The 143793-nt window shown below is 41.5% G+C and overlaps 5 protein-coding genes across 14 annotated transcripts; 2 read left to right on the top strand and 3 right to left on the bottom strand.

The window, feature by feature from the left end:
- Positions 1-51241: 51241 nt before the first annotated feature.
- On the top strand, positions 51242-61246 carry HEMK2 (HemK methyltransferase 2, ETF1 glutamine and histone H4 lysine). The gene is made up of 6 exons (XM_060273624.2): positions 51242-52885; positions 56479-56565; positions 57499-57589; positions 58227-58310; positions 58814-58955; positions 60983-61246. Exons 1-6 carry the CDS (start codon positions 52755-52757, stop codon positions 61087-61089), a joined length of 642 nt encoding a protein of 213 aa, XP_060129607.1. The 5' UTR covers positions 51242-52754; the 3' UTR covers positions 61090-61246.
- A 1485-nt stretch (positions 61247-62731) lies between these two features.
- LTN1 (listerin E3 ubiquitin protein ligase 1) lies at positions 62732-97444 on the bottom strand. Of its 2 annotated transcripts, none has more exons than XM_088667975.1 (30): positions 97347-97444; positions 95181-95415; positions 94352-94450; positions 93749-93979; positions 92154-92206; positions 91308-91488; positions 90917-91090; positions 89682-89872; positions 89006-89153; positions 86991-87758; positions 84987-85028; positions 84503-84695; positions 83268-83507; positions 82240-82393; positions 81849-81999; positions 81289-81490; positions 79834-79993; positions 79497-79601; positions 75464-75606; positions 74900-75035; positions 74427-74568; positions 70358-70571; positions 69407-69644; positions 68640-68714; positions 67597-67783; positions 66727-66898; positions 66390-66610; positions 64914-65108; positions 63912-64079; positions 62732-62925 (listed from the first exon to the last, which is right to left on the bottom strand). In XM_088667975.1, the coding sequence occupies exons 3-30, from the start codon at positions 94445-94447 to the stop codon at positions 62863-62865; spliced, it is 5043 nt and encodes a 1680-aa protein (XP_088524101.1). In that variant the 5' UTR covers positions 94448-94450; positions 95181-95415; positions 97347-97444; the 3' UTR covers positions 62732-62862. The 2 variants fall into 2 exon arrangements, with proteins under 2 accessions (XP_088524101.1, XP_034972460.1); XM_035116569.3 differs by having other exon boundaries at positions 95212-95415.
- A 2510-nt stretch (positions 97445-99954) lies between these two features.
- RWDD2B (RWD domain containing 2B) lies at positions 99955-104957 on the bottom strand. 6 transcript variants are annotated; one of them, XM_088667973.1, is made up of 5 exons: positions 104831-104957; positions 103253-103481; positions 103103-103170; positions 102404-102766; positions 99955-100465 (listed from the first exon to the last, which is right to left on the bottom strand). In XM_088667973.1, exons 2-5 carry the CDS (start codon positions 103457-103459, stop codon positions 100231-100233), a joined length of 873 nt encoding a protein of 290 aa, XP_088524099.1. In that variant the 5' UTR covers positions 103460-103481; positions 104831-104957; the 3' UTR covers positions 99955-100230. The 6 variants fall into 6 exon arrangements, with proteins under 6 accessions (XP_088524099.1, XP_088524097.1, XP_034972467.1 ...); XM_088667971.1 differs by having other exon boundaries at positions 104333-104864; XM_035116576.3 differs by having other exon boundaries at positions 104695-104837.
- Positions 104483-121966, top strand: USP16 (ubiquitin specific peptidase 16). 3 transcript variants are annotated; one of them, XM_088667969.1, is made up of 18 exons: positions 104483-104605; positions 107858-107960; positions 109193-109374; positions 109764-109867; positions 110795-110898; positions 111128-111315; positions 111745-111840; positions 112472-112602; positions 113290-113377; positions 113828-113906; positions 114518-114609; positions 115156-115209; positions 116293-116472; positions 118114-118774; positions 119405-119499; positions 119734-119820; positions 121423-121579; positions 121677-121966. In XM_088667969.1, exons 2-18 carry the CDS (start codon positions 107900-107902, stop codon positions 121799-121801), a joined length of 2484 nt encoding a protein of 827 aa, XP_088524095.1. In that variant the 5' UTR covers positions 104483-104605; positions 107858-107899; the 3' UTR covers positions 121802-121966. The 3 variants fall into 3 exon arrangements, with proteins under 3 accessions (XP_088524095.1, XP_034972463.1, XP_034972464.1); XM_035116572.3 differs by lacking the exon at positions 104483-104605 and adding an exon at positions 105063-105205; XM_035116573.3 differs by lacking the exons at positions 104483-104605; positions 119405-119499 and adding an exon at positions 105063-105205 and having other exon boundaries at positions 118114-118146.
- Positions 121967-123360: 1394 nt separating this feature from the next.
- Positions 123361-136140, bottom strand: CCT8 (chaperonin containing TCP1 subunit 8). 2 transcript variants are annotated; one of them, XM_035116574.3, is made up of 16 exons: positions 136043-136140; positions 134206-134296; positions 133845-133924; positions 133255-133404; positions 132673-132853; positions 132253-132314; positions 131453-131590; positions 129943-130121; positions 128364-128430; positions 128195-128282; positions 127974-128089; positions 126705-126776; positions 126464-126628; positions 125151-125270; positions 124777-124875; positions 123361-123556 (listed from the first exon to the last, which is right to left on the bottom strand). In XM_035116574.3, the coding sequence occupies exons 1-15, from the start codon at positions 136100-136102 to the stop codon at positions 124783-124785; spliced, it is 1662 nt and encodes a 553-aa protein (XP_034972465.1). In that variant the 5' UTR covers positions 136103-136140; the 3' UTR covers positions 123361-123556; positions 124777-124782. The 2 variants fall into 2 exon arrangements, with proteins under 2 accessions (XP_034972465.1, XP_034972466.1); XM_035116575.3 differs by lacking the exon at positions 124777-124875.
- Positions 136141-143793: the final 7653 nt, after the last annotated feature.

Genomic DNA, 143793 nt, shown 5'->3' with positions numbered 1-143793 from the left:
CTCTGTTGCTACTCCTTTCTATGAGTTTTTAACACTGCAAAAGGTTATATTCACACAGGAAATTTATGTATGTGAAGCATTATGTGTTTATATCTATGTAGTATCATGTGCCGTATTGACAATGCAATAAATTATATTGTCACATAGAAAGGGTATCCTAGGAACAATTTAATTTTAGTAACAAAGTTAAATAAGTTGCCTCCTATTTTATTTAAATAAATAAATAGGAATCCTGCTAAACAAAGTGAACATAAAATATCCATTGACTCTATCATGCTGTTAGATATTCTGAAGACACTCGGGAAATTTAGTCCACATGTGTGATATTTCATTCCAGAAAAGCTATTAAAAGTGTTGAACAATTTTGTACATCTTTGCTAGTTTGGTGGGTGTTAAGTACCACCTGAGGGATGCAGGTGGCGCTGTGGGTTAAACCACTGAGCCTAGGGCTATCTGATCAGAAGGTTGGCGGTTCGAATCCCTGTGATGGGGTGAGCTCCCGTTGCTCGGTCCCAGCTCCTGCCTACCTAGCAGTTCGAAAGCACATCAAAGTGCAAGTAAGTACCGCTCCAGCGGGAAAGTAAACGGTGTTTCCGTGTGCTGCTCTGGTTCGCCAGAAGCGGCTTTGTCATGCTGGCCACATGACCTGGAAGCTGTACGCCGGTTCCCTTGGCCAATAATGCGAGATGAGAGCCACAACCCCAGAGTCGGTCACGACTGGACCTAATAGTCAAGGGTCCCTTTACCTTTACCTTTAAGTACCACCTATACATTATTTTAAACAAATTCTCTTTTATGGATACGGTAAGTTTTATTCCTAAATTCCATAGTCTTGTCCATTTCACATATTTGATATTATATCCTAGGTCCAGTGCCCATTTAGTCATGACCTCCTTAATTTCTGCAGCTTTTGTATGCCATTCCAGCAAAAATTCATATGCTTTAAACAACATCTTTGTAAAACCTTGTAATACCCCAGTCTCCAATATTGATCTATCATTATTAAAGCCATAATCTTTTTTATCTTTGAGGAATATTTCATTAATTTGGTGATATTCCATCCATCCTGACAATCTAGGTTTTTGTTCTTCATAAGGTCTGATTTTGATTATATTATTGTCTTCTTTCAACAAATCTCTATAGGTTATCCAATCTCCTTTCATATTTAATTTTTTAATTGAAATGTAAAAATGGGTGCATCATTGAGGAAAAATTCTATTTCACAATTATCAGGAGTGTGGAATCCATTATTTATTGTAGGATTGACTAGAAATGTAAGATTTTATTTCTGTACATAACCTATAGCTCCAAAATGGAACTCTGTCCCTGATCCTACCAGAATAAGATTCAGATTATCCAACATTTAGCAGTTAACTGTATCTCATATAAAGCAGGGGATGGGGAACCTTTTCCAGACCTTTTTGATCAACCTTCCATGGTCCACATGCCAGCTGTAGGAGAGCCAGAGGCAAAAGTCGACAGAACAATAGATATGATGTTGACTTTGTCAAGTAGGCTAGTTTTATACCTGCTTTCATGTCTCTCTCCATTCTGACAAACGAGGTTTTATTATAATTCAAGGACACATTCCAGCCAGGAAAAAACACATGCAAGGGTGCTAAGGTAGGCTGGCGAGGTGTGCCTGAGAAAGTGCAGGCTGGGGAGAATCTTGAGGGCCAGGTAGAGCCCTGGAGGCTCAGACCTGAGGTTTCCCATCCCTGCATATAAAGGATAAGCAGTAGCTCTGGTTCATTTTTATATAGCAATCAATATATTTGTTCAGTATAACTTAGCAGTGGTTCCCTGGGTGTGGCAAAGCCACTATGCTAGCTTCATTGGAGAAGGGGAAGGAAGCAGTGCAGCAGTGGGAAGGTTAGTGCAGTGCAAACACACCAGTGGAGCCAACTTACTAAACAGCTACCCACCTGCCAGGAAACTAGCTTAATGCTTCCGCCCCATCCAGCGAGGCACTTCTGGGGTAATTAGAATATCAAATATTCATATTCGCAGAACACAGCTCCCTTTAGAATGATGGCACTGTAGCTAATGAATCTCCCCTTTCCCTCCTTTCTTTTTCTCTTTGCTTATACGTTCCTTCATATTCAGGGCTAAAGCTGGCATTAATAAAACATCGTAAAGTAAGTCACCATCAGCCCAACACCACGACGGATTAATGTGCCAAAAAGCTCAAGCAGGAGACTAAATGTAGCAGATTCCAGAGCAGACAGTAAGTGGAAAGCTGGAGAAACAATGATCCCTGTGACATGGCCAAGTGCTGGCTCACATTTATTTCCTATGAGATAAATCCCAAACCAGCATATCACTATTTCTTTAGTGTCATTTTTGAATGGAAAGAACCAAATAGTTTTCATAGGAATCCTCTCTTTCATTGAGACTGCAGCCCATTTGACCTGCCCCTTGGATATTAACACACACAAACTTTAACTGCAAAAGCACGATCCTCAAAGGAGCAAAAGAATTATCCTCTAGATACTTTATCAAGGTGAGATGAAGTGATTAGATCTTGGAGTGTTAATTCCAGATCCTAATGTAAACCCCAGTTGCATACTTGGTTGGGGCCCATTTCAGAGGTTGGCCCAATGCTCCACCCAGACTGACATGTTGCATAATACATTATGGGCAATAAGGCATGTTCACTAGGGAAAATGAACCTCGGTCAGCCCCCACCAGTCTGCCTTCTTACAAGCAATCCAAGGCTTGTCAACTTCCTCCTCCTCAGGTCTCAAGTTTTGCCCTTGTAGAGCTCATCATGGAAGATGATGGGGACAGAACTAAATCTCTTGGATCTGCCTGTCATGACTAGGCATCTGCCTAATGTTGACCTCTCAACCTTCTGCCCTACTCCAAGTCCCAAGGGACAACCACCACAATTGGGTAATTTAATTGACAACAATTTTATGTATGTACTAAACACACGGGTTCAGAATCATCTGCCTATTATTTCTATGGGATGTACTTTCAGTAAAAGTTCTGGGGGTTGTGGCAAAAGAGCTATTTTTCATCTACTGTGTTCCCCTGAACATCTCCTGTGACAAATACAATCCAGTCTGAATTCTCTCTTCTTCTCTGCTATTTAAGAAGTAAGTGTGTGTGTGTGTGTGTGTGTGTGTGTGTGTGTGTGTGTGTGTGTGTATTCCCCTTGCTTTCTGGCAATGTGTGTGTTTGCATAGTGTTTTCGAAACTAACCTTAGGAAGAAGGGAGAAATAAGAAAGAATGTGCCTTCAGAATGCTAATAGCACAGGTTATTTACTTGGAAAAGTCACAATAATAATACTAGGTTATTTGTTAAGTTATTCTGCTATTTTCTGAAGCATCCACTCTCATGCATTACCACAGACTCCAGAAGGTGGGCATTTCATGATTAAAACCATGTGTCATTAGCACTGACTCTATGCTCCATAGTTGACCGCCATGTGCTGTTGTTCATTGTGCAACAACCCTTCCTTGTGTTTTTAAAATGAATGACCTTAACTGTATTTTTCCACAACACAAGCAAACATAAAGGCCATGAAATTAGGGTTTTAAAAAAACATATTAGGGATTTTTAACATATTATACTTATGACTATAGTTTGCTTCAAAATAAACATTTCCAGACTCTCATCCAAAGAAACAGTTATATAATGAATAACACATTAATTATTCCTGATTCAACTCAATATCTACATTGAACACAATGTGCTTTGTTTTCTGTTGATAAATCCTGTGCAATCTTATTTAACTGTAGCTGTTATGCAAGTGAACTCTATTTTCTTCCTTCCAAATATTCAACTGAAATAAAAGAGTTGTGTGTATTTCTTGCTCTCTACACACATACATACTCAACTGTACCTATACTGTAGATTTCAGACTGTATAATATTACCGGTATGAGGAATATGTCTCATAATCCAGTGGCTCTGAGTGTGCACATATGCTCCAGCAATTTCTTCTTACTCTCAAAATAATAAGGAAGGAAATGGCCAGAACATAATAAACAGACTTTAGTTAGTCCTTTGCAAGTTCTAGAAATCTAAGTAAGCAATACAGGTGTCCCCCCCACTTACACAGGGGTTACATTCTGGGCCCCTATGCACATAAGTGGAATTGCATAAAGTGGGGTAAAGGTAAAGGGACCCCTGATCAGTAGGTCCAGTCGTGACTGACTCTGGGGTTGCGACGCTCATCTCGCGTTATTGGCTGAGGGAGCCGGCATACAGCTTCCAGGTCATGTGGCCAGCATGACAAAGCTGCTTCTGGCGAACGCCGTTTACCTTCCCACTGTAGCGGTACCTATTTATCTACTTGCACTTTGATGTGCTTTCAAACTGCTAGGTTGGCAGGATCTGGGACCGAGCCATGGGAGCTCACCCCGTCGCGGGGATTCGAACCGCCGACCTTCTGATCGGCAAGCCCTAGGCTCTGTGGTTTAACCCACAGCGCCACCCGAGCACCCTCTAAAAATCCTCTAAATAGCTATTTCCCCCTGCTCTCCAGCTCTCTCCCCAATCCAGACCAAAATATCTAGGGTTGAAGGCAGGAGGCTGAAGGACGTGAGGAAAAGCAGCAGCAGCTGCTGCACTACCCTGCCCATCAGTTGTTAGGTGTGGTGACTGAGCAGCCTAAACAAAGCCCCACTGTTCCTCTAGACCAGGAGTCGGCAAGGGAATGAACCTCGCCAGGGCTGGTTCACTCCGGCAGAGATCTCTCTGTGGGTTGGATTGTGCATGTGCATTAGCGCATTTCCAGCGTCTGCTAAACCGGCACAGCACGGCATGGGGACTCGCTTCTGCGGTGCCAGAAATCGCGTCTGCGCAGATGCAATTTCCTGTGTCTGCGTAGACGTGATTTCCGGCACTGCGGAAGCAAGTCCCCATGCTATGCTGTGCCGGTTTAGCGCAGCACGTGGGGACTCACTGAGCGGGTGGTTCGGTTTGGGGGTGGCTCATGGGCCAGTTAAACAAGCCCTGTGGGCCTCTTGTGGCCCATGGGCATTAGGTTGCCTACCCTTGCTCTAGACTCTCTAACATCCTCTTTGAGCTCCGGAGTGGGGGAAAACATCTCACATGCCACAAGGACTCTCCAGCTGTCTCCCACCATTTCTTGGCATCATTCTACTTATTTATTTCCCGGAGTCACGCCTATATGCAGTCGCATGCGAGTAGAACACACATAAGTGGGCAGAATGCCTGTTCCATGAGTAATTAGCCCTGGCTTCCTGGGTATTAGTGCAATGCCTGATATCACATGGGGTTAGGGTATACATCTTGCTAACAACCAGAATGAAGGAAGGTATCTTTTGTTAAGCTATCTCATGTTTGCCAGAATATGTAAACCACCAGCCATTCAGAATGTTTGGAAGCTCTCGCAAACAGCAGCCAATAATATAAGGTCTACATAGTGGGATCTTCTGGTTTCTTAAGCTAGTGATGCATTGACATCCTATGTCAGGTCTTTGGAAGTTAAATTCTAAGTTTATAATTAGGAAAATGTGAAAAAGGAAGTTAAAGGAGCAGCCATCTTATGAGCTCAACATGTTCAACTCATTGGTCAGTAGAGGAATATCCTGCATTGTTTGACTGGAATCTTCAAGTCCATAAAATGCCTAACAGGAATTCCAGTTTGACTTCGAAGTGAGTGCAGGAAATAGTGGATGACGGAAGGCATCAAGCAGTGCCACCACCAAATGATATATATTTTCAACTAATGCTTTAAAAATATTGAGTGGAATTCAGTGTTGTGCTAGTACAATAGTTTCATCAGAGCAAACGTCTATGCTTGACAGACAGAACAATCTCCACTCTTCTCCCCCATGTACTATTAAGAAGCTTTCCCTCCCCCCAATCCCCCTCTGAGCAGATTTGGGGGGCAGGAAGGGGGAAAGCCCCATTGCACTAGCAGGACTCATTGCACTGACTCCCACTAGTGCAACTATTTAGTTGAATCTGGGTCATAATGTGCCGATTCCTGTGTCTTGTGAAAAAGAAGATAAGAAACAATTTATCTACTAGATTAAGTTCTCCTCCAGATTTCCTTTGTATCCTGCATTCATGATGTTTTATGCTCCTGAAGGGTAATAAGTGATCCAGCTTTCAATGCTGTTGGCATTGCAAAGGTTTCAGGGCAGTCATGTGGTTTTATTTCCAGTCAGTGCATGTAACCTCTTTCTGACATCCCGTAACTTCTTGTACTACAAATGTTCTAGCTCTACTTGTTACACTATAGTGCAAGAGTGCCCCTCTGGCTGGCAATACAGTAATGCAATAGCATTGGGGAAGAATCAGAGCAACTAAAAATGCAGACTGTGTGGATGGTCTAATATAAATCCACTACTATTACGCCATTATTGCATCAATCACGTTTCCAAATAAACCTGAAGACACACACACACACACACAGACACACAGACACACAGACACACAGACACACAGACACAACCACCCACCCAAATACCAGTCTGGATGAGCCCTGTAAATTCTGTGTCCTTGCAGGGTTAATTTTGTAAGTTCATTTTACGTACTTTTAAATAACTGAGTTTAAAAATCAATTCCAAAGCCTGCGTCAATTAGGCATTACACGAAGGACCAAATTAGCAAAGCTTTTGCAAGATCCCACGAGGTGATATCTTCTCCATGTGCACACAAGCAAGCTGCAAACTGGCCAAATCACTCTTTAAAAGGCTTGATGCTTTGTCAGAATTTCAAGTCCACTTGAATTCTACACAGTTAGAATTCCTGGCTAAGAAAATACAGAACTGAAAAAGAAAGCAGGTCCAGGAAAAAAAGTCATGGAAAAATCCTGACAGCAGCCACTGGTAAACATAGCAAAATGTGGTGTTTTGACCAAATAAGCTGCACACATCAGTATCGGACAGCATACCATTCCCTTATCTGATGCATTTTCAGATGGCTGTTTGAGCACTTGAATGGAAATTTGCAATTAAATAAGTTTGCAGAAATGGATGGTAATGTATGATGAAATATACTTCCAAGCTTGTCCTCTGCTGCTCCACTCGCAACAGAGAGAGATGCTGAGATTTGGATGTTGCAAAATTCTTCTTGAGTGGGCTGTTAATGTCCCTTGCATTCCATGATAAAATTTTATAACTACTTGCTTTTCCTACATTTCATGTACTTAAAATAAAACAGCCTCGAGAGGCTCATTACCACACACATAACTCTCGCACTGACAATAAACTCTGCATTCCTCTCCTTAATAAGTACAGCCTTTAAAACAGTCGGGCAAGGAGAAACAGAAAGTGCATATTTCACAAATAATAAACTTCCTTTCCTTTGCCAGCCCCCTTTTCCCCCTCCCTTTCTCTTTGGTTCTTTTGTTATTAAACCACATAACGTATCCTCTATGAGGTTTTAGTTATCACTTGGAGAAAAGGAACTATTTTAAAAAGCCTAATTTCACATTCCACTTTAACCTTGCTGCTTCTTTTTCACCAAGAACACACGGTCGGTATTTCGTCCAATGATATGAAGGGGTCAAAAGAAATATTGGCACAATATTTGTGAATCTTTCAGTCTCATATTTAACCAGAACTTCCCTCTGGGATTAAATTTTGTTTCTACTTCAATTTTAATATCACTTCTTAGGGGCCCTGAGTTCTTGCATATATTTCCTATGATGCATCCAAAATTAATCACTGTCAGAGACGGGTGGAATGGGCAGTGAACCGATTCGTTCAGCGCAGACTGTGCTCATTTTCTTTCTTTCTTCTTTCTTTTTTTTTAAACAAAAGACCAATGGAAATTCTATCCCACAGAGATGAGCCATATTAGTGAAAAATTCAGGATTCTAATATAGCCAAAATATTGCCTTAAAAAGCATTCACACCTAAAGCACTCTTGCTTTAAGTCAGTGATGGGGAACCCCCCCCCCCCAGCTGTCATTGGACTACAACTCTCATCACCCCCAGCCAGCATGGTCAGTGGCTAAAGATAATGGGAGTTGTAGTACGATGCAATCTATAGAGTCATGAATTCCCCGTTTCTGGTTTAAGGACATTTCCAGACAATCTGTTATAGTGCCATAAATATACCATTGTTACCCTGAAACCTTTCCTTGAGGAAGCGTTGTTATTGCTTGTGAATATGTCAGAGTGAAACAGCAGTATTTTTGTTGCTTGAAATATGTATTTTTTTTCTCAGTGAGGACAGCAATTGCCATTCATAGGGCTCCATGGTATATGACTGCAGAAGCATTCATTAGGTCCATGTATTTAGTCTCATAGCCTGCTGACCCTCCCTATTTCCTGAGACTTTGGTTTTAAAAGACTTTGAGCCATGGAAGCCGTTTCCATTTGAGTGGTTCAAATCTCACTGACTCACTTGGTTACAGTGGTACCTCGGTTTACAAACACAATTGGTTCCGGAAGTCTGTACTTAACCAGAAGCGTACTTAACCTGAAGCGAACTTCCCCATTGAAAGTAATGGAAAGTGGATTAATCCATTCCAGACAGGTCTGCAGAGTACTTAAACTGAAAATACTCAAACCGGGGCATACTTAAACCGAGGTATGACTGTATCAGTGCACCATTAGTTGAGATGGGTATACAGTGGTACCTCTGGTTAAGAACTTAATTGGTTCCAGAGGTCCGTTCTTAACCTGAAACTGTTCTTAACCTGAAGCACCACTTTAGCTGATGGGGCCTCCTGCTGCTGCCGCGCCACCGGAGCACAATTTCTGTTCGCATCCTGAAGCAAAGTTCTTAACCTGAGGTACTATTTCTGGGTTAGCGGAGTTTGTACCGGTAACCTGAAGCGTTTGTAACCTGAAGTGTTTATAACCCAAGGTACAGGACTTGGGCTAGAATTCTAATTCTTCAGAGAATCTAAGGCAGCAAAAAGAGTAAGGTGCGGCTTGTTAAGGTATGATTCGATGACAAGTGTTCTGATGCAATTCCCAGTGAGGTTTTTTTGTGAATGGTGCTATGGGTGAGGAGCAACTTTCATATTTGTGTATAAATGTTCAAACGTTCCTTCTGTTCAACATGGATGTGAAGTTCCTGCACCATTTTGCCTGTAGATGAAGATGCAGTTCTCACCTCCTGTGAGCTCTCCTATGGAACAGATTGTGTGGCAAAATGTCTGTGCAAATGTTTCACAGTATCCCTCTCCATGACTGCATCAGCACTCCTACAGTTGCTGCAGCCAACACAGTGAGAGAGAAAATTGCATGTTCACATCCTTTGAATGGCCCTTTGGGTATAACTTATGATAACTTATCTCTCTGTTTTTATCTCATCGCAGTTTTATAGGCTCTATTTTTCTGGCCATAGTTCAGGACTGGGTGTGGGTATATGACATCTAGATATGTCTGAGTAATTGTGGTTGGCAGACCCTATTACCTAGAGGCAATGCAACTGGTTCACTCGATACAGCTTAGAAGTTTGAGGCTCCTCCAGACTATGGCCACAACCCAACACAGTTAAACGTGATTAAATCCACCAAAGTCAATAATGTGCTGAGCAGATGGCCACAATTATTTTCGAAGTTGTTGCCACAGTTTTGTCACTGGGAGTCAAGACATTTTAAGCCCAAATAGCTGTTTTGCTGCTGGACTATCCCAAGTCACCAAGCAACTATGGCTTGCCAATGTGATTCCCTGTCATGGATTGGCTAAGCCATAGCTCAGTGATAGAACATCTGCCTTGCACGCAGAAGGCCAATCCCTGGCATCTCCAGATAGAGTTGGGAGAGAGAGATTCTGTAGTTCTATTCAGTACAGGTCCAAGACTCCTTGCCCTCTCTCACGACTTTGTAGTTCTTTAGAGCCACCTGACTTGCCTGAGCCACACAGCTGCCATAGCAGCATTCACGTCCTTCCTTCGATGACAGTGACAATTAGCTGCTCTGTTCCTATTGCTCAGCAAGCACCATAGGTGCCAAGTTCCGGATTGAAAGATCCGGGATCAACAGCACCGCGGCACCGGAAGTCGCTTCTACGCATGTCCGCAAGTGCGTAGAAGTGACTTCCGGTGCCGGCGCAGCACCAGAAGAACATGGCCGCTGGCAGGAGCTCCGTAATCCGGGGGAATACGGGGTATTTTGCCATTCGGGACACCTGTGGGAAACGGTAAGAAAATACGGGGGTTTCCCAGGGAAAACGGGGTACTTGGCAGCTTTGGCAAGCACCTCTCTCTTTTTTTAAAGGGAGCAGCCACAGGTATTTGCCTTCTTCTGCAACATTATCTCCTCCCCTCCCCAGCTGTACTGATTGGATGACATGTAAAGTGCATATTGTTCAATTTGTGATCTACATGAGGGAAACCATAGCACAAGGGGGAAAGTGTGTATTGACTGATCGTCTACAATGTTAGCAGCTGCCACTAGAAAAATATGGTGAGGAAGCTGGTGCGCTGGCCTACAGGCTAGTAGTTCACCACCCTTGATATATTTTAACTCTGTCATTTATGAGCATATAAACCTAGATCATATGGGACTTCGCATAAAGCCTTACTTATTTAAGCAACGACCATATCATTTTAATACAAACTCATCTTAGTCAATTTTCATGAGGTGGAATGTGAAAAGAATCCATTCAGTAAGGAGTGTGCAGCATTTCAGAGATTCTTCTCCTGTGTATACATACAGAGAGAATGGGGACAAAATGATTAATAGTGTCCCACTGTCCCTTTTAGGCAAGTTCTGGGAGAAACTTCAGCAGATTTGCTGCCTTGAGGTTTCTGTGTAAAAAACGAAAATTAGCATTGGTTCTCTCAAAAGGCCAAAGTCAAAGATTTCATAAACCTCAGCAAGCCATTCTGTAAACCAAATTCGAATGCTGCACTAACAATAACAGAACGGTAAAACTGGGTCAGTTTTGACGTATGCTAGTTCCACTCTAAGGCGTAATTCGGTGACCTTTTTGGTCCCAAGTGAATCAACACAGAAAGGGAGAAGAATTGGCCCCTATCCACAGGTCTCTGCATGCATGTTTGCTGCTGCTGCATGCTTGCTGCTAAGTGTCAGGATTACCCAGCCCTAACCCTAAATGGGTCACGTTGTCAGCTATTTTTGGGGAAAGGAGAACAGCCCATTTTCCTCTCCAACCAAACAGATCTTGGGTACTATTTTTCAGTGTCGGATTTGTTATTTACTAGGCACAACATGTGAAATCAGCTTACCCTGAATGATATCATTGGTCCATCTTGCTCAGTACTGTATTCTTTCCTCTTTCTGGCAGTAGCTATCCAGGGTGTCTAGCTGAGGTCCTTTCCATCAACTCCTACCTGATACTCTTAAATGGAGGTGCCAGGATTTGAACATGGGACCTTCTGAATGCAAATAATGTTATTTATTACTAGATGATAATGGCTTCTCCAGAAATGTTCCAGTCCAGCAAGGCATACCATGCATACATCTCCAGGTACTGGAGGCAAGTTGGAGAGTGAAAGAGAAAGAGGTCACCTTTAGCTGGGGTGGTATTCATGTTCCAAAACTGGTTTCCATACGCAGGTCACCCTAGCTATACAAGGGTGAAATGTTTCTATCAAAGTAAGGAATAAGGAGCTTGACACATTGAATTTTCTGTAGTACTAGTTACAGGTAGGTAGCCGTGTTGGTCTGACATACAGTAGTCAAAACAAAATTAAAAAAAATCCTTCCAGTAGCACCTTAGAGACCAACTAAGTTTGTCAAAGGTATGAGCTTTCATGTGCATGCACACGAATGTACACTATCTGAAGAAGTGTGCATGCACATGAAAGCTCATACCTTTGACAAACTTAGTTGGTCTCTAAGGTACTACTGGAAGGAATTTTGAATTTTCTGTGTGAGACATCATGTGTTGTCCACTTGCTTAAACAATTGACTTCTGCATGAGCAATGGAGCTTCTCCTTTGCCTCTTCTCCTTTGTAGCAACCAAAATCTGCAAATTTGGGGTGTGCGTGAAGAAACCTTGTTTTACAAATGGATGCCTGCATGTACTACATCAGCTCTCAACCTTTGTGTGTGAATGAAATGGCACTTTTACCATAATATTTCGACGGCCTTAAAGCTCTAGAATCAATGACCAAATACCATTTATTTTATCATCTTTCAAGGAATATGAGCACCTTCTCTCCACTTGTTAATCCAGTCATAGAATCATACCAGTATGTTATTCAGCAATATTTAAACCAGATGCAGTCTGCCATTCTTTCTTTTTTTTCATTCCACTGTGCTTTGCTAAAGTGCTGCTTTCAATAAGAATTGTTGCTTCAATATATTTAAGGATCAGATGTCACCCAATTGCAGCCTCTGATGCAAGTTCTTGGGTTACTCTGGGCATCACTAAACAGTCTCTTAAGTTTGGATCTTGGAGGAAGGGTACAATTATACATGTATTATTTTCCTTAAGTAAATGTTGAATAAATCACTAGATGGATGACTTGCTGCAGAAGTGCCAAACATAGATACTTTTGGTCACATGCAACTCCCAGACTTCATTTCTCTGTTTCCAAGCTTTGGTCACCTGAGAGCAGACATTATGACTCTAAGGCCTAGTTCACATTTTTTTAATGTTCCAGTCAGAGCATCTTCTTTTCAGCACAACCTAATGAAGGAAGTAGTATCTGATCCAACAGACCTACACTGATTTGGTCAAATGATATTTTATTAACTTTGCTCCTGCAAAGTTCTCTTATTGTATGAGGAACATGTTGCAGAACACACCAAAACAAAGGAACAGGGGCACAGGAAAAATATTGTTCTGGGCCCAGAATACCTTAGGAAACATCATCATTTTCATGTCAATTGAGATTACCAGGGCAGCTCTTCTCAGATCTAAAGTCTTGCTTTAGAACAGTGGTTAGATCTGTCAATAGAAGGAGCAAGCCTTTAAAATGCTGTCCCACCCACCCCAAAGAAAACATTGAACTCATTCAAGAAACAGTGGAATGCCCTGTTGTTTAGAAAAAACATTTGGAGAGCTACCTTGAGTGTTTCATTTCCTTCTCTAAAGTGCCAGTGCTGGCTTTTAATTTGGTTTTTTGTTTCTTGGTTTCTGCTGTGATTTTGAAGTATACTTTATTGTTATTGCCTTTCTATCTTGTTCTGTACAAGACAGTTGTAAGCATTTTTCAGTATTGCTGATAATGGATGATCAACATATGATTGTCATGTTCATCATCATTATCTAGGCTTGGGGGAGAGGAAGTTGTGTCTCTGTAATTTGGTGAGCATGTAGCAAATCCATGGTGGAGAAGCCTTGGGCGCTATCAAAATATATGTCCTGAGTTCCCTTCCGCATCTTTCTCTGTCACACAGCAGAAAATTCCCTGCACCTACATATGTTTTAAATGACACCCCTTGAATCTATTATAAACTGTCAAAATGCATACCTGACATTATTAGGCATATTTTCCACAGGCACAAAATGTAAATCACCAGCTTACTATTAAGCAGCAAAAATCCATATATAATTAGCTGCATTTTGGAAATGCAGTTCTATGCGGTTTTTTAAAACAAGAGTGTTCCAAGCCCACAGTCACATATTTCCATAATTTCATCATTTTTATTTGGATGTGAATACAGTTGTATTGTGGCATAGAATCTGCCTCTCACCAGCCTAAACTGTGGTCCTAAAACAATAATTTGGTTTGTGACATTCTCAGAATTAATGATTAAGAAGAGCAGCTTGAACAGGAAATAATGGAACAAATGTTTTAACGAAGCATTGGATGACTTCAATAGGTCAAGATGCAGTCAACATTTATTAATTATATAGGGGTAGAATCAATTCATGCTTATGTTAGCATTCTACTTTTGTCTGCAAATCAGGCCAAATCTGCAAATATTGGGCCAGGAGTGGCAAAACCAGTACAATTCTTCCTTGAAAAAGAGGTGCCAGAACTCACCATGAACGCCTCCCTGGTTCTCTTATAACAGCAATGGCATTTACCTGAGAGGTGCCAAAACTAAGTTCCCGTGTATTCTGGCTGGGGGGGGGCAGTGGCAGAGCTTCATGCTCCGGCACCGGGGGCGGGGCTGGCGCCCGTTCTGGGGTGGGGGGTGAGGCACGCCTCCCAGAGGGGCGGAGTATGCATTCCAGGGCCGTGGCGCACCTCCTGGGGGCACGGCGCGCCTCCCGGAGAGGCATAACACACATTCTGGAGGTGGGGCGTGGGTTTGGGGGCGGGGTGGGCACCCGCTATGGCGCCCCTTGGCGCCCACCCCCATCGCCCCCACTGCCTCTGTCTTCCTATGCCCCTGGGGGTGGGGAACAGCCCTGGGCAAGACCTTCTCTGACAGCCCACTGCTTGGATAGCTTGCGGGCAGGGAAGAGAGAAAGTGGATGACAGAGAAAAGAGAGTCTCCCTCACGTCTGGCTCAGGCCCATCCCCCATTAGCTTTGGATACACTCACTGCTTGCCAGTATATGGACCCCCAACAGATAAGTGATGAGGGAATGTAGCCCTTGACAGCAAAAAGGCCACCCACCCTTGCATTGCTGTGTTGGGAAAGTTCTAATGTCAGGCCAGAATCTTTTCTTTAAACCTAGAATAGCATCATAGTATTAGAGGGTGGTGCATGAAGCTAGATTGCTGAAACAGGACTGGACAGAAGTAACACAAGTGGCTGATTCTTCATGAGTACAGCTGAGATTCACAGGGCTCTGCCTAAGATCCAGAAAAGCAAGAAAGGGGGAAACATTCTGCTATTGTATTTATTCTACAGGAAATAATGCAATGAACTTCAGGATCTGAGCGCTATCTGTTTCTGCAAATGTGACATTTGGAGGAGAAACACATTATTGGAAAACCAGTGTTCCATCCTGGTGTTTTCCAAGCACATCCTCCAAATATGAGTTTTTGCTGCTGAGACCAGGATCAGCTTAAGACATTTTGTTGCCTGAAGTGAAGGACAGAAGGCACCTGAGGCAGCAGGCCAGATTGGGCCATGTGCAAATAGAGGAAGGCATTGTGTGGCAACAGGAGAGAATAACTGGAGTGCTCAGAAAGAACTCTCAAGGCCAGGGCAGTCTCGAGCAGGCCGTGCGGCCCTGGTGCTGAGGGGCGGAGATCGCTTCGGTGCCCCCGCCCTCGCAGAGTGCAGCATGGTTTCCGCGCGGCAAAGCCGCCCAGCCTACCAGCCCGGCGCCCTGGCGCACCGCGCCACCGGGGGTCTACCTAGAGCCGGCCCTGCTCAAGGCCAGCTGCTGCCCCTCATCCAGCATCTGCTGCCAGAAGCAGCTGCCTCAGGCCACCCTGAGGTGGTTGCCTCAGGCATCCCTAAGACATACAGCAGGCTAACAGGAAGTAATTTTTTTTCACTGACTGAGCCAGTGTGGTGTAGTTGTTAAGAGCGGCAGACTCGTAATCTGGGGGACCGGGTTCGTGTCTCCACTCCTCCACATGCAGCTGCTGGGTGACCTTGGGCTAGTCACACTTCTCTGAAGTCTCTCAGCCCCACCCACCTTACAGAGTGTTTGTTGTGGGGGAGGAAGGGAAAAGAGAATGTTAGCCGCTTTGAGACTCCTTCGGGTAGTGATAAAGCGGGATAGCAAATCCAAACTCTCTCTCTCTATCTCTTAAATGACCCTTAGTGTGGCATTGTTGTCTTTGAAGAATGTAGACGAGGGAATAGAGAAAGCTAAATTACCTTCGTAGTTTCACAACATGCCCTAACATGTTATAGTTCCTCTGGATAATTGTCTGAGGAAAGCAAAAATGTTTTGTGCTATAGAGAAGTGAAGATCAGAGTGCGGCTTTGAAATACATTCTATTAATGCAAATAAAACTATATCAGAGAATGTTTTAAATTCTCACTCCATGATAATCCTTTCAGGGTTCCCCCGTCCCCATCCCCCGCCCCCGCCCCCCACACACTGGAGGTGCAATATGTAGCTATGGTGCAAAAATAATCCTTCCTGCCTAAAAAACTGTCAGCTGGTGGTCTGTGTTGTTCTCATTGTTAAGACCTTCAAGTAATTAAGATCAGATTTCCTTCATTTCTTTTAATCGTTAATATTTTTAATAGTCTTGGCAGGTTTCAAAAGAAGCAGATTTTCAAATGAAATCTGTTAAACTTAGTGGTAGGAAGCTTGGTATTTACATAGATTATTTCTCTGTCCCACAACAAGCAAGCATTACCTTTGCCATTTCTATTTCTAAATGACACATTTATTTTGCACGTTTATTTCAGCTCTTATATTCAGCTGCAGCCAACCATAGGTTAGGTCTATTACTGTAAAGCGGTAAAGGATTTTTGCCTTCTAGCTGCATCTGAAAATGTGTTCCAGAGATTTGAAGGATGCTTCAGAACAGCATGGTAAGTGGCACAGATAGCCACTCATGGGGAGCAGGGAGAAGGGAGAATTGGTGAAAATTCTCTTACGCCTCCACTGGAACAAAAGCCATTCCACAATGAAAACAGCAGCAGTGGATTTCACACTGATCCACACCCCAAAAAGTTTGCCACCCAACAGTTCAACAAAGCAGAAGTAAAAAGAGGGTGGAAAGGATGTTGGAGCTGAAAGTAAACAGATGAAGAATATATGTTTAGTTCAACTGACACATGGTCACTTTCAGGAAGGTATCAGGGCTGTGGGATTGTGTCAAAGCATTCATGGAAATTGTGGGCTTTAGAATTGTGCACAAATGCCCTCTCATAATTCTCCACCCTATTTGTGGACAGAGAAATTAGAAAGGGAGGCATTTTACCCAATTTCTCCAGGCACACCTTCTTTACAGACCTTGAACTCCTTGTTGGCTGGCTGTGTTTCTATGTTAAAAGTGTCAATGGATGCTTGGGCGCAAGCAAAAAGAACTGAGATCCTACCATATCTTCCATATGCCAGATATGGAAATGTGAAATTAAAACAGATATACTGAACCAAGCTGAAAGCTATGTATTTAATAGTTTTGTAGAGGAAAACATCATTTTTAATCTATGATGTTATTTGATCAAGATTTGAAACATGGACTTTGTAGTTCACTTACAGGTTTCATAGTCATTATGTTACATTGGACTACTAGGTCTTTTATTAACTGGTGACTTTCCTACACGGGGCTTGCCGATCAGAAGGTTGGCGGTTCAAATCCCTGCGACAGGGTGAGCTCCCGTTGCTCGGTCCCAGCTCCTGCCAACCTAGCAGTTCGAAAGCACATCAAAGTGCATGTAGATAAATAGGCAGGAAGGTAAACAGTGTTTCTGTGTGCTGCTCTGGTTTGCCAGAAGCAGCTTTGTCATGCTGGCCACATGACCTGGAAGCTGTACGCCGGTTCCCTCGGCCAATAACACGAGATGAGCGCTGCAACCCCAGAGTCGGTCACGACTGGACCTAATGGTCAGGGGTCCCTTTACCTTTACCTTTATCCTACACAGCTATTGAAGCACAAGTTGCCCAACTTCCGCCTTCTTTGTTTTTTGCATCTGATTGTCTTGGAATATACCCTGTATGCCACAGAGGTTTCCATTTTAGGGATAGGTTCCCCATGAGTTAAAAAAGAAGAATTATTTGTGTGGAAAATAGACCTGAAACCAAATAGCCAGATTTTAGGTTGTGTGTTTTCTGGTGACATCAAATCAGCTCATAAAAGAACCTACCCTAAGTGTAGGTTCCAACAGCTCCATTCATTGCATTGGGTGGGGCAGTACCACAAACTGTTTATTGTTCCTTTGAAGCAGAGCCACTGACTGAGTGGCCCTAGCCTATACCACCAGTTCTAGTGTCTGCAGTGTCCTAACACTTCCATGAGATGATACAAATGGAAAATTATTCAATTTGCACCTGCAGGGAAAATAAGATGTTTTTATAACAAATAAGTGGAATCTGTTTTCACTTTCTTTCCAATTTCACCTGCTAATTGCAACCATTTTGCAGTACAGATTATGACAATTGATGTCACCTGCCGCCGTTTTAAGTGGTCCCAATTGGAACTTTTGAATCGACAAACAAGCTCCTTGTACTATAGTTTCTTTCATCAATCTTCCCTGTTTTACATCTGCTATGTATATTTTATACTTCTATATAAACTCATTTCTCTCTGACCCAGAGCATATATTTTCAATGTAAACTCTCAGCTGTATAAAGACCACCTATATCTTGCCACCCACATTTTCCAAAAGTGTTTCTGAAGGAAAAGCTCTCTGTTTGCTTTTTGTAAGTCGACGGCCCTACCAATATATATAAGATGCCCCAACTGGGAAAATGATGAAGAAAGCATACTTCTGTGCTGGTCCAAATCCAGAATGGGGTTTTCCCCTTCATAGTGAAAAATGCAAACATTCAAAACGCATGTGGTCATTGCCTCTTGAGCTCTTGTACAGATGGCTGAATTTCAGGGGACGGGGTTCTGTAAGGGGGAAGAGCTCATTCAACACTCAAGAATATATGTTGCAGAAGAGGGACCCTATATCAAGCTGCTTGCCATTTATTTATAACCAAGCCAGCTCTGTGTGACTTTTTGACAAGCTCTTGATAAGTCCTGGACTCAAATCTAAGATTAAGCATCTTGCAACCATTATCAGAAGTCTCTCTCTTCTAATTTAATGGTAGGAATACCTTAACCCCTCACAATATACAAATCTGGAAATGGTTCTGGCTTTTTCAGTGCTACAAGTGTCAGAAAAGCTAGAAGCTAAACAACAACAACCCATTCATGGTGGTAAAAGTGTGAGGACATTCTCTGGTGTTACCTTCTAGTAACAAAGGAAGAGAAGGAGCCATGTGATTTAAAAAAAATAAAAATGGTTATTTATCACGTGCTACTTTTATTTATTTATTTTGAAAAAAGTACAGCTTACAAAAGTCATAATGAAACTGCTGAAGACAATAAAGCATCTACAATGCTGAAACAGAAAAATGTAGGGAGTTACTATGCATAAGGAGTTTGCAAAAATACAGTTCTTCACATGAAAGGGGCTGATGAAGACATACCATTAGAACAAGGATGAGCTGATGGGGTCCATCAAGGGTCTCGGGTCCCCCATCCCTGCATTGCAATGTGGACGCAAACTTCCAAAGTCACATACATACAGCATAGGAGTGGGGATGTAAACTTGGGAGGCAGAGAGAAAGTCTTAGTATAAAAGAGAGAAACCCTATGTTTGAGGATGAGTTGGAGTGGTTTCCCTGGGACTTTCCATTACATTTAGGGGGGGGCATATATAGGTTGTTCCCAAAAATTATCTGTTCAGGTGTATTCATCCATCCATCACTGGAAATTAGAAGGGTGGAAATCTTCAGCACCACTTAAGTGACATTCAGTTGTGAGTACGGAAGGAGCAGGTAACTAACTATCTGTGGTCTCCTCTTACCTACTCATCCATCTTTTCAGAAAGTGCTTCAATTGGTCTTTTAGTTACTGTTGAACTGGAAGCAAACAAAACAACAGCCACTCAAAATCCTCTTCTGGAATGCTCACCAACCTTTCTTGTGTCACCAAAAGCGGAGTGGAAAATAAGCACAATATGCAGCAATTAACTGATGAAGATTTTCATAGGGATGAACTTTAACATTCAGCTGCTAATTCAGCTGTTAGAAGCAAAACTAAGTGTCCAAGTTCAAAAGCTGGCAACCATCGTTCAAGCTATCAGAGACTGAGTAACTAAAAGCACCACCTGTCTTCCAAGGTAGAATGTGGCTTCCTAATACATTCCTTTCAACCCTGGTAGATGTTTAGGAAGACTCCCCCCTGAAGAAGTTATGTGCCTTGAACAGTTGTATGACAGCAAAAGGTTAAACAGGTGCAAACTTTCCTATCATAGCTCTATGTTGTAGGGGAAAGTGATATTTTGATATTCTGCTTGCCATGTAGGTATTAAAGTCACCAAGTCTCTTTCCCAGGGGGGGGGGGAGTGAACAGAGTATCTCTGAACTATGGCAGATGCTAAAACTGCAAGAATTCTCTCTACCAAGGAACTTGTACAATATAAATTCCAGTTGGGGGTGGGGAATAAGACAGCAAAATGCCTTCTGTGAGCTGTTTTGTCAAGCTGTGGTTTCTTCCATATTTGAATATTTGGCTCCGAACAGTGTTGGATCTGTTTCTCATAAGAATTTTTAATATGCTGCTCAGTGAAAAGAGAGAGCAGAATATGATGTAACAACAGAGTATAAGCACTGAGAAAGAGATACAGATTAAGGTATCTTATTTTGGACTGGAGATAGCAGATGTTGACAAGACAACAGCTGTCCTAAGTGTGTCAACACATCCGAAATTTCCACCCACGTCTAGCCCACACATTAATGGGTGAACCCAGGAAATCTCTGCGCTGCTAATCTCTGTAGCAGCTGCTTTTTAAAGAAGACACACACACACACACACACACACAGGGTTTGTCTTCCAAAGCTTCTTCTGCAGGGTCCTCCTACAGGTATTCTTTCCTTTTGGAGCTGGATGATAGCTCTCAGCTGACTCTTTTTCCTTGTGCATTATGCCAGATCTCTATGTCCATTCTATATGGCAAGTACATTAGTAATCTGGATAAAAGTGTAAGTGAGGGAAGGGGAAAGCTGCTTGTTTTTATGTCCAATGATTAAAACATGAGCATAAGACCAAATTGTATACATCTTTTTAAATGAAATGTCTTTGCTTTTAAAAAGATCTATCTATCCCAGTGCTATGTATTCCTCTTATCAGCCAGCTGCTACTACCAGGAACCTCTCTGCAGGCCCAAATGATCTCCTGTAATCAGTGCCGGATTTATGTATAAGCTAAACAAGCTTTAGCTTAGGGGCCCCACTCTCTTGGGGGCCCAAAAAAAAGTTTAAAGGGGAAAAAACTTGATGTACATTTCCAAAATATAAGATAAAAAACAAATAAAATAAAAACTACATACAGCAGCAGTGTTTTGTTTTGCTTTGTGTTGTGTTGTGTTGTGTTGGCTCCTATGGTGTAAGTAATGGGCCCTGCCTGCTAGCCTGCTCCCTAAAATATCATTGGTTTGCTCATTTCTAAAGGAACTTTTGCTATTGCCAAATGCCAATGTGTTTGCATTATTAAGTTTGTTGTGAATAAAAAATCATTTTAAGTTAGAGCTTAATAATTATTTCACTATTAATATACTACTTAATTGTTCAACAATTACTTTGATAAAATACATATTTTGTTATGTGAAATGGCTTTAGATACCTATTAGTCCATAAATTACCATACAGCATATATTCAACACAAAAAACAGTGGCAATTTGTTGTTGACAAAGGACAGCTGGACATATAAAGGGCCCCATTACCTTCAGTAGCTTAGGGCCTCATCGAATCTAAATCCGACCCTACCGGTAATTGCACCTGGTGACCAGAGGTCTACTGCCTGATTATGAACGTTCCATTTAAGTAGAGGCTTTGCATAGCTACATTATATGGTGTAGCCATATTTAAAAGAAAAATGGCAGAGGCTCACACAAAGGTCTTTTCCTGTGGCAGTGGTGCGGCTTTCTCTTAATGTTCAGCACCAGCCACTCGCAATATCAGTCTTCAGATAATGGGGTAGGACCAGCTTTGTTACCATGGAACAGGCACCTGGTCAGCCATGGTGAGACCAGGATGCTGGACTATATGGGCCACTGCCCTGATCCACCTGGTTTTTCTTATGTTTTTACATTATGCAGGCTTCTGCATTGTAGGAGCACATCCTCATGCAAGGCAAATGAGGCTGGAGGGCAAAACGATGGGGATTTAAAATTGGTTAATGGCCCTCTAAATGGCATGAGTAGAAAAGGAAGGGACTTGTGGTCCATTCCACGGTGATATTATTGGCACTGTTGAATAAGCACTTAGACTACTAAAGCAACCTTCATCCTCACTGTAAACCGACCACAGTAAATAGATTGGGGAGAAGACTGTGTTTCCCGGGAGCTTGGTGTAGCATTTTGAGCAAGCAGAGATTTCTCTGCAATCAAGTGATGATAGGGTAGTTCAATGGCTGGTTTAGTGATGGATGCACAGACAAACCACAGCACTTAGAGAAATCGTAGGGGTTGTCAAATGGTCAGACGAAATCTCAGAAGTGAAGCTGTCATTAAATCGCCAGGCTCAGAAATGCAGATGGGATAACGAACATGCAACCAGGAGTATTGGTGAGTTGACAGAATTGAGTGGAGGGCCATTGGCCTTCCTATGGATAAAGAAGCCCCTTGTGGTTGGTTGGTTGGTTAGTTAGTTGGTTAGCAAGGCAACTGCAGTTACGGTTGTTAGAGGGTCTGGTCTCAGTTACTTTAAACATCCAAAAATAAACAGCTTTTCTCATAAGGATCTGGTGTCTGTCTTGTGGTGGGAGCTAGAAAATACCTCTATACCACTTTTACAACAGGAAGCACATTAATTTGCTCCGTAGCACTACTAGCAACCTGATCCTTACCATGTTCCATTGATTTCAGTAGAATTTACTTCCAAGTCAGGATTCACCATCGCAGATGCTCAGCCTTGAAGAACTGAAAGAGATAATCTAGTCCACCGGAGCAAATTGACCCATTGAGATCAATGGACGAATTAGTCATTACTAACTCAAGTCCAATGATTGCAGTTGGTCTACTGTGAGTAACACTTAGTTGGATACCACCCAACAAGGAGTATATTAAGTGTTTCTGGAGGAAGTCATTTAAAAACACGTTTCTACTTTTAGAATCAGGTTGCCGGATTTTTTTCAATGAATCCAGGGACACTTTTCAACTTCCTACTAAATAGATAGATTTTGTCAGGGGACTGATTTGTAAATACGGGGACTGTCCCCAGGAAACGGGGATGTCTGGTAACCTTACTTTAGAGCAGGCATCCCCAAGCTTCGGCCCTCCAGATGTTTTGGACTACAATTCCCATCTTCCCCGACCACTGGTCCTGTTAGCTAGGGATCATGGGAGTTGTAGGCCGAAACATCTGGAGGGCCACAGTTTGGGGATGCCTGCTTTAGAGGGAACAGAACAGCTGATTTACACCTCTGCAATCTGAGAGAGATGTTAGCAGGAAAAAGCTAAAGGAATTGGATATTCAAAAGTAATTGATACCTTTGATATAACATGAACAAAAGTTGCCAGAAACAAAAAGTGAGATCGGCAAAGAGAGGATTGTTTTTCTTGGATGGGTTTTAGGTGCGGACTTCTTCCAAGGAAAGGTAACATGGTGACAGAAGCAGTGGTGTGAACACACAAAAACAAAAGCCTTTGATAATATTTTGACGTTTTATCATGTGACAATAAAAATTTAAAGTTCCAGGAAACTTAACAGACTTTGGAAGGGAAATGGTTATCCATGTGATGCAGAAACTAAGGTAAAATTGATTTTCCATCTCATTTTCAAAAATAAATTGTCTCTCGGTGTTATGCTGCCACCTTCAGCATGTAAACTGCTGTGGAGACATTAGCAACCTCGAGAATGGGATACATTCTGTTTCAGAATATTACTGCATGAGTTTTGGATTTACTGGGGTTGAAGCAAAATAACCTTCCTTATTAAGGGGTCCTCTCACTGGCAGCACCCCACCTGCTCCTCACTCCTTTTCAAATTACAATATTGTGTACTGTGGATGACATGCACTCTGAAAGGGGTTGTAAATTTGAAATACGCAACAAGAAAGCTCTGTGCCAGCTTGTCTCCCTCTGATCTTGGGTGCTGTGTTGTGTCATGCTAGTGCAGAAAAGGCAATAAAATCAAATATTGTTTAAAAATAATCAGTGCCTTTAAGATGCAAGCTATGTTTTTTAAGTTATTTTGTGGGATGCTGTTTTAATTCATTCATTTAATATATTTATAGCCTTCTCCTCTTGCCTACAAAGGCTTCCCAGAGCAGCTTACACAGAGTGTGTGCAACAAGGTCTTCAAGCTGACAAGGAATTATCTTTCATCCCAGCTATGAACATGGTTCCTATTGTAAACTGGGAGAAATATTAAAGCATCTCGGTATATGGATCAAGTTGGGCACAAGGGCTGCCACTGATCTTTCAACAGCCATCAGATATACAGAAATTGTAAAGATTGTAGAGCAAATCCTTTGTATGCACAAGGTCCCAGGTTTCATCAATTTGAATTCTGATTCTGACTTCTGTGGATTTAGATACCCCTCCCAGTTTCGTGTCATCTGCAGATTTGATGAGCATTCAGTCCTATCCTAGTCCATTGGCCATTACAGCTGAGGTGGATGAAAGTTGTGGTCCAAAACATCTGGAACGCACAAGGTATGGGGAGGTAGTCTAGCAACTGAGGCACAGGTGTAAAACAAAATATGAAACAGGAAATGAAGGACCCAGTGATCCTGACAATTTATTGTGTTGTTCCAAAATCAGGCACCTAAAGGAGAAATGATGTAAGAATTTGTACTAGAATTTCATAATATATTTTGTGATGACAGTCATTCAGTGTAATGGCTATGAAAATCAGCGCATACACATAGAAAACTTTTTTAAAAATAATAATACAGTGGAACCTCGGTTTATGAACACCTCGGTTTATGAATTTTCGGTTTATGAACACCGTGGACCCATCTGGAACGGATTAATTCATTTTCCATTACTTTCAATGGGAAAGTTCGCTTCGGTTTATGAACGCTTCAGTTTATGAACAGACTTCCGGAACCAATTACACCCATGCTTCAGTTTATGAACGCTTCAGTTTAAGTACTCCGCGGACCCGTCTGGAACGGATTAATCCACTTTCCATTACTTTCAATGGGAAAGTTCGCTTCAGTTTATGAACGCTTCAGTTTATGAACAGACTTACGGAACCAATTGTGTTCATAAACCGAGGTACCACTGTAATACGAATTCTCATGCATGGCTGAAATCCTACAGACTCGGTAAACTAAGTTCTGCTAGAAAGATACAAATTACGAGTAAGCATGTTTGGAATTGAGGTGTTAAGTATATAGAGTTTTTTGTTTTGTTTTTTAGTTTTTTAAATCTAACGGAACAGTGGAGCCCAAATGTATTGCTGACGTTCAATTGGTATTTCGATACTCAAGTGTACTGTAAAATAGCCTGTCTCCTTCTGTCATGCAAGACTGGCCACAGACTGGAATCAACGTACTGTGAGGTCTCCAAAGCCAATGTCACTGCCAGATGAGGTATGTGTGGACCACTCTGTAAAATACCTCAGACATCCTTTCCCCAAAGAGGAAAAAAAAGTTGATGAATTAAAAGAAAAGGCAAGTAAAGAGTGAAAGCAGGTTCTGCTAAAGGGCCCTGATGGATTCTAGAATCCAGAATATTATTATTCCTGTGGGAGATCCATAGTTATTAAAGGAGTGTTGACAGGCAAAATTCCAAAAAGGGTTTAATATATGAGGAATGTATTTCTGGTCATTACCAAGAATCCAGCAATTTTATTACGAAGGGTTCGACATACTTCTCCCAAGCCCAGGGAGGCATATTAGTCACTCAAGCGAAGAGTGTGTTAATGGGTGTCACTATAAATGGAGAAACTTTTTTTACCTCTCGTCGTGAGCACCTCCACATTACCTTTTATTATATACATGGTTTCAGAAGCTTGTAAAACATTTTATAGAATTCCACAGCAATGTGCTGAAATATTGCTGCTGTAAAAGTATAAATTGGACACTTCTGGAACTTTGCAGTGGCAACGAATGCATCAGCTTTTAGTATCCCTACTGAAGTTGTAGCTCAGGATATTAGAAGTGGGACTTCCTGAATATTACCACTCTTTTCAGTTGATAGAAAGGCTCTGCCCGTTTAAATCTCTTCAATAATTAAAGCATATGGACACCTACTGTTAAAACTTATAAATAGCTCATTAAAAACAATCTGCATAGTCAACATTTTGGCCAAATGCTTACTGTTGTATTGGTGGTGGAGGACACACATCAGTATTACGGAAATATGCTTATTGCTGAAAGTTCTGTTACGATGCCTGCAAAAGATTTTATGGGTGCAATAATTTAAAATACCTTCATTCTTTTCAACAATAAAAATATCACACAGCACAATTCTATGCATGCTTACTGTAAGTTCCACTACGTTCAATGGCAGCCTGAAGTCAGAGTCCTGGGGCATTAAGACTAGACTGCAATCCTAACACCATTTACCTAGGAGTAAACCCCATTGAATTCAATGGGACTTACTTCTGAGCAGACATGGTTAGGATTGCACCCAAGCATTGTAGACCCATTGAAATGAATGGGCATGACTAAGTTAGATCCCTTTGATTTCAGTGATCCTACTCTGAGTATCATTTAGCTGAGTATTGAAGCAAAACTGGGGTGGAGGGTCTCACTTGAGATTAAGGAGCGAGATGAGTATTAGAAAAAATATATATGTGTGGATAAGCTCAACAGCAAAATTTTCAGAAAATTGTATCCCTTGTTATGAATCATCTATACCTAAGGAAATTTTGCTGCTATTCCTTTGGATATTTTAAAAAGTCAGATTTTCTGAGGTCTGGGGACAAAAATGGAAGCTGAACAGTGAAAATAGAAGATAAGGTGTTTTGATCAGTTTGTCTTGTAGTTTCCCCATAAAACTGAAAGAACAAATCATGGCTGTCCCCCAGCATTCAAGCTCACCATAGGCTACCAATATCCATGCATTGTGGTCTGCCTGGAGCCTGATAATCAGCCATGTTTTTACAGCTCCAATCAAGTAGTGGACATAGGGTGTTGCTGCATACATGGTGGGCTGCTAATCTGACTTGAGGGTTACAAGTCGTGCAGCCTTCCTGGAAGAGTTAAACCTTTACTCTCTGCATCAAAAAATCTAAGGTGATGTTAGACTTTTAATGTAGCCAGGCTGCCATCATGTGGTTTATGTGGGAAATGGAAGCTGTCCTTGTGGGAAAGGACTTTAGGGTTAGCAAAAGCACAGATATGAATATGCAATATGCATTTACGGTAACCACTTTTGTCACAGATAGAAAGCATGAAAGTTTCCACAGCAAATTGATTCCACCTATATCTTTGAATTTGCTCTAATGTGCAATTGGGCCTTGCAGAAGTATAGTTGCTAATGTTTAGGCTGAGCCTTAAGACTCACTTCAGTAGCAACCACCAACCCCAAAGTCATGGTCCAACTGCCATTACAAGCCAGTTATAACAAGGTTATAAAAATCACATGTTATAGGCAGATAGTACACAAAAAAAGCAATATTCTCTAAATATGTAAGATAAGAAATGTTTAACAAGAACAGCATACCCTCCAACTTTTCTCCGATGAAAATAGGGATGTCCCATTCCATCATGATAATTTTACTATTTGTACACCACACAATCCTACTGGGTTGCCCCAGCCACTCTGGGCGGCTTCCAACATGTAAAAACATGATAAAACAATAAACATTTTTTTAAAAAAACTTCCCTATACAGGATTGCCTTTAGATGGCTTGGAGGTCAGATAATTCCATACCCTCCAACATTTCTCCAATGAAAATGGGGACATCCTACCTAAGGAAAAGTGGGACATTCCGGGATCAAATCAGAAACCAGGATGGCTTCTCAAAATCAGGGACATCTCTGGAAAATAGGGACACTTGGAGGGCCTGGTACATACAAGGTAGCCTTACCCCCTAGATGACATTACAGGTGCCATCTTTGCCCCTTTCCAAAGCAAATGTATATATTGCCTACTGGCACTGATCACACATCAGCGGGGGGGGGGGGGGCATGGCCAGTTAAAGCCTTGGCTTCTGTAAGCAGGGCTACCCCAAACATTCTCAAAAGCCCATGCACACGCTCAGTATGTAAGGATATAAGAATTGTTGTAAGTGGGCCTTGAGACCAAAAGGACATATCCACCTTGACTCTGGCAAGTGTCCTGGACAAATGTGCTAGTCTTTAACTCTGTGTGTATCGTTGACTTGCAATACCAAGTTGGAGTTTCAGTTTCATCCTTTCCCCACATCTTAGGAAAGGGCTTTGTTTAGAAAGAGCATCTCAGACACGTTTGCACCGTGTCCACCAATAGTTATCAATACCTAGCCTTTCTTGCTGCCAGAGGGCAGTCAGAAGGGTTGCACAGATATTAAAATATTGGGCTGATGGGTCTGAAAACAAAACCGGCTGTTTTTTGAAGAATACACAATTCAATACAATCAGTGCTTTTTCAGGGGGTCATCAAGGGTAAGCAGTACCAGCACCTCTCTTTTTTGTCATTAAAAAGTATGGCATTTACTGTAACAATTTCATGGTAAGTACCAGCACTTCACTTTTCTAGGGGGAAAGCACTAAATGCAATAAACAGCTTTCCTGAGAAGATTTAGCTTATGAACAAAACAGCAGGTTCTTACAAATGTTTGCACCTGACAATTTAAGAAAATTCATTTCCTAGAGATACCATGCATTGTATTGTGCCATGTCAGTTTTGAATTTTTGGGCGAATAGTCTTAAAAATAGCCCCGGAACTTCAGAATCTTGCCAACTTTTGTGTCCGGATTTTCACCTTTTGAAATATGGCAACCCTACATAATGATCTCTGGGATTTGTAGTTGTCTCCCTGATTGCAACCTAGAAGATGGGCAGTCCATGAATGGATGTGTCATTCCTTTTATCTTCAGTTATTAATTGAGCCAACAGAACTAAGAATGAAATCTATAACTGAACCACATAAAATGTTGAAAATGCGATTCCAAAGATGGTACAATTTCACTGCCATTTTACAACCTCATGAACAGGCAGAAGTTCATTTCACACCAAGAAGAAAAACATATTCTATTATCGATACTTGATTGTGTTCTTACTTTTTGTCTGCTAACAGCATTCCACATAGACAGTGGACTTGCTGATCAAGCCATAACATCTCAAGCACACAGTGACCTGCCATAAAGTTCATGATGGCACATGTAGCATCATTTCAAAAGAAGGCACCCATATATAGTCATTTAACATTTGCTTTGTCTATCCTAATCCCTTAGGAATCCAAGTCATGTGAATCTGTGTGCCACCTTATTGTGTCTATTTTATGTGAGTGCCTAGCAAATAACTGGCAACTGCAGTACATTTTATATAAATGAAATTATTGCATTGCAAGTTCTATAACGGAAATTTCCAAGTCTGTTTTCACTGCTATCAGTGGAACATCTCTCAGGGACTTGATTACAATGAAGATCAAGCCAAAAGAATTCTTGTAAGTCCCATGATTTCACAATGACAAGCTGCCAGGCTTGGGCTTCATATATTAGTATATTCAAAATGACACTAATAAGATTCCCCAAACCAGGCAGCTATGGTCTCAAAAAAAAAAAAGTATGATACTGCCCTAATTGTCCCTTAAAATATGAAAATCAAATCTTACAGGGTTGTGCGGGGAGAAAGGATAGAGGAGCCAGAGGCAAAAAAAACTGATGTCTTTCTTAGCTGTATTGGAAAGTATTTGTGTGTTTACAGGGCACTTCAGGACTTCAGAACTTGGTTTTTGAAACCACAATGTAGCACAATGTAACAGCAATCTTATATTCCAATTACATCAGCATACTACAGTTTGGGTTGCTCATCTTTTGTGTATTTTCAATTCGCTGGTCACGCTGGTTTATAACTTGATGCTACTCCAGAAATTGTTCTCTTTCTCTTTCTTTTGCATAGACACACATGCACACACAATTTGATATTCAAGGTGGGCATCATACAGACACAGCACACACCCCCTTCTGAATTACATTTTGTGCATTAAAAACATTCTGTATTTCAGAAGACTTATCCAGCACATGGGATGTCTTCATGGTGCTGGGCCGTGTCACATGTTCACGAGCATCATGGCGCCCATTTGGAGGATATGCTAACATATACTGAAACTTAATCACTGGATGATATCCAATGTTACTCATACTTAGAACAGAACTATTGAAATAAACAGACTTAATTAGGCCATGTGTGTCTGCTGTGACTATCAACAAATGATTGATGCATTTGGCGTCATTGATGCGTCTGGCATCATTGTTTGAAGAAAGACCATTTACTGCAGGGGTCAGCAACCTTTTTCAGCCGTGGGCTGGTCCACCATCCCTCAGACCATGTGGTGGACAGGACTATATTGGGGGGGGGGGAATGAATGAATTTCTATGCCCCACAAATAATCCAGAGATGCATTTTAAATAAAAGTACACATTCTACTGCATCAATAGGAGTATAGCATCTAGATCAAGGGAAGTAATAGTACCACTGTATTCTGCTCTGGTCAAACCTCACCTGGAGTACTGTGTCCAGTTCTGGGCACCACAGTTCAAGAAGGATACAGACAAGCTGGAACGTGTCCAGAAGAGGGCAACGAAAATGGTCAAAGGCCTGGAAACGATGCCTTATGAGGAACGGCTTAGGGAGCTGGGTATGTTTAGCCTGGAGAAGAGAAGGTTAAGGGGTGATATGATAGCCATGTTCAAATATATAAAAGGATGTCATATAGAGGAGGGGAAAATATTGTTTTCTGCTGCTCCAGAGAAGCGGACACGGAGCAATGGATTCAAACTACAAGAATGAAGATTCCACCTAAACATTAGGAAGAACTTCCTGACAGTAAGAGCTGTTCGGCAGTGGAATTTGCTACCAAGGAGTGTGGTGGAATCTCCTTCTTTGGAGGTCTTTAAGCAGAGGCTTGACAGGCATATGTCAAGAATGCTTTGATGGTGTTTCCTGCTTGGCAGGGGGTTGGACTGGATGGCCCTTGTGGTCTCTTCCAATTCTATGATTCTATGATACTCATGTAAAAACATGCTGATTCCCGGACTATCCACGGGCCGGATTGAGGAGGTGATTGGGCCGCATCTGGCCCACGGGGCTTTAGGTTGCCTAACCCTGAGCTGATTTACTGTATCCCCAGCAATGGCAGTTGCTGCCTGGTGCAGCTGTGGAGGCGCCTGGGGGGCAGGAATCTTCTGTTGTATGGCTACCAGTGGCGTCTTCAGCCTCAGCTGGTTGCAGGGTCTTTAGGGACTTCCCACTCAAATTTCAAATTTAAAACAACCAATCAGAGCCCAATGAAAGCTTGAGACATTCCTACACCCCTCAAATGTCTTTGTCTAGTCTAGTGTGATTAACAGGGCTTTTTCTTTTCAGCCAGAGTTCACTAGAGCTCAGCCAGGGCCGTCTTGAGCAGATCGCGCGCCCTGGTGCTGAGGGGCGGAGATCGCTCCGCCGCCCACCCCGCCCTCGCAGGGCGCCCTCCTTACCAGGTCGGCGCCCAGCTTACCAGCCCCCCGCCATGGTGCACTGCGCCACCGGGGGTCTATGTAGAGCCGGCCCTGAACTCAGCTCTGGCACCTCTCAGGTGGGTGCCACTGCAATTCTAAGAGAACAAGGAAGAAGTTCATGGTGAGCTCCAGCACCTCTTTTTCTAGAAAAATAGCACTGGTGATTAATGTCACCAGTGAGCCTATGAGGTTGAGCCCCTGCCCCAGCCTCCCTTAACTCAAAAGGGAGTTTGGTAACCAAGATTTATACCTTGATTGCCTTTAATCATAACTATATCTGCCAACGGGAGAGCCAGCAATCGTGACTAGTCCTCCAATAGCATTTTGAATAGTTTTCAAAATGGCATTTACCAAGCAGCATCAGGAGCTGCTGTTTGAGAAAGAAAAGTCCAAAAGTTTGACTTTTCTCAGGCACATGGAGCTATTTGTGCAATTCTTTCAATCAGGTCCACAAAAACATAAGTCTCATACTGAACTGCAAAGCAATAATTAACTCATAAATTTTGGTTCCAAACCCCAACCAGCAAGATAGTTTATTTACTGGTGTAACTGGTACAAAGGATACTGCAAATAATTTTTGCCAGATTTTTTTTCTCGTCTGAATAACAAGAAAAGCAGCTCTTGGTGTACTGAAACCAGAAATGTCAGTGTTTTGTTATACTTTAATAACAGCCCAATTAACCATAAGATAAATTTAAACAGAATAGAACATATGCATTTTCTAGTCTGGCTAAACAGCATTTGAGGGAAACATTTGTTTGAGTTCAGGAACATTTCCAGAATTAATGCCAAATCACACTATCTCAAAGGGGAAAATATTTAAATTGGCTGTTAACATATTCTTGATAGCAAATCTTTTCAAGCCAAATACTCGATGCTGTTTTTCACTTTAGTATGTTTTGTTCAGTACTCATTACCACTCTAAGAATAATCATTTTTCTTTTCATAACTGCTGGACTAATTTGGTAGTTTTGTGAACATTTCACAATGTCATACAAATCACTTTGGCAAATTTACTTAAGCATGTTCTTTACTGGGCATCTTAAAGAAAAATAACCAGTGGCATAGGCCCATGACTCAAATTCTTGGTAAGCTATTTATTATGTCTATGGCCATATGCTGGTCTCCTACTCCTGCCCCAACTTCTTAGTTTGCCCCACTGAATGATGGATGGTTAAACAGAGAAACAACCCAGCCAACTTGAACAAACAGTTCTAGCCTCTTGATATTCCTGGCCTCAATTCTAAAATCAAATAGGTTCCAGTAAGCTAACAGAGAAGGAAGCGGCTTTTTTCTTACCACACACTAAGGAATCTTGATTATGTAATATCACATTATCTTTCAACCCAGGCTTTCAGCTTGCTGCATTTTTGTGACATTTTGATGATGACATTGCAGGTCACTCTGCTAGACACTAATAGTTGAGATTGGTGCACAAGTAAGGCTGTCTCTAAAGTGGGTCTTTAAAGAGCAGTCAGAGTCAGTGCTAATGGTGAGTCAGAAGATCTGGTTTAACTGGTGCAATTGCTAAACTTTTTGGATGCCCCTTAATGTCACTACTTATCCCTAGGGAACTTTGTCAACTGTTGGGCTATGAAGTCCTATTGTGAATGCTTTAATCCTCACTTCCTAAACTTCCTAAACAGAGAATATATCCGGAAGTCACCTCAAAAAAGCATGCTTCGTTTTTCAACATATGAACTGAAAGGGCAGGTAACATAGTCCATCTACTACACAATCTGCCTTCTCATAGTGCCTCGCTGGAGGAAGCAGAAACATTTCAGTCAATGTCTTGCTCTTCAAGCCAATGCTGGCTACTAACACTATTGCAATATCACTTCTGATAACTGATCGTTTTATGCACAGCCATTTACTGAAAAGACATAGAATCATAGAATTGTAGAGTTGGAAGGGACCAAAAGGGTCATTAGTATTCTCATTATTGTTGTACCAACTCAATGAGAAAAAGGAATTAAGACTCCTGGGTCAGGATGTTCCCATGTTATCCACAAGTACTTACAAGTGCTAATGAAGTCCAAAAGTATATGTGATAATTAGATATGAACAGAAGAACAGGAAACCTATGAGATACTTTTAAAAGCTCTAGTCAAAGTCAAAGTCAGAAAATAGGTAAGATTGTTGTACTAAGCAAATGGTGAAGGATATGAGCCAGCCGTATGGTATTAGCCACAGTGGAGACCTGCTTTTCTAATATAAAAGACACTAGGCTGTGTGTTAGTTTAAAATGAACAGCTAAGATTGTGTATGGGCACCAATTGGCCGCCAAGCTGAAGCCTTGTGAATTGAATCTTTCCTCTTAATAACTTTCCAGCTTTATTTTGCTTTATTTTGATATTTGCTATAACACATTTCCACAAAAGATCAATGGAATGAACATCTTAACTTTAAAAATAACTAGAAAACAGCATAAATAAATAAAACACTTGTGTTCTGCTTTTTTGTCTAAAAGATCATGAAGGCAGCTAACAACAAATCACAATAGAAAATAATACGCATAATTTTCACCAAAACAGATTTTAAAACATTGCAATATTTCTATGAAGGCAAACCATCCATTTTGTTTTTTCTGAGCAACTTTTCAAACAACAACAGAGAGGGCTGACTATTTACCACAACCTGAAAATATATGTGCATGTTTATAGGCATTTCCAAGTTTCTGGAAGAGGGAGAAGGGGAAAGGGATTTGAGTTGATTCTTCAAGTCTGTATTTTTAACAGAACAGTTTATTTTGCAATTTAACATGTGCTGAACACATAACACTCAAGGACTCCATTCAGGAGGAGGGGGTCACATATTTTTCCAGCACTAGGGGCTTATATAAGTATATAGTTGGAAGCACTCATAGTGGTATCTGCTTTTCAGGCCAAGACTGATTTTTATTTGGAAGTGGAAAGAAATGAAACAAGGAAATGAATGGTATACAAAATTTAGTAACACTCTACAAGCCAAATGAAAATGTGTTGACCTCATAGAACAAGACTCAGTCACTGATTGAAAATAATGATTTATAAATGATGGCCTTAGATCTATCTATAGGCCATGACAACTCTGTGGAATGATTTCCAAGTTGTTCACAGTAAGTGTTGATGGTGCTGTAGTGCAAACTAGCTCCAAACACCAAAGGCTGATTTTTTAATAGATAACTTTGTACTGGGGTGGGGAACCCATGGCCCTTTGGGTGTCACTTGACTACAACTCCCATCATCCTTCACTATTCGTCATGCTGGCGGGGCAGATGGCAGTTGGAGTTCAACAAAATGTGGAATTACCGTTATAACTGGTTTGGGAGGGCAGATTTGTTCAAATGAAGCCACAGTCAAATTTGAAGCCACAGTCATGGCCCTATGTTAAGGATTGTGTTCTGACATTATAATAAGATATCAGGAGGGAGGAGGTCCTACAGCTTATAGTTAGAAAACAGTTCAATTGAATTATTTGAAATTTAGTAAGTTTGAGGATAGTCCATGTCAGATTTGGGGTAGAAAGGATTAGAAAATGGCTATTTGCAGTGAGTTAAATATGTGATGAGCAACTTCAGAAGTCAACAAGTGGGGGGGGGGGTTTGAATGAATTGTGTGACCTGTTTGTAGATTTACTTATTTTTAGGGCAATTTTGTAGTCAATGTTACTCAATGTAGTAAATGTTACTCAATGAGAGCTCACAAGAGTGTTCTCCGCACATGCTAAGTGTGAACCTGCTGTGAGAGAACGTTAAATGTGAGAAAGGAAGAATGGGAATGAGTGACAGCCAGAGGAATATAAAAAGGTGTATCTGTGTGAAGGACAGAATTTGGTGGGGGGCGGGCGAGGCCACAGCCTTAAAGTGTTTACAGTTCGCGTGGTTCAAGAGGATAGAAGTTAGGTGTGAAGGAAGAAATCATGGGAGATGAGTAAGAATAGTTTGAGGGGCATGAAGGAAAGGGGGCAATATATCTGAGGTGCAAATTGGCTGGATTCTGGTGAGCTGCTTTTGATGGCTGGATTCTGGTGAGCTGCTTTTGAAAGTCGAGTAGAGGCTTCAGAAAAAAGGGAGGAAGGAGATTTAGGGGGCTTGAGTGTGCTTAATTTGCTGAATTTCCCATTTTTCTATTGCAACTTTTAAGACTTGCCAATTGACCTAAAAAGCCACATTGGCCCACTCCTGCACCTTTAACAAACATAAAATGTACAGGAATCTACTGGAGTGATTGTAGAACTTGGAAACCAGCATGAACCCTCACTAATTTCACCCAGTGAACGAGTTGTTAAATGAAGAGAAGAAGAAGCAACCAGAGGTGATGGAATGCACCCTATTTCTCATCTCTCCCACTGTGTTTTCCATTGAGGTTCTCGTTTCAGTTTGAAGTTTGCCTGATGAGAGAGTTGTTGGCACAATCTTCTCAAACCATAATTCAATGTGGGTGGCATTGGTTGCCATTTGGGTACTTGTAACATGGAATGGTGGTTTGAATAGCATGATGGTTTCAGTTGAATGGGTTTACTAGTAAAGACACAAATCTGGGACTTGGGTCCACTTTTGTCACTTAACAGCACTCTTTCTCCAAAGCTAGTGGCAAAACTGGAAGTAACCACAAGATAGATTACCATACTATACCAATATTGCCTGCATAACATGTCTATTAAAACCTTTGGAAAACTTTGCTTTGAAAATACTGTATGGTATTTGTAAGGGGGAGGGCTTACAGAGAACAGCCCCCCCTCATCCGAAGCAGCCCGTCTCCCAGCAGTCACGAGAGCAAAGGGTCTGATGGAGGGAGTCAGGAAACGGAAAGGGAGTGCCAGACCTCTGGCAACATCCAAGAGCCCCTGCTCCATAGGCAGGGAGAGAGGGAGGGGGAAAGAGAGGACAGGAATCAGTCAGAATGGAGACCCTCCCCCCCCCCCCCGACGCCGGAATTGAGGAGGAGGAGAAAAGGGAGGTGCTTCACAGTTCCAAGGCTTTTATGTTGGTCTAAAACGCGGAGAGGGGGCAGTGCAGGAATCTGACTCGAGCGAGTAGACAAGAAACAAGCAGCTCGTTACACTGTAAATAATGTGCACTAATAAAAGCTTCTGAAAGACAAGCATGTGGAAGGTCGTTACTCAAGAGTAGTCACAACAACCCTGACAGTATTAATTGTATGTGAATATTTATTTATTTTTAATTATTTAACTTACTTACCAAATACCTATCTAAGAATAAGGGTCACATAGGCTATTATCCTTTCAAGAAGAGCTGACCGATAATAGATGCTTTTGTGAGGAATAAGCAGTGCTGGATTTATATATAGACTAAGTAGGCTGAAGCCTAGGGCCTCTAAATCTAGGGGGCCTTGCCAGCCTGCCCACTCCCCAGTGCCGCAGTCTCCCTTCTCCCAAAATTGTAAACACAAGACTTCATGCAAGGGCAGGGCAACTCAGGCCCAGCAACTATTAGACTCAGGGCTAGCCAGTGGGGCCCAATTTGAAGCAGTGGGGTGCAACTTGAATTTCTTTTTCTTTTTTGTCTGCAAAATCTTATAGATGTAAATAAAATCCATCTAGATTGCCCTGGTGCAGGGGCCCCCTTAGGAGCAGCCCGCAGGGCCCAATTTGGCCCAGTTGCTCCAATTGCCTTAAGGTCAGCCCTGATGAGACTGTGCAGGGGTTGGACCAGGCATCCCCAAACTTCGGCCCTCCAGATGTTTTGGACTACAATTCCCATCTTCCCTGACCACTGGTCCTGTTAGCTAGGGATCATGGGAGTTGTAGGCCAAAACATCTGGAGGGCCGCAGTTTGGGGATGCCTGGGTTGGACTGACAAGCCCTGCACATTCTAGGTCCCTGGTGTCACCATTCAGAGTACAGACTCAAGGACTTGTTATGGAAATAAAGGGGGGCACTTACTGGAAATCAGTTTTGTCACCTCCTGCCCCCCCCAAAAAAACCCCGAGACAATGAGCCCAGCCAGCTTTTATTCACAGTTGCATAACACTAAACTACAGCATGGCCATAAACTTGTACGTTCAGCTGCTGAAATATACACCCAATATGTAGCAATGGAGATTTATGTTACTGCTTTATGAATGAACACTGTGTTTTATGAATGGACTCTGTATTTTGTGAATTACCTAAGAGCCACCAATAGGGAGCTCTGGAATCTGACAGCTAACCAATTGGGTACTACCAAACAGTGATCCCTATTGCTGAAAGCAGGTAAGCAGCAGGGAATGCTTCAGCTCAGCCTTTGCACTGTTGACTGAACACCCCCTGCTGTGCAGATAATGGAGAAAGCTTGTAAATTGTATCCCTTCTGGCATCCTGGCCAACTCTATTATGCTGGTGTAAACCCTGGTGCACCAGAAGCACAGAATAGCAGCAAATAAAATCTGCTCATACATCAGCAACTGATAAGCAATCTTGTTTGTCCTCAGTAACCAAAATTATATTATTAACATATACAAGCAGAAAAGTTGTTTTCCTTCATTTGCAAGGAATCGTACAAAACAAAGTAGCACTAATAAAGAAAAGTTCCAGGGTGGCAACAGAAAGCAAACTAAAAATGCTTTTGCAGTTCATCAGAACTATCCAGCAATATCAAGTTATAGGAAAACTGGTGCTATTTACTGTAATCCTTCTAGTTGGTTCATTGGTTTGGCAACTTCCATGCACATGACGTGTGATGCTAATTATTTTCCCCAAGAGTTAAATGATAACTAATCAGAGGCAGCTACAGGAGAACTATGAGATTCGGGTGAGGGTCAGATGCCTTGTCAATCCCAGCAGTATATAAGAGGCCTGCGGACTGCCCACTTTAAAATCAATTTTGTGCCTTTCACAAAGACCCCTGGACCTATTAGCATGTAATTTGGCAGGTTTGTTGCCCAGAGACACTTCTCTTGTGTCTTCAATTTTCAGCCCAATTGCCCACAAAACACAAGAGGAGATTACATTTAGAGAAACAGTTTGTAGCAGTTAAAAACTGAAGCTAAATGGTTTACAAAATGCCTAACAGACTAGGATTAAGCTCTAATTGGCAACTATGCAAACTGAAGTGATATCATACTTGCAATTTTATTACTATACTAGGGAACCACTTTCAAATAGAGGACTTTCCCCCCTCCCCCCAAAAAAAATCAACTTAATTTTTTGTTATCCAAAATACTTTTTTCTCAAAAGAACAAAGCATACCAAACAGACAACCAGTTAATTTGAACCAGGGCACATCAGAACATGGCAGAACATATTTGCAATGCATGGCAAGAGCCCTTGTGAAATAGTCTCCACTGCATAGGGCAAAACTAGCCAAACATCTTGCAGGGGCACATTGCTTGTCTGATGGCACTCCCCCTACCTAAGAGACACATACAAGAACATAAAACAGAACTTTATAAAATCTCCTGTGCCACTGTGTAGTATGCCTATCTCACATGCAGTCTGCCCCAAAGCACAACCTAAATTACTGAAGTGATGCTCCCAGTTAAACCATTTGAAATACAGATACATGTGCCATTTCCAACAATATGCTAATATTCTTTTTAAAATTCCATTTCTGAAACTTAAGCATCCATTAATATTTCATTGGATTTTTAAAAATGGCATCAGTTATGCTAAAAATATCAAGTGTTTGTCCTTTTGCAGCAGTCAATTTTACTTCTCCTTGTTTTTCCTTCAGATTTCCATCCATCCCAAAAATAGGTTCAAAATTTTATTTGCCAGCAGTCTACATTTTTTAAAAAAATATTCATATAATTTAAAACTGTTTCGGTTACAGTTGTTCAATAAATTAACTGAGAAAGTTTGACATCTAGAGACGCCCTTGATTTTAATTAGAACTGAGGTTGCCTGATTAAATTAAGTTCGTATACTGTGTTCTCTTATCCTTGAAATAGAAGATGTGAGCTAAGTGATTGCATTGCAATTCCAGCTGCCAAATGAGATCATCTCTAGTTTTTTGCTACTACAAGAGCACCTCCTGCTGCTAACATTATAAAATCTGTATTGCTAGTGTCAACTGTGAGCAATGTTTATATGGCAGTGAAGATGTTTGAGCATCTTCACTGAAGATTCTTCCAGGTGTGCCTTTGCGGATGTGTCAGGTTTGAGGCAGCCTTGGACGAGGTACCCTCTGGTGGACTCTCTCAGAGCTATCCTAGGACTGTTATGTCCTCGATTGTCACATCTTAATGTGCCATACATGACTATGCCATATGTCTATGGCTAATAATTTTGTACAAACTGCCATTAATGTGCCCCTAATATAGAAACACAAGAAGTAACTATAAATTACTTTTGATGACTTAGCACTGCATTGCTGTTTATATATTTGACATATTTCCCCCCTAAGAATGTGCCTGGATCATATAAAATAATTACAACTAAGCCAATTGCACTCATGAGTAATTAATTCAGTTGTAATTTGAAACAAGACCTGGAACCATTTGATGGATTTAGCCACAAGGGACAGGTGAAATTGTAGTAAGCATTGCTCCCTCAATTGGGCTATAAATCTATTCAAAGGAATCCAAGAAAGTTTGGCAAAATTGTGCTAAAATAAACTGACTTTTATAGAGATTGCAATTTTTATTTAAGCCATATCCTTTAAGTCCTATATATTAAGGCAACTGCAAATAACACAAGCAGTGCTCCATTGGAGCAGCAATTTACTTTAATAACATTGGTTTCCACTGCTGACAAAATGTTTTGTAAGAAACTCCGGATATAGCAAGCAATTTATAGTGATTTGTGGAATTAAAATACTGTGTGTGTGTGTGTGTGTGTGTGTATGAAAAGTGATTATTTATTTACTTACTTAAAATGAACCACACAATAAAACCAGCCATCATCAACATATATATATTGTATATGTGTGTGCTTATGGGCTTAATTGTCAAGTTCCTCTATCAATAGTGCTGTAAAATTTCTGATGGCCCCCATCTGGAATATTTCACTCAACAAAGCAAAATTGCTGGATTCTTTTAAGTATATAAACTAACCACTATAATTTTCTGGAAGAAAACCTAATTGTATTATTGCTGCAAAAGCAGAGTTGGTGAAATCTAATACCCCTTGGCTGTGTACTTAACAAAAAATGGCTTTTCTCCTTGTTCAGGGTCCAATTAACCATGAGACATTCCTGAGCAAATGCCTAGCTCCCATCCTCATTTTACCAAGGGCTTCTATCAGAACTGCTGTTTCATTAGTAGCTCCTTATCAAGGACATTCCAAACATCAGACTGAGCTCAAACAATTCTACCTGCTGACAGTTAATGAAATAGCCACATAATGCACTTTGGTGTACTGTATCTCAGTGCTGCTCAGTTGCCATCTTGTGAACTCAGAGTGAAGATATAAAAATATATGGGTCATGTGGATCTATACATTTTCAGACCAAGGGAGGGAGGGGGGGACACACACCATTCAGAAAACCCTGAGAAGGCACACACAGAGACCCACCAAAAGCCAACCAAAGACTGCACAGGGCCCACATGCTGCTCACACATGAAAAGAGTTGATGAACTGATGTCACAGTGTCTCCATGAGATTAAGTGGAAGAACAATCCAGCCAGGCATTCCTCCAGTCAAGATTTTAATTCCTTATGTTGCTGTCTCTGGTGGTGTCCACATCATGCTCCTTCTGGGGTAATTTGCCACCCTTGGTCCCCACCTTGCACTCAGCTCTCACCTGTGGCTTGTAGAAGCTATCAGCATGTGACAGCAGCCGTACTCTGGGAAACAGCTTTGAATGGACATCTAAAATCAGGTAAGAGTAGCCAGTGGGTCTCAAACCCTTGGTGAGTTAGGACTTTGCCTGCATGTGAAGACAGCCTCCAGCGAGTTAAGCAGATAAGACCAATAGTGGATCTGACAGTCAAGAAGGCAGTTTCTGCACATGCTGTAGAAGGAAGTGTGGGGCAGATGGGGTTCATCAACCTGAGAAGGTAGCCCATCTAGGAAAAAGAAAACTGATCCTAAACCTCTGCTGTCTTGCAGCTATACTCATCTGTGAGAAAGCCTTCAGGAAATATCCATACCAGCTACCTTGCAGGACATCATCAGGAGAAGACAAGGCTAAGGAGTAAACCCTACACAAATCTGGATTAGAGTCCCTAAGACAGTTGGATGGTGACTTCTGTGCTTCCTTCTGGCAAATCCTGCAGCCAAGCTGGTACCAAATGTATTGCTCTGCTTCCCTTTGGACCACATCAGCGAGGCTTGTTATCTGGGCAGCGCAGGACTTCCATACACACTGCCCAGACTTGCATCCCAGGGAGGTCACATTGGTGTTGCTAACACAGCAGTATGCTTTCATCCCTGGAGATGCACTCCATTGTCTCTCAAGACAGATGGATGCCAACAACATGAAGTTACTCGCAAGCACTATTTTTGAGCACTATGTAAAATGGGAAGGAGGACTGTGCAACCCAGAGCTCACATTGATTCCACAACCCTATTTAGCCAGGAGAAGCTGTTTGTTGTTGACCTCCAGGAGAGGTAGTGTATGTCCCTTCCACAAGTGCCACCACAAATGAGCCAGGTTTCCATCCTTCATCACCCACATATTGACTAATTGAGCTCAGAATGGGATAGGTAGTTTATTTTTCTGATTCATAGGGGAAACATTTTTTTCATATAGATATAGATAGATGCAGAACATAATAGAGTTTCTGTACAATAAAATCTGTTCAGACTGTAAGGGGAAAGATCACATTGACAACAGACTCTTCCCTTGTGTGCTTTGGACAATGACATGCCCATGCTTTGCAAAGTGCCAGGTTAAATGCCTCTAAATAAATGTAGCAAGGAACACACCTGGAAAATAGGCTTATTGGAATTATTTCTTAGTAATGAAATCTAACAATTCCCAAAGAGTTAAGTATCCATTCTTCACACTGTAGATAGAGACCATGTTTGCTGCAAAATAACCCCAAAGATGAACACTATCTGGGTGGGCACTTTGCAAAGTTTTTACATTTGGCCAAGAAAAACTTTCTTCAATTACAAACAGCACAAAGAAAGCAGAGTCTTCTTTTTTCTTCCAATTTCCAATCAGTGTTTCTGTACAATAACAATCTTAGTTGCATGTTTCCTGCTTTTGCTACTCTTGGGGCAACTGTCCCTTCCCTTGCCGGGTCTGCAGATGAAAGGAGCCAAGCCAGGAATTACTCAAAAAGAATGTTGGGTCAAACTACAGGGGGAAGATAGATATTGCTCTATTTTTAGCCATGATGTATTGTCTAGAGTTTTAAAATTCTACCCTGGGCAGAACTCCTGTTCCTTCAAGTACTTAGAAACAAGGAAACATTTAATGGGGAAATATATATAAACATGATCTAATTCCATCTATTTGCCTGTCTTGTCCAATCTTACTAACAACAATTCTCTTGTATCTCAGCCAATGCGTTTTCAATAAAAGCATTACCACTGAGCTATGGTCCTGCCCCCAACATTGCCCCACGGCTTCTTTCATCATGAACATAAGGGGAATTGGCAAAACTCCCATTTGCCACATTTCTCTTGGAAATGCAGCTCTTGTGCAAGGGAACAACATTTTGCCTGCCATCTTACTGAGCGTGAGAATCCTTAAGTTAAAAAGTGTATGTTATGAACCTAGTATAGAACAAGACAGTGAATAAGATACGAAAGGTGGGAATAGGATTAGTACAGGGAGGTCTGTATGTGAATGCCACAATTGTTATCATGCAGGAACAGATACCAGCACTGAGGAAATAGTGTCAGCATCTTGTAAATCAGGCATCCCCAAACTGTGGCCCTCCAGATGTTTTGGCCTACAACTCCCTTGATCCCTAGCTAACAGGACCAGTGGTTGGGGAAGATGGGAATTGTAGTCCAAAACATCTGGAGGGCCAAAGTTTGGGGGTGCCTGTTGTAAATTAAAGGTGCCATTAGAAAAACAAAAACATGCTGCAGTTCAGTACACAAAACATTTAGCTCCTGTGCAGCTATGGTTTTCAGCAAAGCTCCAGCAATAATCTCCCCTTCACTTCTTGTTTCATGCTGTGATAACTGAACAAACAGTATGGGTAACTTCCCTATAGCCAGTAGCATCCAGTGTTTGGAGCTGCCCTCCGGACACCAGTATCACTGTCGTTTATGTAGACAGGGCAAAGTGGTGGTGAGTTCAGGGCTGTGAGGACACACTGGCAACGCCAATCTGACACAGCAGCTATCCTGCCCGCCTCATTCCTATCCAGGTATGCTGCCATCACCGCAGTGTAACAAGGGCAGTTCGGCAGCTCCCCAACATGCTGGCTGCTACTGGGCATAGTTTAACTCAGGCATCCCCAGTCTTGACCCTCCAGATGTTTTGGGACTACAATTCCCATCATCTCTGACCACTGCTCCTGTTAGCTAGGGATGATGGGAGTTGTAGTCCCAAAACATCTGGAAGGCCGAGTTTGGGGGTGCCTGGTTTAACCACTCCAACAGCAAATCCACATCAGATCCCCAATTAGTTTTTACGTCACTTTAGCCAATTTACTTGAGATTTCCCTAATAAAAATGTGCTTAGCAACTTGGCCTATGGACCATTAGTAGTAGCATAAGCAGCAGAAGCATTTAATACACTTGCAGTAAAAAAAAATGCCAATATTATTATGATTTATTGCATTTGTTAGGTGTTTTATGTGAAAAAAAGTTTGGAATCAACTTAACCACAGGGGGGGAATCAGTTAAAAACCAAGTTTAAAAATGACATACAAAACTCCTTTGACAATACAATAAGAAAGGAAAGTCCTACCCCATCATTCTAAAAGGGGAGCATCACAGCAGAGGCTAACTTAACCTCCAAAAGAATGAACCTCCAGAGATAAAAAGTAAGACCCAGTCATCAAACCCATATAATATTCTCACAGATATCATTTGTATTCCCATTGTAACTTAAATCTATGTTTGTATTAAACACCTAGAAATAGATTCTAGAAAGTGCAGTTTGATGGAGCTCATTTAATTAAGTTAATTCTATACCCTGTTTTTCCAGTGCTGATTGTCAGATCCCCAAGCTATCTTCAAATTCTAATCATTATTTTTTTTACAGTTCTGTAAAAGGCATCCATCCATTCAAAACAGTGAAATTCAAGCCATTACCATATCACACTTAATTTTATTTTGACAGCTGCAAAACCCAGTTAACTCCTCCTAGAAGTTTGTCTACAAAATGATTAATTCGACTATGGTTATTTGAGAGAACAGATTTTACTCAGACATATGAACTGACAATAAAACATACTGATGATAAACACCTCAATCCTTAGAGAGCAGTTTGGCAAAGAAGTTGAGGACAATTCATCTTTAAAACGCTGCTCTTTTGGTTATTACCTTTTCCATCAATGCTTAAAAAACAAACACCCCACAATGTTGATTTACACAATTTAAATGTGGCTAGGGAACTTGTCAATTATTTTGTTTATCCCTTTTGAAAGGCTATTAAAAAGCACACTGTATATTTTAAGTCAATCTCTGGAGGTTGGATAAAAGTCATTGATTCTGGTTTTGCCTTAAGACCTAGAAAATACCTTAAGACCAATTGATTTCATTGGGAACTAAGTTCAATCATAAATAACTCATCTTAGTGTTTCAATACGGCCTAAATTCAATTGACTTATGTTAGGAAGGATTCAACACTATGGGATTAGTAACATCACAAACTTCTGATCCTTCTCAGCGCAAACATTTCTTCTTGCTAGAACGAATGATTCCACCCCCACACACAACTCTTTTTTTGCAGATTCTCCTGACCCTCTGGAGTGGATTTGGAGGACATGGGGGGCACGCAGGGGAAAGAGAGCAAGGAATGCCCCATTGCACTAGCAGGAGCCCTTGTGCTGCCTCCCACTGGGTTAATTGGTTCTGGTCCTATGTGTTTTTATTCCATCTTGTTGTTAGCCATTTTGGGGGTGATGGCTGAAGAACAGAGGCTGGTGTGATTTGCAGAGTCCAGAACTTATGAAGAGCCCATTTCTGAATAGAAATAAAAATATAGCATTATAGTAGTTGAAGAGCTAAGGGACACAGGAATTTAGCAGCTTGCTGCCCAACAGTCGGGTGAAACCTGTTGCAATGATAGCAATCCTCCTTTGTTCCTTGTTTAATATTACTACTCCATTCATGTGCAGTACAAACTTAGCCTAGAAATAAAACCGTTGTCCTGTGAGTACGTGGCCAACATCACCAAAGCTATGACTTCATCACCCCTAGCTATGCACAAAATAATGTTCAATCCTATAAAAAATGTTTCTCCTTTTTCTTTATTTTTTATTTTTTTTTACTGCTGCTCTTTGAAAGCTGTGCACTCTGGTATCCTGGAACACACCTATTTGGCCTCATTGCAGCAAGTCTGTCCTCTTCATGTCCATTGTGTGATAAAAAGTTCCTGTCCTGGTTGCACTGAAAAGAAGCTAAAGTTTTTTTGTGGAAAAGCTCCAAGTATGGCTGGGTTACATGTTCCTCAGCTAAACAATGTCTCCAAATGAAAGGCAATTAAGCTATGTATCTTGCAGGTGATGATATCCATCAAGAAGAAAATGTTTAACTGCTGTAATATAGACTTTAATTACATGACAGAGATGCCGTCAAAACAAAAATATTATTAACTTGAAAGTAATATTTTTTTTTTTAAAAAAAATGAAATAGACCTGTCTCTCTTTTTGGCAACAACAGTCTGTCTTCTCTGAAGAAAAATAATCATATTTAGTTATGTAAAGGCTAAAAATAGATGGTAAACAAAATTTACCAAGAAAGGTTTAAAAATGTGTAAAAAAAAACACCACTACTTTTGCTGCTTCTAACAACAGCGACAACAACAGACTTCACAAGCATTTAGGCAGCCAAAGCCAACATTTTTGTTGTTGTTTAGTCGTGTCTGACTCTTCGTGACCCCATGGACCAGAGCACGCCAGGCACTCCTGTCTTGCACTGCCTCCCGCAGTTTGGTCAAACTCATGTTAGTAGCTTTGAGAACACTGTCCAACCATCTCGTCCTCTGTTGTCCCCTTCTCCTTGTGCCCTCCATCTTTCCCATCATCAGGGTCTTTTCCAGGGAGTCTTTTCTTCTCATATGGTGGCCAAAGTATTGGAGCCTCAGGTTCAGGATCTATCCTTCCAGTGAGCACTCAGGGCTGATTTCCTTCAGAATGGATAAGTTTGATCTTCTTGCAGTCCACAGCACCATAATTCAAAAGCATCAATTCTTCAGCGATCAGCCTTCTTTATGGTCCAGCTCTCACTTCCATACATCACTACTGGGAAAACCATAGCTTTAAATATATAGACCTTTGTCAGCAAGGTAATGTCTCTGCTTTTTAAGATACTGTCTAGGTTTGTCATTGCTTTTCTTCCAAGAAGCAGGCTTCTTTTAATTTCGTGACTGCTGTCACCATCTGCAGTGATCATGGAACCCAAGAAAGTAAAATCTCTCACTGCCTCAATTTCTTCCCCTTTTATTTGCCAGGAGGTGATGGGACCAGTGGCCATGATCTTAGTTTTTTTGATGTTGAGCTTCAGACCATATTTTGCACTCTCCTCTTTCACCCTCATTAATAAGTTATTTAATTCCTCCCCACTTTCTGCCATCAGAGTTGTGTCATCTGCATATCTGAGGTTGTTGATATTTCTTGCGGCAATCTTAATTCCATTTTGGGATTCATCCAGTCCAGCCTTTCACATGATAAATTCTGCATATAAGTTAAATACGCAGGGAGACAATATACAGCCCTGTCGTACACATTTCCCAATTTTGAACCAATCAATTGTTCCATATCCAGTTCTAACTGTAGCTTCTTGTCCCACATAGAGATTTCTCAGGAGACAGATGAGGTGATCAGGCACTCCCATTTCTTTAAGAACTTGCCATAGTTTGCTGTGGTCGACACAGTCAAAGGCTTTTGCGTAGTCAATGAAGCAGAAGTAGATGTTTTTCTGGAACTCTCTAGCTTTCTTCATAATCCAACGCATGTTTGCAATTTGGTCTCTGGTTCCTCTGCCCCTTCAAAATCCAGCTTGCACTTCTGGGAGTTCTCGGTCCACATACTGCCTAAGCCTGCCTTGTAGAATGTTAAGCATAATCTTGCTAGCATGTGAAATGAGCACAATTGTGCGGTAGTTGGAAAGTTATTTGGCACTGCCTTCTTTGGGATTGGGATGTAGACTGATCTTCTCCAATCCTCTGGCCACTGCTGAGTTTTCCATACTTACAGCTTAATACAATGTTGGTTCTTGTATTGAAACTTCTAAAGCTAGTCCTCTATAAAGATCTTTTAAAATCTACAATGTGGATTAGCTAAATATTGGTAAATCAAAATTATCAGATCTAATACAACTCTAGATTATTGGAATAATAAGATTTAATGTGTTGTTTACTTATTTTATACATTAGTGGTCCGGTTTTGATGACAGGTGAAGCCTTGAAGAGCGAGGTACAGAAACTGACAGACCTCCCAGCTAAAACTGTTCAAGTGTATCATCATGGCTGGTGAAATCAAACTCAGGGAGGGTGTGAGAGACTAACCTGGTTGGTTGTCAGTGGTTGCTTCACAGTGTGAGGGGATGTGCCTGCCACCTTAGACGAGGCGGGAGAACAGCTACTACCGAAAAAGCCAGGCTTTGATCCAATCAATTGTCACAACTATCACCCAGTTGCAAATGCCCTGTTTTAGGGAAGGTGGCAGAGAGGTTTGTGGTGGAGCAATTGGACATTCCTGGATGAGAATGATTATCTGAATCCATGCAAGCCTGGGTTTGGGAGCAAATCACCCTTGGTTGCCCTTTGTAGAGAGGACAGGAGTACAACCCTGCTCCTTCTTCTCAAGTTTTCAGTGGCTTATGATACCATTGGCCATTGTATACTTCTGCAGCAAAACTGCAGGCTGGGCATTGATAGCATCATTAGTGGTGCCATTGTGCTGCAGTGGCTCCATTCCTACCTATAAGGCCATGTCCAGAGAGTACTGTAACTCTGGGAGAGTGCTCCTCAGCCCTCTAGTGTTTACACTATGGAACAGTTGGGAACAGTCATTAGGAATTTTGGAATGAAGTACCATCAATATTCTGATGATACCAGCTGCATTTCTCCATTACATCTGAGTTAGGAAAAGCTGTGGAAGCCCTGGACCAGTGTCTGAATGTAGTGGTGGATTGGATGTGAGCTAGTAAGCTGGGCTGATATCCAAGAAAGGCAGAGGCCTTGTGGGTAGATAGATTAGTTGCCTGTTTGGGATGGGGCTGCACTCCTTCTGAAGGAGCAAGTTTATAGATATCCTTTGATCCATCTTTGTCATTAGAGGCCCCAAGTTTCTTGTGTGCAACTTAGCTGCAACTATTCCTGGTTTCGAGTGGCATTGTCTATACATACATTGGTAGCCTCAAAACACAATTATGGTAACACTTTATGTGGGACTGTGATTGTGTCTGGTCTAAATGATGCCGCTGGTGCAGAATGCAGCAGCTACTCTCTCACAGTAGCAGACTGCTGCAATGTATTGGTTACCAAATTGCTACCAGGCTAAATTTAAAGTTTGTGTGTTAATTCACAAAACCCTAAACAACTTGTCTCAGAAGATATGCACTACTTTATGCACAAGTACTATAAAGAACATGTGTTTGATGCTGGGGAATGCACATTAAACACAGTACTTCTGAGTAGACAAGCACAGGAATATGTTGTACAACTGTTATTCCATCTACCCAGCACAGCTTGACATTGTACTATTGTAAGAGCTAAAAATTGCTGTATGTTCCTTTGTCTCGTACAAGCAAAACTATTCTATTAGTCATAATCTGCTAATTGAGTATTTTTAGTGCCTAGCACAAGACCTCAGGCTTCATGCAAAATCACAACCCTATAAAACTTCACAAATGCAAGTCTGTTCTTGGCTGCTGCAATTTTCCAATGTTCTTTGTAGCAGACCTGGATTCATTTTAAATCAGCATGCATGAGCCTTTGCTGAAACTAATTTTTCCTGGCCACCCAAAAGCAAACTGAAGAATTGGACTTGATCTTCAGCCTTGGCAACAACATTATATTGGCCCACCAAGTTATTCGACAGCATTGGTTGTTATGGTGTTACAAGAAACAGTCTGTTTTGTGTACATTCTGAAAGTGTATCTTGCGGATGTTGCATAATCTATTCATTTATTTGTTGTTATGTTGTTGTTAGCACCATCAGCAGCAATTCTATCAGGCTGAAGCAGAGGGGGAGATGGGAAACAGTACCACACAATCAGGTTCCTCCTCCCTCCATCAAGTGTCACCTGGCTGGGGGAAAGGTGGAAAGCAGGGCCACTTTATCTGTCTCTTCCTCCCTCCATAGGCTATCACCTGGCTGCAACAGAAAGAAAGGTGAGAAGCAGGGGCATACCAGCATCTCTTTTTATCAACACCGGTTGGCTCATCTTCCTGAACTGTTTTCATTCCATCTGCTCTTTAGAAGACCTACTATGTAACTTGAAGAGTTTGTGCCAGAGTTTGCATTCTCCCTTCTTCATGCCTTTTGTTTTCTTTTAAATTGCAAGCTGTGGGCCAGGGATTTACTTGTTTTAATTGCTCTGACAGTCTTTTAGCTGAAGCTGGGGTAACATGCTTTAAAATCAATTATGTATTTTGAAAATTTGTTGATTATGCATGTGGATACCTCTTAAGATACAGGAACCAGATTATACATTATGGTTCCCAAGATCAAGGGGTAGGTTTTCATTTATGTTTGGATACAAATGGGTACAATTTTGAATCAAGATGGAAGACTGTACCTTTGAAAGCTGCACTGATTTTATTATTTGTTAGAATTGCCAAACTATGGAGCATGTGGTTGCTTGTAAATACATAAATGTGCATAGTGCTTTACAGAATACAATAGGACAGGTCCCTATCTGAAGGATTTGCAATCAATAAAAGATACAGGGAGACAATAGAGGGTGATGGAAATGGAAACAGAGGTAATAATGAAAATGTGTAATTATGCTTAGCTATAATAGGACCTAGGACCATGTCAAAGGCTTCACAAAAAAGGGTTCTGAAGAGGGATTGGAAGAGACTCCCATTCATTACCATGCTTTGAAATAACTGTACACTTCTCAAAAAAGTGAGAGAATGAAAAATGGAAAGGCAAAAGCAGAAACAGGAAATGGCTGCTGTACATTTCTTTGTAGGAGCTGGTGCTTCTAATGCCAGAAAAAAACATGCTTGCCTGTTTCAGTGTATTCAGTGGCGGAACATTGCAGCCCTCCAGATGTTGCTGGACCACAATTTACATAATATTTGAATATTGGCTATGCCTACTACAGCTGTTGGATATGGGGAGTCCAAAATCTGGAGGGCAACATGGTCCCCAGCCTGGGTGTAGGCAAAAAAAACCCACAACTACATAGGTATTATCTGTGTGTAGGGCAGATTCCATGAGGCACAACTCAAATCAAGGAAGGCATAGTTCCACATGTAGAACTATGGGTTAAATGTGGGCAGGGCTTTTTCGGTACCTCTCAGGTGGACGCCATTGCCATTATAAAAGAACAAAGGAGGCGTTCCTGCCGAGTTCTGGCACCTCTTTTTCCAGAAAAATAGCACTGAATGTGGGTAGGCTCACACAGACCATCTGTGCTACACCAGCAAAGTTGGCTAAAGTGTGCACAACTTGAGTTGCAACCTGTGTTGACACCAAAATAGTTTGACCTGGAAAAATCACCTAGTGGGTTACAGACAGAAATGTACTTTCCTCCTCTACCTCTTCTACACAAAGAGGGTGGTATGGTAGTCAAAGGGCTGGATTTAACTAACTAGTCCCACTCACAGCAGAACACACCCATGCAGCTCCCAGCTGTTCCTCCTGAATGCCCCTGCTCTACTACTGCACTTTGTTGTAGGGCAGAGTTGTGTGTGCTTCGTGATCTGTCCTGTACTCTCTAAACTAGCTTGTTGCCCTAGGTGCAGCTGAAGAGGCACCCTGTGCTTGTACTGAATAATTAACTGCTACTCCACCCACAAGAATGGGATTGGGGCACCAACTTGTCTTTTGGCTCAGATAGCAAAATGTATTAGGTTGGCCTGGGGTGGGGTGGGGTGGGGTGGGGGGAGTCTAACAAAGGGGGCACAGGGCAGGCAGAAGGGAATGAAGGCATTCAGTGTGTTGCATACAGACACACTGCACTTTTACAGAAAAATCAGTCTTGTGGTATCTTATTTTTATTTATTTATTGAATTCATATACATATTTTATCCAAGAAGTTCAATATAGCACACATTGTTCTCCCCCTCCCCAGTTAATCCCCACAACAACCCTGTAAAGTAGTTTAGATTGAGTCACCTGGTGAGTTTCACATCCAAGTGGAAAATTGAACCCAGGGATCCTACGTCCTAGTTAAACACCCCCCAAAATGAAGGACCCCTGACAGCAAGTCCAGTCATGGACGGCTCTGGAGTTGCGGCGCTCATCTCGCTTTACAGGCTGAGGGAGCCGATGTTTGTCCGAGCATGACTAAGCTGCGAAAGAGTGATGCCGAGTAAAACATATCATAAGCTTCTGTAGATTTAAGCCCACTTTATCAGACACATGAAGTGAAATCTTAGCTGGAAGGTGTTGGAAAAAAATAAAGTGGAATTTTAATGGCAATGAAATGCAAAATTACAATCAGTGATAAATATATGTTAAATTGGCACCTCTTTTACAGTAGCAGATTGATGATAATTTACACTTTTAAAGAGGAATCATACCCAGCAATCATATCCAAGTTTACTCTTAAGTAAAACAGTCTGTTTAATGGCATGTACTACTGTATCAGGTTAAGTGCACAAAGGAATGAAGCCGCCTATGTATACAGCTCATCCTACATTCAGCACTTTCGTTTTTGCTTAAGCAGTCATGGGAGGGTTTTTTGTTTTAATGTTACTAAGGGGTAATTCCCAACATTTGTCAAACCCATTCCAATCAACGGAGTTCATTAATTTAAGTAGATCGATTCCCTATGTGGCCATTCTGAGAATGATTTCGTCGGCTATCTCCCTATGTTTCCCTATAGTTAGATGACGAAACATAAAGACAGCCCCCTCTCTAAAATTAAAAGATCGTGACCGCCTGCCTTTGCTGCTGCCTTGTTTGGGAGAGTATGACACGCCGCTGGCCAAAGCCACGCTAAAAATCTGGATTTCTCTGCTGGTTCCCGCCTCCGAGCAGCCTTCACTAAGTTCTGCCCTGGAACGTTCACACTGAACCCGGAATTTGGGCTCAGTGCGAGTTGTTTATAAATCGGGGCAAGTTTAAATCCGGACCACATACTTCCTTCCCAGAGGGGCCCTTCCCAGCAGGCAACGCACCGGAAGTCCCTGCTCAGCGAAGCAGCCCCTCTACGTCAAGAAATCTATGCTCATCCAGCAGCCGACCGCTTTTGTGGGTCTTTCTGTGCCTCTCTTGTTGTTGTTGTTGTTGTTTAGTCGTTTAGTCGTGTCCGACTCTTCGTGACCCCATGGACCATAGCACGCCAGGCACTCCTGTCTTCCACTGCCTCCCGCAGATTGGTCAAACTCATGTTTGTAGCTTCGAGAACACTGTGCCTCTCTACAGGACTGTAAATATCTACCACCTCAGACGAAGGGATGTGTCATGATCAGTTTACATCCGGGACTTTTTTTGCGGCTGCGCAGTCTTCCCTCCGCCTAACCGGCCGTTTCTCTCATCTTAGGCGAGACGCAGTTTGTTTAACCCTTGGCGGTGGCCCACGATGATTCCCACTCCGTGGCACCGGCACGTGGGGCCGCAGGGCTCCTTCAGCGAGGTCTACGAGCCCGCCGAAGACACTTTCCTGCTGCTGGACGCTCTGGAGCGGGACGCGGAGGAGCTGAGGAGCGCCAGGTGAGGGAGCCAATGGCAGGAGGGAGGCGGGGGAAGGACGCGCGAGGCCGCTGAGCCGGCGGGGGGGGGGGTGCGCGCGCACGCAAACGGCGGCGGTGCTGGTCGTTTGCACGGCCGCCCCCAGTTCCTGCCTCGCAGCTCTGGCCTCTTTTCAAAAACTGAACTCGTTGACTTCGCGTGAATTTATATTGAAGGTGCTGCAGGTGGGTTACGTTCCGAGGACGTTTTAAGACAGCGGCGTGGACGTTTTAAAGCAGCGGCAAAAATGCAGACCACTATAGCAGATCAAAACATCAAACTGAACCCACTCAAACCTCAAATTGTGTGCATTTAAACTAAAAGTGTATATCCATGTATTTGGAGTTCTTTGAAGTCTGGAAAAAAGAAAAGAAATGTGTGTGTGTGCCTAATAATGGTAAGGAGGGTATTGAGCCCAGCTCACAATACCCATTCCTCCATCATGGCATAAGCAAAAAGCAGATTCCTTAAAAGCACTCCACACGCTTTTTTAAGATTCACTCGTAAAGTAATGTGCACACAACAAATTTGTATGGAATCACAGGCATCATCTGGGTGCATTCAGTGGCAGATGATTTTATAACTGCTTAATATTAGGGTTGGTTATTTTTAAAGATTTGTGCCCCACCCTTAGATCACACATTCTCAAGGCAACTGAAAAAAATATTTTATTTGTTTATTAAATTTCTATAGCATTCTTCATCTGAGGATCACAAGGTGGTTTGGAATATTAAAATACAAAAATGCATAACTTAGTAACAAACAAAAACAATAACTTCCCCACACAGTTTAAAAGATTTTAGGTAGTTCTCAGCTCCATCTGCTACGCAGGCTGAGACCCTACCTGCCCGCAGACTGTCGCCAGAGTGGTGCATGCTCTAGTTCAGTGGTCCTCAACCCCCGGGCTACGGACTGGTCCTGGTCCGTGGATCAATTAAATCAAAACAATCTAAATAAAATATAAACAATCAACGTCCGTCCCCCCCTCAGCGGGCCGTGGTCAAATTATCAAAGTTGACTGGTCTGCAGGGATAAAAAGGTTGGGGAGCACTGCTCTAGTTAACACTCTCTTGGATTACTGCAATGCGCTGTATGTGGGGCTACCTTTGAAGGTGAGCTGGAAACTGCAACTAATCCAGAATGCAGCAGCTAGACTGGTGACTGGGAGTGGCCGCCAAGACCACATAACACCAGTCTTGAAACACCCACATTGGCTCCCAGTACGTTTCCAAGCACAATTCAAAGTGTTGGTGCTGACCTTTTAAGCCCTAAACGGCCTCGGTCCAGTATACCTGAAGGAGCATCTCCACCCCCATCGTTCTGCCCGGACACTGAGGTCCAGTGCCGAAGGCCTTCTGGTGGTTCCCTCGCTGTGAGAAGCCACGTTACAGGGAACCAGGCAGAGGGCCTTCTCGGTAGTAGCACCCGCCCTGTGGAACGCCCTCCCACCGGATGTCAAAGAGAAAAACACCTACCAGACTTTTTGAATGCACCCTTGTTTAGGGAAGCTTTTAATGTTTAATAGATTATTGTATTTTAATATTCTGTTGGAAGCTGCCCAGAGTGGCTGGGGAAACCCAGCCAGATGGGTGGAGTATAAATAATAATAATAATAATAATAATAATAATAATAATAGTTAAATTAGCCAAAGGCTTGGCAGAAGATGAATGTTTTTGCCTGGTGCCTAAAGATATGTAATGAAGGTGCCAGAGGAGCCTCTCTGGGGACAGCATTCCATAAGCAGGGAGCTATTGCAGAAAAGGCTCGTTCTCGTATTGCCACCCTCTGGACCTCTCGTGGAGGAAGAAGGGCCTCAGATGATTATTGCAGGTTCTGGGGAGGATTCATAATGGGGAAATGTGGTCCTTGAGGTATTGTGATCCTGAGCCATTTAAGGCTTTATAGGTCAAAACCAGCACTTTGAATTGGGCCTGGAAACTAGTGGACTCAGGCCAGAATTGGTGTCATATGCTCAAACCCAACATTCAAAACTCCCATTGTTCTAGGCACGTTTTGCAACAAGAAATTTCATTTGCACCAGTAGTTTCTGAGCTCTGGGCACAGTACTGCGCCTAAGATTTCAGATTAAAACTGCAGAGTGGAAGGAAAGGAAGACCTTTTTCTGCCTCCCCACTTCCAGTCACTCTCCGAAGACTGGAGAAGAGACCTTAAGAATATTAGGGGGGTGGGCAGGGGAAGCATGGCTTTGGTGTTTCCCCCAGTCTTCAGAAGAGGACTAGACCATAAATGAATATAAGATTTTATCTGCAGTTCATTCATTTTCAGCTTTGTATTCTTGTTATAAAGTGTGCCTAGACATTCCGTTGTTGTGCCCATAACCTAAGTTTAAGGTGCCATTTAGTTCCTAACTGACATATCTCAGTTTCTAGCACTGCTCAAACTGTTTTGCCCTCATGAGCAACCTGGCCGCTGAATTCTGCACCAACTGAAGTTTCCAAACACTCCAGAGGCAACCCCACATATAACCCATTGCAGTAATCTAAACTAGAAGTTACCAGAGGATAGATGATAGAAGTTAGGCTATCTGTGTCCAGATAGGGGTGCAGCTGGGTCACCAGAGGATAGATGATAGAAGTTAGGCTATCTGTGTCCAGATAGGGGTGCAGCTGGGTCACCAGCTGAAGCTGATCGAAGGCACTCTATGCCACCAAGGACCCCTGAGCCTCAAGAGCGTTGCTGCTGTTTCACGGAGCTTTGAAAGTAGAATTTCCTGATGACTTGTGCTCCATGGATCAGATGTGTCTGTCTCTCACACTGCCGCTTCTAATGGTACCCAAAAACATACCACCTTACTTGATTTCCTTGTAGGGCCTTGCCAGAGCTGGTTATGTCATACTCTATAGTGTTTTCTTCCAATGTAATGGCTTTAGTTGCAGCAAGGATTGTGAACAGTTTCTGCTGAAAGGAGTTCAACCAGCCTTGTGGCAAGATGTTTCTCAGTAGTAGTACTTGAGATTCCCATTTTAAAGTAGTGTTGCCAAGGGGTGAATCTGAAACCTTATATACACAAGATATGCTCTGTTAGAACTATGGCTGTAGTCCAGCTTGATATCTAGGATACACTTGTCCTATAGTTATGACAGTTAACTGTGCTTAAGTGTTTCTAGAGCAAGCATTCATCTGCAGGATGACCCACTGGTTTGGAGGCAAAAGTAGAATACGTACTGGCATTTACAGATGGAAAATATATAAAGAACTTAGGCTTACAGTTTGTTTTGAAAGGCCATCATTAGACTGGATAAGTGCATTTCAAATAGGATTTACTAGTTTAAAAAATCAGAAGTTGAAAACTACATGGAAAATGAATTCAATCTCTTTAAATATCAAGCTTATTAATTTATAAAAATAGAACTTAAGCTTCTTAGTGGGTATAGTAATTCCATTTAAAGTAAAGCTCACAGTGGATAATATTAATCTCAATTTTTTTCTGCAGAAAAATACATTGTATCTATTCAGATATTTTTAAGATATGTAGTCACTGTCTGAATAGTTTGTAGCGGCACAGCCCTCTTTAATCTCATTGCATCCTTATTTTTATGTCTAAAACGTTTAGCATTGAGATCTGCCTTGAAGTAGGATCTGGATCTGGAGTAGTTTCAACATTTTTGGCTTCAATTGCTGGACCCAAAGCGTTATACTTGTAAGTATTTATACGTTATTTTAAATTGTATTGTAGGATAAGTAAAGGCAGGGTGCATATGATTCTAAAATAAGTTAAAAGATATACAGAATTAGATAAAATTATAATAAAAGAATTTCAAATTACGTATAGCAAACCATTATGTCTCTTGTATGACAGCATGGAAGTTAGAAATTTTGCCATTTGTAAAGTTACAAACGGATTTGTGTCTTGCAATAAAAAAGCAAGATGCGAATCTGCCAGGTACCCAGGAAATTTTTGAATTAATGGGAGCAATAAGTTATTCTGGACAGCACAATATAAAGGACATGTAAACACTTTGTGCTGTAGGGTTTCAATCGAACAATTATCACAGGAACATAAAACCAAGATTTGGCCCTTAGAAAATCTATGAAAGAGGACGTTTGAGGGGAAAACATTAAAACGTGCTTTAGTAAAAGCAAAATGATGAATGGCAATAGGAAGAGATGATAAGTAATCTGACACATGAGATGAAGGAGTAACACCCAAGTGTCACGGAGAACATGTCCCCCCCCCCCCAAGCATATGATTGCGTTGAATCTCTATATCGTTTTTATTATTATTTTTTGCTGTGGTAAGATCGTAATTCAAAATTTCTAAAGGCAAGATTCCAAAAAGCAAAAGTTTGGCGTGAATCTTACTAGCCCAAGGACTAGTAAATAAAAGTGGTTAATAAACGTTACCACTATTCTCTCTTTCAAAGCTTAAGTGGCGCAAAATCTCTGCAGTCAGAGCGGATAGGGATATCTTATTGTTGCCAACTACAAGAGAATACTCTTAGAAGGAACTGCAACCTGTGGGTATTTATTTGTATCCATTGTGACAGTTCTAAATGATATTTAATGTCCAGTTATTTTGGTTTATTAAAAATTACTTGTTTTAATTGAAATATGGCTCATTTGCTGCTTATAGGTGTACCGATATCAACCCTCTGGCAGGTCTGTGCACTGTGGAAACAGCCATACATAATAATGTTGACATTCAGCCCATAATTACCGATCTGGTGAGATTCAAATTATAACTCATCCTTTTGATAGGTAATACTGCATACTTTCATAATACCAAACACTTCACTGTGATGTGCTAATATAGCACTATGAGTTCATATTGTTCAGTGAATTAGCTTTTTTGAGGTGTTTATATGCTATTGTTTTTTTACTAGTGACTGTTATGTTTGTAAATTTTAATGTTACTGTTATTATTGTGAGCTACATCCATCTCAACATTGTTGCTTGAAAAGCAGAACACAAATATTAAATCAGATCAAATTCTAAAATGTTAATCCTTTTAATATAGAGGTACCCTTTTTCACTTCCTTTGGAAAATAATTGTAATTTCCAGTAATTTAGTGAGTTAATTGAAAATATCAGTTTTTTGGTTTTGACCTTTTCTTGGAGCATAAAGGCAATGAGACAGCTTTTAGACTGATAACCAGTCTTTTAATAATATGTCAGTCTTCTGTGACCTAACTGGAGGTCATGGGCTAAAGTTGAACCAAACTGGAATAGCTGTAACTCCCCCCCCCCCCCAGTCCCAAATTCTTTACTAAATCGTATTGAAAGTTTTACACAAGCAGACTTGTAGAAAATTGTTGGAGGATAAAAATTGTGTTAATTTATTTCATGTCAACTTATGTTTAGGTAACAGCGTTGTTGCCACGATTGCATGGGAAAGTTGATGTACTGCTGTTTAACCCACCTTATGTAGTAACCCCTTCTTCTGAGGTATGTATGCATTTGAGAAAATAGATTATCAACCTGTTGCAGTTGGGTAGCAGTTGTTACCCACTGAATATGTTGAATTTCACTTATCTGAAAATTTCAATTCAGCTGCATTTCCTAAATCTGTTTTCATTATTAACTAGCTAATATTGTCAAGTATTTCTGTCTTCCATTATTACTACTGTTAAGAAATTTGCGCATGCATTTTTTGGATACTTGCAGCCTGGTCTTATGCCTGATCTTATCTCAGGCACCCTCGTGTTGAATGGAGCTCTGCATAGGTTTGCAGACTTCATATCCCGATGATTCTTCAGTAATCATAGACAGTAAGGCCATCTTGCTTAAACAAAATTGGTTAAAAAGCTGAACAAGTATGTGTGACTTAGATAATTGATTGAATTCAAATGTGTTTGACTTCAGTCATTGCAAAGGTCATCTTGTTTTTATTTTGTCTAAAATGCTGCATGGTATGTCAAAGAGCAATTTTCCTATTTCATTTATTCTAGATTCACAGTCATGGAATAGAGGCAGCATGGGCTGGAGGTAAAAATGGCAGAGAAGTTATGGACAGGCTCCTTCCACTGGTGTCAGACTTGCTTTCAGCTAAAGGATTATTTTACTTAGTTACAATTAAAGAAAATGATCCAGGTTAGCAATACTTATGTTCTTTCCCCCCTCTTAAACTTAAGGAGTTTACACTGAAACACTTGGCATTTTTCCTAAAAACAGTTTAGGCTAGTCTTTACTTTATACGTTAAATCTTTTTGGAGAGGCATGCTTTAGAATAATTTTGTAATCCATTTGAATGAGTATCGGAGACAATTTTATGCCAAACTGGATTCAGCCACTCCTGATACTTTATATGAGCTGCATACATCTTGAGTAGTCTGTCTAGTATTTAGCTACTGCTAGTGAAAACCCTTGTGGAAAACACAGAATCCCCCTTCATACCTTATTCACATGAATGAATTCCATATGATGAAGGGAAAGTGGGGCCCCATCCCAGGTGTTTTGTGCTGGGCCAGCTTTGCCCCCTGATGCTTATACATTTAATGTGGATGGTTGCAAAGGTATGTCTCATGCATAGATCAACACTCAATGTGTGGATTCTGAGGCTGTCCCAGCACAGAACATTGAGGATACAGTTAGAAGGAACAGCCATGCTTCCCTTTCATCACATGGGCTTTCTTCATACAAGTAACACCTGCAGGGGGCTAGAACAGGCATAGGCAAACTCGGCCTTCCAGATGTTTTGGGACTACAACTCCCATCATCCCTAGCTAACAGTTTGGGGATGCCTGGGCTAGAATGACCATCATATTTCCTCTAATATCCATTTAGCCTCAGGATCACCTATCTGCTTGGATACTAAATGGGACCACCCAAAAAAAGGTAGACACTTCTACATATTAAGGAGGGGGCTCCTTTGGTATGCAGAAACATGCAAGAACAAACTAAAAATATTAAATCTCTAACATGTCTAAAAGAATGTTGAGGGCAACAGTGGGGGAAGGAAAGAAAAAAACCTGCTTGGGGCTTTAACATAGCAAGGAGGACCTGTGGTTTTTCAGATGTTGTTAAGTCTTCCAGCTCCCATAATTCGTGACCATTGACTATCCTACCTGGGACTGTTGGAGACCAAGAACAACTGGAATGCCACATGCCTCCTCTGACATGCCTCCCCTGCAGTAGGTATTCTGGAGGATTAGGGTCACCAGAGGGACCCAAAAAGGTTACACTTCCCTTTTTGCACTTTACCAAGATTTTTCAGGAAGAGAAATAAAAAGGTCACGCAGACTCTTTCCCATTCTTCAAAAACATTCCTTGCTTCCATCAATGCATAGGACACTTGAGTTTAGGGATAGCTAGCCCCCAACCTAAATCCTTTAACACCGTATAGTAAAGTCGACACAAGGTGACAGGAAGATAGGGAAGAAAAAAGGGCCATACCAGTTCCATTTCTGGTTCCAAAAAGTCACCCACCCCACTCTGAGCTCCAGATTCATCTGTTCCACTCTGAGCTCCAAACAGATTCATCTGCTTCAAGCTGTAGCTGTAAACAGCAATACTTCTGTAAGGGGCTGCAACACTTCCTTGTGACTCGACACGTGCCTATTGCTGCTTAGTCATGTAATCAAAGCTTGCTGTAGAATGGGTTAGTGATCCATTCTTGCCCAGAGTTTCTACATCTGTTTACAGTTGGCATACAGGGGAGTCAGAGGCTGCTAGAATTGAATGTTAAGTAAATGTGAATCATGGAGTAGCAAAGGAAGAGATTTTTTGGTTGAGAGCCAAACAGGCTAGGCTGTGAATAATTATTATTCTTTTTTTAATAGCCAAGTGTGTAGCTCTTAAAATGAGAGAAACTTGGAAATGATAGATAAGTGATCCTTACACTGGTCAGGAATAAGGAGTAAAGAACCTTGCTTAGTTTTCTTCTATATCTGTTCTCACGACAGTGCTGGTAATTAGTATCAGCTTTCTACAGGTTTTTCTTTTTGCCAGTAGACAGGAAATCTAGCTGGGTGTATTGTGTTTGTGTATGGTTTATTTATTTTTTTGCAAAATTAATGCTGAAAGAAATTTGAAGATAATTTTGGCTGATAGTTGTTTAAGAAGGCTAGGACTCATCTGTTGCTTTAAACTGAGCTGTGATTTCTCATTTGTAATTGCAGATGAAATTATCGAAATATTGAGGAAATGTGGCTTAAAAGGCACCAGAGTACTTTCCAGACAAGCAGGAAGAGAAAAGCTCTCAGTACTTAAATTTTGCAAGTCCTGAAGACTACATGTTAAACAAAAACTCCTCTGGAATAAAGGGTTTCAAACTGACCCACTGAGAGCTATAGTCAGGTGGTCTCCAAAAGGTTGCACAAAAGACAATAATACTTGATCCTGTATTATAATGTTTCTTACAATGAAGACAGAAGTTCTTTTGATCAGGACTGAATTTCTTGAACAGAAATGTTGGAGGGTATAGTGTTCGTGGTCCACAGTCCATGTACGCCATGGAAGGCGAGGGGGCTCCACGTCCTCTTTTTTTGCTCTTCAAAATATGGCACCCCTAGTATGCACAGCATTGCACTGGTGGTGTTCTGGAAATGGAATTAACCAAAGCACACAAGCTGAGGCTTTACATACCATCAGTTTTTGTCCGAGATGTCAGAATACCTTGCTTTAATATATATATACTAGTGTCTTCAGCCCGTTAAATAAACGGGCGCTAGAATGCATGCCGGCTCCTCGATCCGGTGCTCCGCGCAGCGCTGATCAGCGCCGACCCAGCAGGCCGCCAGATCAAGGAAGCGGCCTGCCGGGTCGGCACCCAGCAGCGCTGCACGAAGCACCGGGGGACTGGCGGCGGGGAAGGCAGGCGCTTGCTCTATTGCCTGCCTGCATTCCCCACTGCCTGTCACACGAAGATCGGCGGGCGCCGCTTGCCGGGGTTTGTCAACCCCGGCAAACAGCGCCCGCCGATCTTCGGCTGTCCCCCGATGCGCTACGGCTCGGGGAAGCAGGCAGGGAGACGCAACAGCCCGCAGCTTCCCGGGCTGTTGCGTCTCCCTGCCTGCTTCCCCAAACTAAAGCGCGCGGGGGACAGAGCCGAATTGCGGCGCGGGGGGGTGCTTTTCGCCGTTTTCCTTCCCCGAGCTAAGGGGGAGGCAAACGGCAAAAAGCCCCCGCCACGCCGCAATTCGGCTCCGGGACTGGCTTGGCGGTGGCGGGAAGAAGGGGAGGAATTCCTCCCCTTCTTCCCGCCACCGCCAAGCCAGTCCGCAGTGGGGGCTTTTCGCCGTTTGCCTTCCCCCCAGGGGGAGGCAAACGGCGAAAAAAACCGCCGCGCCATACTTTGGCTCGGAGACTGGCTTGGCGGCGGCGGGAAGAAGGGGAGGAATTCCTCCTCTTCTTCCCGCCGCCGCCAAGCCAGTCCCCGAGCCGAAGTGCAGCGCGGCGGGTGCTTTTCGCCGTTTGCCTCCCCCTTCACTCCGGGAAGTCAAACAGCGAAAAGCCCCCACCGTGCCGCACTTCAGCTTGGGGACTGGCTTGGCGGCGGTGGGAAAAAGAGGAGGAATTCCTCCTCTTCTTCCCGCCGCCGCCAAGCCAAAGCCGGCTTCCCTCAGCGCCCGCTGCCGCTTCGGCCGAGGAAGCGCCATCCCATGCCGGAGGTGCGCGGCAAGGCTGCCGGGGGGAGCGCTTCTTTCCCCCGCCGCCTCGCCGCGCACCTCCAGCATGAGACTGGGCTTCGGAGCGGCGGTTGGCGGAGCGGCGGTTGGCCGTTGTCCCTCCGTCCAATCCCTGTGTCTCTGGGGTACATGCGCAGTACCCCAGGGACACACGGGACAACTGGACGCAGGGACAACTTGGACATTATTATATAGGATAGCAATAATAAATAATTATTAATATAAAAAAACCATATACAATTTGTTTGTTACCCTGATCAAACAACTTAAGATTTTTATTTGTAAATCAAGCTAAAATTAGTGTTTCACAGCTAAATCCAACTGTGGCTGTTGATTTTCTTTGAGAAGTTCATTGAAGCAGAGAAGTCATTTCAGAAGAAGGTCTCCCGACAAAGCGGACAGGTGGACTTGTTACTAGATGTAAACCATTTGTACTGAAAGAATAAAAATAAGAATATTAAAAGCAGATTTGACATACATTTTATATTAAATGTACAGTTGCTAGATGAACAAGTTTTATTTATGTCTTAAATATTGAGTAACTATCACATGTGTAACTTCTGTGAAATTAAAATGAAAGCTATTTCTGAAGCCCATTATTCAATGAGGTTTTTTGCCCATTTGGGTGCTTAAGGACTTAATTGTCCTATTCTAAGGCTTACTACCATGGGCAGATAGCTTTCCTGTATGAGCATACTACACTAAGTTTTCAAGAATGTCAGCTGCATAATTAGTTTACAATGCAGTATGGAAGTAAGTTACGTTTTCTTAAGGGAAAGACTTGCTACTCATTACAAGAGGATTTATCCTCTCAATTTTACTAAAACTCAGCTACTGTTTTGTGGATTTGACTCATAGCTGCCAAGTTCTCCCTTTTTTAAGGGAAATTCCCTTATGCTGAATAGGCTTCCTCGTGAGAAAAGGGAAAACTTGGCAGCTATGATTTGACTACTCCTAAAGCCACTGAAGCTTTTGGTTTCTTATTTGAAACTTGGTTCAGAATTTGTCTATTCCAAACTTAAAAATGGAAAGTAATGCTAGTGGTCAACAAAAGAGGTTTAAAGACAGTCTCTTTAAAGACGGCAAATCTTAAAAAATGTAGTATAAAAACTGACAACTGGGAAACACTGGCCTGCGAGCGGTCCAGTTGGAGAACAGCCTTTATCAAAGATGTCATGGGCTTTGAAGACACTCGATCTCAGGACGCAATGGAGAAACGTGCTAAGAGGAAGGCACGCTTGGCAAATCCACACCGTGATCAACTCCGCCTAGAAACCAATGTCCCCACTGTGGAAGGACGTGGATCCAGAATTGGCCTCCACAGTCACTTACAGACCCATTGTTAAAACCGTGTTTATGGAAGACAATCTTACTCGGCTACGAGTGATCGCCAAAGAAGAAGAAGATTCCAGGTACTTACCAGACAGGCTGAATGGAACTTTTTCTTGCATGTTCTGCAAGCTTTTTTAGGAAGAGAGTAGTTAGATCCATGTATGACTGAGAAACAGATCATACAGTCTTCGACACCCTCAAAGCGTTTATCCACATTGTTTTTCCATAATGCTAAGCCTTCCATTATACTTCCGTTCTAAAAGAAAATAAGTCGTCTCAGGAATCAATAATGCATTATTTCAAGTTTGTCCTTTGAGTATTTCACTTCTCATACTAGTTCACAGTCCTTTCAACTATTTTACAAGGAAGTTTTACCATATCGTGAAAGTTTTTTTTAAAGCATAGCGTCCCACCATTAATGCTGTCTACTACAAAATACAGTGGTACCTCGACTTACAAAGACAATCTGTTCCGCAGCGCTCTTCGTAAGTCAAGGTCTTCGGTTGTCAAAGCGCAATTTTGCACTTCTACGCAGACACAGAACACGCACGCGGTAAAAAGACTTCCGGGTTTGCCGACTTCGGAAGTCGAGTCATTCGGATGTCGAGGTACCACTGTAAAGTACTCCACTGTATCTGGTGACCATTTAGTTCTGTTGCTATAGTTTTAGCAAGAGTTGTTTTCCATAGATCAGAATCTGCCAAGCATACATTTTACTTAATAGCTATACTACACAACTCACTCTCTTCTAAAAAAAAGAACAGGAATTTTGACTGAAGCACCTGCCATTTTAATAGCAAGGGCTATTTGGTAGTGCAGATCTGACTGGATCCATGCTTGGAAAGTACTTCTCTCTCCCTGCTCAGTTAGGGACTGGACTTGCGAGTGCAAATTCAGGAGAAGGCAATTTCGGCACCCATGCAGATAGCATTCAGACTGCAGGTTATATTGAGCTAGACAGAATGGAGCTGTCCAATGGTGAGAAGCTGCCATGCTATTCTGCACCCACCTGCTGTTCAGAGCAGACCTAACCTGTGGATAAATACATGGCAAGGACTGAACCATCATGCTACTTTTAAGTAACACAAACCTGATGAGTGAGATATGTGCTCAACTGTAGCATCCAATTGCGCCATTGCTGCACTGCTACACCAACTCTCTTTCCACTCTCAACAGTTATGGAACCCAGGGGGTAATTTGGAGGAAGCTGTATTATCAGTTCAATGAATATATCATCAACTGAGTAGGTAGCAATGACTTCTCGCGTAGCAGATCGAGCTTTTACCTATGGAAAAACAAATCCATAGCAGGCAGAATACTTGTCAAAAAGGCATATAGCAGATAATTTGGAATGCACCTCAAATATATACATTTGTAAAGTTTACTTGCAATACACTTCTATTCCTCCCCCCACTGAAATATGCGCAACATTTTTAACTAGCCAGAACAGAGACACTGAAAATGGCTGTTTATAGAAGAGATCTGCCCCGGAAACGACAGGACAGTATCTGCAACATTTATGAGCACAAATATATTTGATCTTTTTTTCTATATAATAAGCAGAAGCAATCCTGGAATAGTCCTGTGTGCTACCACAAATATCATGAGGCATTTCCAAACATTAATTTGTTCAGGGATTGATATTAATGGCAGTATCTGCAGGGACCCAGGTGGCGCTGTGGTTAAACCACTGAGCCTAGGGCTTGCTGATCAGAAGGTCGGCGGTTCGAATCCCTGTGGCGGGGTGAGCTCCTGTTGCTTGGTCCCAGCTCCTGCCAACCTAGCAGTTAGAAAGCACGTCAAAATGCAAGTAGATAAATAGGAACCGCTACAGCGGGAAGGTAAACGGCGTTTCCATGTGCTGCTCTGGTTTGCCAGAAGCGGCTTTGTCATGCTGGCCACATGACCTGGAAGCTATACGCCGGCTCCCTCGGCCAATAATGCGAGATGAGCACCGCAACCCCAGAGTCGGCCACGACTGGACCTAATGGTCAGGGGTCCCTTTACCTTTAATCTCATACAATCTCTAAATACTTTATAGCAGGGGTGGGCAGCTCCCAAGAGACTGTGATCTACTCACAAAGTTAAAGACTGACAGTGATCTACCCCCCTTTTGGGGATTCAGGTCAAAGTTTTTGAGCTTTTTTTAAGGTAATAAAGCCCTGTTATGTGGGGTTCAGGTCAAATTGTTGAACTTTTAGGGAGGAGGGAAGGCCCATTTTTAGGGGGTGAAGGGCCAAAATGTTGAGCTTTTAAAGGGGAGCCAGAGTTGTTCAGCTTCTTTGGGGGGAGCCACTGATCTACCAGTGATCTACCACAGATGTCCAGTGATCTACCGGTAGATCACGATCTACCTGTTGGATGTGCCTGCTTTATAGAATCATACATAGACTGCAGATGATCAGAACCCTAATTCAGAGCACTATATATGCACAAACCTGTTTTCCAGAAACAACATTAGATAAAAGTGTGTGCTTCTGATTGAACACTCGATGGTAATTTACTTTCTACAGTATCAGACCTGTCAAAGAATGAAATAAATTTATGTAGATAAGATCATACTAACCATCATTCCATTAAACAACTGTGTACTGGTCTGCACTGAAGATATTTCTTGTAAAGAAAGTACACTGCTGACATATTTGCTTGTAAATTTATCTACAGTGTTGAAGACTCGTTTCTCGCAGCTATTCCACCAAAGACGAACCATGGCTGGCAAATCTTTTAATGTCATACAGTAAACAGAACATGCCAAATGCGGGATGTGGGAAGACAGCAATGAGGTGTCTGGATAACAAATGGGGGAAGTGGTTTGTAAATAAGAACAGTTCAATATCTCCACAGTTGTTTCATACAATGAAAGAAATTCAATGTCAATGAAAGCTAAAACTATTTGGACTGACCTTTGATGTCTAAGTCAAGCTCTTCCGTAAAGTACGTTTTTACATCCTTACTTGGGAGTTCAGCTGTTGATCCTGGAAAGGCTGGGTTTTCTGGCATAAGCCTGAACAGGTGATACAATAGTTTATTCAAACTCTTAGTTCTTCGGAGGTATTGTGAATAAAGAGCTCGCAGCTGGTGGTGAAACCATATAAAAATTATTCCCAATAAAATCTGTTCTCAGAAGCATTAAACTGAAGGAATGTATACAATGAGAGTAATGAAAAGGCTTAGTGGGATTCACAGCAGATTAGACAAGACTGTTTTTATATAAAGCCTTAATACACACTTGCAAGGAAATTAATGGTAATGCAGTTCAAACAATTTTTAAAAAATAGGATACAACATCACAAATACGTATTTCTATGGAGCAATTTAGCAACGTACTCATGTTGCTAAGATTGCCTTGGGTTTCAAGTTGCCAGGTATGAAACATACCCTATGCGCTTCCAAGTCTTTCCTTCTCGCAGCCAGATGCTACAAGACAATATCATTTATCCAAACTGGCATGAGAACGACCATAACCCTTGTTCATATATATGAAAGTACTTTTTCCTCACTGGCAAAAATGACTTGGGAATACTGGTAAAATGGATAGTGGGACACCATATGGCTGCTATTTTGAAGCTCCCAAGTTCTGGGCAAAAGGATTTGAAATGTTTTCATTTGTACCAATGATGGTTTTCAAGCAAAAGGCTTGATTATTTCCTACTGCTGTGGATTAGGAATAACTGGACACAACTGAATTCATTTGTCAGTAGAAGGATGTGGAGAAGTACATGGGTATATGTGTGTCACAGGGTGAGGAGATAAAGATAAAACCTTTTATTCACCTGAGAAGATGCTGCCTTGAAGAAAGTTAGTATTAATTTCCAGGTGAGGAGGTATCCTAAAACAAGGCAAAACTCATCACTTAGTGGTTGAATAACTGCAAACTCTCCAACCGGAATGCCTTCTAGGATGTTTTCCAGTAACTCCTCCTGAGTGGCAAGCACAGTCATAAGAGCTGCTGGTGGGGACCTAAAGTAAGGGCAGGAAAGGTGATAATTTTTACACTCAGACCAGTTTCCATTGTACCAAGCATGTAAGCACATTAAACAATGCCATGTTATCTCAAGCACCTCAATGGAGGACTTTTTCTCCAGGAGAATTTCATTTCATTTTCGTTTCCTTGATGTCAACACCTAGAATGTGCTACCAAAAGGCGACAAAGAACTTCTTCCAGGTCTAAATATATGACTTGGAACTTAAACCAGCCCTACTGAATAAGCCCAGAGCAAGGAGCAAAAAGATCTATACAGACATCAAACAATTGGCTACTCCCAAGGCAGAATCACTGCTTAAAATTGTGAATGTGTTACCCAGTTTAAAGGCTAGTTTGCCCTACTTGGAACGCCATAATACTACCCACCCAGGATTGGAGGCCTGTGAGTCCTGAACACAGAGGTTCAATGGCAGGAGACAGTTATCGCCCTCAGATAGTGTTTGTAGGCTTCCCATAGGCATCTTGTTGGCCATTATGAGAGGTGGGATGCTGGACCAGATGAGACTATGGTCTGATCCAACAAGGTTCTTATGCCCCTAAATGTGAAGACATCAGGAAGAAGAGAACACACAGAGAACATTTCTACTCTTTCCCAGTTCTTTGGGGGGTGTACCTTCTGCAACTATGTGACAGCTCCTGAGGGGTGTGTGTGTGTGTGTGTGTGTGTGTGTGTGTGTGTGTGTGTGTACATACACAAACACAATACTGAAGGATCACAGGTGCATCTTCCCACTTAAGCCTTGAAAGTCCAAGTCTGGCAAGTGGTTGAAACATTTTAACGTTCTACTATGATAGTTGCTTTGTTCATTATATAAATAAAATGAAACGTACAATGATAGCTCCTCCTCTTCATCACCATAGGATTTGAGATCCTCGTCGTCAAATTTAGGCAAGTCAGACATTAACCTGGGATTTAGAAAAATTAAAAAAAAACAAAGTGATTTTATCCATATTTTTAAGGCCCAGCATTATCTGTTCTGAAAAGGATTTAAATATTGGATATTACTAGCAAGTAAGCACACCATTATGTATTGGAAACATCCTTTTACAGAGGTGCTACAAAGAAATAGCTTGCATCATTACCCTCATCCTCAATATTAACCCTTATTCTATTTAGTGCCTGACAAAATAAATATAAGGGACACAATAGTTCAAAACTGGAGAAGATGGAAGAGCAGGGGGGTGAAAGAGACTCTCCATTCATCCCTTTGCTCTCCCTCATCCTCTATGCCCCCTTGGTAAGTCTCTTTATTTAGAATCAGTAATCTAGCAGATGCTCACAGGACAATAGTGGTCACCAATTCCTCTGAGAGGAGGCCAATACCATTTAGTGTAGGAGCTCCTGGTGGATTTGATGTGGAAACAGTAGTCAATCAGTGTGCCTTTCATCTTCAAGGCAGACCTAGAAATCAAGAAGCCCTACATAGGCTCCGGGTTGGAAAGACTGAACCTTTCAAACTAATGTGATCACCTTGAACTAAGCCCAGTAATGAACTGGCAATTGGTTATGTTACGGTAGTATGTTCCCTGGTCTATTTCTAAATACATATTCTATGCTATAACAAGATCAAAGTGTATGTGTGGAGGGGATAACTTACTTATTTAATATGTGGTAGACTGTGATTTGAACAGGTCTAGCTCTGAAGAGCAGCATTGGAGAAAAAGTATTTAACAAGGTTTGTAGTTTATCAGGGAGATTTGTCTTCTGGCCAGCAACAAATTTGGCAGGAAGTTTGTGGTTCAATAGCTGATCCTTTGAAATGTACATTAAAGCTTTCCCCAAAGATTTCAACATGAAATTCTGAAATGATGTTTCCATTGCATCTTTTTCTTTTCCTGTTCAGGCAAGAGAATTCACAATTTTAATTCATCTTAGCAAGTTTACATTATAGAATTATTAGTTCTCCTCCTGGAAAACTATTTAAAAATGTAACATACAAATGTGATATTGTACTCCAAAGGACTCCTCTGATTTACTGACAACTCATCTTGATTTGCACGCATAAAGCTTATGTAGTACAGTAGTTAGACTACATTTGGTCTTAACTGAGCATTCATCCTGATTTCCTTGTTAACATCTTTCCATTAATAATTTGTTCATCCCATACTGTTCAGTATTTTTCCCATTCAATTTCCTAACCACAAAAAAATCCATTAAAAATTTGATTCCTCGTGATAGAATGTTTTAATCTACTTTAACTGTGTAAACCTAAATTTCAAGTATGCCCTTGAATCCCTCCAGAAAAACAGTGACAGTCTGGAAGCACCCAGCACACTAAATTTACATACTTTCCTGAATGGATTGCAAAAAGTGAAGTATTTCCAGAGCACTGCTGAAAGTCTCATTATTATTTTTATCAATGAGCTTAACAGCCTAACCAGGTAAATAGACCACCACAGTATACAAACAGAACAGTGTTGGACACTGAAAGGCCCTGTATTTCTAAGACTGTTAGATAAAACTGCAATCTTAAGATGCAGTAAAGCAGAGTGTCCAAAATATTAGTCAGTTACTTTTCCATAGTATACTTATCATTTGCCAGACTTACTTGTAATTTTTACCAGCAAAGATAAAAGTAAACTATGAATGCCTTCAGAAAAGAATTCCTGCCATTCAGCCATGAGGTTTGGTGGAAGTTTTTCATTGATTTCAGGAGTTGCTGCCTGGAAAAAAGCACTCGAGGCAGCACTCAAGTCGCAGCTGACACAGGCAAACACTTGCACAAGGGCAACAGGAAAGACTGCCTGGCTGTCACTTGTTGTCTGGAAAAGAAAGAAGAACACTAACTTGGGCTCTATTTTTCCTTTTTTTAAAAAAACAAACCTGAGGGATTTTAATAACACCCATTCAAAGAATAATTTTAATCTAAATTAATCTAAAAGTTACACATTTTCTTAAATAATAATAATAATAATAATAATAATAATAATAATAATAATAATAATTTATTTATACCCCGCCCATCTGGCTGGGTTCCCCCAGCCACTCTGGGCGGCTTCCAACAAAATATTAAAATACAGAAATCCATCAAACATTAAAAGCTTCCCTAAACAGGGCTGCCTTGAGATGCCTTCTAAAGGTCTGGTAATTGTTATTCTCTTTGACCTCTGGTGGGAGGGCATTCCACAGGGTGGCTGCCACTACCGAGAAGGCCCTCTGCCTGGTTCCCCGTAGCTTTGCTTCTTGCAGTGAGGGAACCGCCAGAAGGCCCTCGGCGCTGGACCTCAGTGACCAGGCAGAACGATGGGGGTGGAGACGCTCCTCCAGGTATACAGGACCGAGGCTGTTTAGGGCTTTAAAGGTCAGCACCAACACTTTGAATTGTGCTCGGAAACGTACTGGGAGCCAATGTAGGTCTTTCAGGACCGGTGTTATGTGGTCTCGGCGGCCGCTCCCAGTCACCAGTCTAGCTGCCGCATTCTGGGTTAGTTGTAGTTTCTGGGTCACCTTCAAAGGTAGCCCCACATACAGCGCATTGCAGTAGTCCAAGCGAGAGATAACTAGAGCATGCACCACTCTGGCAAGACAGTCCGCAGGCAGGTAGGGTCTCAGCCTGCATACCAGATGGAGCTGGTAGACAGCTGCCCTGGACACAGAATTGACCTGCGCCTCCATGGACAGCTGTGAGTCCAAAATGACTCCCAGGCTGCGCACCTGGTCCTTCAGGGGCACAGATACCCCATTCAGGACCAGGGAGTCCTTCACACCCTTCTATAACAAATCAAAGCAATTTCTTTTTTTCTTTTTTTTCTTTTTTTAAACATACTTTTTATTAATTTTACAGAATACAAAAAAAACAAAAAAACGGTACATACATAAACACCTTTTCCACCTCCTTCCTACCCACCCACATGGGTCCTCCCCTGCCACAGAAGTATCCCATGTATGTGAACAGTCAGAGATGTTCCATTTTATGCTTGGATTTCTGTCCTCCTCCCCCTCCCCTGACCCCAAAGCCCCCCCCCTGCCACCAGGGAGCTCCAGCAAACCAGGGCAGTACGCAGGAGGCCATCCATCCAACCATCTATTGTCATACCAAAAAAAAAAAAAGAAAAATAGAAATAGGAAAAAAGAAAAAAAAGGGCAAAAAAAGAGAAAAAAACAATACAAAACAGAAAAATTTTTCTTACATTCATGATTTTAAAACCATATTTTGTGGGCTTCCCCTCCCCCCCTTCCCCGGTTTCCATCCCTTTTTTATCATCTGCAACAGTTTCTTACTTTATAGAAATACACCTTTGTATCTTATACAACTTCAAATCACTGAAAAATCAAACTCCCATTTTATCTTCCCGTGCCTAATTTTTTCTCCCTCTATAAGCCTCCATATTTTCACATTTTCCAAAATCCATTCACTTTTAAAACTATAACTATTCTCAATTTAACCTTACATCCCCGATTACCGGCTCCACCCCCCCAATCCAGCAAATTCCATAATCAGCAGACCAGTTATAAACCTGTTAATCCATCCATGTAATCACAACATCACTTTCCCTTCACCCCACCCCCTGTTTACAGTCTTTTGCCATCCAGGCCACCATACAGGGCCCCTGAATTTCTTCTCTTCTCTGCATATTTTTCCTTCTTCCCTGTGGGCGTTCTGGAGTTCCAATAATACCAATCGTGCCCCCCTCAAAAGCGGGGCATTCCATCCAACTTTTTGTAGAGTAAAGTCATCATTTTTTCCGTGGTGTGCTTCATTTTGTGTTGAATCATCACAGTCCTCATCTTCATCTTTTCCTTCCAAATCACAGTCATCATCATTGTCATTCTCACATTCATCTTTTTCAGTGTCAAAAGCTTCATCTCCTAAAAAATCATATTCTGCCATCACCATCTGAAATTTTTTCTGTAACTCTTGCCGTCGTGTCTCCTCTTGACATAACTCTATTCTTGTTTCCCACATTAAGGTCAAAACAGACCGCTGGAACTCAGGGGAACACTTTTTTGTTGACATAATTCAATCCTGCCAAGGTCAAAACTTGTCACGTGGGGTGGAATATGATCACAGTTTATTTTCTCGACTCCATTTTAACAAGCTGGCTGCATTCTTCAAGTCTTATTAACAATAAAGTTCGAACTCACATTTCACAAACATTTAAACCAGAAAAGAAATTCCACAAAGTCCAGAAATACAAAATGAAATAAAAATTGACTCATAAATCCTGATCAACTCACTGGGTTGCCTGGGCTGCCGGCTCCCGAGGAAAAGAAAGATTTTTCTCAGTCTTTACCTTTTGCTGCAGGGCAGTCATAAACCACAGTCTCTCTCCCCTTCTCACCCTGCATCAAAGGGGAGATTCTCTTTGATGCCTTTGAGGGATCCTTTGAATTGTAAATCTTCTGTTTATGGCTTCGGGTTTCTATTTACTGTCTCTTTTGTTGCCGTGGGGGGGGTGGCTTCCTCTTTTCTCCCCTCTCTCCCAGATCCAAATTGTTTTATAATCCAAATCGTGAGGTTACTTACAATCTTTTCCAATCGTTTTATTTTCGGAAGAATCCAGCGCTCTCCGCCTTCGGCTTGAAGCTTCTCCCTGCTAGAATAACGTTGCCGCTCAAAATGGCCCCCGCGACTTCTACCCTCCTCGCTCCGGAGCTCTTATTAGAGCTAACCGAAGAGTTGGGGAGTCCGGATTTGGGCTATGCCGAGCAAGTTGCCCCCGGGACGCCCTTCCCGAGGTTCTAAGGGGCGCAGCGTCGCTCTCGCTGCCCTCCCCACTCCTAGCAGGGACGGGCCGTCTCGGAGACGAGACGAGACCCCGCCGATCGGCGCTGGCGCTGAACCCGGAAGCCGTCCAAAGCAATTTCTTTAAGTATGAAAATAGGTTCCAATAGTCTTTTTTCTTTCTCTAATGATCCTGAGAACAGCAGGATCTCTCTGTTGGTGAGTATAAGACTCTTAATCTCAGGGTCATGGGTTCGAGCCCCACATTGGGCAGAAGGATTCCTCCACTGTAGGGGGTGGGACCCTCATGGTTCCTTCTTCCAACTCTATAATCCTATGATTCTATGTTCTATATTTCTTTTTTTACCCTCATTTTGACATCATTCTTGTTCCATATCTCTTTGTACAAGGTCAGGTGTAACATTTATCAGTTAAGCATATTTTAGCAAAATAAACTATCAGTTATGTTTTGTTGAACATGTTGTGGAACTGGTGCACGGGACTAGATTGAGCTCAGGTAATCTTAAATGTGTTCTGAAAATTTTGCTTCATAAAAGTTCAAAACATTTATTGTAGCCAATTCTACAGTATCACCATACAATACAGTGGTACCTCAGTTTAAGTACACATTTGGTTCCAGAAGTCTGTACTTAACCTGAAGCATACGTAACCTGAAGCGAACTTTCCCACTAAAAGTAATGGAAAGTGGATTAATCCATTCCAGACAGGTCCGCGGAGAACTTAAACTGAAAGTACTCAAACCGAAGCATACTTAAACCGAGGTATGACTGTAATATTACTTAAGTTTACATGACAGGCCGTTGCTGCTTATTTTAGATTTCTCAAAGGAAGGAGCTGCCACCCAGTGGATTCACAAAGAAAAATATCTGCATTCTCAAGACTTCATGCAGAGGCCTTAATATCATTCCCTACATTTAAGTTTGCTTCTTACCTCTAACCAGGCCAGCATGGAACACATGACAAAATCCCACTCACTCTCCAGCAAAGAGGAAGGATCATTCAGCAACAAAGAAATAAACCGGATCATCTCTATGTTCAAGCCAAGCACCTGTGGGCTTCCTTCCCGTAGATTGCTTGGGGGCAGGGAGGAAAATTACAAAAATGAAAATTAATCAGGCAATACTTTGTAAAGTATTTTTTTCAATATTTGTGAACACTGCAGAAAGCAAAGAGGGATTTCCCCTTCTCTCACACACAGGAGGAATACCTCTGCTAAGATAATGCCTATTAAGACAAAGGGAGATCCTCTAAAAAGGAAAGTATGCTTCTTGCTTCAGAAATATTGTTTACACTTACACAAATTCCAAACAGTTATTTCATTGAATTGCAGCCCTCTTATAAATATAAGCATTTCAAGTGTGCAACACAGACCAGTCATAATAAAACTGTAACAAAGCTACCCACCAGCTGAAAAGAAAGCTGTCCTCATAGTCATTTCGCCAGGATATGATGATTTTTAATATTCCAGGCATTAGATCTCCATAATCAATGCTTCCGCATTTCAAGCAGGAATTTAAAATAGCAAGATACCCAAAAGCTCCTAAAACAGAGTCAAATGCTAGATTTAAAATATCACATTAAATGTTATTGAAAACAACAAGAAAAGCAGTAAATTAGAAACAGAACAAGATGTGAACACTGGGGGTTGGATGCAAGATCAGAAAAAGATAAGTAATTCCTAACGTTCAGCTTTTAAAAGGGCATCCATATTCCATTTTCTTCAATCTGTAATAAATCAGAACTTGTCTAAAAGAAACTTAGATTTACCATTTATCTAATGGGTACACTTAATAATATGCACCTTGGAAAAAAGCACTTAATACACTGACTCGTCAAGAGCTTTATCCTCTTTCAATGAAGAGCAGAAGCAATTCTCAAAGGCAAGCAAACATCTAATTAAATTGGTGCATTAAAAATCTGACTCCTACAAGTTAATGAAACATTGGAGATAATATTTAAAGCACTGACCATCAGTACTGTAAAGTCCACTTTCATTGAAGGTCATTAGTTTAGCAGTGCACTGAATGACTAGCTCTTCCTTGTCTTCCTGAAGTAAAAATGGAGACAGATTCTGAAGTGTGTGCAAGTTGCCTTCCGTTAATGGGAAAAACCTGTCCAAGAAAATGACACATCAGCAGACAATCTGGAAATCAGTATGATGTCCACAGATAAAATGCAAAGTCCTTCAGACGGGCCATGAAACAGGAAAAGTTTTGTTGCAGAACTTTATGAAGAAATAGGATTTGCACAACCACAAACCAGGACCCGCAGAGCATTTATTTGAAACAGACAGGACTCTACACCCAAGGGAATTAAAGCATATAGGAACCGGGGGGGGGGGGGGGTCAGGAATGCTAAAGATGTTCCATTTCTGTTTCCCGTGCTATTTAACATCTATTTGAAGTAACCAAGATGATCAGGCTAAAGCAGGCATCCCCAAACTTCGGCCCTCCAGATGTTTTGGACTACAATTCCCATCATCCCTGACCACCGGTCCTCTTAGCTACGGATCATGGGAGTTGTAGGCCAAAACATCTGGAGGGCCGCAGTTTGGGGATGCCTGGGCTAAAGTGTCTAACAGCTCTGTCACTCATCATTTACACCTACTAGGCCTAGGGAAGCTGTAGAAATAGTGAACAGATGTCAGGAGAGAGCATGTAACTCCAACTTTGTACCAGCTGTACTGATTGATTTGGGCCCAGAAGAGCCATGGCAAAGTGCTGGTTACCTTTAAAGCCCTAAATGACTTGGGCTGTCTGAAAGATCGCCTGCTCCCGTATGGCTGTGCCTTAAGATCAGCTATAAAAGCTCTGCTTGCGGAACTGCCAGCAACATCAATAAGGCTGGTGGTTACAGAAGACATGGCATTTTCAGTGCTGTCCCCAACATTATGGAACTCCTTCCCATGGAAAGAGCAGTTGGCTCTCCTGTTGATTGTTTAAAGGCTCTAAATACCTAGCTTTTAAACACACTTTTAAATGATTGATTTGAGGCTGGTCCAGGTTTATGTACAGTACTATAACTTTTCAGCATTTTACTATTGTATTTTCTATTTTATCACTTTACAGGGGCAGGGGGTTATATGGCATTGTTGCTGGGGATGGGGGGGAAATATGGATTTTAAATGTTTTATTATGTGAGCCACCTTAAGGTGTTATGGCCTGAAAGACAGTACAGGCAACTTCCCACTCGCACAAGCGTTGCGTTCCTGGCCACCGCGCATGTCAGCGGGATGCGCATAAGTCTGTTCTGCCCCACTCTACCCCCTTTTGGCATGATATATGTTATAGGTGAATTAATTCCATCTAAATTCAGAGCTATTGCTGTTTATTGTCTATGTTGTTTAGGAATCAGGTGCAGTGAAACATTATTTCCAGCTCATACTCATGTGATACATGTGCTTCTCTTGAAGAGGGGGAAGGTATTTATCATAGAGTGGCTCCAATTTGGAGCAAAGCTTGAAAATCCAAACAGCCTAGTTATATGATCACTAATATAATAATAATAATAATAATAAATTTTTATTTATACCCCGCCCTCCCCAGTCAAAAACCGGGCTCAGGGCGGCTGACACCAACAGAACCACAATAAACATAAAAACAATTAATTAAAATACAGATTAAAATACAGTATTAAAATTTAAAGTGCAGCCTCATTTCAAGTAGGCCATAAGTGGCTGATACCAACAGAACCACAATAAAACATAAAAACAATTAGTTAAAATACAGATTAAAATACAGTATTAAAATTTAAAGTGCAGCCTCATTTCAAGTAGGCCATAAATCCAAGCCATGAGGGAGAAAAACACAGGGGTCAGGCTGAGTCTAACCCAAAGGCCAGGCGGAACAGCTCTGTCTTGCAGGCCCTGCGGAAAGATGACAAATCCCGCAGGGCCCTGGTCTCCTGGGAAAGAGCGTTCCACCAGGTTGGGGCCAGTACTGAAAAGGCCCTGGCTCTAGTAGAGGCCAATCTAGCCATCTTATGACTCGGGATCTCCAGAATATTATTGTTTGTGGACCTTAAGGTCCTCCGCGGGGCATACCAGGAGAGGCGGTCCCGTAGGTACGAGGGTCCCAAGTCGCATAGGGCTTTAAAGGTCAAAACCAGCACCTTAAACCTGATCCTGTACTCCACCGGGAGCCAGTGCAGCTGGTAAAGCACTGGATGAATGTGATCCCGCGGCCGGGACCCTGTAAGGAGCCTCGCCGCGGCATTCTGCACCCGCTGGAGTTTCTGGGTCAGCTTTAAGGGCAACCCTGCGTAGAGCGAGTTACAATAGTCAAGCCTGGAGGTGATCGTCGCATGGATCACTGTGGCCAGATCGGGGCGAGAGAGGTAAGGGACCAACTGCTTGATGCGGCGGAGATGGAAAAATGCCACCTTTGCTGTGGATGCAACCTGCGCCTCCATGGAAAGGGAGGCGTCAAAGGTTACACCCAAACTCTTGACAGAAGGCGCTGGTACCAATTGAGCCCCTGCAAAAGATGGGAGTTGGCCCCCCAACCCCATGTCGCCCCGACCTAGCCAGAGGACCTCTGTCTTCGAAGGATTTAACTTCAGTCGGCTCCCACGTAGCCATCCAGCCACAGCTTCCAAGCACCTGGTGAGTGTGTCCGGGGCCCAGGCAGGGCAGCCGTCCATCAACAGATAGATCTGGGTGTCATCAGCATATTGATGACAACCCAGCCCAAAACTCCGGACAATCTGGGCAAGGGGGCGCATAAAGATATTAAAAAGCATTGGGGAAAGGATTGCGCCTTGCGGGACTCCACACACCAAGGGGTGCCGCGGCGACAACTCCCTCCCTAGCGCCACTCTCTGTCCCCGACCTGAGATGAAGGAACGCAGCCATTGTTGGACTGTGCCCTGAATCCCCACGTCGGCAAGGCGGTGGTCTAAAAGGTCATGATCGACCATATCGAAGGCTGCTGACAGGTCTAAAAGAATCAGCAGTCCCGACCCACCTCGATCCAGCTGTCTACGGAGATCATCTGTTAAGGCTACCAGAGCTGTCTCGGTCCCATGACCAGGGCGAAAGCCGGACTGAAATGGATCTAGAGCCGATGTTTCATCCAGAAACCTACCAAGCTGTTCGGCAACCACTCTCTCAATTATCTTACCCAGGTACGGAAGATTCGAAACCGGGCGATAATTGGATAGATCTAAAGGATCTAGAGATGTTTTCTTTAAGAGTGGACGCACCACTGCCTCCTTCAACTCCTCTGGGAAAGTCCCTGTGCCCAGGGACAAGTTGATGATCTCACCCAGGGGGGCCCGTACCTCATCTGGACACGCTCTAATCAGCCAAGACGGGCACGGGTCCAGGGAGCAAGTGGTGGGCCTTCCAGCCCGGAGGAATCTGTCTACATCGGCAGGGAGTATCTGATCGAATTGGTCCAATACTGAACTCGAAGACAGTCGAGGGGCCTCCAGTTCCGTTATTGTATCCAAATTGGCAGGGAGGTCACGGCGGAGTGTCAAGACTTTCTCCGCAAAAAAGCTCGCAAATGCCTCACAGCTATGGGTCAAATTCGTATTTAAATTTGGCTGTTCCTCTAGGGTTGTTAAAGACCTGATTATTCTAAAAAGTTGTGCTGGGCGAGAGCTAGCGGATGCAATGGAAGCTGAGAAGTAGGACTTTTTTGCAGCTTTCACCGCCATCTCATAGGCTTTCATAAGTTTCCTGTAAGATGTTCTTGAGGCTCCGTCGTGAGCACGCCGCCATACTCGCTCTAGCCGTCTAAGGTCCCGCTTCATTTTCCGAAGCTCCTCGGTAAACCAAGGGGCCCGGTTTCGGCGGGGTCGCAGAGGGCGCTTAGGTGCGATATGCACTTTTATCACTGCCATCTGATTTTGGACCAGAGCAGTGCTGGTCACATCCTCTCTCTTTATAACGTGAGACACAATGTGGGCCTTTCCTCCCATTTCCTACTATAATCAATGGGGCAGCAGCAGTAGGTGTGATCACAGTCTAAGAAAAACTACAAGCCTACTATCATACCTTTCTGATGTACCGAATAGTCCTTTTATCTCACAGGATGCAATAGTCTCAGTTTTTATCAATTTAGCCATGGTTAAGGCCCAAAGTCGTCCGCAGTCTTTTGATCTATGGAATAATAAAGGTTCTATGAATGACCTGGTTTATTTAAAGACAAATGTTCATTTTTATTAATTCTTGATGTGAATAATTCACAAGGAGACAACCTTCAGATTAGATAACAAAAGTGATACCTGAACAGGAAGAACTGGGACATTTGTTGCTTTCTAATGAAAGCTGTTTGAGAAACAATTGTTTGTTTTTTGAGAAACAATAATTTCAAAAGTAAAAAAAAACCTACCTATTGAATAATATTCTTAATAGGCCATTTGTATTACTGAGTATGCGTAATTTTTCACATGAAATATTCATTACTTGCAGGTGGTGAAGGAATTCAGTAAGAAGGCTGGGTGGGTTTGCTAGTTCTTCAATCCACTGTAAGGCATACAGCTGTTCTGCGACTAGAATAACAACAACAGAACAATATCTGAATAGTATAATCCAGCAAATGAATTCATTGGTAACCTTGTAATGGTTATTAAACATATAATTGAACATGGTAAAATGTATACTGCAACAATCACCAGAGGAAGCTGTTTATATAATGTACGAAGTCCTTTTAATATACATGTTTCAAATTTCTAACTATTATCCCATAAATCAACTACAATCTCATTTTACAGATAGGTAAACTGAAGCTCAAAGAAGGGGGTATATGTGTTTGTCACCTCATTCTAAATCAGGCTACACAATAGACTGTGCAGGGCAGGAGTTCCTTGTTCATATAAGAACTTTTATGACACTGAAAGCTTTCACACACAAGGTATTTCCTATTCATTTCAAAAGAGGAGACGTCTCCATGTACACAAAAAGGTTTCTGCCCTACAATTAAAATAAATAGGGACGCCTGTGCATGTGGGAGTTCTGTGCAATAAACCACAGTGGCCTGTTTCATGTGCCACTATAAACCATAGTTAAGTTTAACTGTGGTTTAAAGCAGGGGTGGGGAACCATTGGCTCTCCAGATGTTGCTGAACAACTCCTTCCAGCAGCCCCAGCAAGCATGACCTATGACCAGGGATAATGGGTGTTTTACTTTACCAAGATCTTAAGGAGCGAAATGTTCCCCATATCTAGTTTAAAGGCAAACACACAGCATGCACAGAGCAAAAATTATGGCTGCTTCACTCCTTCTCTGCTCCTACTGTTGACACTACTGCCAGCAGCTAAGGCATGGTTTGGTTTAAAGTTGTATTTGAACCTCTGCTCATTGTCTGCCTTTTTCCATACAAACCTCAAGTTGTAATCAAGCTTTGTTCTGGCCTTACCAGTTGTGGCTTGTTTGAGGGAGACAAACAATGAGTCTGGGAAACAATGAACATAATGCTAAGACAAACCACAGCTTAGCTCCTGGCAGCAGCAAGAGGGAGGAGCTATGCTGCTGTGATTTTCAACCCATACACCAGCACACAGCACATTCACTTTTAAACCAACTGTGATTTCAAGTTATGAACACACAAGCCTAGTGTAAATCGTAACACAGAATGCATGACAAATGCCACACAATTATAATCCTAGCATATCTTTATCAATTCAGTTTTCAAATATCAGTTGCCCCTTAAAAATATTTTACATAAATAAATGTATGTCACACTTCTGATTGACAACAGGACCCTATAGAAACTGATAAGAAAAGAAATTATAAATCGCAAACAATAAGATTTTTTAAAAGTTTGATTTCTTTCTTATCACTTACTGATATTTTCAGTTTTGCTTCTTTCCACTTCATGGTTTTCAACCCTTTTCCCCAGTATTAATAGTGTCATTCTGCTTAACAGAGCTGCAGTACATAGGTGGCTTGGAAGTTTTCCCATGAAACAAAGCTTCTGATCTTTCACCATTTCAGGTATTTCACAATTCATACTCAGTCTTCCTTCCAAAAGTGGTTTCTTTAACCACTACAGCAACACATAGGAAGTAAAAAAGTTGAATTTCAATTTCCCCCCCGAGACATACAAGATTGTAATTTTTTTCATTACTGTTCACATAATAGGAATATTGCATTAATATTATACATTTTAATAACAGTTATCAACAACTGGCTATAGTTAAAAGTTAACACATAAAACTAATTATCAAGAGACATATTTATGGCACATAGATAACATGCACTCTTCATGCAGAATCTGGTGGCCTGCTCGTTCATGCTGCTTTAGATGCATGTTTGTGACAGCAACAAAAAAATTAGTCCCAAGAAGTTAACAAATGTGGACAGTAACTATTCACTGTGCAATGACACTGTGGAAACTTATATACCTCATTGGATAGAGATCCCCGCATCTTTTCCCATTCAGACTCACTTGGAGTGAGCCAATCAAAATAATCCTTCAGAGTGTAAGTAGGAACTTTGTCAGCTTCCAAAAGTTTAGTCAACAAGTCATGAACGGCTGTGATCAAAACCTGCAAACTGTGAAGAAACCAGGTAATTAAAAAAATAACATATTTCACATCTTTCCATACAACGACATACCTTGAATGTTAAGGCTCACACCTCCATTATTACGGCACCACTGAATTTCATAACAATTTCTTTTTAACTAGGTTTTGAAACCACTTTCAAAGCTTGATTTAAAATCCTGGTGAAAAGACGAAGCCTTGTTAAAACTGTGGTAGCCCCAGCAAAGAAATTAAGCAGCACACTGCTTACCTTTTAACATCCAGCGCTGAGGACTGAAGTTGGCTCTTGACCCAAAATGCAGATCTCTGTAGGAAGGTGCTGTCTTTATGCATGTCGCTAAGGTGATGCACAAGTGAAGTTAAGCCACACAACCATGTGTGCTTCAGCTTATTCACAAGGAAATCTACATCAACGGGGGGGAAATGACCGAACATTTTAACTTCTGACCATAGTGGGGAAGCATTGGTGATACTGCTAAGTCCATGAGCCTGAGAGCAGAATCTTGTCCTTGAGAGTTACTTATGAGCATGGGATCACCCCTCTCACATACTCATAGAAGCTACACACATGCAATCCACAATACACACACCATAAGCCTCACAAAGGCTTTGGGAAGGGCCACCTGAAGGCAGTCCAGGCACCTTGAAGCAGCAGCTCCCAACCGAGCCAGCTCCCTTGCTCCATGCCTTAAGTCAATGTACTTGCCAGCAGTGACAACTTTCAGAGGCTAGAATCTTTCCTCTGTCCTCCCTCACCTCATGCCAGCTTCTCTTCACTTGAATGTTGGAACTGCCACTTCCAGAGCATTCAGGGATGATCACCAGCACTTAGGCATTACTGGAAGCAATATTTTGCTTCAGCTGAATGTACCAGTAGAGGAACACAGCAATACAGGAAGTTGCCTTATACTGAGTCAGACTACTGGTCCATCTAACTTAGTACTGTATTGTCTATACGAGGGGTGGGAAACCTCCAGTCTACAAGCTAAATTTGGCCTGCCAGTCCTCCCCATTTGGCTTCGGAGACCATTTCCCCCAAACCATAGTCTGTTTTGAGATGCTAGGAATTCAGCCAGAGACCTTCTGCTAGTAAAGCAAATGCTCTACCACTGAGCTATAGCCCTTCCCCCATGGAAGTTCTATTGTGAATGGAAAGAAGCTGGTAGATACTGTTGGACTCCAACTCCCATCAGCCTTAGTGGCATAGTCAATGGTCACGGAAGATGAGAGTCATAGTCCAGCATATGGTATCATCAACATATATTTATTGTGCAATACCTGACAAATGTGTTGTATCCTGGCTTTGTGCACACAACTGGAAAATGGTGAGCAACAAATCTTCTGATGAGGGCATCAACAAGCATCCTTTAACTGAGCTGAAAAAGTTAGAGGCTATGTCACAGATGAAAGACACCGATGGTTCTGTGTTTCCAGCTTCGGAAAGATCCTTTGCTTTAGACAGAGCTGCTTGAAGTTTATCAATAATCCTTTTAACATAAACTTCACCAATCAAGGACTCTATTGATTAAAAAAAAAGGGCACATTTTAAGTTACTCCATGATCAATGTGTGCATGCTGAAATTACAGTGCTTACAGCTTCAGGAAACTGGACCAGCAGCTCTGAGATTCTTCCTTTGGCAGATAGGTAGGTAATACTGCACTGTATTTGTTTAGCTATAAGCCATAAAAAACCAGAAAACAAAAAACACATGTAGCATTGAGCAGAAATTTAGCTCTCAATTTCCCGGTCCCCAACACAAATAATGAAAATTATGTTACTTTGTGTGTTCCTTTATCAAACAGCAAAAAGCAAACAAACTTACTAGGTGAAACAAAGTTACAGGTAGGTAGCCGTGTTGGTCTGAGTCGAAGCAAAATAAAAAAATTCCTTCAGTAGCACCTTAAAGACCAACTAAGTTTATATTTTGGTATGAGCTTTCGTGTGCATGCACACTTCTTCAGATACAAAGTTTTCCCTAAAAATATTTTCATGGGGATCTTTAAAAAGTGGGAACTGAATAATATAATGAACAATATCCTCTGTGATGGTTTTACAAAATATGTTGTCTGAAGCGTAATTTCTTACAATGGCCATCCAAAAAAGCAGAGGGCATCATATTAAATCTAATTTCTGCAAAAGTGTACCTATGTGGAGCTAAGTTTATCTGATCCAGATAGTTAGTCTTCTGACTTATTGCATGGGTACAGTCGTGAAAATCTCAAGGAATGGAATAGTGAGCCTATGAGTCAAAGGTTCAGACATAGACTTGATCTTGGTCAAGTGGCTAGCAAGATCTCTGCCAAGTGTATGTTAATCAGCTACTTGCTTTTGGCATTCCATCTCTCTGAAGCCCCGAACCTTGGCTTCTTACTGGCATATTATAAATAATAAATGCAATATGATGTTATTCACCTTAACACCACCATTCTCACACTTCCCACCCATGACAAGCCTGTCTGCCAGTTCTTGCAGATAATTTTATTATTTCCTCAAGTAAACTGAAGCCACCTACCATTTTTAATAAGCTGAGATAACACCAAGCTTAGTAGAGTCCATCTTTCTGAATGAAAAGATTCTGCTGAAGCTACTATCGTTTTCAAACTTGTGTTGCACAAGTCATCAGCCAGAGTTACAAGCTTTTCTCCTAACACATCTCCTTTCAGCCAAGCAGAACTCAATGAATGTTTCTCCGAGTTTGAACATGCCTAAAACATTAAAAATACCAATGTATATTTTAGTGGTGGTTTAATTATTTAATGTCCGAATATACTGTACTACTTATTATAAACAATATAGACATGTGTCTACAGTTAATTACCAATTGTGCAAGTGATTCATCACAGAAAGGGCTTTTTCATCTTAAGCACACACAGAAAATGGGAAAGATATTTACATAAAGTGCAATAAAACTGTCTGTTTAAATAATCTTAAATTCATGCTTCTCTGGATACAAAACTAGTATGTGTAAAAAATACCAACAAATATCTTGAATATACCTTTTGGATTATCTGAAGAAGAATATTCCATTTCAGATCCATCTGAAACAAAAACAGAAAAAGAGAGAACATCAACAATGTGACAAGCAGAAACTTAAAACAATATGTGTGAAAAGTTTAACATTTATAGCCAATGCAGCATAATGGTTAGAGTACTGTACTAGGGTATGGGAAACCTAAGTTGAGCTCCTTGCGGGGAAGGTAGGATACAAATATTTTTACAAACGTACACATAAATCTGCTGCAAGATTTTGCTTAGTATAACTGGACTGTTTCTTCAGAAGATCTGTTCTCATGAGTGCCAAACTGAGAGGCTTCCTTGCGAGTGGTTCTGCCTGTGCGGAAGCCACATCCCCCCCCCCCCTTAAAGTAGCCATGCCGCACTGTCATCAGAAGCATGGCAGGTGAAAATGTGGGACAGAGCCTTCTCAGCTGCAGCACCCAGACAGTGAAACCCTCTGCCCCATGTAACTGATTATGCTACTGATTTTGCTTGTGTGCTCTTGATTTCTAAAAGTTTTTTTTTTTTATTGAAAATTTTGAGGATCCTTTGAGCGGAAAAGCATAGTTGTATCCCACACTACTGTTCTGCTTGTGCAGCAGACTCCCACTTGCGTCACTAAATATCCCCCTCCTTTTCTTTTTTGTGCAGCCCCTAACTCATCCTCAAAATCTGCTCCAGGGGGTTGGGAGAGAACATACTGGGCAATTTAGGGTTGCATGGAGAAAGGAGAGGAAGGGGAAGCCCTGTTGTATGAGTGGATCTCCACTCGTGCTGTGTTGGATACAACCCTAACTTTCTAAATTTCAATATGAAATGACTAATTTAGCATAGGTTAGTATTAGACATGTTTTTCTTAGAAAATGATCAGCATCTGCTTATGAAACTACTAGTGTCGTTCAGCCTGTTTAGAAAACGGGCGCTAGAGGATATGTGTTAAGGGCAGGTCCCTCACGGAGGGAGAGCGCGCAAGGGGAAGGCGTGAGGGGAGGCGGAGTCCGGCGCTTGGGCCTAGCCTCCCTCAGCCATGGTGCGCTTCGGCGCGGGCTTCGCCTACGGCGACGGGGAAAGCCTGGCCGCCGGAGCCGCAGCAGCAGGATCCGGAGCAGGGGGACTGGGAGGCTTCGGCGGAGGCGACCGGCTGGCCCGTCAGCAGGAGCGCCACTACCAGCTCCTCTCCGAGCTGCAGGCCCTCGTCAAGGACCTGCCCAGGTGCGGGGAGATGAAGCGGAGGCTGCCTCACCTCGGACTCCCGCCGGCCGGGCAGCGCTCAGGGAAGGGCCCGGACCGGACGGGGGACCGCCTTTCCTTCCTTGGATCCCCACACCTTGGTCCGCTGCCGCCGGGAAACGGGAGGTGACAGGAAGGAGACATCCTGGGGTTTGGAGAAGCGCTTGCCCAGTGCTTCTCCGAACCCCGGGACCTGTCCTTGCTGGACACACACGTGTGCGCTCTCTCCCCCCCCCCCCCCCGCCAATGCTCAGTCCGGCTGGGATCAGCGGTTGGCGGCCGCAGGGAAACGGTAGGTGGGGGGTGGGGAGAGCGCGCGTGTGTGTGCGTGCAGTCTCTGCGCTCCAATCCCTGTGTTCCTGGGGCACATGCACATTAGCGTGGAAAACGGGACACACGGAAAACTTGGACGCAGAGACACTTGCATATTATATAGGATATCACTGCTACCCAATTATTCTATTCCAATCCTAAATATCCAAAATGTTTCATTCCAAATCTGAATTACATAAGAGAAAACTGAAATTCATAGTCAACAAGTAAAACAATTACTAATCCAAACTGTTAAACTTCTCTCACCACCAGTCTACAAAATCATAGCAAATCAAATAGTTCAGTCGGTAGGTAAAGCATGAGACTTTTAATCTCAGGGTTGTGGGTCCAAGCCCCTCACTGAGTGAAGGAGTCCTGCATTGCAGGGGGTTGGACTAGAATACTCTTGTGGTCCCTTCCAACTCTACAATTCTATGAAACTTATTTTTAAGAAAGTGTACCTTTGTTAAGTCATTTAGAATGTTTTCTCTCTCTGGGGCACTGCTGCAGCAATGGAGGACACTATACAAAATATCAACCAAGAAATCCGTCTCTTTTCTCCAGTCTTCTTTAAGCCAATCAATTAGATTTTCATAGAGAAATTGGATAGAAGGATTTTCATACTGAAGCTTTGCAACTTCCTGAATACTGGTCCTATTCTCCAACAGCACCTGGAAAACTCTACTGGAAGCAAAGTTACTGAGGAGAGCAGAGAGGAACTTTAAGTGCCGGTCAGACCTTTGTTCATTGGTATACACAATACTCAGTTCTGCAAGTTTACAAACTAAATCTTCTAAAGGCTCTTTCTGTAGAGGGGAAAGATGTTGTGCATGAATAAGAGTGCCAGGATCATTGCTGCTTCTCATGTCAACCAAATTTTCATGCTCAGTGTTGCTTTCAGCTTCATCATCTTCTGCAAACCTGATCTTTACACCTTTTCTTCTGCTTGGTTTTATCTTATTTTCTGGGTTCTGAAGGATTTGTAGCAAAGAGGACACAGCAGCCAAAGATTTCTCATCTGCATCTATTACATCAATGTGCCCCACACATATAGTTGAAAGGCCATCCCAAAAGTTCGACAATATTCTCTGGAAAGTGGGAGCAGCTCCATCACCACTTGAAATTTCTGCTCGCATGTTCCAAAAGCGCAAGATGTCTGCTACCTCAAAAAACAAAGGTCCATTTTGTAACCTGGGCTCTTTAATCACTGTGTCAATGAGGGGAACTAGCTGTAAAGAGAAAATACATTCATTTTAGTGCAGAGATTAAACTAGGGCATGATGTAGAAAATGTCCGTCACTACAAAAATTGACCCTTCCTTTTGGTGATTTCCACCCACCCACCCAAGTATGGTGAAAAGCAGAGTGGGAGAGAGAGAAGTGGCATGTGTCCAGGCTGCTACCTAATTTGCTGTGCTGTTGCCATAGGCAATGAAAATCGTCACAGCAAACTTAACAAAATGGGGGTTGTGAGAAGGAGAAGAGAATGGTATAGCTAGGTCTGCCATATGTCTGAGATTTCTGGAAGGTGTCCAGTAGAAGTCGCGTTTTTGGGGTGTTTTTGTAAACACCCAAAACTTTGGGGTTTGCCAAAAAAGAGCTCAACAGTTGTGGGGTCTTCCTAAGAAAAGCTCGACAACTTTTGAGGTGTCCTGGATTTTACTTTTTGAAATATGGCAACCCTAGGCATAGCTATAGCAGCAGCAGCAGCAGCCGCCGCCGCAAAAGGGCACAGATAAATGTAAATATTCTGAAAGACAGGGCCGGCTCTAGGTAGACCCCCAGTGGTGTGGTGCGCCGGGCTGGTAGGCCGGGCGCCGCACGGAAACCATGCTGCGCCCTGCGAGGGCGGGGGTGCCGGAGCGTTCTCCGCCCCTCAGCGCCAGGGGGCGCGACCTGCTGGAGACTGCCCTGCTGAAAGGTAAGGTATTTACCACAGACCTAGTTCATTTAGCTAACTGTTAGCACAATCCTTAACAACAATGAGCTGGAGGGGATGCACAGGAGGAGCTGTCCTTCCCAGTTGATTGACAGGGTGAGGGGAGTGCAATTGCCAGCACTGAACAGCTGTTTAGCAGACTGAGGGAAGCACAACTGTCGGTCTAAACTGGGCTCCCCACAGTCTGCCAAACAACTAGTTGGGGAGCTCAGGTGAGAACTGTGGGTGGGTGTGAATTTGCCTGCAACTTGAGTAACTCAAGGCAGGCTGTAAGGAATGCTTGGTGAGCTAACAGGGGAGTGGGGTGGAGGGAATTTAAGTTGCTGGGTAGCTGGTAATGAACTTGGAGCCTGTGGGTTTTACCCTAGGAAGTTTTGCAGTCATAAAGGTGGTGAAGAGAGCCACTTGTGGCTATCCCCTATTCAAAATCCTTGCATCAGAGAGTATTTTAGCCATTCCATTGCATACATTTAGGCAACTGACTAAAACTCAAATTACTAAAATTAGAAGTAAATGATATATTCCCATGAAAAAATACCTGATCATTTATAAGCATTTCTTGAATTTTAATTTTTTCTTCTTCTTCACCTATATTCTGTACCACTGTAAATCGTAAACATTCCATGAAAGCCGAAATGATTGCTGAACATTCTGAACGGCTAGCCATAGCTCTTTCAGTCAACAACCTAGACAAACACAAAATTGAGAAACATCATAAATTTCATTTATAGTTTTGAATTCAAATGTAATTAAAGAGCCTGATTTAACTAATAGGTCCCACTAGTAGATGTCTGCAAGCCTGTGCTAATAGAACGGTCTCCTTAGCACTGTGTTGAATTCTTCCAGTGAATGCTATAGCTTACACTGTGCTGAAAGTGCACTGATTGGAAAATCAGAAACACAGAACTCGATTAGAAGAACAAAGAACAATATTTTTTAAATAGTTATCAATGTATTACTATGATGGGTGCATTGAAGTACACAGAGCACTGATGTTTAGCATCTACAATTTTAACATTTGTTTTAATTATGGGATGCATTTGATGGTGTCACACAGCAGGTGAAGTAGATCTGGGGAGCGAAGGTGAAAATGGTCTTCCTTCCTGGAACACCATTGGATACGACCCATTTGGATATTACCCACTATACATTCCCCTTCATTTCCAAACACGCACATGGCAATCTTTAATCAAACAAGAACTAGTGGTTCATACCCTTGAATTATGGTGGTGAAAAATGTTCTACAATAGTCCAGCTTCGGTTCTGTAATACCATGAGGTATCTTGCTAATGAAAGGCAAGAGATTAGGATATATAATTGTAGCAAGACCTCGTCCTCCTTCTCGAAGGACTGCCCATACTTTTGGCAGGACTCCCTTTTTTGCATTCACATGACTCCAACAATCCTACAGAACAACACAAGGTTCAGAAGTAAATTAAAGACTACTCAGCTAGCTTGGAAAGAGCAAATGCATAATCTATTTCATGGAGTAGCCCTCTGGACCACACTGCAAAAGAAGCATGCTAACTTGTAAATGTAAAGGTAAAGGGACCCCTGACCATTAGGTCCAGTTGTGAATGACTCTGGGGTTGCGGCACTCATCTCGCTTTACTGGCCGAGGGAGCCGGCGTATAGCTTCCGGGTCATGTGGCCAGCATGACTAAGCCACTTCTGGCGAACCAGAGCAGCGCACGGAAACTTGACATACTCACAAATTTGAAAGTTAATGAATGTTCTAAGAGACAGCAGGCAAATAAATGGTAAGTGCAATGATATTTGAGCAGAACTTAAACTAGACCTCTTTTCAGGAAGTCGGGACCTATATATTTGCTTCTACATCAAAGTGATGACATAGTTTATGAACTCAATTTTCCAAGTTTTTGAAACTAATATTCAGCCAAGTGATCAAACTTTTGCAGAACTACTCAGCCTACATTTCACATATTGCAAGTTGTAATAATTGTGGGTCCTGGGTCTACATAAACAGACCTACTGAAACTGATCTATGAATTCTCAGTCTAATGAAAGAGTCAAAATGTCAGAGGTTTTTGATTGTGCTGGCTGAACTAAAGAGAAGCATGCAGTGGGAATAAGCTTGTGCCTATGTATTGAATAATATCAATTATTTTTAAAGAAGCATGGTCTGCATACATGGGTAGGGAAACTAAGGCCCGGGGGCCGGAATCACCTTCTCAATCCGGCCCGCAGACAGTCTGGGATTCAGCGTGTTTTTACATGAGTAGAATGTGTCCTTTTATTTAAAATGCATCTCTGGGTTATTTGTGGGGCATAGGAATTCGTTCTTTTCTTTTTTTTCAAAATATAGTCCAGCCCCCACAAGGTCTGAGGGACAGTGGACCAGCCCCCTGCTGAAAAAGTTTGCTGACCCCTGGTAACAAGTCCCTTAGAATTGTGAGAAATAATGCTTCCATTTAGCCCACTATATTACCTCAATAGCAGTAAGGACATGAAGTACAGCTTCCCAAAGAGTAGGGCATACAATGGCATCACTGTCATCGATGCTGAGAAGAACCGCTGGGCAAACTCTTGATGCTTCAACTTTCATTGACTCAGGAATGTACTGACAAAAAGCAGAAATCAGCTCAAAAAAAGCTGAACGAACCTGAAGGAGAGGGAAATTTAAACATTTTCAAGCAGACTGCAAAAGGTTTATGACCTCCATGTATTGGGCAATCCATGTAAAAATTCACCAATGTGTATGAAAAGGCAAAGAAAAGAAAAAAAGAATGTGAATGAAAGTAAAGGGTTCAGTACAGATAATCATGACTTATGCCATTTTAAAGACCCATTTCAGAAAGTGGACAAAAAGATGAACATACCGGTGGCGAGTTGTGCTTCCCATATTTCCAAAATTTGTTTTGAGTCAGCAGAGGTTTAAGTTTCTCCTCCAATGAACTATTTTCATTACTGGGTAACATACAAATCAATTTCTTTAAAGCTAACAAAGAACATGTTAGAATTCGAAAGAATTTGGCCTCCCTTTCTTCCTCTGGCACAGTTCTATTAAAATAAAAGAATTGAATATATAAGCTATATAGTTTTACAGTTCAGTCATGAACAAAATTTTCATATTTGATTTTAAATCATTCGTTAAAAAGGATAGCACAACCTCACTCTGAAACCTAGTCTTTCTCTGAATATCCCACATTGTACATATACATAAAAATATCAATCTGAGAGGTCTGAGAAACAGTATTAGTCTTAGAAATAATGAAAAGCTTTTTACTAAGCATCACTACCAATATTGCACTACCAAATTAAATCCAACTTCTAATTCACTCTGGACATTATATGTCCTTTATCAGGAAGCAAAATTGTAACAAAATTTTCCAAGCATAAGTTCTCACAAGCAAACTAAACTACTAAACCAATCTGCATTGACTGTGAGATATTAAAAAGAAGGCAGTGTTCTAAACATACTATTGCTTTAATCCAGCAGTGCTCTGAAAGCAAGATAGATATATGGTACACACAAAACTCCCACATATGCAAGGGCTTCTATTTAAGCGAATGAGGAAGTCTCCTTTATATATATGCACACAAAATTCTGGACAGGGAGAAATGCTTCCCATAATTTGAGATAATGGACCTGAAATATGCTTCTAAGTTTTACATATTTATTGTCAATTAATACAAAACAAACATATTTATATAGAGGTACATACTGTGGATCACTTAGTGTATCAGGTGTTTCTTTCAAAAGGTGATCTTGAAGCACCTAGAGAAGAATTAACAAGATGTCCTTAAATGGAAAATAAAATTATGCAGTTCTCATAGAAAAGTTAATACAGTTGTACCTCGGTTTATGAACACAATTGGTTCCGGAAGTCTGTTCATAAACTGAAGCGTTCATAAACTGAAGCGAACTTTCCCATTGAAAGTAATGGAAAGTGAATTAATCCGTTCCAGACGGTCCGCGGAGTAAGCGTTCATAAACTGAAGCGAACTTTCCCATTGAAAGTAATGGAAAGTGGATTAATCCGTTCCAGATGGGTCCATGGAGTACTTAAACTGAAGCGTTCATAAACTGAAGCATGGGTGTAATTGGTTCCGGAAGTCTGTTCATAAACTGAAGCGAACTTTCCCATTGAAAGTAATGGAAAGTGAATTAATCCGTTCCAGATGGGTCTGCGGCGTTCATAAACCGAAAATTCATAAACCGAGGTGTTCATAAACCAAGGTTCCACTGTATTAAGTTTAATAAAGCAAAATTTTTACAACATTTTGTTTCTTTCATCTTAGAATTTCAAAAGCGTAAATCACTTTGAAATTAGTGAGGAACAAAGTGTGACTTTGTGTATTTTTTCCCTCTTGGTTATACAACTATGCATGCCAGGAACATCACAGCTTCTATTTTGATAATATCAGCAGCTACAAAGACCAACAAGTAAAAATGAATTTGCATTTTGTAAGACATTTACTCTCTCTCACTGCCTGCATTGGAGCATCACCATGCATTATGATGTATCATGATGGGTATGAGCTGCAGCAAGCCTTGGATTCACACATTCCTGCCTCCCACTCCTGTGTGGTCAAGAAAATACATAAAAGCTTTTCTTCTGTTTTTAGTAAAATAGCAGCCCTCCTTTTCATCTGAACCGGGGATTGTAGTTTAATACTAAGTCTCAAAACAAGTCAACTTCAAACCATGGGTTATGAAATTGGTTTGTCTTGAAACTAATTACAGTATAGTGTAAACCAGGCATCCCCAAACTTTGGCCCTCCAGATGTTTTGGACTACAATCCCCATCATCCCTGACCACTGGTCCTCTTAGCTAGGGATCATGGGAGTTGTAGGCCAAAACATCTGGAGGGCCGCAGTTTGGGGATGCCTGGTGTAAACTATGATCCTAGTTTTAGACAAAACTTTCTCTGTCCATACTGTATCTGGAAAAATTAAGAAAAGAACAGAATATATATCTGATGTAATTAAGAATCAAACTCAAAACTAGATGTATATCTAATGTGACGACAACAACAACAACAACAACAACAACAACAACAACAATTTATTATTTATACCCAGCCACTCTGGGCAGCTTCCAACAAAATATTAAAAATACATTAAAACACCAGTCATTAAAAGCTTCCCTAAACAGAGATGTCTTCTAAACATCAGATAGTTATTTATTTCTTGGACATCTGATGGGAGGGCATTCCACAGGGCGGGTGCCACTGCCTGGTTCTTTTCACTCTTTTAAAAAGCCAAAACGCAACTAACATAAACCTTTAACATAGTCATACAGACTGTAAAACTCACATTCAGGATTTCCTCTTTACAAAATACTAAGGCTTCAGGCTGTTTGCTTGGTGGAAAGGCTTTTTCAAATGCCACTTTAGCTGCTGACGCTGCAGGAGAGTAAGTATCACACTGAGCTATCAGCCAGTGTCCCATAAGACTTCTTAAATGAGGAGCCAAATGTTTCTTAACTTTCAAAATAAGCTGCTCAAAAGCTTGCTGTGTTGCTTCTCTGACCCGACGATCATGATCCTACAATAAATATTGAGGGGAAAACTATAGGTAACTATATATATAAATAAACAGGCATACTATACAGGTATACTACTTAAGAGCTCAGTATTTATATTAGTCTCTCAGTTTCTGGAGCAAAAAATCAAAAGCTACTTGGCATCAATCCTGACATTTAAAAACCAATGTATACAATATTATTTCAAGCTTTCCCATACTCCTTTGTAAATATGAGTCGATCATAAAGCACAAAATAGTTCTATACCAAGCCACAAACTTTCTTTAAAACTAATCATGCCCCCCAGTACAACAGAACCGTGCACTGATTTCTTTGAAATTGTCAGAGATATAAACCTGTCCATATTTGCCATAATCCAAGAGTTTAATACTTACAACAGATATTTTACAATAAATTCTAGGCCAATAAGGTAGGACTCCTTTAACAATCTCTGTTTCTCTCTCCTTACACATTGTTCCAAATTCTTGCATAGCCTGAAATTAAAAAGAGAAAATGAACATGATTTCCGAACACTGATAATCTATTATCCTCCCCATATGCTTTCTGACTGCACTTGACTCTACACATGCAACTTTAAAGACTGGGGTAACCTTTTCCACATCACTTTCTGTCAGCTCTGGATAACTATTTTACAGAACATGCTAAAACCATGTAAGGCTTGAACAATATATAAAAGGAAGGATATAAAGTATTTGTTGAAATCATTCCTACCTTTCAAATACTATCAGTGCAAGCATATATGCTTTTCCCTGAGAGTTGAGTGGGACTTACCGGTACTTCTGAATGTACACTTGTATAGGATAAAAAGCTTGGCACCTTGTGAATCACTTGGTAACCCAAAGACTAAGGGTGAATTCTATCCAGATTTACTTGAGAGTAAGTTCAACTGAGTTACAATGGGATTTATATATGAGTAAACAAGCTACATCTCTTGTTGGCATATATGGGACTTGCATCATGATATTGTACTTAGTTTACATAACCAAGCATCAAGTTTAGATGGTCTTAATTCCAAATAAAGTTGCAATCCTAGGCTTGCCAAACCATTAAAATATGCAGCTAAACAAATCACACAATACCCTATAATGCAACAAACCATTTATTAGAAATAAACTGAAAGCAACTATTTTTTTCTTCAATGTATTTCTATCCTCGTGTTATTTGTCTAAACTTGCTTTAAGTAGCATATCCATAAATAATTACTAGGCATTTAAGAGGAGTACAGCAAACCTACTTTTAATTTGGTTGTAACATCTCTCTTGGAAAGTTTTCTCAGCACCATTCGAAAGTCAGCATCCACAAGACTATCTATTTCTTCAGCGCCTTGAATCGCAGGGACATAGCCTAGGTCACTTGAAGATGTGCTGAAGCCAACAAACCCAGGAACACTTCCTCGTTCCTTGGCAAGAAGTTCTGCTGCTCTACCACTGCTAGAGGGCTATTTTTTTAAAAGAAAGGGGGAGAGAGAAATGGAGAGCTTACTTTTATAGAACATTTCTAAAAATTTATGTTTACCAACAACCATTTGGGGGCATATTTTTGTGCCCCAACAGCTGCAATTCTATATCTTATGACTGAAAGAACTAATCCAACTGGCCCAATACCATTATTCTCATTAGTTGCACTGCTGCTTGTTCAAGTCTTAACCCAACACATTTTTCTGTGCTCACAACTCTATTCTCTCCAGAACTCTACATTTTAGATAAATTCCAAAAGAACAGCCATGCAAAAATGATGAGTCCTGGAATCTTAAAATTATTACAATAATTATATTTGTCCTTAAGCTACTACAGGATTCTTGTTATGTTTACATTTAGAACAGTATGGACTGCATTGTTGGGGAACTCTCATGTCCATCCCTCCCCTGCCAGATACACACAGTGACCCTGTTAGCACATAACAACAAGCCAAACCAGGGCTTAACAGGAACATGCGAGTGTGAAGGTTCCCGGAGAACAGATCACAGTGATTTTGCCCTACATTTCAATGGGGGAAAACAAGAAATTGAGAGCAGGAAGAGGCAAAGATAACAAAGCTACAGAAGCCTTGTTCAAACACTGATCATAGGTAGGAATGAACACATGGGCACAAGAATTGGGAACACACCAGCCAATCCTATCCCTGATTTCCACACATTCAGCAGATTATGCACAGTGTCCGCACCTTCTATTTTTCAAGGATATTCATAAGGGACTGTACACATGTAGACTTTTTGCACTAGTTCCAAAAAATGTGGAGTTCAAAGGTGGAACAAGCAGAGTGTTGGTAAGAAGCCAACCCCCTACTTCCTTCTTGGAATAAACACTTGAACAGTGTTGGGGAGGGGGAAATGGGAAACAGGAAGATAATACAGAATAATCTTAAAGCAAAAATCTATGCAGTTAATTATATTTAAGCCTGTTAAAAATCAAGGCTTTGCAGAGCTTCTGGCTACCTTATCCTCACAAGAAACCTGTAAATTGGTTGGGCTGAAGGATTATGTGACTACAGATAACAATTTAATTGCAGCAACATACTATAAGGTACATGTAATTGCTTGGAAAACTGTCCATCTGTATTGTTGTACAAAGTGATAAGGATAATTTAACCACATTTCAATACCTAATCTAGAAACTTGGGGAGCAGGAGAGTGCTAAAATTCTCCTTAACACTTGACAGAGCAATACAGATGACAAAATCACCAGTTTGATAATTTACAACTTGGTATACAGCTGCCTGTGTTTATGTGTAGTGATCTGAGCTTCATTGCTAAGCATAGATTGGAACACATGTCATGTCCAGTATTGTACTCTTACCATACAGTACCAGGAATATATAACACAGATAGGTGTGTTAGCTGAACACAGATTAGCTGTACTCACAGTAATAGCAGGGAAAGAGACTGAAGTAGAAAGGGATGGAGCCATTATTTACATTACAGTACATGTTTATGGCAAAGTGGGGAAGGAAACCTATTCCTGTAAGTTCAGAAATGGAGCCAAGTACAGGGTTCTTCCGCATTAATTGTCAAATACAAAGTCAAGATCATATGGACGTGGCGTGACCAAAGAAAATCAAGAAGCCCTAGCAAAAAATAAAACTTGGCCTCTGAGAATTGTCGTGCTTTCAACTATCCTTAGTGTCCAGATCACTCGAATCAATATTTACAAACTTGCAACCGCTAAAAGGCCCAGGACAGCAAGAGTTCATCCTCTTTTGAGGGTTTTATGTTGCTTGCGTTGGCATAGGCCGCCTCTTTCCCCCGCCCTGACAGACGTTGAAACACGCAGCCCTTTAAAGAGAAGTCGTGGGAACAGGCTCCCCTACAGGCTCTCCCCCACACACACACACACACAAACACGCCACGCGAGCGACGGCAGCCTCACTCACCCGCACGTTGCCCTTCGTTCGCTGCTTGTTCTTGCCTCCCATGGTGGCGGCCAAGAAGTCAGAAGCAGCCCGGGCCCAAGGCAGCTGGTCCCGGGCAACAGACGTGGGAAAAGGAGGGACGGCACTTCCGGGCTCGATGGCGGAGAGGCCGCCGCCGCCGGAGACCGGAGTCTCCTCCCCTCTCGCGCCTCCCTCGCTTACTCTTTCTTGCTCTTCCGTCGAATCACGCCTCTTTCATAACCGCTTTCGGAGTCTTCCAAGGGAGCTCGAGACGCCGCTTGTGGGGGTTGAGTTCAACCCCGTTTGCCTTCTAGGTCCCAACCACTTTTATAAGCCTAAATACGGGGCTAGTCTTCCCGCCGCCGGTTCTTCCACTTTTCCTCTGTTCTTCCCGTGTGCCGGTATTATTAGATTGCAAGCTTCTTCAATAACATGCAGTCGCCGGATTTACGTAGAAGCTTAAACAAGCAATAGCTTGGGGGCACCACTCTCTTGGCCCCCCCCCCAAAAAAAAACTAAAGGAAAAAAACTATGTACGTTTCCAAAATATAAGATAAAAAAACAAATAAAATAAAATCTACATACAGCAACAGTGGCAAATGGCTTGAGATACCTATTAGGTCCATAAATTACCATATAGTATATATTCAACACAAAAAAACAGCAACCATTTGTTGTTGACAAAGGACAGCTGGACATATAAAGGGCCCCATTACCTTCAGTAGCTTAAAAATTCAGTAGACCTAAATCCAGTCCTGCCTGTACCTTTGGGCTCTGCAGCAGAATCAAGACTTTGGGGCTTATACATTTTGGTCCGCAATCTGCTCACCAAGAATAATTGTGTTCTTTTTTTGTTGTTTAAAAAAAAAGTCATCTTCACAGCCACAGGCAGCAGGGTCGAGTCTCACCCCACGCAACATTGATGGACATTGCCATTCAAATGGTGTGCTTGCCCTGTGTCTAGTGATCAATTGTGAAGGGCGGGGCTTACCTCTCTGCCTGGTCCCCACATTTCATTCAAGTTGGCACCCCTGCCTTAAACACTTCATAGGAGGCTAATGTGTGCCCTGAGAAATAGGGCTTTTAAAAAACAAGTGATCTTAGTAGCATACATGGAATCTGACAGCAGGATATTTTCCCCCAGTTTATGATTAGGATAGTGTTCAAATTACGTACTGGAGAACTCTGGGGCTCATTAGACGTAGTTCAATGGAGGATCTGTAAGGTGGATCTTTTCCTGAAAGCCTGCTCATCACTAGTTATTTTCCCTGTAACATGCCGCTGTAGGATACTGGATGTTTAAAAGTTGTGTTATAGGTTCACACATGACAACAATGAGGCCGTAGACTCCTGACCTACAGTTGTTCTACATATAAGCATACACTCAGGAACTTCCAAGTTTCACAGAAGGTGGAAATATAAGGCATAAAGTCTGAAATACCTTCTATAGGATTAGGGATAGCCATTATATATTTGACATAAGCTTTTATATTTTACACCTCTATCATATTCCCCTTACTCACTTTTTTCCTAACCGCCTGATCATTTTGGTTGCTCTTTTCTCCACCTTTTCATCTCCACAGTATCCTAGAACAGTACATAGTATGCCAACTGAGGTTGCACAATTTGTTGTTGTTGTTTAGTCGTTTAGTCGTGTCCGACTCTTCGTGACCCCATGGACCATAGCACGCCAGGCACTCCTGTCTTCCACTGTCTCCCACAGTTTGGTCAAACTCATGTTCGTAGCTTCGAGAACACTGTCCAACCATCTCGTCCTCTGTCGTCCCCTTATCCTAGTGCCCTCAATCTTTCCCAACATCAGGGTCTTTTCCAGGGAGTCTTCTCTTCTCATGAGGTGGCCAAAGTATTGGAGCCTCAGCTTCACGATCTGTCCTTCCAGTGAGCACTCAGGGCTGATTTCCTTCAGAATGGATAGGTTTGATCTTCTTGCAGTCCATGGGACTCTCAAGAGTCTCCTCCAGCACCATAATTCAAAAGCATCAATTCTTTGGCAATCAGCCTTCTTTATGGTCCAGGTTGCACAATAGATTTATATAAATGCTTTATAATATTGGCAGTTATTTTCAATCCCTTTTCTAACAATCTCTAAAATGGAATTCACCTTTTTCATACCTGCCACACATTGGGTTGACATGTGTTGGCACCAGAGTGACAGGCAGACCTGTCGTAAAGGTTTTGCCTATCTATGAGCAACACAAGCACAACCTACCTACCCAATTTTGCTACCCCTAAAGTGGGAAACATGATGATGTAGTCAACCTTGCAAGTGGGTTATGTGAAAAAATAGCTATCGTATTTTGTGATTTGCAGATGAGAAGAACAGATAGAAGTAGTTCATACCTGAAGAATGCTGTGTAGCAAATCAATTCTATATAGTTAGTTTTATCAACGCCCATTCATTTCAATGAGTTTTTTAATTCTGCAAAGGATTAGGCTACATAGGTATTTGAGATTATGGGAATTATTTAGATAAATAGATCAACTGCATTGCTTTATCATTAGCATTGTTTGTCATTAGCATTAAAATGTTATCTTAAATTAAAATCAAACTTGTTTGGACATTCATAATTTATCAGATGTAAATGAGTAAAGTTCTTAGTATTTTATTTATTTTTAAAAAGGTAAAAGCATAGGACAAGATCCAACATTACACCAGTGGATGCGATTGGATTTTCTCCTGCCAACCCACTCCCCAAAATGCTGCAGAAGGTCCCACAACACATTTGGGATGAAAAGGGGAGAGGAGGAGGTACAATCCTGTTGTCATAAACAGAAGCGGGACACCACAATTACATGTCACCCACAGAGGACTGCTAAAGTTTCATTTAAGTGTTCCATGTGTTTTTTTCCACCTCTTGATGATCTATTGTCCTTCAACTCCAAAGTACAGTTGAAAAATATCACCACATCCACTGTCAAGTAAAAAATGATACAATTGTCCCAAATCCATGTGATTTCCTCTGGCACCATGTGCATCAAATATTTTTTCTTCAAAAGCAAAAAATTTATTTTGTTTTCCCATTTCAGCTTCAGTTCCTTCTAAGCAAATGTCTTCTCTGTGACGTATTAAAATTCTCTGCCATGATAATCTTCTGATTCTAAATTCAATGAGAGAATCACAAATTTAGAAAACACAATAAGCCCTACCCAACTAAAATGACTTCTGACTTCGTCCTGTTGAATAAATGGAATTTATTAGTCACAATTAACTTAAATCCTAGTGTTTTCAATAGAACTTAAGACATGGGCTAATATATTATGAAACTGTAAAGGGAACAATATTTCAAAAATGTGACAAAACTTTCTTTATATAATTATTCTTAGAAGCAAAGTGTTGCATTTATTACACCACAGTATCCATTACAATACTCCTAAATCTGTTTTCCATTATATTATATTATAATGAAAGTGGATAACTTATATAAATTACAGGGGAAACCCTCCTAGGCACTTATAGACTTATAGAGTTGGAAAAAACCACAAGGTTTATCTAGCCCAACCTACTGCAATGCAGGAATCTTTCGCCAAATGTGGGGCTCGAACCAACTCTACCATGCTCTACCAACTTTAATTTATTTATATATAACCCCTTACTAAAGAAAGATTCTAATGGACCGTCAGCCTCCTTGCCACTGAGGGGACTATGATTTGAAAAGAGCTAATTTTCAGTATTCACATTCCATGTTAGTGGTTGAGGTGATGAATATTCTCTCTTGAAAGAGAGAGGTTGTAAGAAACAGGATGAAATCACTGGTGAAGACTAGAAGCCATTTACTAGTTTATAGTTCCTGAGCATGCTTATACTGCCTTCCTCACAATGCCACCAGAAACATTTCGGCAACAAAAAGAGGCCTGAACCATGGCTTGAAAGTTTCTTCTGACATTAAGATCTTGGATTGCAACCATGTCTGATCTCAAGACATAAATGGAATTCATAAAATGCCTATACTGTTACTGATTTAAGGTCACACCCACATTGTGCATTTAAAACAGATGGCTTCCTCCAAGGAATTGTGGGAACTGTAACATGTTAAGGGTGCTGAGAATTGTAGCCCTCTGGGTGGTAAACTACAGTTCCCAGGTTTAAGTCATGTTTTAAATTTGTGAATTTCAATATGGTACCCTCCAGATCTTGTAGACTACAACTCCTATCAACCCCATCCAAAATGATCAACAGTCAGGGATGATGGGATTTGCAGTACACAGCATTTGGACAGTACCATGTTGGCTACTTTTAATTTAAGTGACCATCCTGCTCCTACAAGCCTTTGAAAACCTGTATTGAATGCTTTGGTCACCCACTTGCGCCTCTACATCTTTGCCTCTCCTTCTTAAGTTTTCTCAGTTTCTTCTGCCAATGGAGAGCTGAGTCACAGATTTCCATCGTGTTTTTCTTGGCAATGAAACATAGTCACTGACAATCTCATCATGCCATCCCTCTACTGTGAGGTATGCACACACAGGACTTTGAAATATGGAGCCAATTTTCACTTAGCAAAAAGGATCAAGCAACTGCCTAATTGCAGAGCTAAATTATGGTGCTGTAAAGTACCACAGGTGTAAAGTACGCAGGTGGTGCTGTGGGTTAAACCACTGAGCCTAGGGCTTGCCGATCAGAAGGTTGGTGGTTTGAATCCCTGCGACGGGGTGAGCTCCCGTTGCTCAGTCCCAGCTTCTGCCATCCTAGCAGTTCGAAAGCACGTCAAAGTGCAAGTAGATAAATAGGTACCACTCCGGTGGGAAGGTAAACGCCGTTTCCGTGTGCTGTTCTGGTTCGCCAGAAGCGGCTTTGTCATGCTGGCCACATGACCTGGAAGCTGTACGCCGGCTCCCTTGGCCAATAACGCGAGATGAGCACCGCAACCCCAGAGTCGGCCACGACTGGACCTAATGGTCAGGGGTCCCTTTACCTTTACCTAAAGCATAACTAGCAAAATAATATACAGTGAAATATATTGGTTTCAGGAATTTATGATTGAAGTAAACCACCAAAATGTAGCAACTCAAGAATGCAAGATATAAAATGAAAAACAAACCTTGCCCAAAACTCCTCACACAGGCTCTGCTGGCCCTCTACACAAATGATACCTGGTTTCCCAGGCATGCTAAATCCAGACAGAGAGAGTTCCTTAGCCCAATCAACTATATTCTTTCTTTTGTGCTTGTTATAAATGTGATGACTGTAAATCCATAGTCTAGTGAAAACATTATCTGACTTCTGAATACTTGATTTCATCATGCTGGAAGATGAGGGATCTCTACTGATGTATGCAGTGCCATGTTCTTTAATCCATTCTCTTGCACTTAATATGCAGACTTCACCAGCACAGTGTGTCTTCAAGTAGGTTATAAGATCTGTGTTCAGCTGTACCTGCTGTGATCGGCTTATAGATGGAGATCTAAAAGGGGAAGGAATAATGGCATTGTTTAGAATACAAATGAAAGAAGCATTTTAAAAATGGAAGAATCTAGTTTTCCTTAATTATTGGAAATGCTCTGGGGTGACCTTAGGCTCACACAATCTCCTTCCCTTTCTTTCTTCTTGGGTGTGAGGGATAAAGTTTAAATATTCCATTTGCTTGGGGGGAGGGGAGGATACATCCCTGAATTTTCACTGCAGTCATTAGAATCATTATACTGCATAAGACAGTTAAATGCAGACTTTATGTTACAACAGAATAAACAATGCATTTCAACCTTTAGGCCACTTTTCTCTATATCAAAATATGTAGTACCTGATAGTAATTTCTGGAAGAACAGCTGGGTATTTTAATGGGAAAGCACAAAACAAAGAAAGTGGAATCTAGAAAGGAATTCAAAGAAATAGAGATTACTAAATATCTAGTTTCAAATACCATACTTCATTCAGAACAGTGATGACTTACCTTATTTCCATCTGCAGTGTCTAATTCTAAATTCAATGTAAACTGTATTTTTGATGATGGCACTTCCAAGGTGCATCTGTCAATGTGATCCTTCAGTTCTGCTAAAGCCAGTTGGTCAGTCACTTTAAATTCATCTTCATTGGGGAACATACTAGAAAGCAAATCTAATTCAGAAAGTTGTAGTTCAGCCTCTTCCAAGTCGCTCATTTTAGATATGTTTATGTGATTCCTAAACAAGTTAGGGGGAAATAGTGTTAGTACAGTATTTGCAGCTTCTGGTGCTGTATATGGCTATATTTGATGGGACAAACATATGAAATCTTTAACTGGTTCCAAAATATTACCGTTATTTTCTATGTCATTTTTCCACATTGAAAGAACTGAAACACAGATTCCCATCAACATCTATTTTATTGGCAGCCCAATAGAATGCACATTTACTTCCAAATGATTGCATTGGATTGTAAATTTGCATCTCAATCCTATGCATGTTCACTATGATAAGTGTGGTTTACAGTGCATTCCTACACACAACCCAATGCTGAAGTTTAAGATAGCAAGTAGTAGTTCCGGGGGGGGGGGGGGGAGTGCAGCAAAGACCCAAGTTTCAAGTGAAAAGCCTATGGTAGGAGGCACCTTTGGATCCACTAGATTCAAATCCTCGTGGGCCATGCCTCAATTATGCCAGCCAGGAGCTAGAATAGCAAAACTCGCAGAAAAATACCACACACACATACTCATATTTTGACCTGGCCAGTTCCAAGCCAACAGGATTTGGGATGCAAGGGGCAATCAGCTACTTTTCTGATCTCTAACCAGGATGAGGATCACTCTGATAGTCCCAGATAAGCTTCCATATGACTGCAGCCTTACAGTGCAATCCCGCATATGCATATTCAGCAACAAGTCATTTGGAGTTATATGAGATTTACTCCCAAGTAAGTGGATACAGGGCTACAGCCTTAGGTTCACGGATTATAGATTATAGACATATTGTTGGATACAAAACCTGTATCAATCTACAGGGAGATATAAATCGAGCTCCACCCTATCCCAAATTAAAATACCATGACCGCTTGCCTTTGCTGCTACTTTGTTGGGGGGCGGGGGCGGGAGAGAGAGCATGCTGGCCAAAACTACACTAAAAACCTGGATTTCTCAGCAAAGTTCCCGCCTACGAGCAGCCTTCCCTTCTGTCCTGGAAAGTGCACAGCGAACCCGGAAGCTGGACTCGATGTGGCTTGTTTATCCTTCGGTTCGCTTTAGATCTGGACCACAGACTTCCTCCCAGGGAGTCCTTTCCCGGCAGCCAACGCACCGGAAGTTCCTGCTCAGCAAAGCGGCCCTTCTACGGTAAGAAATCTATGCTCGGCGAACCGTCAACCGCCCCCCCCTTTTTGTGCCGCTCTACAGGACTGTTGATATCCGCCGCAAATATCCACCTCAGACGCAGAGATATGTCGTGAACCGTTTAAATTCGGAACGTTTCTTTCCGGCTAAGGAGCGCGGGCGACACCTCGGGACTCCTTCAGCCCATGCTGCACAGTTGCTCTCTCTCTCCCCCCCCTTTGCCCTCACCGGTTGCTTCATTTACAGTACTGTACTTTCGTCTCGTCTTCTTCTCCGTGACGCAACGCAGGAGCGTTTTCCTATCGGCTCTGGCTTTTGTCAGTAAGGGCAGACTAGGCGGGTTAAGGTGACGTGGCCAATCAAAGCTGGGGGCTGCCTCCCACCCGGCAAGTTGCGGCGCGTTCTAGTAGAAATTGCAGCCAAGCTCATTTTCTGAAGGGAGAGGAGAGCTGGGCCAGTCGCGAGCTGTGTGTTTCTTCCTCGACTTTCAGCGGAAGCTGCCACGGAGCCGTGTGGACTGTTGGTATCTCCATGCATGCGGGGTGCTGCCGCGGGGCTTTATTTGTATCTCCTTCACCAGACTTTTCGCTTAAAGGCTTGGGGGTGAGTAGTACCATGCCTTTTAAGCCCATGTCGTCGCAGAGGAGGAGGCGGCGGCGGCGGCGGCAATGCCAGGTCTGCTTTGGCTTGCCTTTCTTGGAGAGGCAGAATATTTTGCCCTTCTAACCTGAGACTGCAAACTTCTTAAGGGCTCTACTCCTGGGTATGAAGGGAGGGGAGGAAAAGGTTTTGTGTGACTGCGCAGGAACACGAGCTGGGTCCAAGAAGTGCAGCACTCCCGTGTCCGGTTAAGCAATGTTGCCAATTCTCTTGCTGGTCTTTGGTCCTGTGCCTGTTAAAGGCAGCAAGTTTCGCAGCGGGGCTATTTTCTTAAGATAGAAAGACAGGATTTGGCCCCCGCCATAATTTGAGCACGCTCCCTGCCATTAACGTGCGCTAAGCAAATGGCACTGGCCAAGCAAATCATGGGGATAAGAAGTAGGGAAATGTTTTCACCTGTTTTAAGGTCTGCATGCAGGGCAGGTTAGCTATTTATTCGCAACACTTGGTTTAATTTGTGTTTTTTATATTTCAAATTGTCTTTTTAAATTGTCCAGTAGCACCTTATTGACCAACTAAGTTTGTTCTGGTATAAGCTTTCGGATGCATGCACACTTCGTCATATACTGTACACTGAAGCAGAAGTCACCAGACCCTTATAGGTACACTGAATTTGTTTTTGTGGGGAGGAGAAGCCAGAGTAGGTAGACTATTTTGAAAACGTATGTAAAGTTGTCACAGTAGTCATTCTTGAGTAATCCCTACAGGAGTACAGTTTGCTTATACTGTATTTGCAGAAAGTCTGTTTATTTGTCAGCATGTATCCCTGCTGTGCAGGCAGTCTATGGGGATTGGAATATGAACAGCCATAAACTGGTGTTCATTCATAGTTAATATACACAAAAATGTATTTTCCTTTCTGATTACTGTTGTGTTAAAAAACAATAAAAAACCAAGATTAGGATCTGAAAGCTGCTACAATATAAGCATGGCCAGTGGATCTTTGTTGTTCAGATTATTATTTCTAAAATACTCCAAAGTTTGCTCTGTGTCCTGGCTATTCCTGTTCAAGAAAGTAAAGTACTAATCCATATTGGACACATGGAGCTGAGTCACATGTTTCTTTGGATATTTCCAAAATAGAATGTAAGTTCTATATAATCAGGCTAACTTGTCATTTGCCCAGGGAAGCAGCAACAATAGAACCAAAATATGTTCAAACATGTAGAATATGTGGTAGAGATAACAACAAATCAAGACCACCAAAACATGTACTACTGAAGTTTGTGCTGGCAAATAAACATGTTTCCTAATATTTTCTGTTGCAGAATGTTACATGCTTCTGAGTGTTCCCAAGACAATAGAGAGTACATTTTAAAGTATCTAAATCATAGCTTTGCACACTGTGTGTCATGACGTTAGTGTGTCGGCTGCAGTGTGTAGGTGTGTCGCACAAACACTCCCCGCACTTTCCTGGGGCTGCAAAGGGTTAGTTTAAGCTCCGGTTTGCTAGTAAAACAGAATTACTGTGTTGAGAAATTATGTGTGTCCAAAAAGTTTGTCACCAACTTGAAAAGTTTGGAAAACTCTGATCTAAATCCACACCCTTATATTGTAGCATTTTGTAGTTTAGTATGTGATATCCCATCAGACTAGCTTAACCTGCTGTGATAGAATATGACACCTCACTTCATATTTAGCCTCTGAAATATTATCTGCCGCACTTGTATGCATGTCAGAAATTTTATTTATTTTATTACATTTATATCCTACTTTTCCCCAAAGAAGCTCAGGGTGATATACAGGGGGCTATCCCATTTTATCCTCGCAACAACACTATTGTGACACACAAAAAATGACTTGCCTGTGACCACCCAGAGAGCTTTAGAGTTAAGCAGGGATTTGAACTCAGTATCTTTGCAGTCAAAAGTTAAATGCTATATAATAGACTGCATGAGCACGCTCATTGAGTTGCAGCCTTCCTGTACACAGTAGCACATTTAAGGGATCAAATCTTGGCTTGATAAGCCCAAGATACAAATAACCTTCTAGTAACAGCTTTGTTTCTTCACAGGACAAGTAACCTAAGTTAACCACAGCTTCCAGTTATGTCCAGATTTGAAACTGGTTAGCAGCTTCTAAACAAGTCAGGATATGGAAGCCAATGTCAAAAAATGTCATGCAATCAAGCAAAGAAATAATAGTTTCTTGTATCAAATGTAATGAGAAGCTATGATTAAGTGTAGTTTCCTGAAGGGGAAGAGCAGTGTGGCTACACGCAAGTGCCTGAAGCATATCTCAGCTTCTCAAGCTGACATTTGGTTATCTGAATATGCCCGGTATATTCCTATAGTGCATTCTGCTGTTAAACAAATTTGTATACAGTACTTTGTGCAAACCTTTCAGCTGGATTTTGGGCTTGCTTAGTTGCAGTTTTGCCACTTTCAACCTCCATTTCCAAGGACTGATATACAAGGAAGAAAAATATGACTGGTGACACAAACTCTACCCCACTTGCTCCATGGCACATCCTTATGTTCAGAGTCCATCATCACCTTGAGGAATTGGGTCTTGAATGTCTTCTAGTGTAGTTGCTTTTAGTTTTTTTTAGGTCTGCTTCAAAATTGAGAATGATAATATTTCTTTCTCCTTTAGGCCATAAGTGTTTGACGTGAAATAAAACCTTGGAGCAGCAGCATGGGAAAAAGGCGAACAAAAGGGAAAAACATGCCACCAGATGACTCACCGGATATAGCAGGTATGCTTTGTCATTGCAAATACTGTCAATCAGTTTCATAGCTACGAGGAAGAAAGAGCATATACTCTTATTTCCTTGGCAGAAATTTAATATCTCTATGAAGGTGTTTGTCCTAGTGCAAATCAAATTATGTAGAGAACAACAGTATTTAAATTCATATTTAAGGAGCAATCCCATGATTTAATTTACAGTAGGCCTTAGACTTGCCAAAGGTTTGACTTCAGGAAAAGGTTTGCCCTTCTCAGTGAAATTTATGGGTTATCATTTACGTTTGCCCGACTCCTGTTAACTTCATTGCCTAGTTTTATCTGAATTGGGACAAAACATCTGACAATTAGCTTGGAACCCTGATGCTCTATGACAGGCATCCCCAGACTTTGGCCCTCCAGATGTTTTGGACTACAATTCCCATCATCCCTGACCACTGGTCCTCTTAGCTAGGGATCATGGGAATTGTAGGCCAAAACATCTGGAGGGCCACAATTTGGGGATGCCTGCTCTATGATCATAGTCGTGATGAGAAGATTAAACAGCGGTGTAGCTTTATCCTCAGTATGAAATGGCATAATTGCTTTTCTCCTGCCTGAACCTCCCTGTGTAAAAACAGGTTTGTTGTGCTTGTGATCCCATTATTTCTGATTCTTAAATAAATAATATCCATAATAATATCCAGTTATTAAATCTCTTTTGATGGATATATGACAAAATAGGACATTGGAACAGGGCTTGGGAAAGGACAGAGCATTCATACCATGTCAGAAAGAAGGCAATGACTGGGTTATACAAGTTCATGGAGTTAAAGGAAGACATCTGATTCTTTTAAAGAAAAAATGTTTTAAGAACAAATAAAACAGGTCTTGCTCAGAGAGCTATAGAGCTTTCATTTTGAACAAAAATTCTCAAGCTCTGCTGAAAGCTTTAGTAGAGCAGCACGAGCAACTATTACTTCTTCTTACAGTTCTTTGGCCATATGTCTTAGGTTTTTGTTCATTTATCACACCAGTGTCTCACTGTGCACCCACGAAACTACTGTGGCAGATGTAGAGTTGTATCATTTTTGTTCTCTCGACAACTCTGTGAGGTAGGTTAGGTTGCAGGGCAATAATTTGCCCAAAGCCACCTGGGGAGTTGCACTGTACAGCAGAGATTGGAGTATCTCTACCCCTACACCACATTCGTTCTAAATAATGTCCCTTTAAAATTTGTCTTGCCTTGTTGAAACTTCCCAATAGAACCTGTATGCAAGCATCTTCGCAAAGGATTGGAACAAGGTGGCCTGAAAAAGGTGTTGCAGAATGTGGACTGGAGCTCCTGCCAGGATTGCCGAACATCAGACAGTGAGACCCGTGAGAAATCTGAAGAGGAAGCAGAAGACAGACCTTCAATATGGCTATGCCTAAAATGTGGCCACACGGTATTTCTTTCTCTATAATATGCATCCAATTTTGGGAAATATGTACCTGTAATTGCTTTGTTTCATTAGCACTGAACAGTACTCCTTATAGTGGAACTATTCCTTGTTTCAACTACCGTGTTTCTCCAAAAATAAGACACCGTCATATATTTATTTTGTTATTAAAAAAAACAAAAACACAGTGGCTTATTTTCAGGGGATGTCTTATTTTTTTATTAAGTATGGTACAGTTTAACCTCCAAGGTTAAACTGCCTATCACTATGGCTTATTTTCGGGGTATGGCTTATTTTCGGAGAAACACGGTATTTGAAGGTTTCACTTTAAAAAGTTAAATTCAATAACTGTTGACTTGTAACCTTTATTGTATTTGCACCTGTTGCTATTCCAGGGCTGTGGCAGAAATTCTCAAGAAAAACATGCCATAAAGCATTATGAAACACCAAGATCAGAACCTCATTGTTTGGTTCTCAGTTTGGACAACTGGAGTGTGTGGTGAGTTTGTCAATATTCCAGTTAGAAGGATACATATTTTTTTCCTAAAAGTTATTGGGATTATTATGTAACCTTTTGTGCAGTGTACATGACTTATTTTATTTACCATTTCTGTCATGCTTTGGCTGCATACTTAGATTTCTCTCTTCCTCCTGTATGAGGGGTTCCTCTTTCACTATCTTCCTATAGAAACCATTATGGAGCTCTTATTCTGAGTAGGTGCCAGCACACATGTAGTGCAACATATAACAAGATTCTTGGGCTGTCCTACTAATTAAGGGCCTTGTAACTCATCCCAGAGTACAAACATTATTTCATATTTTCAGTGGCAGCAACATGGTTTGTCATAAATGCTTTCTATTTTCTTGAGTGGCTTAACCACCATAGTGATTCTGCACCCCTTCCCCATCTTGTCATAGCGCTTGTGTTGTAAATTGTTCATAAATATCTCTGGCACACACAAAAAATCTTACACATTAGAAATAAAGGATTAAATAATACATGATAACTAGTAGCAATAATAAAGTACTAAGATTGTGTTATTCTTGTATTGATTTATCAGGAAACAAGAACTCTAAGTGAACTTACTAGAATTTGCTGCTAATATAGATTTAATTCCTTGATTTATACAATATATCAAGTTTAGTCTTAAAATTGCTGTATTTGTCTACTGTGCAAAATTGCTGGTCATAGACAACAACTTCTGAGAACTTAATAACTGGACATTTTGAAGTAAAGAACTGCAGAATTCTAGCTGATGATTTATTTATTTTAAAAAAGGATCTGATAACCACTTTCACATCATATGTTAATACAACTTTATTTGAAATGCATCTACATCATGATATGCACTTTATTTTGAAGCCAGCTGCACTGGGCTTCTGGGTGTCTTTTTTTAATCTTCTTTTATCCTTTTTGTGGACGCAGGTGCTATTTGTGTGACAGTGATGTGCCATATAATAGTTCCAGTCAATTGGGCCAACTTGTGGATTATGTTAGAAAACAAGCACATGTGAACATGCAGAATACGGGTAAGTTCTGAAATCATTGGGACATGCCTACTGATTTAGAAATTGGTGGGTTTATTGTTCACTGTCACCTTCCAGACTAGAATGTACTAGAAATGGCAATTTACTTTTGTAGCACTGACTAGATCCTAGAAGGTCTAGCTTTTCCCTGAGTAGTATTAGTAATTGCTGCATCCCAACAACTCGCGGTTTATTGCATTTTGAAACACAAAATGAATTGTTTTTATTTCAGCATCAAAAGAAGAAGAAAACAAACCATTGGAAAACAAAAAAATAAAGGACCACCGAAATGAGGAAGAGAGGGAGAAAAAAGAGATATTGATGAAGGACAACAAGCTTCATTTAAATGGCAATGCAGAAGTGACAGTGAAGGGCCTCAGTAACCTGGGAAATACCTGTTTCTTTAATGCAGTTCTGCAGGTATGGTGGAGATTGCTAGCAATTCCTAGATTCCTTATTCCCCCCCCCCAAATTTGTGCTGAAGTAGCAGCAGGAGCTTCATTGCTTACCAGTTCTGTTTCTTGACAAATGTCAAGTTGCAAGTTCTCATCTTCTAAATCCCTATATAGCCCGTATGATGAAATGTATTATCCTGAATGCATTTGTCTGATTGCTGGAGAACATAACCTATTGGGGTAGGCTTTGTCCTGAATGCTAATAGCATGAAGTGGACAGGTGGGATTTTTTTGCAGACAAAGCTCATTTTTCTTGCTGAAAATCTTGTTCGTTGCCTTTACTTGAATAAATTGTGGTCTCAAAAGGATTTTGAACATAACGAAATAAGTTTCTAGGTATGACAGTGAGTTCCCAAACGTGTACATCATTGACTCTTTAAAAAATTCCCTACAGAACTTATCACAAACACCAGTTCTGAGAGAGCTGCTAAAGGAGGTTAAAATGCCGGACTTGGCAGTGACACTTGAACCACCAGAATTCTCAATAACGGTATGTTAGCTGTTGTTTCATGGTGTATTGAAATTTTTAAAAGAGGTGGATGTTCTTTGATCAGTCTGGAATTTTGGGGGTGCCCAGGTCAGTTGATGCAGTGGCCTTCCTCAGATACAATGGCCCCAGGCTCATTTACTACCTTATCCTGCTCCTGCGTTATAATGTCGAATATATCAGAAGCTTTCATTTCAGTTTCTAGCCAACCACAGTTGAGCATCATGTCCAAGCCTGAACAGATGTGTTTAGCCTTAATTACAATTTAAGAAAACAAACCAACTTTCACCACTGAAGACTCTCCTTTTCAGGCAGGTGTTCTGAAATCCACATGGTTATTCTTCAGGCCAGGCACCCATGATAGCTCTTTTCCAACCCCTTGACCCATATCCCAGGCATTTTATTTTCTCATGGTTCCCTGACCCTCATGACAAGCTGTGTGAAGGAGGGGGGCAGAAATTCCCATTGTGTGACAATTCTTTTGCACTGGATACAGGCTACAAATTTTACAAAAATACATACACATTTTGCTGAGGGCAATCCAGATGTTTTTCTATATCGCTTCAAATGAATGAATGGCAAATTACTTTTTTAAATGTATCTAATACAAATGTTCTCTTTGTGTGGTGTTCAGGAACCTATGATAGTTACACTTGATCAGCCAAGACCTCTTACACTAGCGATGTGTCAGTTTCTGACAGAAATGCAAGAGACTAATAAAGGAACTGTGACCCCTAAAGAACTCTTCTCTCAGATCTGTAAAAAGTGAGTATCTGCCTGAGTTGTAATGTTAATATTGAAAAAGCTTACATAAAACAATGAATTGCATATATTGGTTGGTCTATAGAGCAATTTGATTTGGTTAAGGCATTTTAGGTTGTATTTCTTCCTGTGCATCGTGAAATGTTAGCATTGTCTTATAAATACTTGAGGCTGAAAACAGGCTTCATGTCCACATGTCTTGGTTTCAATCATGATTAGTTTATGCCACAGTGACCAAGAAAAGGCCTACAGATTATGGTTTGCTGGGAATGAAACAAATCACAACCCCTAGTTTGGACATAACCCCAAGCCCAGGGATCATGTTCCCCTACCCATGATTGGGAGGAGCAAAGCAGCCAAGATCACCACATTCATGGTAAACCATTACCAAGGCCAGTGGTATCAATTTCTAATTAGACATGCAAAGGATTGTGCTGTACATTTATTTAAGAAACCAACCACATGTTTGAGCTTTCTGAAGACTGCCAAAATTATGTAAGGAACAATAAAATGAAACAAGGAAGTTTCTTTTTTTAAACTTCCTCAAATAATGTAAAAAAAACCAACAACCAAAGATATGTTAAGTGATGTGAGCCTTTCTTTTTCCCTACCAAGTTATTTCCCCACTTTTTAAATGTTTCTATGTCCTTACCGTAATATTTTAAACATTTATGTTGTTATATTTAACAGAGCTATACGATTTAAAGGTTATCAACAGCAAGACAGCCAGGAACTGCTTCGCTATTTATTAGATGGGATGCGAACAGAAGAAATCCAAGTAAGTGTCTAGTACAGAATGTCTGCAGCCTGGAACTTCCTGTCCTCTTAGTGCACAAAGAGCATGGAGGAGAATGGGGCAGAACAAAGGTCAAGTGAATGGTTCAGCCCCACTGCGCCATCCACTGCTGCTTACTGGGAAAGGTGTCTATGCTTAATTCTGAGTAAATATGCATGAAATTGGGCTGTCACAGAATCAGAAATGTGAAAAAAATATGTGTATCTTAATTATAATGGAGAGTATTTATTTCATGACACCTTTCAGTATTGGCAAATGAGCCCATAGGCCCCAAAAGCTTGGAAACCCCTGCTTTATAGTACAGGAATATGTAGAGTAGCTGTCTGTTTTTTACTAATTAAGGTGGTGATTAAAATTGATGTTTAGTAGAATAAACAAAAAAAACACAATTGGTTAGCTTTGTAAAACATTTACAATTCTATTTATTTCTAGCGTATTTCTGCTGGAATTTTTAAGGCACTCAATAATTCTACTGATAAAGAAAATGAAGAACTAAAAAAGAAAATCAAAGGTAACAACTTCTATCAGTTCCTCACCTTGGGCATTGTTTCTATATTAATTTTGGTATCCAAAGAGTTGCATATGAAACATATGCACATTTCTGCCCTATCACAACCACACAAAAAAGGCTGCTGAGGATTCTCCAGAAAAGGATGTAGTAAGTGCCAGGGGAAATTATTGAGGAAATTTATTTTCTTCCTGCCTCATGTGCATGCAGAGGTGCCTTCCACTCACACCAGATCCTTGTTGATAAATAATTAACTGAAGGTTGCATCAAAATTGCTTGGCATTCGAAAGCACTTTCAAAAGCAGGTTGTGATACGGGAAAGTGGGGCTGTTTCATGTGTTTAATAATTCCAGTAGACATGAGCAAATACTTTTGATCTTTTTAGATTCCAACCCATCTATTTACTGGAGGAAGAAAAACAATAATTAATATATAGAATGTTCACAGTGCCTTTGGGAACTATTATTCAACTCCATTTCACTTCTCCTTTCCTAGTCAGGAGCTATAATGACTTCATGATGCTCATTGGTTGGGAGTGGGGGTATCATCTTGTTCAACTCTTGTTCAGTCCTCAGATTAAGATAAAGTTTTAATGCTTTCTCTTAATATTTCAGAGTACGAAAAGGGAAAGTCGACACTGAGCTTTGTGGACCGTATTTTTGGTGGAGAATTAACAAGCACAATCATGTGTGAGGAGTGCCAAACTGTAAGTGGCTTTCCTTTTTGATATAACCTAAATAGCTTATAAATTTGATGGCAAGCAGAATGACACAAGGCCTCTCTTTGCTGTTGCTGACTTGAGATTTCTTTAATGACCTACAACCCAGACACTACCTTTGATGGGGGAATGAAGTGAGCATGAGTATATCCTATAGTTCTACACGTGTTCTTGCAGAATTGGAAATTTTATAAGCTGGAGGAGCTGCTGTATAAGATTTCCAGTCACCTATTGGCTTTTACTTGTAATCCCCAAAAATGTTGGTATTTACATTCAGGCGAAAGAATAGAGCGATAATAGCAGCCCAGTCTGCTTTTGTATCTTGCTTTCCTACTTTCAAGAATGGGACTTCTCATCCTTCTTTGGCACCTAATCTTAGCTTTGAGCACTCTCACACACAGCACTGGGATCCCCCCACCCCTGAAAAGCGGGGGATTATTTCTCAATAAACCTATTTTCACATAACTGAAGATATAATGGTTGTTCTTAAACTCAGGCAGTTTTTCTAATACTGTGATAAAATGTGTATTTCAGATTTCTTTAGTTCACGAGTCATTCCTTGATTTGTCACTCCCTGTCTTAAACGAGGTAAGATCAGATTGCTTTGGTTTTTAGACAGTTGTGCTTATGGAATGACTTTGCTTGTGCATCAAAACTTCCTTTCCCTCTCTTACCCCTACATGCCTCCCTCAACTCCCCCAGCCCTGTGGAGCAGATGGTGGGGGATCCATTGAGAGGAGAGTGAGGAAAACTTCAGTTGTGCAAACAGAAGTCATTCTACTGTTGGTATGCTTGTGCTCACAGAAGACCTTTTGATCTAGTAGATGTCTTTGTTAAAAGAAGAGGAAGGGAAGCAATTTTTGCCAATTCCTCCTCCAGCCCCAAGAATTCCCTGAAAAACATTTCCAAAAAGCAGGGGACCCTCCAGAACAGCATGAAAGATACCATAGGATTGCAGAAGAGAGAATAATATGAAATTGATTTCCATCTTCTGTCAGTAACAGGGGGCATCCACTGGCTGAAAGTTCTGCATATATGAGGAGAGGGGTTGCTGATTCCCCCCACCCATCAGCATAGGTGTCATGTACCTCAAGGGACATGCTTTGAGAAAAGTCTTCAAATTTTTTAGAACTTTTTTTTGGGGGGGGGGGTGAGGTGTGCAGTAAGAGAATTTCCAAAATCAGGCATATAGCTGTACAAATTTATATGTGTACTACCATTTTATGGGTGCTTGCTCTCAAGCCCATCACTTATATGAGGTTCATTAAAAGCTAATGGAGTAAACCATTCCTCCCTGCTAAAACAGCAGGGACGAGGATCCTTTAACCCTCAAGATATTGTCCAAATCCCATAACCCCAGCTGGTGGTCAGAAATGTAGTCCAGCAACATCGGCAGCAGTGCCTGGCATGCTGGTTTCTCCTGCCTATCAGTGAGATAGTATGTGAAGGAAAACCCTACCCATTGTTCTTAAATTTGAATGTGGTTAAGAAGATTAAAAGAAAACCCCACTTTCCAACAAACTATTGTGAACAATAGAAATATCCAGTTGAATATTCCCTTCCCCCCCCCCATCCTGTTTTCCTTTGTTCATTTGATGTGCCAGTCTCAACCCAAATATTGGGGTTGACGTCCCATCGTGTCTCTGAACTGTTTATCACTTTCTTTTTAAGGGTGGCAAGAAAAAACCCAATAATAATAATAATAATGTTAGAAAAATGCAGGAAAAAGAGATTGAAGATGATGAAGACAACACAGGGAATGATAGTTATTTGAAGGAGAGAGAGGAGACTCCTGGTACAAGTAAGCATCTCCAGAAAAAGGCAAAGAAAATGGCCAAAAAGCAATCAAAGGTTAGTAGAGTAGCAAAGTAGAAAGCAATTCTGTACACTTATCTCTTAAATATGGATGGTTGAAGAGTTGCTACTAGTACTGCACTGAGCAGGGTTTTGGTAGGGGAGTTAAAGAAAGCCCTCCCCCCGACATTTTCCTACTCTTGTGCAGTTGCTTACTCCTGTTTTACACAGCCTTTGTTTTTCTCTCGTCTGCTGTTTGCGCATCTGTTTAACTTGTAAGGACTTCGTCACTGCAGAATCACATGATAATAGCGGATCACCTAACAAGCATATTACGCTGCAATGTAGCCATTAACTGGTAGTGAACATAGGCCTCTTATTGCTCTTATTCTGAATAGAAGGTATGCATCCCTGTTGCCCAGGCATTAAGGCTGGTGCTCCATCTTGCCAGATTGCACTGGCTGTTTCATTGTTCATCTGGACTGCGTAGCAACATTTTCACCTCTGTCCAGTTTTTAAAGTTGAGCATAGTTATATGTGACTAAATGCATATATTTGTACTGCATTACTTTCCAATAGGCATCCCCATCCACATTCTGTCTCTGCTAACCAAGTGTTGAGAGAGCATTGGCATTATTCTAGCCAACTTGGCAAATTGTCAAGGAGATTGCTTATTTGTAAAATAGTGGAATATATGCTCTTAAAACAGCAGTGAGGACCAGCCTTGTTCAGCTTCCATTAGCCTCGGCCAGAATGGCCAGTGATGAAGGATGATTTGGCGGGGGGGGGGGGGTTAGCCAAGCAGTAGTAGAGCCACAGGTTCCCAACCCTGTCTTAGGTGCTTCCAGCCCACAAATTGTTGTAAATCCCTTATTTTTACCTATTGTTTTAAGTTCCTTTGGCTGAACTACACCATCTGCACCAGATCAGCCTTACTGCTTACAGCTCGTAAGAGCATCTATATGTAAACTAACTTGGAAGCTCAGTTTATATACCAAACTTAAATGCCGTATCATTTTACAACAACAACCTTTATTACGGTCCATAGACCCATCAATTCATTACAAAGCGATACCCAATGACACCCTGCCTTCAGGTTTCAAAAACATTTTGTTCAAACTTACGAATTGGGATCATTGATTCTTGCAACCGATAGAAACTTCGCCACTGCTAATGTTCTAGCATTTGACCGGTCTTCCAATAGGAACTTGATATAATACTTGTCCGATTTTCCTGGGATCAGGGCTAGCAAGGGTGAAATCAATTCAGCCCTAGCCTGCTTGAACTTTACACAGTGCAGCATAATATGTTTTATAGAGTCTGTGTCTTGGGCACACAAGCACAGTCTTTCCTCGTAGGGGACTCCTCTCATCCTACCCTCCAGCACTGCAGAGGGGAAAACGTTTAATCTGGCTTTTGTGAATAACCTTTGGTAGTTTGGTACAGTCAGGTTTTTAATGTAAGCTGTTAACTTAAAAACATGCCCATATTGTACTCCTACTGCCAACGGACTGCAGACTTCATGTGATCGATGTTGCAGGTCACTGTGTGTATTATCCCAAAGTCTTTGCTTTAAGGTCTTTAGGGCACCTTCATAGCCCAGGTAATAGAAGTATCATTTTATATATCTCTGTACAGCACAAATTAGGGTAATTGTCCTTTTGGTATCCTTAATTTCTTGTGTATTTTCTTTGACAGAACCAACGGCGCCAGCAAAAATTGCAAGAAAAGGTAATCCCACTAACAGATATCTGTGCCGCTGAAAAAACTGAAGGTGATCATGATTGCAGCAGTGAAACTGTAGGAAATGATTCTGAGGGTACCAGCCTAAAACAAGACGAGGAGTCATGTAACCCATGTGCAGAGCAGTGCATGGATCAGAAAGAGAGTATGAATGAGCAAGAGGGAACAACTGAAGTACAGAATGAAAATACAGGAAGTTCTGACCAAGAGGCAAACAATGAAGCCACAATGGCTGTTACCACAGAAGGCTTGGTTTCTGCTGTACAGTGTATTAATAAACGTGACAATCTGCCTGCCAAACACAATAGTCTTGATGAAGATGAGGATATTACCAATGGCTTTAACAAATTATCCTTGGATGAAGAGCCTAGTGACGATTCAGAAAACTTGAATGATCTTCATGATTCTGAGACAAAAATGTATGAAGTAGTAAATGAGGATCCAGAAACAGCATTTCGTACCCTTGCAAACAGAGAAGCTATGAACACAGAAGAAGGTTCAGTGCTTCATTGCTTATATCAGTTCACTCATAATGAGAAACTTTGTGAGAACAATAAACTGCTGTGTGATGTATGCACACAGAGCCAAGTTTGTGGAGCAAAGACCCCTGGAAAAAGTATGCTGACTTGTTCTGTTTTAAAGACAAATCTTTTCTTACCATGTCAGACTAGCATATATAACTTCACAGGGAGCAATGTAGGAAGTGCATGTATAGCTGTTATAAAGGTATAGACAACTGCATGTAGTAGTGTCCTAAGTAATCCTAGAGAATTGGAAATAGTCGTTTAGAGTGAGTATACAATTTGGCTGAAGTTGTATTTTTGAAAACTAATCACATAGTGGCAAAACTGAATGGGAGTAGCCAAAACAAATTTCAAGGTACAAAGTTGGTAAAGGCTGGTATACATTATTTTATTTTATTTTGTATTTTGAATGTTACAAATTTATAAAGGTCATTGTGTTAAAGAGAAAAACTCCATGAAGCATGAGCTCAGAATCAGAGTAGCATAAATTGAGCTCTTTTCAGTCAAAGCAGTCAAAGTTTTAGCATGTTTATTTAAATCTGGAATTTATGGACATTTCACCATGTGCTGAGCAATTTACAAAGAAATAAGTGGGACTTAAAATTTCGGTAGTGTGGGCCTGAAGTCTCAAATTATGTGATCTGTTATATTGCGTTAGAACAATTTCATGACAGCATTCTTTAAAATCTAAGCCATATTTTGTTTTTTGTTTTGTTCTGCAGATGTCAAGAAACATGTATACACTAATGCCAAAAAACAAATGCTTATTTCTCTCGCTCCTCCAATTCTAACGCTTCATTTAAAAAGATTTCAACAGGTATAAATAACTGTTTCTGTAAAAAGTTTTAAGTCCTTGCCTTTATCACTGTAAGCAGCATTGCTAACAGGAAAATGTTTGAGAGAAACTGGGAAAATTCTTATTGCCGTATTACAATTATATTTGAGCTATAAAAGAAATTCTTGTCTTAAAGATCAGCAGCTTTGTTCTTAAATCACTAGATTATGTCATTTTAATGCATTTTATTTGCCACTGTCTCTGCTCTCTATCTAGACTGGATATAATCTCCAAAAAGTGAACAAGCACATAAAATTTCCTGAAGTAATGGACTTGGCTCCTTTCTGCTCAGTTAAGTGCAAGGTAAGCAAAGAAGTCTATTTAAATTTCCACCATTTTTGACTAGCCAATTTCTCATGCAGAACAGCTTTAAAAAGTCAGCTCACACAAGTTTAACCAGTAGAGATGCTTACTTACTGTGTATCCAGTAGAGATGCTTACTATATGAGCATTCAAAACCTGATTAGCAGCCTGTGCTTTTCATATATCTGATCCTACCTTTCTACAGAATAACTTTCTCCCTCCTTCCAATCCCAAATATCCATTTGTTTCTTGAAGCATCCCATTGTCTCAAACTCAGTACATCAAAGACCCAACCTCCTCTTTTCTCTGAAACCCGCCCCTCATAATTTTTGGCTTCTGCCTTCCCTTGAGTGCCCCAGTGTGGTCTTAAAGTAAGCAGCCTAATGTGATGAGGGTGACTGGTTTGGAATAACCACACTTCTCTCCTGGCCATCATGCTGTCCTGGGAAATGCTGTTTCTTTCATTCTAGATCTGACTCATTTAATTGTGAGCTCTATTCTAGCTCCCCCAAGCCCACAGACACTGCTTTTGGGGTAAGATGATCCCCTGGTATTCCCTCAGTCCTGGACCATCAGGCTTCCACCAGTACCTAAAATAAACACCTTGCCCTGTTCAAATACATGTTCATACATTCTTAGGGATGTTACAGGGAACCAGGCAGAGGGCCTTCTCGGTAGTGGCACCCACCCTGTGGAATGCCCTCCCACCAGAGGTCAAAGAGAACAACAATTACCAGACCTTTAGAAGGCATCTTCTGTTTAGGGAAGCTTTTAATGTTTGATGGATTTCTGTATTTTGGTGTTTTGTTGGAAGCCGCCCAGAGTGGCTGGGGGAACCCGGCCAGATGGGCGGGGTATAAATAATAAATTATTATTATTATTATTATTATTATTGGGCTCACCCACACCACTCTTATTTTTGAAAGCTAGGTTGCTCACTGGGGCAAGAAGGGTCTGAGCACAAAACACCAGTCATGCCCTAACTGTACTGGATACCAATTAGTTTCTGGGCCTAATTCAAATTGCTGGTTTTGACCTATGAAGTCTTAAGGGGCTCAGGGCTGTACCACATCAGACTGCATCTCCCCACATGAACCAACCTGAGCCCTACATTGTCATCCGAGGCCCTTTTCTGTGTGGGCGATAACACATGAATGGGCCTTTGCAGTGGTGCTCCCTTTGCCCAAGGAAGTATGCTTAGCATCATCACTCTTTTTTTAGGTGTCAGGCAAAAACATGGCTTATTCACCTAGGCCTTTGATTGTAATTTTAGTGGGGTGTGATCTATTTAGATATACCGTAATTTGTGTATTTTGGGCTGTTCTTTCCTTTAATTTTTAGTCTCATTCTTAGAAAAGAGTGAATAATAAAATAATTTGGCTATGTTTTTAACAAGACACTAGGCTCATTTGTTTGAAATGCTCCTTTTGTTAATAAATAAATGCTGTCCCTTATAGTGTTTCCTGTTTAATTAGCCGAGCTTAGTTATTAAAAAAAAGATAACTGTATACTAGTGCGGAAGAACGACCAAACGTTACGGTTTTTGCTGATACATTATAAAATCAACCTTCTTGAAGTATTTTGGATATATTGTTTTCACAGAATGTTGTAGAGGGCAGTTCAAGAGTATTGTACTCCTTGTATGGTATTGTTGAACATAGCGGCACAATGAGATCTGGTCACTATACTGCCTACGTGAAGACGAGAGCTACTAACAACCAACTTTCTGATCTTGTCCTCCATGGCAAGATTGGACAAAGTAAGTAGCACCAGTGTTTTTACCCTATATGACCAATGTAAAATTATTCTTGCCAAATTACTGGAATTGAATGACACACATCTTTTTTTCTGTTCAGGTTCAGAGACTGAATCATCCAAAGGACAATGGTTTCATATTAGTGATACACATGTGCAACCAGTGCCTTTATCCAAAGTGCTGAATTCACAAGCATATCTTCTATTCTATGAAAGACTACTGTAAATGAGCCATTTTTACAGCTGATTTGAAACCAAGGAAAGTTGCACACAAAAAAAGCTATCATGTTCAATTAACTTAATATTCAATCTACACTGGTTTTGTCTTACGAACGTCTGAACAGAACCTACATGCTTTTAAATAAAAAATAAATGTTTTATCTAACATGAATTTAAATGTGACGTTTTTACCTTTTTTACATTCTAGTGCTACATGGATGCAGAAGTAGGGCTCTTGATCTCTTAAAAGTAGTCACAGACAACTTTTTGCTGAGGGCCACATGTAACTAAGGCTATTTATACAAATGCACCCATTTGTTTACTTCCCAACAGCAACACAGAACAGTGTTGGAGGAATCGGGAGCAGTGGAAGTTAAAAGGTGCTATTAATGTCCCTGTACTAGGTGTAGGAACATGTTTTTTGCCTACCTGTGCCTTAAAGGCTTAGATCGCAATACAGATACAGAGGTCTTCTAATGCAACTTGGGAATGTGCCAGATGAAGTTACCTATTCAGCTTGTTGAAACATGGTGACTTGTAGCCACTAGGAGAGGAACATAATTGGCCATGGGCAGCACGATGTATTTAGTATTTGTGGAGCCTAGAAGAGAAACTAATTTGCAAGAATTCCTGGGGGGGAGGGGGAATGGTTGGATTAATTAATTGGCGGTCTAGGCTCCCATTACACCACATGGATAACAGAAAATAGACTTACCCCACATAGGATCAGAACCTAAGTAGGAAAAACTGGGATTAGATAGATGAGAACAGCAAACAATCCACAGGGACTTGTTGCTACGTCAAGGTATTCACCCTGACTGTTCCATTGAAAGGTGGTGACTTCCTGCAGGAAGTCAATTCTAGAATCTTTCCTGGTTTTATGTAAATATAGTCACTGATTGCTTTAATTGGATAGCAGGCCAATGGCAGAGGTTCTCATTTGTTGAGTGGACTGTAAACCTGTTAGTGATATCCATTAATTTTAGTGGGACTGCTTTGAGTATGACTAACATTAGATACAGTCCTCGCTTCCTGTAATATTGACTTGAATAGGATTTATTACCACATTCAGAACAATTCTGCTTAAAATACAGGAACATTTACATCAGGGGTCAGCAAACTTTTTCAGCAGGGGGCCGGTCCACTGTCCATCAGACCTTGTGGGGGGCCCGACTATATTTTGAAGGGGAAAAAAATGAACGAATTCCTATGCCCCACAAATAACCCAGAGATGCATTCTAAATAAAAGGACACATTCTACTCATGTAAAAACATGCTGATTCCCGGACCGTCCCCGGGCCTTAGTTGGGGGACCCTGATTTACATCATGGTAATGAGGAACAACTTCAGTGTGTTGTAGGTTAGGACCTTTCTATTAAGAGCGTATCCTACAGCTAAATACTGGAATTGGACAGGCTATGGCATGTATTCTCTATGCTCAACAGCATTTCTGCAGCAGGGTCTTTAAACTGCAAGGGTGGCTTTCTCCTGTGTATCTCCACAGAGGAGATGGTCAATGGACTTACCTGTGCAGTAATGTTGTGACCCTTTAAATACATGGGAACATTTTTTACTGAAACAGTTTTTATTGAAATGGTACAAGACAAACATAAGTCTCATAATTTAAAGGTGAGTAACACACATGACAAGATACACAACCCCTTAAGTAGTACTCTGAAAGTGTTCAATCACTGTGGTCATCATCCAAGTCCTTCTTTCCTGTTGGTGGTTTGGGGCCACCAGCTGGTTTTGCCATGATGATCTGCAAGCAAAAGTAGTTGTTAGACCTACATTTTTTTACATAGAATGCATTTCAGATGAATTAAGGCAGGGGTCCCCAGACTTACCGGCGTTTGGGCCGGTTCCCACCACGCCGATCGCGGGGCGGGGGAGTGCGCGCATGCGCACGGGCGCTTACTGGCGCGGCAGCGCGCTTCCAGGGTGGAAAAGTGCCGAAAATCCGTTGTGCGCATGCGTATGGGCCTCCCCCGACCCGGAAGCGCACCAGAAATGACCTCTTCCGGGTCGGGAGAGGCCCATACGCATGCGCACAAAGGATTTTCGGCTCTTTTTTCCCGACCCGGAAGAGCGCTGTCGCGCCGTAAGAGCGGGTGGCGGTGGTCGTCGCGAGCCGGATTGGCAGGCCAATTGGGCCGCATCCGGCCCCCGGGCCGTAGTTTGGGGACCCCTGAATTAAGGTATGACAGAATTGATTTGATATGTATCTTTAGCCTCATCTCTTACATACTACCATAATTAGTATTACAGAAAGGTTATGCAATGAAAAATGTATTCAACCCATAAGTCTTGGCCATAGCTCCAGGACTGTTTTTGCTATTGTATAAAATATTGATTAAAATTATGGAACTCACTAACAGGGAAAAGGAAAATCCTCTTGCACATGCGAGTAGCCCTTGGCTGCTCTTCTGCCATCTCAAAAAGCACCCACCTCCTTTGCAGATGTCAGTTGAACAAGATTGCTATACCCACACTGCTAAGCAAAATGGGGATAGCACTGTTGTCATGAGGAATTGTATCCAAGAATCAGTGATTGTCTGCTGTAAGTTTAAATTTCTACAGATACATGCTTAGCATGAATGCCAAAAATGGAAATCGCAGAATGCTCATTTCCTACAGGAGACACACAAAACTTGGGGTGTTTTGGGTGCATTATATGGTGACAAAGTGTTAACGTTCTGTAAAAAAATTCAATAACTTGCAAAATATGCAACATTAGCACACAAATAATGCTTCTAATAGTGTAAACTAAATCATGCGTATTAGTCTATAGAATAATTCTTCAAACCATGTTTTAGGAATATTAACAGTGTTGTGCACCCTTAACTCAAGCGTGTTGTTAAATTGTGATGTAGCCTACACATAAGTGACAGTGGAAGCAAAAATACACTCATCAGCATCAGGCAGAGGAATTCATGCAAAGTCTCGTTCCTTGCCAACATGAGCCATGATACCAAATCTTACTTCACACTACTGTTCAGGTGCATCTTTCCAGTCATCCTTGTCCCAATGTTCTGATGCTTTAGGGGCTTTTGGACCACCTGCTGCTTTTGCCATAATAATCTATAGGAATTTCACACCAAGCACAGAATTCCACCAAGTTTCAGTTTTAAAAATATTTATGTAAGAGTCTGAATAATCCTTTACTGTATGAAACTGATCATTTGAAAACAGAAGCCTACAAGAAGACCACACACTGCCACAACATTAAGTTAGACCTTCAACTTTAACCAAATCATGTGAAGCATACATAACCTAACAATACTCTAGCAGCTTCCATACCGTATTGATTTAGCCTGATACCTGAAGCAATAAAAAAGCCTATTACACCAACTTACCTGATCAACTCTTAGGATAGTTACTGCAGCATTTGTAGCCAGCTTCATCCCCCAGAACTTCCCAAGGTATGTGTCTAATACACCAGCTTCCAACATATCTTTCACAGCTGCAGTTTCAGCCTGTCAAATGTTAGAAAAAGAGTTCAGCGCCTCTTGACTTTCTGAGCAGATACAGGATTACAAGGAGTTCCACTGATGTCAGTAAATGAGTTAAAGGTGCTAAGAATCTGCCCATGGAACAAAACAGACAGCTAGCTGGTATTAATATTGAGTAAGCCCATAGTATTTTGCATTGAAAGAAGAAAACAATATTTCCCTATCTTAAAAAATCTGTAAGCTTTACATTACAAAACAGCTAGAATAGAAAGGTCATTAAAATACCTGTAAAAAGATTAAGAAAACAGGTGGAGGGGTTTTTTTCTTAAGCCTCCCCAATTGGCCCATGAAGCAGTTCTGGCCAAACCTACCAGTCATCCACCTATTTTGTCAGGTGCAAGACAGGTAAAGCTACAGCACAGCCAAATTCAAAAGGAAGAAACGAGTATGCTCTAACTGCATACACACTATGCCTTTAAAGAACATTTCCCTCCTCAAAAAATCCTGGGCATTGTACAGTCCCAATAACTTAAACCACAAAATTATTCAAGGAGAAAATGTGTTTTGCCTGTGCTTTAAAAGTATAGTGTGTATGCAGCCTAAGTGTACTCCAAATTCTTCCTGTTTACAGATGTGTCCATCTAGAGCAGTGGTGGTGAAACTTTTGGAGACCGAGTGCCCAAACTGCAGCCAAAAACCTACTAATTTACCTATTCAAGCTTGTTGCCAACACGGCAATTTAATATGGGATAATAATATACCGTAATAAAATGAGCTGAGGGGCTGCCCTGAGTTGTTGAGCTTTTGGGGGGCATTGCCCATGATTTGGGGGGGTTGCCAAGACTTGCAGAGCTTTTGGGGGGGCAGAGAAGCAGGAATACAGCTGCCTTGCGGAGATGAACTGCCTCTAAGCTGCTGCTGGCGGAGAGGGAGTGGTTTACTCACAAGGAGGCATGGGGGGGGGGAGCGGCTGCCCAATTTGAAAACCCCAAACGCACTGCTGGTGTGATGGCGCATGCCAACAGAGAGGGCTCTGCATGCCCACTCTGGCACCCGTGCCATGGGTTCACCACCACTGATCTAGAGTGATCCAGAATTCCCACCCCACCCGAGAACCTTAGTTAAAGAGTACTGTTCCCTTGCAGTCAGTCTCCTGGGGGTGACATTCCAGAACACTGCTACCACCACAAACATGTTATGCTGGGCATTAGTCTTACCTCAATATCAAACCCAACATTTTTGTTGCCTTCTTGATGTACAGCGTAGAGCTTAGAAATAAGTTCATTAGCCTTAATTCCAGAATTTTCAGCCAGGGCTCGGGGTATAGCTTCAAATGCCTCGGCAAATTTCTTGATAGCATACTGATCAAGACCTGGACAACTCTAAAGACAGAATTGGATTTTAAGTTGCATTATATGGAAACCTAAATTTAGTAAAGATATGAAGTTTGTAGCTTACCTCTCCATATGACGTGATCTGCTTAGCCAACTCTATCTCTGTTGCACCACCACCTGGAATAAGACGCTTATCCTGCAAGAGAGTTGAAGCAACTACTATTTGAAGTCTATTTTAAAATTGATCTCACTCCCTTTATATTTATCAGTATACTGTCTCATATCCCCCTGTCCCAACTAAGACAGGGGGAGGAGACAACATACTGCACCAAACATAAACTAAAAAAAAACAGACTGTGTGTTGTAACCCAAGTTGAAGGAGACAGTAAATAATTATTGTAAATTGCTTTTTTATAGCAGCACATATTTTTTATGAATAAATATGGCCTTGGAGAACAGAATGGTCTACCGGGCTCCAAAAGAACTACAAGCAGGTACTAGGTGAACCTCACTGGGAAGGATATTCCACAACTAGAGTGTCAACACCAAAAAGGCCCTTTCCCAGAGTGGTTACCCAGTTCACTTCATTTTTCTGGCCACACTAAGAGCAGGAACTCCAAAGAGGAAGCTAAAGTTTGAGTAGATAGCGAAGGCAGGCTTACAAACAAATTAATAGTTGAGCCTAAGTTAAGCATGAAGGCTTGAGAGAGGTTTGTTTCAAAAGGTTGCTTATGTAAAATGGACTGTTATATGGGTGCAACGGACTGCATTATTTTATTATTTATATCCTCCCTTTCTAGAAAATTGTGCCTCCCTAGAAAGATGATAACATCATAGTAAGTTAGCATATCCTTCTTACAGGGTAGCAGATGGTAATGACCTTGTGAGGGGATGAACAGGACAGCTGGATCAGGAGCTGGTGACTGGCATTATCCTCACCTGCCACCTTTGCACACCTGGAATTGTTCCCTCAGAGTTAGGAGGTAAATGGCTCAGAGTAGGGAACTGTCAAGCCAGAGAAGATGACAATGACTACTTTATTTGTAGCCTTTGGGGGGCATCTGTCAATTGGACCACTCAATTTCACATACCACCCCCACCCCAAATTTGGCCAACCTGACTTACTGACACATGTATCACTGTAAACTTAAAACCTTAACTTCTCTCACCCTGAACCAGAGAGTGCCACTCTGGTCTACTGGGGGATAGTATATACTATTGTATATTCCAGTATGGTAGCATTTCTGCAACTGCACACAATTAACTTTACATTTTAACAAGCCAGTAAAATAATGCTCCTCTAGATTCCTGCACTGCTGTGGACCTCAGGGTCCCTTCCAACTCTACAATTCTATCATTCTGTACTAACTTCTGTGCATAGCACTTTACTCACCCGTGTGAGTACTTTGAAAGTGTTGACACCATCATCAATTGCTCTTTCTACATCATCCATAAGATTGTCTGTAGAGCCACGAATTACTATTGTAGAAATGGCACCATCTTCTTTTTCTGCAGGAAAATATACCAAGGTTTGACTTGTGAAATCTGACTAAATGTGAAGTTTCTATATGCAATGTATTAAAAATAATGAGTATACTAAAATAATAAACATACCATGTTTAAAGATAACTACTTGTGTTTCCCCAACTTCTGACAAACACACACTGTCACAGTGACCCATTTCTTCTAGATTAGGTGGTGTCTGGGAAGGAAAAAAGAGGATTATGTCTATGCAAAGGAGTAAGTTTTATTTAAGAAAACCTCTGCTGTTCTCTCTACATACCAGTCTGGGGAGGGCTGTGGCACCAACAGTTTTACATAGTCTCCTGAGATCCCACTTAGAATTCAGCCTTTAAGAAAGGAGATAAAATAGTGTTCAGGTGCAATTTTCATAATCTAGAAATTCTTGTTAGTACCAAACTATTTTTTTCCAGGAATGTTCCCTATCAACATTTTACTTCCTACCAAAAACCCTGTCCTAGGGCCTTTAAAAATAAAAATGGATGAGCTCTCTATCTAGAAAATGGGAATTTGTCTTGTATAAACGACAAAGGTGGCGCTGTGGGTTAAACCACAGAGCCTAGGGCTTGCTGATCAGAAGGTCGGCGGTTCGAATCCCTGCGACGGGGTGAGCTCCCGTTGCTCGGTCCCAGCTCCTGCCAACCTAGCAGTTCGAAAGCATGTCAAAGTGCAAGTAGATAAATAGGGAGCGCTACAGCGGGAAGGTAAACTGCGTTTCCGTATGCTGCTCTGGTTCACCAGAAGTGGCTTAGTCATGCTGGCCACATGACCTGGAAGCTGTACGCCGGCTCCCTCGGCCAATAATGTGAGATGAGCACGCAACCCCAGAGTCGGTCACGACTGGACCTAATGGTCAGGGGTCCCTTTACCATTACTTTGTATAAACACTGAAAGCACCAGTCTCTCTTAAGTAATCCAGAACACATTTTTTCTTAAGAATGTAAGTATATAGTGCCTGCAGGATGAGACCAAAGTATACCAAGCCCAGCAGTCTACAATATCCCAGCAGGCACTAGCAGTCCACCAACAGACTGCAGTTTACCATCTGCCTCTCACCACTGTCCTGTTTAGGAACAAGCAGGGACTCTGGTAATGGTTCAAGGACAGTGCCACTCCATCATGTCCTGCTCGGTAACAGCAGCATTAAAGTGCATTTCATTATTGAACTTTGGCACTCTGGAGTAAAAAACATTGACAAATAATTGTACATATGTACCCTGTTTCTCATATTTTAAGACATACCCATAAAATAAGCCATAGCAGGATTTTTAAGCATTCAAGGAATATAAGTCATACCCCGAAAATAAGACATAGTGATAGGCGCAGCAGCAATGCCGGCCGCGGCAGGAGGAGGAGGAGGAAAGAAATAAGACATCCCTTGAAAATAAGCCATAGTGTGTTTTTTGAGGAAAAAATAAATATAAGACGTGTCTTATAATATGAGAAACACGGTACACTATATCATCATCATCCAAACTACCTGAAAACTAAAACCATATTAACTGCACACTGGAAAAGTGTGCATCTGTATAATTCTAAAGAAAATTTGCCACAAATAGTAGCTTGAAGGGGGGACAATTTAAGGGCAAAAATGGTACAAAAGAAAGTGATGAGCTGTTGTGTGCCATGATCCTGACTTGCACGGAGTACTTTCCACCCACTCAGCCCCATCTGTGACTTTGTTCAGAAAGAGAAGAAAACACACACAAGGAGATAATCTTGGTTGAAGTCATAATGTGATGAAACGTATGTACTAATTTACGCTTCAGGAACAAATATGCTATGTATTTCAATTAAATAGGCCAAGAAATGTAAACAATTTACATCTTTGCACCACTTACCTGAGTAACATAATATTATATTTGTTAGCATAATGAAGTGCCATGTCTGCCACTTTTCCTCCTGTAACTACAACATTTGCACCAGCATCAGCAATGCTCTTGACTTGTAACTCCAGTAAGTTTTCCTCTCCTCTGCTAAAATTTGTCAGCTCGGTAGCATTCTTGATGAGTACAGTTCCCTGCAATTATAAAGCATATTCCGCATCATTTTCTTCTTCAACTCCAAGTATGTTTTAAAACAATTAACCTGAAAAACAGGCAATTCCAGAAACGGCAGCTATCACAGAACCATGTTCTAAGTAATGCATATATAGATCAACAGCAACATGTGTCTCCAGGATCTCTAAAGAGTTTAGCAGACTTCAAGGACCAAGCTGCTGAAGAAGCTAGAAAAGGTGATTTATGAATCATGGACATGGTGTTTTTCACAAGGGTTGCTTGGGGAGCATTCCCAATGAACCAATGTCAGGTATGTTCATCTAAAGCAGGGGTCCCCAGACTTACCGGCGTTTGGGCCGGTTCCCACCGCGCCGATCGCGCTGCGGGCCGGAGGGCGGGGGAGCGCGCGCCTGCGCACGGGCGCTTACTGGCGCGGCGGCGCGCTTCCAGGGTGGGAAAAGCGCCAAAAATCCGTTGTGCACATGTGCGTGGGCCTCCCCCGACCCGGAAGTGCACCAGAAATGACTTCTTCCGGGTCGGGAGAGGCCCATACGCATGCGCACAAAGGATTTTCGGCGCTTTTTTCCCAACCCGGAAGAGCGCTGCCGCGCTGCGCACCGTAAGAGCGGGCGGCAGCGGCGGTCGTCGTGGGCCGGATTGGCAGGCTAATTGGGCCGCATCCGGCCCCCGGGCCGTAGTCTGGGGACCCCTGATCTAAAGTGTCTAACATGGAAGGACTTCAGATCCTTAAGAACCTAGTATCACTGAACAAATGTTTACTGAATCATAGACATATAGGACAGACACTCCATGAAAGGACTGCCTGCTGAAATCCCAGCCCAGATATAATCAGCCAAAAATTTGTAATCATTTTACTTACTTACACGCACACACCATTCTTCTGGCATAACTGGAGAATATGCAACAAGAGATCCCTCCATTTGCCCAAGTTTTCCATGGAAGGCAAGAAAGGGATCCCTCACATTGTGCTGGGCATCCAGGGGCAACAAGTCACTGCAAAGTTGTGACTGCTTCCCACTGACAGTTTTGTGGATCCCTGCCTTAACACAGAACAGACTGCATTTGAAAAGGGCTGCAGCTATTTATCTAGTTGCAGCACCACTTTTTACAGTCACAATAATAGGACTGTCCCTCTCTGTACTAACCAAGGTTTTGCCATATCGGCCCGTGAGCAGAACTGCACAAAAGAAGATAGCTCTCGGCCTGGTTCACCATGCAATTGCAGACACAGAAAGGATCACCTTGAGAAAATAAGCAACTACTGTGTATATGTATGGACATACTGCTACTTCCTACCTATTCAATACTTCCAAAGGGTGGGAAACCATACCTTAGTTTCTGTTATCATACCATCAAAAGGGCAAGAATACACAGCTATTTTGGCATCTTTGACAGAAGTAACATCACCTTCAGTTTCTCTTTTAAAAACCATGCCATGCAAAACTGTAGAAGCACAAATGCCAGAACCCTGAAAAGAACAGATTATAATTACTATTCTATCCAAGTTAAGCCACTGAAATCACACTGAGTTGGATCTAGACTGTCATACTTGGGAGTAGATTTCAATGATTTTTAGAAACATACTGCTAAGTCTGGATACAACTAATTTTTTACTTTAATTAATGTGCTATTTAATATGAAAGCATACCTGAACTCTGATTCTATCTGCTTAGGAACAGTTAAATTGCTACAATTTAAAGCATTTGTTTTATCATTCTTATGTTTCTATTTCCACACAGCAAATGATTCCCTACTCTAGCTCTTGCCCAATCTCCCCCACTGATATTTGAAGAGAAATACTAATTAACTTATTGAAGAGAAATTCATTATCTTATTGACTGAAAACCAGAACTCTTTTCTGCAAAATCTACCTAAGAATTTCAGAATCAGTGTGTATAAATGTATCCATATCTACATATGAAGTCTCTAATCTCCCTGGAAAACTGGATAGGAACAGTGTCTGCTAAAAATCCACAGGTGGTATTTTTTTACACCCTCTCCTGTTTTTGGCCCCAATTAAAGTTCAGAGAGAACTGCTTTTCTGAAAACTCCAAGGTTATCAGAACTAAAGCTGCAACCCTTAAACATAGTGACCAGAAGGCAAGTTCCAGTGAAACAAGAATGACTTACTATTATCTTGCACACTCTGATGTTGTCAACATTAAAGTGGCCTGACTCGGGAAGAACAGAGACTGTGGGAGAGTACAAAATGAAAAGTAACATGTTTTTAGGAAGCATTGTTAAGATAGCTAGTCATCTAATTTAGTTATTTTATTAATTACATGCCACAGAATCTGTTGGAATGGCGCCAGTGACAATATTATGCTTTATAACATGAACAAGTAAGTGTTACTCTGTTTTAGACACTGTTGCAGCTTGACAAGAGCTGCTCAGGAAAATACTGTACTCAACTGAAAAACAACATCCAACAAGAAATTAAGAGAAGTGACTTTCACTACAAAAAACAAGCTTGAAACGAACATGAAAATATTTAAGGTATCAAAAACAAAATACTACTGTTTAAATAAAAAAATATTGACATATACTTACCACATGCCTGAGCAATAAGCTTAGTAAGAAATATTTCACTGCCACATTGTTTACTCATTATTGAAGTTTGCAGCAAAGATGCCACTTCTTCAACATCCCGAAGATTTTTTGCAGAGCAGCACACTAGATCAGGAAGTATCTCTAAGGCTTTCTTCAAAGCTTTTTCATAGCCTTCAATCACCTAAAATTAAAGACACTAGCATGTCTGTACTGTAATGCATAAGTTGTTAAAAGTTCAAAGTCAGTTTGATATCTTAAGCTCACGAAGGGTTGGATTCAGACTTCCCAGGAATAAAACTCTGCCAACTGGACACTTCCACAAGCAGAAGCAGGTAAAGTGACCAGTTCTCCCCCTGAAGTCCCATTCCACACAAAAAGAGCCATTTTATTTAGACAGGCACATCTGAATCCAACCCAATCTCCACAATAAACTATAAGCAACTCTGTGTAAGGCAAAATAGGACACAAGTAGGAATGGAAAAATTAAGAAGATAAACAAGAGACTGAGTTTTATACACAATTATTCAAAGATCCTAGAATGCTAATTTGAACAGCAATAATCTGAACAAAATAAAAGATTACCTCTGAAACAGAAAGTCCCATTCTTAGAAGTTCCTCTGCATGTTCTAGGAGGGCTCCAGCAAACACAAGAACAAAATTTGTTCCATCACCAACTTCTTGCTCTTGCATGTGAGAAGCCAAGACAATCATTTTTGCAGCTGGATGTTGAACCTGTTCAAGATTTTATATCAGAGAACACTATTAAGCACATTTGTGTATATTCAGTAAGTAATAGCATGCTTCAATATGTTTTACGCTGCATTACAAATTCAAAACATTTAACTAATTCAGTGCACCTAAATCTTATTATGCAGCAACAGTCATTAAAGCACCTACGTGAAATAGCAAAACTTTGGCATAATTAACAAGTTCTTTATACAATCTTAGCAGCACACATTTCTTATAATCATTCTAATTCAACCCTGATGTACCCATCCCATACACCCCACCCCAAAGGTGTCTTTGGACCCCTTCACAGGGAAACAACACAAGCCTAGAAAAGCTTAGGTTGTAACAGATAGCATACACAATGTTTCTCCATAAATAATCCCCATGTACAAGTCAACATATCCTTAGCAGACCATGAATGAATAAGGCAGGATGGAATTTACCTCCAACTCTCTTAGGATGGTAGCAGCATCATTAGTAACAAAAAGCTTCTCCAAGTGATTGATAACCATTTTGTTCATCCCTTAAAAACAAAAACAAAGAATACCTCAAATATGTGAATGACAATTTAATATAACTAGACAGTGTGGGTCATTATAGGGTCCATAATAACATACTTCTATAAAATATGAATTAGTTCCAGGATTTAATTCCATCTAATTCTCCAAACAAATCATGGCATTGGCTCCTGGGTTTATCAACAAACAAAAACAACATAAGCTGTATTTCTTAATACATACTACATAGTCACCCTGAATTCCTCTTTTTAAGGTTATAATTTATGAATATTTTAAAAAGTCTCACCATTTGGTCCATAGGCTGTGCGAGTTGTTTGAGCAAGCTCTTTACATGCCTGAATATTTCGAAATACAGCTTCTTCTAATCCTGAATAATGCTACATACAAAAAACAAAGTATTTTAAATTAAAGTACATGAAAAAGTATAATATAGTAGCGAGAGAATTATGTGGGCACAGAATAGACAATAATTGCATGACTAGGTTAAAAATGTTGATGACTATGTGTAGATGCCAGGGCGATAGCCCCCAGGACTCTAGAGCTATTTGCAGACATTGGCTGTGCATTTAAAAATCACAGGTCTAGAATCATACAAGTGAGATATAAAAACAAAGACTCATGATGCTATATCAGGGGTCTGCAAACCTTTTCAGCAGGGGGCCGGTCCACTGTCCCTCAGACCTTGTGGGGGGCCGGACTATGTTTTTAGGGGGGGTGAACGAATTCCTATGCCCTACAAATAACTCAGAGATGCATTTTAAATAAAAGGACACATTATATTCATGTAAAAACATGCTGATTCCCGGACCGTCCACAGGCCGGATTTAGAAGGCAACTGGGCCGGATCTGGCCTCCGGGCATTAGTTTGCCTACCCGTGTTCTATTATCAAATACAGGCTTGCAGAGGGTTACTCGCCATCTTTAAGAAAAGGCAATGAACACTGAGTTGAGCCAGTCCTCCACTGTGCCTACAAACTACTGCCCACCAAGTTGTAATCCTGAAGTGGCACACAGGCCAACTGAACAGTCAAACATTTTAAGAATGCCACTGTACACTTGGAGGCTTATTTTTGTTTGTTTGATTGATTAAAGTGTCATTTGTTATCAAGGGCAGAAAAAAGAAGAGCTTGGCCACATAGCCCTACACCTAGCCCTACGCAAACATCTCCAAACAGGAATAGATGGAAACATCACTGTCACTGTCAACATGTCAAACTAGGCCCCAGCTTCAAAGATTCACTCAGTCATAAAACTCATATACTATAAAACTCTTACTATAAACACAAGTAAAACACCAAGTACAGGATGTGAAAGCTCCTGGATCCTTTCCACATAGGTGACCTACAATGGAAGTACATGGACCATGCAGTCACGAGTTATGTACAGTTGAGCTGCAGGGGTGTCTGAAGCCAACCATTCCCACTCCTCCTCCACCACAGCTGCGAAGTTCAGGGTGGCAGGAGGAAATGCAGCACCCTGTCGTACTCTTGAGCCTACGGCCATGGAGGTGGAACAACGCTCAGAAGAGTGAACACAGGAAGCTGCACAAAGCATCCCTGACATGAATTTGAAAGGAAGGTGGCAAGTCAAGCAGCAATGCAGCAGCTGCCTTCACTCTGGGCCGGATCTGCTTCAGAATCGGAACCTAGCAACTCCCTTGAATGAAAACGTCCGCAGCCGGCCGCGAACTTGGCGCGTGCCCCTCACGTCAGCAAACGCAAAAAGACGTCACCGTCACCCACCCCTCTCCGGCGCGCGAGCCCCCTAGTTGCTAGGCAGCAGGCGCGCCAATGAGTGCGGCGAGAGAGACGTCAGGTGACATAGAAGGTGCCTGAATGAAATCTTAGGGCGTGTCCGTTGTAACAGAAAGTAGTCACTGGCCACCCTTCAGTAAGCGGGGGTTGGAGGAGGGAAGCACGTTAATTCTTCAGGCGACTATTAACCGCCAGTGAGCACGCGCCAAGCTAACGGGCTTCCAGTCCACGGGAGATGGGGCCCAGTAGCCCCGCCTCCTTAGAAGCCTAGCTTCTGGAACCTTCTGCGTTCCTTCGCCGCCACGCTCGCGTTTCTCTCTCTCTCTCTCTCTCTCTCTCTCACACACACACACACATAAAATCACCCACCTTCGCTCCGTCTTTCAGCATCTGGGCGAAGCCCGGGGCCTTCGGAACGTGCATCGCCATCTCTGCGAGCTCTTGAGCCACACGCGGCCGCGCACACAAGAAAAGGAAGAGACGCCGAGGCTTAGTGGCGGCGCGCGCAGCTCCCGCTTCACACGCAAGCGCAGAAGAAAAAGAGGAGGCGACTCAAGGAAATGGCTGCTGGGAGCAGAAGGCGGGAGGGATGGAGCATGCGCAGCTGGAGGTCCGCGTCAGTTTCCCTTCCCGACTCCGAAGGCTGTTTCCCCTCTGCATTGCCGTGGAGCGGCGCCAAAGGCCCGCTTGTTCTTCTCCCTCCTAGCCTCTGCCGAATGTTTTCGGCTCCCTAATATTAAACGCATTGTGTCGAAGTAGATCGTTTCTGAACCAGATTTGATTTTTCCCCCTGGCTTGAATCCAAACTACGTGACTTGCACTCATGTCCCATTGAAATCAATAGGAGGAATGAGTCATCATTTAGTTCTCATTTATTTCAGTGGGGCTTAGGCTGCAACTCCGAACCCACTTACTTGGAAGTAAGCGCTATTTAATTCAGTGGGACTTCTGAATAGATACCAGTGGGACTTCTGAATAGAGCCAGCTGGGATCCAGCCCTGTAGCTTCTTGGGACCAGATAGAAATTTGTGTCCCTTAATTATTTCTTTCAAGTTACAGGTAGGTAGTCGTGTTGGTCTGACGTAGTCGAAACAAAATAAATAAATTCCTTCGTGCATGCACACGAAAGCTCATACCAAAATAAAAACTTAGTTGGTCTTTAAGGTGCTGCTGGAAGGAATTTATTTATTTCAAGTCATTTATACACTGTCCTTTAGCCAAAAAGGATATCAGAATAACAGGACATCATTACTGAAGGCGGCCCCTGCCCTCAGCCTTGCAAGATGTGGCACATGAGGAAGGAAAAAGAAACGAGAGTGAAGATTGTTCTGTTCAGCAAGATAAAAAGCACTGATGGAACTATTGCCATCCAATTGCACTGCATTCCTTCCTGACGCATGGAAAGAATAGAGGAAGGAAATGGACATTTATTTCTATAAATACTTCAGCTTAGTTATTGCAGAGCAGGGGAAGCAAAAGCGCTAAAAGCTCCATCTTGAGGAGGGATTTGAATCCTAGATTAATTGAGAGGCAGCAAGGAAAAAGCCTGGAATTATTTCAGGCGGCAGGAAACCCTTGGAAAGCTGAGCATAGTGGTGTTAAATGAGCAAAAGTCACAGGAACAAGTGTGTCAGATTATGAAAGTGAAGAGATGGGGGAGACAAGGCCATGGTGGCTTTGGAAGTTAAAGGATGACTGCTTTAAGCAGTCAAGCAAGAGCAGAAGCCTGTGCAGGGGAGGGGCTTAAGGAGGGCTCAACCTCTGGTCAGAGAAATCAGTGCTAGGTACCGGTAGATGTGAGTGGGCAACAGAATACCAGAGAGAGAAATGCTGTTACGGTAAATATCCAGACATGTAATTTTAAAAAAGCAGATATCCGGACATGTACAAATCGGCATGTATTATAATCTGCTTTTAGTTTTAACTCTTGATTTTAAAAGTATTTTGAACAATAAAATTCCCGTTTTTAATTATGTCATATTACAATTTTAATACAGTACAGTCATTGTTTTATTTTTTGTAAACCTCTTAGTTTTATTTGCAATCAAGATGTATATACATTTGTTAAATAAAAAAAATGCATAGACAAGGTGAGAGATGACCCAGGGACAGACCAGAATTTTCACTAAGAGTCAAAAGAGGAATGTCCATATTTTTGTAAAAGGGAAAATACTGTAACATGAATTATTGCTTATTTTCCATTTAGTACCTCATGTTCAAACACAATAGTAAAGGCTACTCTGCTGGCTACCATAGAGGGTTCAATTTGCCATTTAAATTATCTAGTGTCTTTTTAACCCCGCATCCAGCCAAGGTATTTGTCAGTACAGGTATACCAGTAGTAATATGAAATAAATTGATACTCAAGCAGCCACAAGGGGGCAAACTTCCATTTATTTATACAGTACAGTACTGTATAGGCCAGTGATGGCGAACCTTTTAGAGATTGAGTGCCCAAACTGCAACCCAGAACCATAGCTGCCAAGTTTTCCCTTTTCTCACGAGGAAGCCTATTCAGCATAATGGAAAATCCCTTAAAAAAAGGGATAACTTGGCAGCTATGCCCAGAACCCACTTATTTATCGCAAAGTGCCAACACAGCAATTTAACCTGTATATCTCATTTGTTCTGTGTGTTTCAAGTTTCTTCTTTATGACTGCTGTTGTAATAAATAATCATTCATAAAAGTTATTGCTTTGCATTACATTCTTCATTAAATTATCTTTCCATTGAGATATAATTTTGTTATAACTCAGTGCTTTTTTCCTAAAAATAAAAAGTTTAGGGTTGCTGCTTGCACAGGAACAGAAGCTGGATCAGGACTGCTCAGTTGGGGGGTTCATGGCTGCATGGGAGAGGTTTAAAGGAGCCCCCACCTCCACATCAGATCCCCTGCAACCCCGTGAAGGTAGCCAGGCTGAATAGTTGCCGGGGTTGGGAGGGGGGGGCAACCTGAAAGCTGCATCTGAGAGCCCCTGCACCACCTGAAGGCTGCCAGGTGCTCCTCAGCTGATCTGCCCGATCCTGCTCCTGCGTGACGCCTCCGCTCCACTTCTGAGTGCCTTTTCAGTGCCATAGGTTTGCCACCACTGTTATAGCCCTTTCTGCATTACCATGTTGGGGCAGCATCATAAAGTGCTGTAGAAGGAAATAATGACTCACACTTATCTTTTGCACCATGCTTTCTGGGCACAGGTCTGTGATTTCCTGGAAAAGCAGGGACCTGTGCCTAGAAAATGCAGAGGAAAATTAGTGTGGATCAGCCCAGAGTGAGGTTTATGCTACATGAGAATATGATTCTTCCTTCTACATTTGTTTAAAAAACAAAAACAAAGCTTGAAGCAACCTAGGCAGGCTGCACCTGAGCAGAAGAATGGTGGTGGAGAGAATGTGATTTCCTCTCGGGAAGCAAAATAGGAGGGGAAGAGGTGGGGAAGAATATGTACAGGTTAAACAAAAAAGTTTAACCTGTACGTATTCTTTTTTCCCCACTGCCCATAAAGAAACATACAAGGTGTGACCGGAAAGTAGGGTGAATCACCCTTGTATGTGATAATGGGAACTGCCGGATTCATGGACACACGTGGGAAGTGTTCGTCCGTGTCTCGGCTAACATATGCGAATGTGTCTCGGCATTTGTTGACGCCTATGTTCATGCGGTAGCGTTTAGTAGCTGTTAATAATGCAGTGTGTTAATTGGAAATGGAACAGAGTGCCAATATGAAATTCTGTTTCAAATTGTTTGGTTTTTTGTTTGTTTGTTTTTAAAAAAATTGTTTAGTGTTTTTTTAAATTTTTGTTTAATTGTTTAATTTAAACCCAAACAGACAGCCTGTGAATCTGAATGAATTATTTGCTCTCCCAGAATTCTTTGTTTTCCTGCCTCCATCACGTGAAGAGAATGATACCGAACCATTCAGGTCATCACCAACCTAATAAATCTGTGCTTCAGGTAAGACCAATTGTCCTTTCTATACCCATTAAAATGTGTTTGGGTGAGGGGGAGGGGGTTATTGATTTGTTCCTGTTCTTGTTTTTATTATGTATTTTGCGATGTTTGATGTTGTATTTTTATGTTGTGAACTACCCTGAGATAGATACCTCTGAACTACAGATGAAGAACTACTTATTTATTTAATAAGTCAGTTATAAAAAGTAGAGCTGTATTTTGGTTCATGTATTGTTTTTGAAAAAGTGCAAATTAGGTAAGGTTGCCAAATTTCTCCCCCTTCCTACTTTCTTTTTAAAATTATTATTTTGTGCTTTTCCAGTGTTCTGATTACACTTCATGTTTTCCTGTCGTACATTGTTTCTACCGTATACAGACTTCCCAACCCAACACTCTGAGGCCTTTCCCCCCATTCCTATTTGCATGCCGCAGAAAAACCCTCCCCTACCTCTTGAAGTACAACTGTTTGAAATATTGGCAATTTCTACTTTTGTTGTGGTAGGGGTAGGGAATGGGGCTCCCAGAAAGTAGCAGATTGAAAAGACTTTTGGGAAGAGAGTGGCCTGAAAATGATCCTGGTCAATAACAGAAAAGTGACTTTACAAGGAAAACATGCGTGTTGGCAAGAACAGTCTCAGGCCGAGTGAGATGCGTTGGGTTTTGGAGCCTTGCTTCAGCTGGTCTTTCTGAGATTTGGGGTAAGGTGTCATCAGTCTGCTGGTGATATCCAGCTCTATTTCTCTGTAACATCTGAATCAGGGGAGGCTATGGAAGCCATGGACTGGGGCCTGGACTCAGTGGTGGTCTGGATGAGAGCCAAAAAACTGACTCTGAATCCTGGCCACATGGAGGCTATGTGGTTGAGCCCTGATAATCCTTTAGGTTAAGAGTTGGTTTTATGTTTACACATACGTTCATTTCCCCTATCATTACACAATAAAAACTAAAAGCAAAGACAGACAGAAAAATAATGCTTTCTATTCAGCTCAGTACATAACACTTTCATATTCTGAGGAGCAAGAATATGAAACAAAAGCAGCTCAGTGGCTTTGAGCACACAGGATTCAAATGAACAGTGTTAGGGTTAGAGCAGGTATCAGTGTAGACTTGCTCCTCCATCTGTGTCAGTTTTTTTTTTTTAATATATAAAAAAATTGTCCCTTCCTCCCCTGTCAAATGTTCCTGAAAGCAATAGTGAAAATTAGCAGTGATGAAAATGCCGGGAGCCACTTGCAAACACTTCATCTATAAGGAACATTGAATTCCGTATACTGTACTGAGAAAATATTTTGAAAGTTCCAGAGGTAATTAAAAAAGGTAGATTCACCAAATGTTTCAATACCGGTAACAACTCAATAAAGCTGGCATCCCAGAGCTTTGCTTTAGTGCTTATAATTATTAAAAAAATAACACATAAATGCTATAGTTGATATTTCAGACTAACAGGTTGTGACCTAATTCTAATGGTTGTTCCACCAGAACATACAAAAAGCCATAACATTATGATAGATCAGGTCAAGTCTGCCATACAGATATTTAAGAGCTGAGTTCCCAATGCCGTACTCAAATATTAAGGCATCTTCTTAAAATGTCTTCCTTATAACATCTGACTAAAATAAGAGTGAAAAAGCATGTGTCCCCACACACTTGGAATATGTCTTGAATACTTATTTGAGGCTCAGCATCTGGTCATGACTTTGAGTTGGCCTTGATCCTTATTTAGCCACACTATATTCTGCAGGGTGCTTGGCCTTGATAGAGGACCATCCAAAGGTCACAGACTTGGCTGTTGGCAGTTGCCCTCTTTTTACCAGCCAAAATCTATTACTGTACAAATGGAAATCCCCAGCTTATGGACACCTTAGTTTTGACAAATTTAATGAGTGCTCATTAAGGTTTATTTAAAAAAAAACAAAAATAAATGCAGAAGTTTGAAAATATTAAAACACCAGAAAATCTAAGTAATGATAGGATAAAAATATTAAATCATTTTTCAACTGTTGGATTAGCACTGCAGTATATGCCATTGTATGCAGGTGTAATTCGTTATATGTGAACAAGTCTCCAAAAAACACTTGGGGAGTATTCAACTAATTTTTTCTCAGAGTAGACCCATTGAAATTAACGTATTTAACTCCATCATTTTAATTCATTTCTGTGGGTGTACTCTTGAATAAAACTAAGCTGAATATTATCCTTGAAGCTTATTCTTAACCATAAAAATATGATCCAAAAAATGTGTGTTGGAAGCTGCTGTCATTACCCCATTTTTGGCAGCAGCTTGTATTCAGACCTAGATGAGGAGGGACCAGTGAGATCAGAAATACCAGTGGTAAAGGCCATGGGACAGCTAGCCACAGCCACAAGCCCCAACACTGGGCCTGAGCAACGTTCTCAGTCAGTATATCCCCAAACAAGCATATCCAGATACCACAACCCTTATTGCTAAGGTCCACAAGGAACTAACCATCTCCCCATACTCCTCACTGCTGAATCACTAGTGCAGACAACAAACCAGAAGAGAACTAATGAAGAGCAGATAGAGTAATGTACTGGGCTCTAGACCAGGAGGCTAGATAAAAAGCCTGATTTAGACTCCATACTTTCATAGAACCATAGAATTGTAGAGTTGGAAGGGACCCTGAGGGTCATCTAGTCCAACCCCCTGCAATGCAGAAATCTCAACTTAATCACAAATGACCATCCAACCTCTGTTTAAAAACAGGACGGAGAGTCCATCACTTCTCTTGGGGCCCTGTTCTGTTGTTGTATCATTCTGTTAGAAAGTTATTCCTGATATTTTTGTGGGGGAAAGCTTCATTAAAGCTCTATGAGGTTTTCGAGCTCTGATTAATACCACCAAATAGATCCCATTGCCATCAGGTGACTTGATGTGCCCCCTTTCAGGACAGAATATCTACAATATTTAATCTATCTGCTGAATACATTTATTAAAGCATGCTTAATTGAGTAAAGGCATGTTCCTGGTGAAATGGCAATGGATTTCTAAAAACACCCAGTTGTTTAAAAAATCTTAGCTGGCACTCATCATCTAAGGACAAGCATTCCTCCTGGCTTACACAGGTGGGAATGCCTCTTGGTGCAATACATGATGCAATACATGGGGCTTGATGCAATACATGTGGGCATCATCTAAGAATATAACAGTCCCCAAATACTGACTCATTTTCTTATGTCTATAACGTTGGCCTTCCAGAGCGCATGTCTGAGATCAGGAAGAGTGAAAGACAAGTCAAATGTAAAAGGTGAGAACTAAAAATAATGGAATTGCACAAGACAAACCATTAGCTCAACATAAATGGGATATATAAACAAAATCAGTAGTTCCATACTTTCTGCCTTCAGGTTCCTTTGGTGAGGAACCCTTGCATTGCAGAGAATTCTGGGCACACATTCAGCTTGTGCAGGATACTAGCTGGGCATCTTGGAACAATATGCAGCAGCTGCACATTTCAGAAGGGCATATTAGTGATGGGCAACCTGTTTTTCAGGGAAGCCTGTCTGCCATTTCAGGTCATTTCATTGAGGGAATCCGAGAAGGGGCCTTGCTTCAAAACAACTGACCCAAACCTTTGCTGGAGCAATAAACTCAAATATGTAAGAGTTGCTTGGATACGAAACATAAATACCAAGGACAATAGGCTCTGTGATTCATGTTGTGGCTAGGGAATGGAGAGAAATTGTCTCTGAATAAGAAGCATAAATGAAATTTGGCAGGTATAATAAAACAATTGATCTTATGTAGGAAGTTTCAAGATGCCATTGAACTTTCAATGGACTGGACTGGAAAGCAACATCCTTCTGGAAAAGAATCAGAGAATATATGCAAAGTTTGCGGTTCTGCTTCGATGTTAATCAGATTTCATTTTCTGGCTCGATATGTAAATGTATGAGTACTTGAGGGGCAGGCAGCCAAAAAGATGTTGCTGCTTATTTCACCTCAATCTGCCAACCTCTACTCATTTCGCAAAGAATATTTTCCCCAATATATCTATACCAATCAGCTGATTTCTGATTTCACCTGCTTTTTAGCATTGTCTATAGGCAATACTGTCTGGATATCACCAGACATAAATACTAAACAATATTAACATTTACCCTCATCAAGTTGTAATGGTAGACAAATGTTTGGGTGGCAAAGAGATGTCCT

This window comes from Zootoca vivipara, chromosome 4, assembly GCF_965207765.1.
Source record: "Zootoca vivipara chromosome 4, rZooViv2.hap1.1, whole genome shotgun sequence".
NCBI lineage: Eukaryota > Metazoa > Chordata > Lepidosauria > Squamata > Lacertidae > Zootoca > Zootoca vivipara.
The sequence above is the reverse complement of the archived record's forward strand: the minus strand, read 5'-3'. Positions and strand labels throughout refer to the sequence as shown.

Bases quoted from the DNA above. Each gene is read 5' to 3' on its own strand.
- LTN1 (XM_035116569.3), bottom strand. From the start codon at position 97,388: ATGGGAGGCAAGAACAAGCAGCGAACGAAGGGCAACGTGCGG. The intron at 95,416-97,346 runs GTGAGTGAGGCT...TTAAAAAAATAG, and splicing joins GAACGAAGGGCAACGTGCGG to CCCTCTAGCAGTGGTAGAGC. The intron at 81,491-81,848 runs GTATATAAGTTT...GTGTTGCTGTAG, and splicing joins GGGGATCTCTATCCAATGAG to TGGTTAAAGAAACCACTTTT.
- RWDD2B (XM_088667973.1), bottom strand. From the start codon at position 103,459: ATGAGCGACTTGGAAGAGGCTGAACTACAACTTTCTGAATTAGATTTG. The intron at 103,171-103,252 runs GTAAGTCATCAC...ATTCCTTTCTAG, and splicing joins ACACTGCAGATGGAAATAAG to ATTCCACTTTCTTTGTTTTG. The intron at 100,466-102,403 runs GTTTGTTTTTCA...CATTGAATTTAG, and splicing joins TGTGAGGAGTTTTGGGCAAG to AATCAGAAGATTATCATGGC.
- HEMK2 (XM_060273624.2), top strand. From the start codon at position 52,755: ATGATTCCCACTCCGTGGCACCGGCACGTGGGGCCGCAGGGCTCCTTC. The intron at 57,590-58,226 runs GTGAGATTCAAA...ACTTATGTTTAG, and splicing joins AGCCCATAATTACCGATCTG to GTAACAGCGTTGTTGCCACG. The intron at 58,956-60,982 runs GTTAGCAATACT...TTGTAATTGCAG, and splicing joins AATTAAAGAAAATGATCCAG to ATGAAATTATCGAAATATTG.
- USP16 (XM_088667969.1), top strand. From the start codon at position 107,900: ATGGGAAAAAGGCGAACAAAAGGGAAAAACATGCCACCAGATGACTCA. The intron at 111,316-111,744 runs GTATGGTGGAGA...AATTCCCTACAG, and splicing joins TCTTTAATGCAGTTCTGCAG to AACTTATCACAAACACCAGT. The intron at 121,580-121,676 runs GTAAGTAGCACC...TTTTCTGTTCAG, and splicing joins CCATGGCAAGATTGGACAAA to GTTCAGAGACTGAATCATCC.
- CCT8 (XM_035116574.3), bottom strand. From the start codon at position 136,102: ATGGCGATGCACGTTCCGAAGGCCCCGGGCTTCGCCCAGATGCTGAAA. The intron at 132,315-132,672 runs GTAAGTATATGT...ACTCTCCCACAG, and splicing joins GCTTATTGCTCAGGCATGTG to TCTCTGTTCTTCCCGAGTCA. The intron at 130,122-131,452 runs GTATGGTTTCCC...TTATAATTGCAG, and splicing joins GTATGATAACAGAAACTAAG to GGAACTGTACTCATCAAGAA.